Source organism: Entelurus aequoreus, linkage group LG04 (assembly GCF_033978785.1).
Source record: "Entelurus aequoreus isolate RoL-2023_Sb linkage group LG04, RoL_Eaeq_v1.1, whole genome shotgun sequence".
NCBI lineage: Eukaryota > Metazoa > Chordata > Actinopteri > Syngnathiformes > Syngnathidae > Entelurus > Entelurus aequoreus.
Window position 1 is genome coordinate 26,385,660 of NC_084734.1, and position 129,328 is coordinate 26,514,987.

The 129,328-nt window shown below is 39.2% G+C and overlaps 61 non-coding genes and 1 pseudogene across 61 annotated transcripts; all 62 read left to right on the forward strand.

Moving 5' to 3' along the window:
• The first annotated feature begins 24,929 nt into the window (after positions 1-24,929).
• On the forward strand, positions 24,930-25,686 carry LOC133647778 (large ribosomal subunit protein uL30-like; annotated as a pseudogene).
• A 6,154-nt stretch (positions 25,687-31,840) lies between these two features.
• Positions 31,841-31,912, forward strand: trnag-ucc (transfer RNA glycine (anticodon UCC)). The gene has a single exon. It is a non-coding gene; the product is annotated as a tRNA-Gly (tRNA).
• Positions 31,913-34,991: 3,079 nt separating this feature from the next.
• trnag-ucc (transfer RNA glycine (anticodon UCC)) lies at positions 34,992-35,063 on the forward strand. The gene has a single exon. It is a non-coding gene; the product is annotated as a tRNA-Gly (tRNA).
• A 145-nt stretch (positions 35,064-35,208) lies between these two features.
• Positions 35,209-35,280, forward strand: trnag-ucc (transfer RNA glycine (anticodon UCC)). The gene has a single exon. It is a non-coding gene; the product is annotated as a tRNA-Gly (tRNA).
• A 144-nt stretch (positions 35,281-35,424) lies between these two features.
• On the forward strand, positions 35,425-35,496 carry trnag-ucc (transfer RNA glycine (anticodon UCC)). Its single transcript has one exon. It is a non-coding gene; the product is annotated as a tRNA-Gly (tRNA).
• A 359-nt stretch (positions 35,497-35,855) lies between these two features.
• On the forward strand, positions 35,856-35,927 carry trnag-ucc (transfer RNA glycine (anticodon UCC)). The gene has a single exon. It is a non-coding gene; the product is annotated as a tRNA-Gly (tRNA).
• A 359-nt stretch (positions 35,928-36,286) lies between these two features.
• On the forward strand, positions 36,287-36,358 carry trnag-ucc (transfer RNA glycine (anticodon UCC)). The gene has a single exon. It is a non-coding gene; the product is annotated as a tRNA-Gly (tRNA).
• Positions 36,359-36,480: 122 nt separating this feature from the next.
• On the forward strand, positions 36,481-36,552 carry trnag-ucc (transfer RNA glycine (anticodon UCC)). The gene has a single exon. It is a non-coding gene; the product is annotated as a tRNA-Gly (tRNA).
• Positions 36,553-36,697: 145 nt separating this feature from the next.
• trnag-ucc (transfer RNA glycine (anticodon UCC)) lies at positions 36,698-36,769 on the forward strand. The gene has a single exon. It is a non-coding gene; the product is annotated as a tRNA-Gly (tRNA).
• A 144-nt stretch (positions 36,770-36,913) lies between these two features.
• On the forward strand, positions 36,914-36,985 carry trnag-ucc (transfer RNA glycine (anticodon UCC)). Its single transcript has one exon. It is a non-coding gene; the product is annotated as a tRNA-Gly (tRNA).
• Positions 36,986-37,344: 359 nt separating this feature from the next.
• trnag-ucc (transfer RNA glycine (anticodon UCC)) lies at positions 37,345-37,416 on the forward strand. The gene has a single exon. It is a non-coding gene; the product is annotated as a tRNA-Gly (tRNA).
• A 556-nt stretch (positions 37,417-37,972) lies between these two features.
• Positions 37,973-38,044, forward strand: trnag-ucc (transfer RNA glycine (anticodon UCC)). Its single transcript has one exon. It is a non-coding gene; the product is annotated as a tRNA-Gly (tRNA).
• A 145-nt stretch (positions 38,045-38,189) lies between these two features.
• Positions 38,190-38,261, forward strand: trnag-ucc (transfer RNA glycine (anticodon UCC)). The gene has a single exon. It is a non-coding gene; the product is annotated as a tRNA-Gly (tRNA).
• A 152-nt stretch (positions 38,262-38,413) lies between these two features.
• trnag-ucc (transfer RNA glycine (anticodon UCC)) lies at positions 38,414-38,485 on the forward strand. Its single transcript has one exon. It is a non-coding gene; the product is annotated as a tRNA-Gly (tRNA).
• Positions 38,486-39,315: 830 nt separating this feature from the next.
• trnag-ucc (transfer RNA glycine (anticodon UCC)) lies at positions 39,316-39,387 on the forward strand. The gene has a single exon. It is a non-coding gene; the product is annotated as a tRNA-Gly (tRNA).
• A 544-nt stretch (positions 39,388-39,931) lies between these two features.
• On the forward strand, positions 39,932-40,003 carry trnag-ucc (transfer RNA glycine (anticodon UCC)). The gene has a single exon. It is a non-coding gene; the product is annotated as a tRNA-Gly (tRNA).
• A 1,822-nt stretch (positions 40,004-41,825) lies between these two features.
• Positions 41,826-41,897, forward strand: trnag-ucc (transfer RNA glycine (anticodon UCC)). Its single transcript has one exon. It is a non-coding gene; the product is annotated as a tRNA-Gly (tRNA).
• A 773-nt stretch (positions 41,898-42,670) lies between these two features.
• trnag-ucc (transfer RNA glycine (anticodon UCC)) lies at positions 42,671-42,742 on the forward strand. Its single transcript has one exon. It is a non-coding gene; the product is annotated as a tRNA-Gly (tRNA).
• Positions 42,743-42,894: 152 nt separating this feature from the next.
• trnag-ucc (transfer RNA glycine (anticodon UCC)) lies at positions 42,895-42,966 on the forward strand. The gene has a single exon. It is a non-coding gene; the product is annotated as a tRNA-Gly (tRNA).
• Positions 42,967-43,796: 830 nt separating this feature from the next.
• Positions 43,797-43,868, forward strand: trnag-ucc (transfer RNA glycine (anticodon UCC)). The gene has a single exon. It is a non-coding gene; the product is annotated as a tRNA-Gly (tRNA).
• A 6,446-nt stretch (positions 43,869-50,314) lies between these two features.
• Positions 50,315-50,386, forward strand: trnag-ucc (transfer RNA glycine (anticodon UCC)). Its single transcript has one exon. It is a non-coding gene; the product is annotated as a tRNA-Gly (tRNA).
• Positions 50,387-50,747: 361 nt separating this feature from the next.
• On the forward strand, positions 50,748-50,819 carry trnag-ucc (transfer RNA glycine (anticodon UCC)). Its single transcript has one exon. It is a non-coding gene; the product is annotated as a tRNA-Gly (tRNA).
• A 358-nt stretch (positions 50,820-51,177) lies between these two features.
• trnag-ucc (transfer RNA glycine (anticodon UCC)) lies at positions 51,178-51,249 on the forward strand. Its single transcript has one exon. It is a non-coding gene; the product is annotated as a tRNA-Gly (tRNA).
• Positions 51,250-51,826: 577 nt separating this feature from the next.
• Positions 51,827-51,898, forward strand: trnag-ucc (transfer RNA glycine (anticodon UCC)). Its single transcript has one exon. It is a non-coding gene; the product is annotated as a tRNA-Gly (tRNA).
• Positions 51,899-52,475: 577 nt separating this feature from the next.
• On the forward strand, positions 52,476-52,547 carry trnag-ucc (transfer RNA glycine (anticodon UCC)). The gene has a single exon. It is a non-coding gene; the product is annotated as a tRNA-Gly (tRNA).
• A 663-nt stretch (positions 52,548-53,210) lies between these two features.
• On the forward strand, positions 53,211-53,282 carry trnag-ucc (transfer RNA glycine (anticodon UCC)). Its single transcript has one exon. It is a non-coding gene; the product is annotated as a tRNA-Gly (tRNA).
• Positions 53,283-53,641: 359 nt separating this feature from the next.
• On the forward strand, positions 53,642-53,713 carry trnag-ucc (transfer RNA glycine (anticodon UCC)). The gene has a single exon. It is a non-coding gene; the product is annotated as a tRNA-Gly (tRNA).
• Positions 53,714-54,052: 339 nt separating this feature from the next.
• Positions 54,053-54,124, forward strand: trnag-ucc (transfer RNA glycine (anticodon UCC)). The gene has a single exon. It is a non-coding gene; the product is annotated as a tRNA-Gly (tRNA).
• A 575-nt stretch (positions 54,125-54,699) lies between these two features.
• On the forward strand, positions 54,700-54,771 carry trnag-ucc (transfer RNA glycine (anticodon UCC)). The gene has a single exon. It is a non-coding gene; the product is annotated as a tRNA-Gly (tRNA).
• Positions 54,772-55,544: 773 nt separating this feature from the next.
• trnag-ucc (transfer RNA glycine (anticodon UCC)) lies at positions 55,545-55,616 on the forward strand. Its single transcript has one exon. It is a non-coding gene; the product is annotated as a tRNA-Gly (tRNA).
• A 152-nt stretch (positions 55,617-55,768) lies between these two features.
• Positions 55,769-55,840, forward strand: trnag-ucc (transfer RNA glycine (anticodon UCC)). Its single transcript has one exon. It is a non-coding gene; the product is annotated as a tRNA-Gly (tRNA).
• Positions 55,841-56,670: 830 nt separating this feature from the next.
• trnag-ucc (transfer RNA glycine (anticodon UCC)) lies at positions 56,671-56,742 on the forward strand. The gene has a single exon. It is a non-coding gene; the product is annotated as a tRNA-Gly (tRNA).
• A 544-nt stretch (positions 56,743-57,286) lies between these two features.
• Positions 57,287-57,358, forward strand: trnag-ucc (transfer RNA glycine (anticodon UCC)). The gene has a single exon. It is a non-coding gene; the product is annotated as a tRNA-Gly (tRNA).
• Positions 57,359-63,804: 6,446 nt separating this feature from the next.
• trnag-ucc (transfer RNA glycine (anticodon UCC)) lies at positions 63,805-63,876 on the forward strand. Its single transcript has one exon. It is a non-coding gene; the product is annotated as a tRNA-Gly (tRNA).
• A 361-nt stretch (positions 63,877-64,237) lies between these two features.
• trnag-ucc (transfer RNA glycine (anticodon UCC)) lies at positions 64,238-64,309 on the forward strand. Its single transcript has one exon. It is a non-coding gene; the product is annotated as a tRNA-Gly (tRNA).
• Positions 64,310-64,667: 358 nt separating this feature from the next.
• trnag-ucc (transfer RNA glycine (anticodon UCC)) lies at positions 64,668-64,739 on the forward strand. Its single transcript has one exon. It is a non-coding gene; the product is annotated as a tRNA-Gly (tRNA).
• Positions 64,740-65,316: 577 nt separating this feature from the next.
• trnag-ucc (transfer RNA glycine (anticodon UCC)) lies at positions 65,317-65,388 on the forward strand. Its single transcript has one exon. It is a non-coding gene; the product is annotated as a tRNA-Gly (tRNA).
• Positions 65,389-65,965: 577 nt separating this feature from the next.
• trnag-ucc (transfer RNA glycine (anticodon UCC)) lies at positions 65,966-66,037 on the forward strand. Its single transcript has one exon. It is a non-coding gene; the product is annotated as a tRNA-Gly (tRNA).
• Positions 66,038-66,735: 698 nt separating this feature from the next.
• On the forward strand, positions 66,736-66,807 carry trnag-ucc (transfer RNA glycine (anticodon UCC)). The gene has a single exon. It is a non-coding gene; the product is annotated as a tRNA-Gly (tRNA).
• A 174-nt stretch (positions 66,808-66,981) lies between these two features.
• On the forward strand, positions 66,982-67,053 carry trnag-ucc (transfer RNA glycine (anticodon UCC)). The gene has a single exon. It is a non-coding gene; the product is annotated as a tRNA-Gly (tRNA).
• Positions 67,054-68,169: 1,116 nt separating this feature from the next.
• trnan-guu (transfer RNA asparagine (anticodon GUU)) lies at positions 68,170-68,241 on the forward strand. The gene has a single exon. It is a non-coding gene; the product is annotated as a tRNA-Asn (tRNA).
• Positions 68,242-70,460: 2,219 nt separating this feature from the next.
• Positions 70,461-70,532, forward strand: trnag-ucc (transfer RNA glycine (anticodon UCC)). The gene has a single exon. It is a non-coding gene; the product is annotated as a tRNA-Gly (tRNA).
• A 361-nt stretch (positions 70,533-70,893) lies between these two features.
• trnag-ucc (transfer RNA glycine (anticodon UCC)) lies at positions 70,894-70,965 on the forward strand. Its single transcript has one exon. It is a non-coding gene; the product is annotated as a tRNA-Gly (tRNA).
• A 358-nt stretch (positions 70,966-71,323) lies between these two features.
• On the forward strand, positions 71,324-71,395 carry trnag-ucc (transfer RNA glycine (anticodon UCC)). The gene has a single exon. It is a non-coding gene; the product is annotated as a tRNA-Gly (tRNA).
• Positions 71,396-71,972: 577 nt separating this feature from the next.
• Positions 71,973-72,044, forward strand: trnag-ucc (transfer RNA glycine (anticodon UCC)). Its single transcript has one exon. It is a non-coding gene; the product is annotated as a tRNA-Gly (tRNA).
• A 577-nt stretch (positions 72,045-72,621) lies between these two features.
• Positions 72,622-72,693, forward strand: trnag-ucc (transfer RNA glycine (anticodon UCC)). The gene has a single exon. It is a non-coding gene; the product is annotated as a tRNA-Gly (tRNA).
• Positions 72,694-73,561: 868 nt separating this feature from the next.
• trnag-ucc (transfer RNA glycine (anticodon UCC)) lies at positions 73,562-73,633 on the forward strand. Its single transcript has one exon. It is a non-coding gene; the product is annotated as a tRNA-Gly (tRNA).
• A 358-nt stretch (positions 73,634-73,991) lies between these two features.
• On the forward strand, positions 73,992-74,063 carry trnag-ucc (transfer RNA glycine (anticodon UCC)). Its single transcript has one exon. It is a non-coding gene; the product is annotated as a tRNA-Gly (tRNA).
• A 340-nt stretch (positions 74,064-74,403) lies between these two features.
• Positions 74,404-74,475, forward strand: trnag-ucc (transfer RNA glycine (anticodon UCC)). Its single transcript has one exon. It is a non-coding gene; the product is annotated as a tRNA-Gly (tRNA).
• A 577-nt stretch (positions 74,476-75,052) lies between these two features.
• Positions 75,053-75,124, forward strand: trnag-ucc (transfer RNA glycine (anticodon UCC)). The gene has a single exon. It is a non-coding gene; the product is annotated as a tRNA-Gly (tRNA).
• Positions 75,125-76,315: 1,191 nt separating this feature from the next.
• Positions 76,316-76,387, forward strand: trnag-ucc (transfer RNA glycine (anticodon UCC)). The gene has a single exon. It is a non-coding gene; the product is annotated as a tRNA-Gly (tRNA).
• A 544-nt stretch (positions 76,388-76,931) lies between these two features.
• trnag-ucc (transfer RNA glycine (anticodon UCC)) lies at positions 76,932-77,003 on the forward strand. Its single transcript has one exon. It is a non-coding gene; the product is annotated as a tRNA-Gly (tRNA).
• Positions 77,004-77,580: 577 nt separating this feature from the next.
• On the forward strand, positions 77,581-77,652 carry trnag-ucc (transfer RNA glycine (anticodon UCC)). The gene has a single exon. It is a non-coding gene; the product is annotated as a tRNA-Gly (tRNA).
• A 326-nt stretch (positions 77,653-77,978) lies between these two features.
• trnag-ucc (transfer RNA glycine (anticodon UCC)) lies at positions 77,979-78,050 on the forward strand. Its single transcript has one exon. It is a non-coding gene; the product is annotated as a tRNA-Gly (tRNA).
• Positions 78,051-78,409: 359 nt separating this feature from the next.
• On the forward strand, positions 78,410-78,481 carry trnag-ucc (transfer RNA glycine (anticodon UCC)). Its single transcript has one exon. It is a non-coding gene; the product is annotated as a tRNA-Gly (tRNA).
• Positions 78,482-79,058: 577 nt separating this feature from the next.
• trnag-ucc (transfer RNA glycine (anticodon UCC)) lies at positions 79,059-79,130 on the forward strand. The gene has a single exon. It is a non-coding gene; the product is annotated as a tRNA-Gly (tRNA).
• An 879-nt stretch (positions 79,131-80,009) lies between these two features.
• Positions 80,010-80,081, forward strand: trnar-ucg (transfer RNA arginine (anticodon UCG)). Its single transcript has one exon. It is a non-coding gene; the product is annotated as a tRNA-Arg (tRNA).
• Positions 80,082-80,225: 144 nt separating this feature from the next.
• Positions 80,226-80,297, forward strand: trnag-ucc (transfer RNA glycine (anticodon UCC)). Its single transcript has one exon. It is a non-coding gene; the product is annotated as a tRNA-Gly (tRNA).
• Positions 80,298-81,068: 771 nt separating this feature from the next.
• trnag-ucc (transfer RNA glycine (anticodon UCC)) lies at positions 81,069-81,140 on the forward strand. The gene has a single exon. It is a non-coding gene; the product is annotated as a tRNA-Gly (tRNA).
• A 577-nt stretch (positions 81,141-81,717) lies between these two features.
• On the forward strand, positions 81,718-81,789 carry trnag-ucc (transfer RNA glycine (anticodon UCC)). Its single transcript has one exon. It is a non-coding gene; the product is annotated as a tRNA-Gly (tRNA).
• A 1,364-nt stretch (positions 81,790-83,153) lies between these two features.
• On the forward strand, positions 83,154-83,225 carry trnan-guu (transfer RNA asparagine (anticodon GUU)). Its single transcript has one exon. It is a non-coding gene; the product is annotated as a tRNA-Asn (tRNA).
• A 3,763-nt stretch (positions 83,226-86,988) lies between these two features.
• On the forward strand, positions 86,989-87,060 carry trnar-ucu (transfer RNA arginine (anticodon UCU)). Its single transcript has one exon. It is a non-coding gene; the product is annotated as a tRNA-Arg (tRNA).
• Positions 87,061-129,328: the final 42,268 nt, after the last annotated feature.

Consider the following 129,328-nt stretch of genomic DNA (forward strand, 5'->3'; position numbering starts at 1 on the left):
AGTTTGTGAACCCGTTCTCAAACAATGGCAATAAAACTATTCTGATTCTGATTCTGATTAAAGGCCTACTGAAACCCACTACTACCGACCACGCAGTCTGATAGTTTATATATCTATGATGAAATCTTAACATTGCAACACATGCCAATACGGCCGGGTTAGCTTATAAATTGCAATTTTAAATTTCCCGCCACACTTCCGGTTGAAAACGTCTAGATATGATGACGTATGCGCGTGACGGAATCAGTTGATGCGGAAGTATTGGTACCCCATTGAATACAATACAAAAAAGCTCTGTTTTCATTTCAAAATTCCACAGTATTCTGGACATATGTGTAGGGATGATGTTTGATAAGGAATTATCGAGTTCGAGCCTATTATCGAATCCTCTTATCGAACCGATTCCTTATTGATTCTCTTATCGAGTCCAGATAGGTTGTTGTATATAAATGATAAATGGGTTATACTTGTATAGCGCTTTTCTACCTTCAAGGTACTCAAAGCGCTTTGACAGTATTTCCACATTTACCCATTCACACACACATTCACACACTGATGGCGGGAGCTGCCATGCAAGGCGCTAACCAGCAGCCATCAGAGGCAAAGGGTGAAGTGTCTTGCCCAAGGACACAACGGACGTGACTAGGAAGGTAGAAGGTGGGAATTGAACCCCAGTAACCAGCAACACTCCGATTGCTGGCACAGCCACTCTACCAACTTCGCCACGCCGCCCCAAAAAACACACAATATAACACACAATAAAAACACACAATATTTGGTTTACCAAAAGCTCACTTTTATTATATAATAAAAAAATAAAATCTAATAAATAAATAAATATTGACTGTTACCCCCCTAAAAAAATAAAATAAATAAATATTGACTGTTGTTACCCAAAGTATATTAAGTGGGATTTTTCAGAGAAACAAATATATACAGTAACACAAAAACAACCTGTCTCTGTGATCACTATAGGTGTATAAATAATAATATAGTGTTAAATAAAATCAGTCCCTTGGGCACAAAACTGAAAATAATACAGCTCTCCAAAAAGTGCACTTCTGCTGCTATTTGACATAACTGTTTGTTATGATGCTTTGACATTTTTGCACTTTATTTCTTTATTGAAAGAAAATTCTATGAAGAGAAAAGTTCTTTGCAAATGTGGTTACAATGCTAAAAAATGAAAAGTTAAAGCTAAAAAAAGAAATACACTTTATTGAGTTAACATTATTTCTGTATGGGTGAGGGCCGACATCCGGGCAACTGAGCAACAAACCGTTGCCATTACTCTTTAACCTGTCGACCTACGCTGGTTAAACCCGTCATTCTGCCTCCAAAATGCCGAAAAACTGTGTTGTTTTTGGTTGTGCTAACCACAACTGGAAACAGGGAAAACAAAGGTTGTATTTTGTTCTGCCAAAGCGCGATAAAAGCCCACAGAGACGAGACAAATGGCTCGCAGCTTTACACCGGGAAAACGAGGACGGTTCTCACTGGAGTCCCCCAAAGTCCCGGGTCGTGTGTTCGGATCACTTCGTTTCTGGTAAATATAAGGAACAAAAATCCACCTTCTTAACCACAACTTGGCAATACCGTCCGTGCTAATGTTGTACTTGTTGAATTTTTACCTTATAACGTTCGACAGCTGAAGTTGTTGTTGTACAAGCCCTTTGAGACACTTGTGATTTAGGGCTATATAAATAAACATAGATTGATTGATTGATTGATACAAAAATAACATGCGGTATATACTATATAGTCTATAGCAGGAGTCACCAACGCGGTGCCCGCGGGCACCAGGTAGCCCGTAAGGACCAGATGAGTAGCCCGCCGGCCTGTTCTAAAAATAGCTCAAATAGCAGCACTTACCAGTGAGCTGCCTCTATTTTTTAAATGTTATTTATTTACTAGCAAGCTGGTCTCGCTTTGCCCGACATTTTAATTCTAAGAGAGACAAAACTCAAATAGAATTTGAAAATCCAAGAAAATATTTTAACGACTTGGTCTTCACTTGTTGAAATAAATTCATTAATTGTTTTACTTTGCTTCTTATAACTTTCAGAAAGACAATTTTAGAGAAAAAAATACAACCTTAAAAATGGTTTTAGGATTTTTAACCGAGTCATACCAAAGACTATAAAAATGGGACCCATAACCTCCCTGCTTGGCACTCAGCAACAAAGGGTTGGAGTTGGGGGTTAAATCACCAAAAATGATTCCCGGGCGCGGCGCCGCTGCTGCCCACTGCTCCCCAAGGGGATGGGTCAAATGCAGAGGACAAATTTCACCACATCTAGTGTGTGTGTGACAATCATTGGTACTTTAATCATTAATCTTAATCTTAAACACATATAGCTTTTTATCTTTTAAATTCCTTCCTCTTCTTTCCTGACAATTTAAATCAATGTTCAAGTATTTTTTTATTTTATTGTAAAGAGTAATAAATACGTTTTAATTTAATTCTTCATTTTAGCTTCTGTTTTTTCGACGAAGAATATTTGTGAAATATTTCTTCAAACTTATTATGATTAAAATTCAAAAAAAATATTCTGGCAAATCTAGAAAATCTGTAGAATAAAATTTAAATCTTATTTCAAAGTCTTTTGAATTTATTTTAAAATTTTTGTTCTGGAAAATCTAGAAGAAATAATGATTTGTCTTTGTTAGAAATATAGCTTGGTCCAATTTGTTATATATTCTAACAAAGTGTAGATTGGATTTTAACCTATTTAAAACATGTCATCAAAATTCTAAAATTAATCTTAATCAGGAAAAATAACTAATGATGTTCCATAAATTCTTTTTTTAAGTTTCTCTCTTTTTTTCGGTTGAATTTTGAATTTTAAAGAGTCGAAATTGAAGAAAACTATGTTTCAAAATTTAAATGTCATTTTTTTCATGTTTTCTCCTCATTTAAACCGTTCAATTAAGTGTAAATATCATTAATTATTAATAATAACATAGAGTTAAAGGTAAATTGAGCAACTTGGCTATTTCTGGCAATGTATTTAAGTGTGTATCAAACTGGTAGCCCTTCGCATTAATCAGTACCCAAGAAGTAGCTCTTGGTTTCAAAAAGGTTGGTGACCCCTGGTCTATAGCCTAGCTAGCTATTTTCGAAAACCGGCCAACGAGAGGATACCAAAGGCAGCGTTAAGATGGACACCACCGGGAAAACGTAAGCCAGGGCGGCTAAAGAACACCTGGCGAAGAACAGTTGTACTTAAACAATACATGTAGCCCTCAAATCTCTCAATATTTTATACACTAACACTTGATCTTGTTGTTGATAACTTCCGCGTCTCTTTCTTAGTAGCGCGCAGGCTAAGATAACTAGCAAGCTAAGCTAAGCCTGAGAAGCTTTAAATTTCACTGAGACGAGTCTGACGCAAATAATACATTTTCGTTTTTTCACACGATATGCGAATAAGTAAAAATGCGTAAATGAAGGATTTAACGCCGACTTCCAAGCCACAACGCTCGTTAAATGCTTTTTCTGTCAATGCTGTGTTCGCTGTGAGCTGGTTTGTTTTCAACGAATTCCCGGTTGCTAGGGGATTGGTAGGTGGAAGTGACGTAGGTCCGCCCTCACCCATAGGGGGAAAAATGTTATGAGCGAGAGAATATAACAACTACACTACCCAGCATGCAACGGGAGTTACGAGCATGCGCGGTAGCCCCGAAAAGTGTTGCATGTTGCCACGCTGTGAAAGTAAACGTCAAGAACTCAGCCAACACGCCTCGTCTGCATTATTTATAATTAGACAGACAACACATCTACAGTGTGATTTTGTTTTGTTTACAAGGAAAGAAAAACAAAAGTTAAAAAAGGGAGATATGTTGTATATATATGTATGTGCTGCGGTTGTTTTAAGAACGTTGCGACAGCTGCCGTAAAGGAGGTGCGTTGCTAGCCTGGTTGCTATGTTTCCGGTTGGTCGTAAAAGTGTTCGTCATGTGTTTTACCCTGCTAAAATCTCTCAGTAAAGTTTTTCGATGGATGATAGCTTTTGTTTTGAACTTTATTACACCTTGGAGCGCCTTTTCCCGTCCATTGTTTTCCTGCTTTCGCTATCTGCGCCTAATGACTGAGCTACGTGACGTCAATTCTTGTGATGTCCCACGGAGCATTTCTGGTCGGGACGGGATTCGAATAAAGAATCAACTATTTTCCTTTACTATAGTGGTCTGGATAACGGGTACCGGTTCTGAAAAAGGGATTCGAGTCCGAGGACTCGGTTCTTTTCTTATCAAACAACCGGGAAAACCGGTTTCGAGTATCATCCCTACATATGTGTTGGTGAATCTTTTGCAATTTGTTTAATGGACAATGGAGACTGCAAAGAAGAAAGCTGTAGGTGGCATCGGTGTACCATACCAACCATACCAACTTTATTTATAAAGCCCTTTAAAAACAACCACAGTTGAAAAACAAAGGGCTGTACACCACAAAGAAATAAAGGCAAAGGACAGACTAAAAAATAAAATTTAAAACAGAAGTAAAATACACATTAAAAAAGCAAATACAAAATTACCCTAAGAACAATTTTGTTAGATAAAAAGCAGTTAAAAGTTAAAAACAGTTAAAAAAAGTTAAAAGTTAAAAACAGTTTTAAAGTCTCATGCTGGGTTAAAAGCCAGTGAATAAAAATGGGTTTTAAGAAGGGTCTTAAAAATAGCCAAAGAAGGGGCCTGTCTCACATGGAGTGGAAGATCATTCCAGAGTTTGGGGCCCGCAACAGAGAAGGCTCTGTCCCCCCTGAGCTTACGCTTGGATTTGGGTACCCCCAGGATCAGCTGATCAGCTGACCTGAGGGACCGGGTGGGGGCATAGAGGTGGAGCAGCTCAGAGAGGTAAGGTGGGGCAAGACCATGTAAGGATTTAAAAACAAGTAAGATCATTTTAAAATGGACTCTAAAAGACACAGGCAGCCAGTGGAGGGAGGCTAAAACAGGAGTAATGTGCTCTCTTTTTCTTGTGTTTGTTAAAAGTCGGGCAGCTGCATTTTGGACCAGCTGCAGACGTGAGAGGGAGGACTGACTAATTCCAAAATATAAAGCGTTACAGTAATCCAGCCGAGATGTGATGAAGGCATGGATTACTGTCTCAAACTGTTGCCTAGAAAGAAGGTTTTTAACCTTAGCCAGCTGACGTAAATAAAAAAAGCTGGCTTTCACCACTGTGCCAATCTGACGGTCCAATTTAAAATCACTGTCAATACGAAAACCCAGGTTGGTGATCATGGGCTTAACGTGCAAAGCCAAGGGGCCAAAGTCAACAGGGGGAAGCTCACAGGTACCACTAGGTCCAAACACTATTACTTCTGTCTTCTTTTCATTGAAGTTTAAGAAGTTTAGGGCCATCCAGGCCTTGATGTCATCAAGAAAAGCAAGTAATGGCTGTATTGAAGAGGCTGGTGTGTGGGTTTAAGATGAACATTTTAGAACCATTACAAATAAAGCATCCTGATACTCCTGTGGGAGAAACTGTGTACATTTCACATGCAGCTTTTAGTGGGCTAATTTGAACTTCCTGAAATAAGAACAGTCTACACACTACACAGCCTACACTATGTCGATTCTTTCACTGCCACCACCCCCTCAAACCCCCACAGCCCTCATCATCAATCCATGCACCCCCCACGTCTCCTTCTTTTTTCTTACCCAACCTCAGTCAGCGCTCAGTCAAAGCCTCAGGGGGTCACCGAGTGCAAGAATGCCAGGCGTGTGTGTGTAGACAGTCCACACTCCCATAATTTAGCACATGGAGAGCAAGAGGCTGCCTATGAAAGAAAAAGTACTGAGACAAAGGGGTCAGCACTACGGACCTCCAGGCCTGATTTTGAAGCATCACCATGAGATATAAACTGAGGCTTTCTGCAAGAATGAATTTGAATGCCTTCAATAATCTGGAGGGTGAGCAAGCTAGATTTAATAAATGTGTCTAAACCCCAAGTATCCATCCATATATTTTCTACCGCTTGTCCTTTTTGGGGTCGCTGGAGCCTATCTCAGCTGCATTCGGGCGGAAGGCGGGGTACACCCTGGACAAGTCGGCACCTCATCGCAGGGCCAACACAGATAGACAACATTCACACTCACATTCACACACTAGGGCCAATTTAGTGTTGCCAATCAACCTATCCCCAGGTGCATGTTTTTGGAGGTGGGAGGAACCCACACAGTCACGGGGAGAACATGCAAACTCCACACAGAAAGATCCCGGGCCCGGGATTGAACCCAGGACTACTCAGGACCTTTGTATTGTGAGGCACATGCACTAACCCCTGTTCCACCGTGCTGCCCCAAGTATCACTATTTAATATTTCTCTAATTGCACAATTTGCTTTAATTTGGGTACAGTAAAAGCACAAAAGGCCCTGCCCCCCCCAAAAAATAAAAAAATAAAATTCTTGATTGCTAAATTGATACTTAAAAAACAGCTGGATTGTAATCCTCAAAAAGAGACAATTTTCAAATTAATAAGATACAAATAGTTTTAAATATGGAATAAATAACTATGGAAACATATTATAGCTGCATGGTTTCTTTTAAGGAAAGTGCGAGGATGCAGAAAATTGCAACAGTAAGAGTTCGAAGATGATTTTATTATAGTAAAGTCCATTACTGGAGTCTAGTGCAGTATTAACAGTTCCAGCTTGTACTTATGTCTGCCATCTCTACTGAACAGTGGTGTGCCGTCAGGGCCAGCAAGGCCTTCTCTGTTGGCCTAACATAACCAGAAATCATGTTAATTAATTTACTTTCCCTAAATATCTAAAAGTATTCATATTCTCTTCATGACATACTATTCTCCTTCCAGTGCTGTTGTTTTTAGGTTAGAGTTTGTACCCAATCAGAATTCAACTCGCTTATGTTGCCATGCTGTACCAAATCTGCCCGGGGCCTTCAGAATCAACAATGCAGGCGTTTGTGAACGGTAAGTGAATGGGCACATACAGGTGCCATAGTTGTCAGTAAGGCCTTCTAGCTGACATTTACACGTCCTGTGATTGGATACTCACTTGGGAATCCCAAGTGAGTATCCAATCACAAGTTGCGAAAACAGGAAGTGGCACCACTGCCATAAAAAGCGACAGAAAACTCACCGGTACTCACAAAGAAGGAGAGCAACATGTTGATTAGGTGGCAGATAAATATTTGCAAGGCTATTGTCATGAAGGATACTTAAGAGAAACTACATCTTGTGAGACGAGGTCGGCCGACACCGGAAACTATCCCGGCGGTGAAATGGCCACACGAATCAACCTTTAGCCCCCCTAAAATATTCTTAAGCCCCCCTAAATAATTTGGTGTTATATTTTCTTTTCTTTTTTCTACAAATACATGCCGACACATTCATTATAAAGTGGCCTGAATATGAGTTTAACTAAATAATCATATAACCTGTCATTATTCACTCAGTTTCCCCTCACTTCATAGCGTAAGGTAGCCCCTTTAGTGCGTAAGGTAGCCCCTTTAGTGCGTCGGTATCCAATCCATTCCACTTGTTCAAATAGGAAATGCCCACGTCACTCAAAATCCAGTCCACATTTTCTCTGCGTCCTGCAAGTGTGCAGCTTTGAAGCACACAGCGCTGCAGAACAAGAACATGAACAAGAAAGTAAGTATTCATCACTGCTTGTAGTAAAATGTATTAGCTCCACTTTACACCAGGTCTGTGTTTGACAAATAAAAACCTGTCTGGCACACTATAGACAACTTCTGTGCATGTCGTACATTTGTTGTTTTGCAGGCAAAAGTTACATTTCCGCTCTAAAACAATGCTGCTACTTAGTTACCGAGTTAGCCTGAAATGCATCATGAAGGTCCTGGTTATTTCTAAAGTTAAATGTGCACTCTTTTTTACCATTTGCTATCTTTGGGGTTACTTCCTTCTGGAGCATCAGCTGTGTTTCTCACTTTACACATGGGGGAGAACAGGAGCTGAGCTCATTCATGTATGACTATCATCAGTAGATCCATCCATCCATCCATTTACTACCGCATATTCCCTTCGGGGTCGCAGGGGGCGCTGGAGCCTATCTCAGCTACAATCAGGCGGAAGGCGGGGTACACCCTGGACAAGTCGCCACCTCATTGCAGGGCCAACACAGATAGACAGACAACATTCAGTAGATAATAATAATAATAATCACTCCACAACCCCTATTGACCTGTAGGAGTCAGGGCAGAGGAGCACAGAAAGTGAGAGGGTAGAGGCCTCTACTGGAAAGGTGAGTAGGAGAATAATGACTCGAACTTTAAGTATCTTGTCTTTGCAGTCTATTCAATTGACTATAGGTTGGAAAGGATTTGCAAATCACTGTATTCGAATGCAGCTGAGATAGGCTCCAGCGACCCCCCGCGACCCCAAAAGGGACAAGCGGTAGAAAATGGATGGATGTATTCTGTTTTTATTTACGATTTACACAACGTGCCAACTTCACTGGTTTTGGGTTTTGTACATACAAATATGTTCGGGTGTTACATTTAATGCATATATTTAAAATATTATATCGTTTCTTATTTGGTAGCCTGTATTTGTATGTCATAATTAGCAGCTGTGTTGGTTCAGCTAATGTTGTGATAGTTGTGCCTCATGGTGATGAAGCCGGTAAATACAGACGAGAGTAAACCATAGACCAGGGGTCACCAACGCGGTGCCCGTGGGCACCAGGTAGCCCGTAAGGACCAGATAAGTAGCCTGCTGGCCTGTTCTAAAAATAGCTCAAATAGCAGCACTTACCATTGAGCTGCCTCTATTTTTTAAATGTTATTTATTTACTAGCAAGCTGGTCTCTACATTTTTAATTCTAAGAGAGACAAAACTCAAATAGAATTTGAAAATCCAAGAAAATATTTTAAAGACTTGGTCTTCACTAACTGACAAAGAAACAGATAACAGATTTGGTGTCCAGTTCAAAGTGTGACATGATTTATTTAAAAATTTGAGAGCTGACTTTTGTATTTTACACGAGTTATTATTTGTACAAACATGGTGCAAAGTAATTCATGATTTGTTAAAAAATGTTAGTGGCTAGCTAGTTAAAATGGGATATTGTGATTTCACAAGACTGTCTTAGAAGTGATCATTTGAAAATGTTCAATTTGAAAAATGTGCACTTAGAGAAAATATAAAAATAAAGTGTTGCATATTGAAATGTATCTGTTTCTATATATATTTATTGTGAGAAATTATTAAGATGATCAGTGTTTCCACAAAGATAAATATCATTAATTATTAATAATAACATAGAGTTAAAGGTAAATTGAGCAAATTGGCTACTTCTGGCAATTTATTTAAGTGTATATCAAACTGGTAGCCCTTCGCATTAATCAGTACCCAAGAAGTAGCTCTTGGTTTCAAAAATGTTGGTGACCCCTGCCATAGACTGTAAATAAAAGGGAGTAAACACAGAAATCTGTATTCTTTTCTTCATTCCTGTTTACCTGTTTCTGAGCATCAAGACACTTTTTATTTGTTTTATTTTTTTTAAATTCCACGATGGCGCTACTGTAGTGGCTGCTGTTGGCAGGAGCTCTGTCCTCTTGTGTCATCCTTTTGTGTTCCTGATGTTTCCCTCTTGTTTTCATGTGGTTTTTTTGCCTTTTGGTTCGGGTGCCTTTGGGACTGTGTGACAAGGGGTGGCACTTAGTGACTTCTGCGGTGCTTTTTTTTTGGTGAAATTCTGGATCTGCCTCCCGGCAGCCTTTTGGCATGGAGACCAGCTGCTGGGTCTCTGCCACACCAGAGTCCGTTTGGAGAGACTGGAGGAGATGCGGATGAAGAGACAGGGCTGTGGCGCTAGCACTGAGCGCCGGGACAGACGTGCTTCACAGTGTCTTGGCTGAATGAGCAGGTATCGGACACCTCGGTCTCGCTCATCCAAGCAGACTGGACACCGGCCGAGAGTTGGTGGGTGGCCGAGGGTGGAGTCGGCTCTCTTGGTTGCTTTGTTGGGTCTGCTCCTATCTCTGGCCATGCTCCCCACACCCAAGCAGACGATGGCGTGGAACACCGCATAGGCCACCACAGTGTATATGTTTTTTTTGTTTTTTGTTGGTTCTTGTTGTTGTTTTACTTTTGTGGCTGTGTCTAGAAATGGCTGGATGCATCAGCTCTGCTCTTTTAATGTCTTTAATGTCTGTGAGGGGCGTGGCCTGCGGACCCACAGCAAAGCGGGATGTGCCGGGACCGGCTTCGAGATTAACGACAGGTGCGTGGATGACACAGCTGAGAGTGTTTGTCTGATCACCTGTCGCTCTGTTAAAGGGAGCAGTCGGGAAGGAGAAGGGGGTTGTTGATGGTCGTTGAGGGTGGCGAGTTGGCAGCGGAGCACGAGCGAAAGACTGCAGAGAAACCATTTGTGTGCTCGCTGAGAGTGACAGACATTTGCTGAAAAGCATAAAGAACTATTTATTACAAAATAAATCATTGTGCGCAAATATGACCGAGGCTGTCATGTCCGTCTGTGGTGATCCAAGGAACCCTGGTGAGCAAGACTTCCACAATGTCCTTTGTGTTCTTTGATGTTTCCTTCTCACACACATGTTTATGTGTGCTATGGCTATACGTTTTTTTTCTTTTCTTTTTTCCTTGGCCTCATTCTTGACCCCCTCTCCAGGGGCTCAGGCTTAAACTGATTTTTTTTTCTCACCCTCTCTTCTCACCTTTTTTGTAAGGGCCGCCCGAAGTTGGCAGACCCGTCAGCGATCCTGTTCTGTCTCCCTGTAATGTTTGTTTGTTCTTGAATGGGATTGTGCTGAAAATTTTAATTTCCCTTTGGGAATGATTAAAGTATTTCTGATTCTGATTCTGATTCTGATACAACCATATCAAACCTTCAACTCACACATACGTATACAAAAAGTATGCAACTAAAACCTGTGAAAAAACTGTGATGTACTTGGTTGATAACACACATTTCCATTGCAAAGGAATGGACCCAAATGCAGGTAGGTGAGCAAAAAAAAACACATTTTAGATCACAAACTGAACTCATAAGGAACAACGGGGACAGGGAACAAGCTACAACACAGGGCAAAACACAGACAGCAGATGAACTGACAAAAGACAATGGGGAACGCGAGGGAACAAGACACAGGTGGTGCAATGAACACAGGTGAAACACATTGGGTAATCAATCACACGCAGGGAATGCACTGGAAGACAGGACAAAATAAACAGGAAACAGGAGCACAAGAGGAAACAAAAACACACACCATGACAGAACACTTCTAAGGGGCATTTGTAATGCGCTAGGCCAGGGGTCGGCAACCCGCGGCTCTAGAGCCGCATGCGGCTCTTTAGCGCCACCCTAGTGGCTCTCAGGAGCTTTTTTTAAAATGTATGAAAAATGGAAAAAGATGAGGAAAAAAAAAAGTTTTTGTTTTAATATGGTTTCCGTAGGAGGACAAACATGACGCAAACCTCCCTAATTGTTATAAAGCACACTGTTTATATTAAACATGCTTCACTGATTCGAGTATTTGGCGAGCGCCGTTTTGTCCTACTAATTTTGGCGGTCCTTGAACTCACCCTAGTTTGTTTACAAGTATAACTTTCTCCGACTTTCTAGGACGTGTTTTATGCCACTTCTTTTTCTGTCTCATTCTGTCCACCACACTTTTAACGTTGTGCGTGAATGCACAAAGGTGAGTTTTGTTGATGTTATTGACTTGTGTGGAGTGCTAGTCAGACATATTTGGTCAGTGCATGACTGCAAGCTAATCGATGCTAACATGCTATTTAGGCTAGCTATATGTACACATTGCAGCATTATGCCTCATTTGTAGGTATATTTGAGGTCATTTAGTTTCCTTTAAGTCATCTTAATTCAATTTATATCTCATGACACACTATCTGTATGTAATATGGCTTTTAATTTTTTGCGGCTCCAGACAGATTTGTTTTCGTATTTTTGGTCCAATATGGCTCTTTCAACATTTTGGGTTGCCGACCCCTGCGCTAGGCTTAAAAAGCAGAAAATGCCCACATATGGCTTGTGTCTATATAGTTTCTTGACAAAACGTCTCGTAATCTTCCTGCAGACTGAACCGGATGATGATAAATCTTCATTCTCTCCTTGATCCTGGCCTTCCGACATTGGAAGGAGTTCCACTGCCCTCAAGCGACCTCCCCTGTCCATGGAGATGACTTGAGGATAGAGATGTCCGATAATGGCTTTTTTGCCGATATCCGATATTCCGATATTGTCCAACTCTTAATTACCGATTCCGATATCAACCGATACAGATATATACAGTCGTGGAATTAACAGATTATTATGCCTAATTTTGTTGTGATGCCCCGCTGGATGCATTAAACAATGTAACAAGGTTTTACAAAATAAATCAACTCAAGTTATGGAAAAAAATGCCAACATGGCACTGCCATTATTATTATTGAAGTCACAAAGTGCATTATTTTTTTTAACATGCCTCAAAACAGCAGCTTGGAATTTGGGACATGCTCTCCCTGAGAGAGCATGAGGAGGTTAAGGTGGACGGGGTTTGGGGGGGGGGGGGTGCGGGGTTGAGTTGGGGGGGGGGGGGGTAGGGGGTAGCGGGGGGTGTATATTGTAGCGTCCCGGAAGAGTTAGTGCTGCAAGGGGTTCTGGGTATTTGTTCTGTTGTGTTTATGTTGTGTTACGTTGCGGATGTTCTCCCGTAATGTGTTTGTCATTCTTGTTTGGTGTGGGTTCACAGTGTGTAACAGTGTTAAAGTTGTTTATGCGGCCACCCTCAGTGTGACCTGTATGGCTGTTGACCAAGGATGCCTTGCATTCACTTGTGTGTGTGAAAAGCCGTAGATATTATGTAATTGGGCCGGCACGCAAAGGCAGTGCCTTTAAGGCACGCCCCCAATATTGTTGTCTGGGTGGAAGTCGGGAGAAATTCGGGAGAATGGTTGCCCCGGGAGATTTTCGAGAGGGGCACTGAAATTCGGAAGTCTCCCGGGAAAATCGGGAGGATTGGCAAGTATGACTGGGAGACGCACCTGCTCTGTACTTCTCCCTACGTCCGTGTACCACTCCGTACAGCGGCGTTTTAAAAAGTCATACATTTTACTTTTTGAAACCGATACCGATAATTTCCGATATTACATTTTAAAGCATTTATCGGCCGATAATATCGGCAGTCCGATATTATCGGACATCTCTACTTGAGGAAGGTAAATTCTCCCCTTGAATTTTTTGGTGTTGAACCGCCTTGCTGCTTCTATGGTGTTCCGAAGCGGAGCATCCTCTGTTACGGTGGGGTTGCATAGTTGTGCGGTGATCATTTCCCCAAGATGCAGATGGAACTCCGGAAGCAGTGTGCAGGTGAGAAAGATGATTTATTTTCATAATCCAGCCAAAATGCAAAGTGGTGTCGATGGCACGGGAAGCTACGCTAAAGCTTAGCAAAAGACTGGCCAAAAACAGGAACCCGAAGCAGGTAGAACCAACTGTCGCATGTTGCGAATAAAACAGCCAGAGATAGTGTGGCGAGAGGCAGGAATAAATAGCTCTTTGATTAGTGACCGGGAGCAGGTGAGCATACCGATTACTAATCAGAGGCAGGTGACAATTAATAATCAGCACCCATGGCAACAAAGAAACAGACCAAGGGTGCTGAAACCGAACTAAATCAAGAACTAAGTAAATACTAAACATCATCCTAATCAAAAAAGAAGAAACCAATTATTAAAGTAAGAGAAGTGAAAATATAAAAGCCCATAGCAGGCAACATAGCTCCTTCCCTGGTCCCAGTCCTGGCATGTTATCAGCTTCTTCTAGAAAGGAAACAGATTGTGGTTCTTATAGGAACAAAAACTATGCAAACTTTTGAAAAAAAAATCACTGGCTGATTTTTAGTTTACTGGTTTCATGAAAACGGAGAAATGACATAATTCTACCTCTACAACTGATTGATGTGTGAACAACAAAGCTGCTTTGAACAATACCTGATGCTTCAGAGACAGATCCTGAATGCCTGAACCTTTTTCGTGGGACCTCTTCCACATCCTGAAATAAGTGGCAAGGTTAGGCTTTGGTCTTCAAATAATAGTTTGACTACATATTACCTCATCACATGACCCGTAGTCGCCTTTTTCATTCCTACAATCTTTCTTCTTCAGACCGTGGCGATTTAAAAACATACATTCTCGATTAAACGTTTTTTTTTGCTAGTCAGCTGACATTGAATAAAGTAAATCAGGTGACTTAAAAGGTTCTTCATTCAAAAGTGTGATATTGAGGGCACTTTACGGCACGGGGAAGTTTTTCAGGAGAACAAGGCACCACCATCTCCTTTTGTAAAAGGAAATGCAGAAAGATTAAAATAGGTTTCAAAAATATTACTGTGGAGGGGGGTGTGGTCTTCGGGCCTTCCGCGGAACGGGGTGTGCCAGGACTGGCCTTGAAGACAGCGACAGGTGAGTGGATGGCCCAGGTGGGCCTTGTTATCTAATCACCTGTCGCCTTTATTAGCAGCAGCCGGAATGAGACAAGTAATTGGAGTTGGAGTGCAAGCCAGATTGAGAGAGAGAGACACGAACAAAGGGAAATACATTTTGCTGGAAAGCAAACGCCTCTCCACCTTGATGAAAATAAAACAGTGTTATACCCTGAATCCGGGCTCTTGTGGCAGTGTGTGGTGGTCCGAAGAACCCACTAGAGGGCAACCTCTACAATTACCTTGTATATACCAGGCGTAAGGTGTCACGATTTACACATACCTATTTGAAATCACATTTAACCCCAATTACAATGGGGCGTACTGTAAGTCAAGAGGTATTAGTTAATAAAGTTAAAGATAAAAAGTTAAAGTACCAATGATTGTCACACACACACTAGGTGTGGCGAAATTATTCTCTGCATTTGACCCATCACCCTTGATCACCCCCTGGGAGGTGAGGGGAGCAGTGAGCCGCAGCGGTGGCCGCGCCCGGGAATCATTTTTGATGATTTAACCCCCAATTCCAACCCATGTTGCTGAGTTCCAAGCAGGGAGGCAACGGGTCGCATTTTTATAGTCTTTGGTATGACTCGGCCGGGGTTTGAACTCACGACCTACCAATCTCAGGGCGGACACTCTAACCACTAGGCATACCGTAATATCATTAATTTACGCAAGGGTACCGTTTTTCAATACAATTAGTGCGCAAGCAAACATTTTACAACAATATACCGTATTTTCTGGACCATAGGGCGCACCGGATTATAAGGCGCACTGCTGATGAGCGGGTCTATTCAGGTCTATTTTCATACAAAAGCCGCACCAGACTATAAAGAGCATTAAAGGGGTCATATTATGATTTTTTTTTCTAAATGGAAAACACTTCCTTGTGGTCTACATCAGTGGTCTACATCAGTGGTCCCCACCGGGCCGCACAAGAAATAAAAAAATAATAACAAAATGTTTTATTTGTATTTTTTTTAATTAAATCAACAAAAAAAACATAATATATACATTATATATCAATATAGATCAATACAGTCTGCAGGGATACAGTCCATAAGCACACATGATTGTATTTCTTTATGAAAAAAAAAAAAAAAAAAAAAATCAATTTTCAAGCGTTGACCGGTCCGCAGCTACAAAAAGGTTGGGGACCACTGGTCTACATAACATGTAATGCTCGTTCTTTGGTCAAAATGTTGCATAGATTATGTTTTACAGATCATCTTCAAGTCGCTTTCTGACAGTTGCTTCAGGATGCACCGTTTTGTGGGCGGTCTTATTTACGTGGCTCACCTTCGACAGCGTCTTCTCCCCGTCATCTTTGTTGTAGCGGTGTAGCGTGCAAGGACAGAAGTGGAAGAAGTGTCAAAAGATGGAGCTAACTGTTTTAATGACATTCACACTTTACTTAAATCAACAACGAAGCAGCATCTCCTCATCCGTGGCTCACTAGTGCAACAACGCCGGAAATGTGTCCCGTGAAAAACCATCCGACCGCAACTCTTTAATAACTAAAGTTCCGTGGGTGAATTATGTAAACCCACTACACTGGTAGTTTTAGCGCTTCCATAGCGAGATATACAGTAAGTTAGAACTTTACGCTACTTTATATTATAAATGGCAACAGCAGAGGATGAATGTCCCATAACAAGAAGATAGAGAAAAAGAAGAAGTTTATCAACTACGAAATCAGCATGGACTACAGTGGCGGACGTGCGCAAATCTTCAGGACTTATGCAGATCTCAAATACACATCAGCAGGTACCAGAGGGTAAGAAAAGTTGGTTTTGCATAATATTGTGAAACAAAACGCAAGATAATATGTCTGCTAATGGGTGCCATTTTGCGGTCCTTATACACACCATAGTAATACTTGTATCTCTGACTACGGTAGTCGTAATGGGACGACAATCCATCAAGCGGTGCGGCTTCAAAGTTGTACTAAAACATTTTGACAGATTTTTGAGTGCCGTGTGTAATGTTCTTTATTTTCAATGGAACATTTAAAGTTTTTTTGTTGTTTCCTGGCGTCATATTGCAGCCTACATGTATCTCTTATGTGTGACTACCATCTACTGGTCACACTGATCATTACACCATGTACCAAATAAAATTGCTTCGAGGTCGGTAAGCTCAACCAGAATTATTCCTTACATTAGGCGCACCGGGTTATAAAGCGTACTGTCGAGAAAATGAAAGGATTTTAAGTGCGCCTTACAGTCCAAAAAATACGGTAACATTGAATAGTGGAGCACCCTTGGTTTGCTAGGCCCTGGTGTGGTAGCAAGGCTTTTTTAGATTAAAAAATGGAAAGAAAATAGTAAAAATTACCAAATGCAATGAAGCAATGTCTCACCTGAATGTCCTTTCCTCCAACCATCCTCCAGGGGCCAGGAGAGAGGGTTTGTGCAATGTGTCTGAGCAAGTAAATAAAGCTACATTTAAAAGTATCAACTTTTCAAAAGCAAGCATAAACTCTTGACAATGGAAGAGGTTGCAACTTCTACTAAAAAGTTTTTGTAATGGGCTAAACAGAACAGCCCCACTCAAACAAGATACATACTACAAGAAGAACATGGAAGACAAAAGGACATTTCGAAGACTATGCACAGAGAAGAGGATGACTGCCTTCAAAATTGAGCTACAAAAGCAAGATTGGGACAATGTGTATAATGAAAAAGAGGTTGATGAAGCATATGAACATTTCTTAAACAACTTCATAATACTTTATGACAAACATTGTCCATGGATGCAACTCAGTAATAAGCAGAGAAAGAATAATCAACCATGGATGACAAAATGATTAAAAAATGCTTGTAAGAAGAAGAATACACTATATAGAAAATTTATAGCACAAAGAACTATAGAGGCAGAAATTAAGTACAAAAAAGTATAAAAACAAGTTAACAGACATACTACGATCATGTAGAAAAGAATATTACAGTGAATTATTGGACAGGAACAAAAATAATATGAGAGCAACATGGGGCATCCTCAATAGCATTATTAAAAATGGACCTAAGAGGGACTACCCCCAATACTTTTTAGATGAAAATAAAAAAATGACAACATAAAGGAAGTAGTTGAAAGTTTCAATAATTATTTTGTAAATATTGGACCAAAATTGGAAGAAAGGATTCCAGACCCAGTTCCAATTGAGGACTATAATGATACCATAGAGCGAAATCCCAACTCCATGTTCCTCAGTAATGTGACACAGGAGGAAATAGTTACAATCGCAAAAAAATGTAAATCTAAGACTTCAACTGATTGTAACGGAATTGATATGGAAACGATAAAAAAGGTTATTGAAGAGATCCCAGGACCATTAATGTATATTAGTAACCTATCATTTCAAACAGGTACATTTCCAAACAAAATGAAAATAGCTAAAGTTGCACCAATGTATAAGACTGGAGACAAACATCAATTTACAAATTATAGACCTGTTTCTCTACTTCCACAATTTTCTAAAATCATTGAAAAACGGTTCAATAACAGATTAGAAAGTTTCATAAATAAAAATAGAATACTCGAAGAAGAGAACCAATATGGATACAGAGCTAATGTTTCAACTTCAATGGCTTTAATTGAAATTACAGAAGAAAATACCAATGCAATAGATGGTAAAAAATGTGCGGCAGCGGTTTTCATGGATCTAACTAAAGCATTTGACACAATTAATCACAATATTTTAATCAAAAAACTAGAACGATATGGCATCAGAGGGTTAGTCTTAAACTGGATAAGAAGTTATCTAACGAACAGGAAACAATACGTGAAGCTAGGCAAACACACGTCTACAACGCTAAATATATCCTGTGGTGTACCTCAGGGATCAATACTAGGACCTAAATTATTCAATCTCTATATAAATGACATTTGTAAAGTTACAAAAGATTTAAAGTTAGTATTATTTGCGGATGATACAACAGCGTTTTGTTCAGGAGAGAACACACAGGAGATAATACAAATAATAACAGAAGAAATTAACAAATTAAAAAGATGGTTTGACAAAAACAGACTATCGTTGAATCTTAGTAAAACTAAAATAATGCTATTTGGTAACAGTAGAAGAGAAAGTCAAACACAAATACAAATAGATGGAAAAGAAAGTGAAAGAGTAAATGAAACCAAATTTCTAGGTATAATGATTGATGATAAATTGAACTGGAAATCTCACGTAAAAAATATACAACATAAAGTTGCAAGAAACACGTCAATAATGAATAAAGCAAAACATGTTCTAGACCAACAATCCCTTCATATTCTCTACTGCTCACTAGTGTTACCATATCTGAGCTACTGTGTAGAAATATGGGGAAATAATTACAAAAGTACACTTCATTCATTAACGGTGTTACAAAAAAGATCAGTTAGAATAATACATAATGTTGGATATAGAGAACATACAAACCCTTTATTTATTGAATCAAAAATACTGAAATTCCACGACATAGTGAATTTGCAAACAGCTAAAATTATGCACAAAGCAAACTATAACCTGCTACCCAAGAATATACAACAATTCTTCTCAAAAAAAGAGGAGAAATATAATCTTAGAGAAAAACGTAATTTAAAACATTTGTTTGCACGTACAACACTTAAGACCTTCAGTATATCAGTATGTGGAATTAAATTATGGAATGGATTAAGCAAAGCAATCAAACAATGTACTAATATGATCCACTTCAAGAAACTCTTCAAACTTAAAGTGTTTACAAAGTACAAAGAAGAAGAACCATGACAAACATTCTCAATTTATTTCATCCATCCATTCATTCATTCTTAAAGTAATGTTACTTATCTCATCATATGAAATATGACTTACTTCACCAATTATTATTATTAAATTCTTACTATTATTTATTTATTTATTTTTATTGTGATTACTTATGGAGTTTATTGTGAAAAAATTGTGAACAGGAAGTGAACAAAAAGTTTTGCAACTGTTATGTAAAGAAAAGGGGTAGGATTAAATAAGCTCTGCTTCTTCCTACTCCTTTTCGAACATGTTGAAAAGAGAAACTGGTAATTGTGATGTATCATGTTGTATGCTTGCATGTTCGAAATAAACTCAAACTCAACTCAACTCAACTCAACATGGTTCTGTTTTCATCTGTTTAATGAATCAAATTAGTTGATGACAGGAATATGCATTCATCTCACCCATCTTCAACCGGTTGTGGAGGTACCAGCTCCAGCAGAAGACCCCAAACTCCCCTTTCCCTGGCCACGTCAACCTACTCTGATGGAAGGATCCCCGAGGCGCTCCCAGGCCAGTGTGAAGTAGTGTTGTCCCGATACCAGTATTTTACTACCGGTACCAAAATGTATTTCGATACTTTTCGATACTTTTCGGTACTTTTCTAAATAAGGGGGACCACAAAAAAATGGCATTATTGGTTTTATTTTAACTAAAAAATCGTAGGGTACATTAAACATATGTTTCTTATTGCAATCGAAGAACAATTTTGTCCTTAAATTAGGCTGACCGTATTCTGAAATCCCAAAAAGAGGACACGTATATGCGTGCCAAGGCGGGCAGCACGCCAAGGCCGGGACTACGTGAAAATTTGCCAATGATACTCGAACTTGCTTTATAAATAATATATTTTTTTAAATAAAGCGTTTTTTCTCCTCTGTTGACAGCAGTGTTGGCGCTAGGAATTTTCAAAATGGGGTCCCAGGGACCCCATCAAGTCATAAAAATGGGGTCCCACAGTAAATTTTTGGGGTCCCACTTTTTTGTAAGCGTTTTGAAAACAAATGACAAATGTGTGCATTATCCTGTTGTATCTCACATTCTATATTGTGTTTTGGAAAAAGGTTGTCATAAACGTTACTTAATTCATTAAAAAAGATAATACAAAAGAAAACAAATGTGTATACATATGTAAATGTATTCAGTTATAAACATTCATTCACTTTCTTCTTTCCTTCATGGATCTAAACTTTACCACTGCTGTTTTTATTTAATAAGTTGTAGGTGTATTTATTTCAGTATAAAAGTGTAAAAAGTGTTTTGCTTGGGCCATGAAATGATGATAATGGTGTGCCAGGGCATACATACATTTTATATTTAACGCTTAGATCTCTGGAGTCTACATCAACTTCGGATCTATTCCTCATTTCAAAATGTTTTAGTTTTTTTTATGTTGTTTTTTTTGTTTGTTTGTTTTCCGCCCTTTTTTGTCAAACAAAACCATGTTTTTTTTATGGCAAACACAAAATATGCAAAATCTTCCACCAAAAATATTTTTCAAAGTGGAATATTTGATGTGAAGGAATCGGAACCTTTTATAGGTCAATAATTCATAATAACATTGATTTTGATTCAATATTATGTTTGAGCAATGACCGTTTGAAAGAAAAAAAACAGCTTTGTTTTATTAGTCAACATTGCAACTGTTTCTAAATTACATTTCACCTTTGAGCTTTTTTATTTCACTTTTGTTATGTTTTTGTTAATTTTAATAGTATTTTTAGAATGTGCCGTGGGCCTTTAAAACATTAGCTGTGGGCCACAAATGGTAAAAAAAAATAAAAATAAAAAAAAAATGCGTCTTTTCTGATTTCAATGCGTTAAAAAGACACAAAAAGTGCGTTAACGCCAACACTGCTTGACAGTATAACAAATAAGTCACACTTATATTCTGTAACATTCACAGTTTTGGAAAAAAAAGTGCAGAGGTAGAAATATTCAAAATAACCTATTGTATATAATGTAAACATAAATAATGCCTCAAAAGAAGTTAATTAAATTTAAACAAAAAACAGCAGACGAGCTCTCGCCCTGCACAGCTGTTTTGTGCTTTGTAGTGTCGATATGGGCTTGTAGATCGTTGGCCCCTTTATTTGCCACAGATACATACGTTCCTGCTTTGCACACAGTGCATTCTGCTTCCCATGTGTCATGGCCAGGACGAAAACACGAATACTTTTCCCGCAAATCATCCGTGAAGTTGCATTCACGTTTAGGCATTTCTTGTTTTCATGTCTCTCTCCACTCACTAGCTCTCTCCACTCACTAGTCTCTGCCCCTCCCTCACGAATGTTGCTACGTGCGCACACCTTCAGTTTTTTTTTTTAACCCCTTCTTAACTTAACCCTGGACATACATTGAAAATACACGCAACCCTAGTTAAAAATGCCGGACATTTGAGGCATTTAAGAAACCCCGCCCGGACACCCCGAACACCCCCGCAAAAGAGGACATGTCCGGGGAAAAGAGGACGTATGGTCAGCCTACTTAAATAAAATAGTGAACATACTAGACAACTTGTCTTTTAGTAGTAAGTAAGCAAACAAAGGCTCCTAATTTATCTGCTGACGTATGCTGTAACATATTGTGTCTTTTCTCATCGTATTATTTTGTCAAAATTATGAGGACTGTAAAAATGGATTATTAATCCACTTGTTTATTTACTGTTAATATCTGCTTATTTTCCATTTCAACATGTTTTATCTACACTTCTGTTAAAATATAATAATCACTTATTCTTCTGTTGTTTGTTACTTTACATTAGTTTTTAAACAAATTTAGGTATCAATCCGATACCAACTAGTTACAGGGTCATACATTGGTCATATTCAAAGTCCTCATGTGTCCAGGGACATATTTACTGAGTTTATAAACATAATATGAATTTTAAAAAAAGGAAAAAAGATTTTTTGACAATAAAAAAATATTGATGTAATCATAGTAGTATCGACTAGATACACTATTGTACTTGGTATTATTACAGTAGATGTCAGGTGTAGCTCCACCCATGGCATTTGTTTACATTCAGGGGTGCTAGCTTTTTTTTGCGGTGACGCCGGTGAGCTGTTGTATCCTCCTACGGTGTGTAGTGAAGCATGTTTAGCTATTCCTCATCCTGCAGGGATGATACTTGTAAGAAACTTACTTCATTTGTCACCATGGAGGTGAGGATTAGTGATTTAGAAGTAGCTAAAACACTGTCGAATGCGGATGGACATTCGCCGCTAGCTAGCTAGCCATGTCTTAGAGCACCTCTTCTTGAGGGTGTTTCAGTGTTATAACTTAACCTTTATCCTTAGTTTTTAAGCCAAAATGCGTCCATTCTCCCTTTTCTGTCTACACACTGTGTTTCCATGGAAGTACTCCGTGATTGTGCGCTGCCGAACATGCTCCTCTGCTCGTAAACCAGCAATGTCACGACGTGACGACGCGCCATCATGCCCGGGGACCGGTACTTTTCAAACAAAGTATAATACCGTTTTTGATTTATTAGTACCGGGATACTATCCCCACCTTCTACCATCCTAGTCACGTCCGTTGTGTCCTTGGGCAAGACGCTTCACCCTTGCTCCTGATGGGTGCTGGTTAGCGCCTTGCATGGCAGCTACCGCCATCAGTGTGTGAATGTGTGTGTGAATGGGTGAATGTGGAAATACTGTCAAAGCGCTTTGAGTACCTTGAAGGTACAAAAGCGCTATACAAGTATAACCCATTTATCCTTTATTACTGGTAAAGGAATATGGAATTTTCATGATCAAATAAAAACAGAACATTTGGTTAAAACACACAAAAACGTGGTTTGAAACAGAACGATCACTGTCCAGATGGTGCAAGGTGCCCTAAAAACCTACATAGACTGGTGCTACTCTCATCTCTCCAGCCACTGCCACAGAGGGCATCTCGAGAAAAAAATTCTCCCTTGCCTGGGGCCTCAGTATCTGTTAAATGTGGTTATAACCAGACACACTGGTTGTCAAATGTTTCTGAAATACTAACAAAGCTAGCAAACATTTCATTATAGCAAAACAACTTAAAATCAAGTGTGTAAGGACATAACAGAAAATATACATGTATTCAGTGGTGTGCCGTCAGGGCCAGCAAGGCCTTTCCTGCTGGCCTAACATAACCAGAAATCATGATCATGATTAAAGACAAAAGTATTTTTTTATTTACTTTCCCTAAATATCTAAGATTATTCATATTCTCTTCATGTCATTTTATGCCTTTTCCAGTGCTGTTGTTTTTAGGTTAGAGATTGTATCCAATCAGAATTCAGCTAGCTTATGTTGCCATGCTGTGCCAAATCTGCCCGAGGCCTTCAGAATCAACAATGCAGGCGTCTGTGCTGTACGTGAACGGACACATACAATTTATAGACAGTTGCAATAGCCAATCAGATCAATTGTCAGTAAGGCCTTCTAGCTGGCCTTACACTGTGATTGGATACTCACTTGGGAGTCCCAAGTGAGTATCCAATCACAAGTTGCGAAAACAGGAATTGGCACCGGAGCCATACGAGCCATAGAAAGCCACAGACAACTCACCGGTACTCACAAAGAAGGAGAGCAACATGTTGATTAGGTGGCAGATATATATTTGCAAGGCCATTTTCAAGAAGGATACTTAAGAGAAATTACATCTTGTGAGACGAGGTCGGCCGACACCGGAAACTATCCTGGCGGTGAAATAGTTTGCCCGCGACTTTCACACGAATCAACCGACTACTACCAACTACCGACTACGAGCAGTACCACTGGCTTATATGGTGTCATTTGTTGTAAACAATTCTTATAATTTTGACAGTACCACGTAAGATATGTTTTAATTGCTGAAGCGGGTTTATTGAATGTTAAATGCGCCGAAAAATGGACCGTTTTGTACACTGTTGAGGGGGTCCAATGCCCAGTAGTGGGCAAGTGGGTTTCTGTGTAGTATCTCCAGCCGTGTCCATGTGGTGACATAAATTACGGTATTTTCAGAGGTGAAGTCGGACTAAGTAGGACATCACTGAAGGCCTAGGTGAGTAATGTATTTAATGCATGTATTTAAACATAATATCCAGTGTTCAAGAACAAATTCTGGGAGCAGAATCCACTGGAGACTGGCTGCATTGTCCTGTGAAGAGACATCAATACATGAATATGTAATATAATACACTACCGTTCAAAAGTTTGGGGTCACCCAAACAATTTTGTGGAATAGTCTTCATTTCTAAGAACAAGAATAAACTGTCGAGTTTCAGATGAAAGTTCTCTTTTTCTGGCCATTTTGAGCGTTTAATTGACTCCACAAATGTGATGCTCCAGAAACTCAATCTGCTCAAAGGAAGGTCAGTTTTGTAGCTTCTGTAACGAGCTGAACTGTTTTCAGATGTGTGAACATGATTGCACAAGGGTTTTCTAATCATCAATTAGCCTTCTGAGCCAATGAGCAAACACATTGTACCATTAGAACACTGGAGTGATAGTTGCTGGAAATGGGCCTCTATACAACTATGTAGATATTGCACCAAAAACCAGACATTTGCAGCTAGAATAGTCATTTACCACATTAGCAATGTATAGAGTGTATTTCTTTAAAGTTAAGACTAGTTTAAAGTTATCTTCATTGAAAAGTACAGTGCTTTTCCTTCAAAAATAAGGACATTTCAATGTGACCCCAAACTTTTGAACGGTAGTGTATATATGTAATATAACAAAGAATACCTCTTTCTCGGTGGACGCCATGGCGGACGCAGAAAAAAAATAGATTCCGGCAGTCCCTGAGAGCCTTTTGAAAAGGCGTAAAGCCTACGCCACCATGAAGACCGTCCGCAATAAGAAGATGCTGGCTGAGAAAAAGTCTCGTAAAGTTACCAGGAAACTGATCTACAAGAGAACTGAAAAGTATTACAAGGAGTACTGGCAGATGGAAAGGCGTCTGATCCGCCTGTCCCGTACTGCCCGCAAAGTAGGAAACTACTATGTGCCAGCTGAGCCCAAACTGGCCTTTGTCATCAGGATCAGAGGTATTAACGGTGTCAGCCCCAAGGTCCGCAAAGTTCTGCAACTGATCCGTCTGCGCCAGATCTTCAATGGTGTCTTCGTCAAGCTGAACAAGGCATCAATTAACATGAACCTTACATCGCTTGGGGATACCCCAACCTGAAGTCTGTGCGTGAGCTCATCTACAAGCGTGACTTTGGGAAGATCAGGAAACAACGTATTGCCCTCACAGACAACGCTTTGGTGGAGAAGAGCCTTGGCAAACGCGGCTTCATCTGTTTGGAGGACCTCATCCATGAGATTTTCACTGTCTGCAAGAACTTCAAGGCGGCCAACAACTTCCTGTGGCCCTTCAAACTGTCGTCACTTCGTGGTGGCATGAACAAGAAGACCACACACTTTGTGGAGAGAGGAGATGCTGGCAACAGGGAGGATCAGATCAACAGAATGATCAGGAGGATGAATTAATAGTTTGTACAAGATTCCAAAAATATGAAATGCTTAAATTTTACTTGCAAAAGCAAATCTTTTTAAGAACTTACTGGCCTGTGATCCACTGGGTTTACAGAGGATGATGGAGACCATGTTGCAGTAGTGTAGCTGTTTCCAGGAAACACATGCTCTACTCTCTGTAACAGAAATACTTTTCTATTATGTTACTGTCAAAATATATTAATTATTGAACTATGCTATCCAATCAATTTAAATCAGGGGTGTCCAAACTTTTTCCACTGAGGGCCGCACACAGAAAAATTAAAGCATGCGGGGGCCATTTTGATATTTTTAATTTTCAAACCATAACAAAATATATGGATTTTGTTTGTTTTTTACCTTTAGGGCTCCCGGGGACCATAAAAGTTCTAAGTCATTAAAATGTTAAAAACAAGTCAAATTATTACTTATTTATTTATATAATGCTTACAGTAAATCTGTACAGTATATCAACTTCAGGTTGATATACATTTTAAAAAAACAAAGAGGTTTTATTTCTTTTCTGTCAAAGACAACTTAGTTTTTTATAATAAAACTGAAATATGCAGTATTTCCCCCACTGCCCAAAACATTCAGAAAGCAATGTTTGATGTGAAGTAATTAGAGCCTTAAAAATATCAATAATGCAGGACACCATTGATTTTAATTCATTATTATTTTTGAGTAATCACAGTGAAAAGATAAATAAAATCCCATTAAACATATTTGGGATCCAAAAGGTGCCCCACTCAGAAAGTGACACATTTTCATTAGTTTTTTTTTTACTTTCAACGCTTAAGTTACGAGCTCAACTTCAGATATATCTGTCGATTTTACGTTTGAACTATTATTTTGTTTGTTTTATGCTCTTGTCAAATAAAATGTTGATGTTTTTGTATGGCAACCGCACAATATATGCAATATTTCCCACATAAAACATTTTAAAGTGAAATATTTGAAATAATTGGAGCCTTGAATAGGTCAATAATTCATTATAACATTGATTTTTTTTTTTTTTGGAGCAATGGGAAAAAAAGAAAAAAGAAAGATAAACAACATTGTGTCAACATTGCAACTTTTTCTAGTTAGATTTCACCTCATTCCACTTTTTTAAATGTTTTTTTAATTTTTGCAATAGCATTTCCAGAATGTGTGGCGGGCCGGTAAACAATTAGCTGCGGGGCGGAAACGGCCCCCGGGCCGCACTTGGGACATCCCTGATTTAAATAAAATGTTTCACAAGAGCTACAGTACCTTATCAATGAATTTTAGACAACAACTCAGGATATGGTAGAACACATAAACACAAATTATGAAAAGATTTCAAAAGTATTACAGAAACCCATCAGCACAGCACATTCTCTATGCCTACCATCTACTCAATTTTGCGATCCAAACCAAGATTCAAACTTTTGCAGGACTTTTGGTCTCACCCATGACCTGTGACAATAGGTGGAAGAAAACAGTCTTTAAACATTTGATTATATTATTGACAGTCATAGATATGCATAGTGGTACAATGGTTGACTTTACAAGTTGTTCCTGGGTGTCTTGGAGTTCCTGTCCCCAGCATGCTCAGTGTGCTGATAACTTGTGAAGACTAGTGATGTCTCCATGAGATCTCTGCTCACTGTCATCAATTGAAGACAACAAATTGAGTAAACATTCAATAACATACCGACTACCCTTCCTTGGCTGTCACACTGCATTGCAACATCTGAAGGAGGAATCTTGCCATAGTGGTCCATAACTTTTTGGTTCTTAGTCATGTTGTGATAGTGTACAATATTTATCTGTATGTGTTGAAGGGGTAGTCATATTCAGAAAGTAATTGTTCTTTCTCATCCCTGGAAACAGCTGCTCAACACACTGGCTGTTGATGAGACCAGCAAGCTCAGGCACAAGCTTCAGCTTTCTTAGAACCTCTCTGTGGTCTTTGCGGTTGCCCTGGTGGAACACGTCATTCAAAGGAAAATGTTGGGAGGACCCAGTGAGAGGATGACCATCCTTGTCAGCTGACACCTTACCATTTTTGAGCCCAGGTATGTTGACATGAACCTTGCCCTCTGAGGCCTGCTTAATATTCTCAGGTGTGGGATTCAGTAACCTTCCTTGAAAAGGGGCAACGAATCCTGTCTGCAGTGCCAGTCCCCTGGCATGTTAATAATACCACCTTAACATTTGACAAGAAAACAATTACATAAGGCCAGCACGGTGGAACAGGGGTTAGTGTATGTGCCTCACAATACAAGGGTCCTGGGTTCGATCTTTCTGTGTGGAGTTTGCCTGTTCTCCCTGTGACTGCGTGGGTTCCTTATTAGATAGTGAGGAAAATAAATTACAAATTAAAGAATTTATTTCAGATTTTATTAAAAATAACCAGGATTCTGTCTCTGACATCTCCACAATATGGGAAGCACTTAAATGTTGTGTAAGAGGAGAACTTATTAGGATTGCAAGCTTTAAGAATAAAAAACAACGTGCTGAAGAAAATGAAATATTGAATGGAATCAAACAATTGCAGGACACATTGTCCAAACAGTATAATCAGGAAACATGGATCAAACTTTGCAAACAAAGAATGGAATATGATAATATAATAAAGCAGAAGGTTGAATATAAAATTAATAGGGCAAAATTGAAGTTTCATGAATACGGCGAGCAAGCTGGAAAGCTCCTTGCGTTAAGATTAAAGAAGCAGATGACTAAAAATCATATATCTAATATTAAACTTTCAGATGGTAGTATTTCTGTTGATCCCAAGCAAATCAATGAAACGTTTAGAACATTTTATACAAATTTATATAAGCCTGAGAAAGATTGTAGCATAGAAGCTATGCAATCATATTTAAATGCAATACAACTGACATCCTTATCAGAGCATGACAAAAAATCACTGGAGGAACCTATACAATTAATGGAAATTCAAAAAGCTATAAATTCTTTTGCAAAAAATAAATCTCCTGGCCCTGATGGCTACAATACAGAATTTTATCAAATATTCAGTGAAGATTTGTCTCCTCTATTATTACAAATGTACCAATCTTCATTTAATAAACAATTGTTTTCTCCAACCTTCAATTTTTCTCATATCTCATTGATACATAAAAAGGATAAAGACCCATTGAATTGCAGTAATTATCGTCCTTTATCCCTAGCCAATATGGACAATAAAATCTTGGCAAAAATCTTAGCCACACGATTATCAAATGTAATAGAAAAATTAATTCATACTGACCAAACTGGCGACAATCTTCAGACAATACAAGGAAATTGTTCAATGTTATTTACTATGCTAGAAGTCTCCCTTATCCCACAGCAGTATGTACTGTTGATGTGGAGAAGGCTTTCGACCACATAAACTGGTCATTTATGTTTTGCACATTACGTAAATTGGGATTTGGAGATAATTTTATACAACGGATTAAGATGCTTTATACAAGGCCCATGGCATCAGTCAAAACCAATAATCATATTTCAGAACCTTTTCGTTAAAAAGAAGAGTAAAACAGGGATGTCCTGCATCTGGATTATTATTTAATTTGGTTATTGAACCCTTAGCTGCAAAAATAAGAAGTGAAAATAATATTCATGGTATAAAAATTGGCTCTCAGTATAATAAGCTATCGATGTATTGTGACGATATAATTCTCTACCTGTCACATGTTAACTCCTCTCTTCACTATATCAATAATGTCATCACTGAATATGGCTGTTTATCAGGGTATAAAGTCAATTGGGACAAATGTGAAATATTACCACTTAATAAACACTGCAAGAAATCACAGGTTCAGAACTCCAAAATTAAATGGAAAGAGGCAGAAATCATATATCTAGGACTACATATTACACCAAACCTTTATGCAAGTTCGAGATCTAAATCTTAAACATTTAAAAAATAAGATAGAATCCAAAATGGAACGCTGGTCACGTCTCCAAATATCACTTTGGGGTCGGGTGAACATAGTAAAAATTAGTATACTGCCAGCAGTTAATTATATACTGAAAATGATGCCTGTCCTAATTTATAAAAGTTGGTTTAAGAAAATACATACAATGATATCACATTTTATATGGTGTGGAAAGAAGGCCAGATGTTCATACTTAAGGTTGTCTTGTACACAAGATAAAGGAGGACTACAATTACCAAACTTCACTTACATTATTATATCTCCTTCGGTTGTGAACAAGCAAGCCACTTATTCCTTTCTTCTGCAGATAAGGACTGGATCAACATAGAAAAAAATATGTTAATGAATTTGGACATTGATGTGGGAGCTTATATTATATTAAAAAAATACCTAATGAATTGAGGCAGAGCCCAATAGAAGCCACCTTTAACATTCTAAAACTGTGCCAGAAAATACTAGGAATCAACCCAATGACATCTGTAAATCAACCGCTTTGGTACAATCCTAATATTATCATTAATAAAAATGTGGTTAAATGGACATCATGGAAAGACAGAGGTATTACTAAACCTCATCATATTATTAATAAAAACTCTTTAAATCACCAAAAATGATTCCCGGGCGCGGCTACGCTGCTGCCCACTGCTGCCCACTGCTCCCCGCACCTCCCAGGGGGTGATCAAGGGGATGGGTCAAATGCAGAGGACAAATTTCACCACACCTAGTGTGTGTGTGACAATCATTGGTACTTTAACTTTAACTTTAACTTTAAACCGTTCAATGATTTAGTTGATCAATATAATGTACCCAGAAATAATTTTTTACATTTTATCTCTTTAAAACACGCTGTAAATAAATGCATATCCTCTGAAAGTATGTCCTTAAATAGCCATGAACTGGAAGATGCACTTTTTAATCAAGATACAATTAAGAAATTAATTAAACTATTTTATGGAATAATAAATGAACACCACACTAGAAATGCAAATGATGCATGTGTTGGGAAATGGATGATGGACTTAAACATTGTAGATGAAAGAGACATATCATGGAATGATATTTGGAAAAATGCCAATAAGCCCTCTAGAAGCATTAAAGATAAGCTGACTCAATTTAAGATATTGAATATATTGTATTTTACATCTTCTCAGCTGTTTAAAATTGGTGTAGTAGATAGCAAGTTATGTATGAAGTGTCGGGCAGCCGAGGCAACTCTTGTTCATTTATTGTGGGAATGTCAGAGAATAAAAGAGTTATGGTTGAAAACAACAAAAGAAGCAATCACATTCCTTAATATAAACATCCCAATGAGGGATGGAGAACAAGGAGGGACGCCGCCTGAGTGAGAGGGTGCTGATAAGCCAAAGAGACTTTGTGTAGAGATTATTAAAACAATTATAAACGCTGGGCTGAAAAGCCAAAAGAGACTTTGTGTAAAAAGAATTAAAACCATTGTAAATGCTGCCTCAGAGTGTTGTGCCATTTCCTGTGGTCCCAGAAGAACCAGAGTAAAGAGACATCCCTTTCACCACTCCACACCGACTGCTACTGTCAAGATTGTTCCTACTTCCAAAGAGATTGAAACATCTAGTTCTATTTGCTTTACCAAAATCCAAAGTAAACCATAAACCAAGCATTGGTGGTATAGTGGATAGCATATCTGACTTGCTAAAAGTTGATCAGGATTTGACACCTGGCACATGGTTGGTTGGAACTGTTTAGGAATTGTCCAGTCCATTGAAAAGTTGTTACTCAACCATTGATCAGAAAACAACAACAATATATAGTTTTTAAAATTTCAAGGCAAAGTGTATCCAAGGACAAGGCACTGGTGGTATAGTGGCTAGCATAGCCGCCTCCAAAGCAGATGACCCGGCCAATGCATGGCTTCCAATATTGTGGCAACGTCCAGTCAGTGGAAATTTCTAACTCAGCTATTGATCAGCAAAAAACCCAGAGATAGCAGCCAGTTTTCTATGGTTTATTTCCGATTTTAGAATGTCGAGGCAAACATTGTGCAAGGACCAGGCATTGGTGGTATAGTAGTTGTTAGCATAGCTGCCTTCAAAGCAGTTGACCTGAGTTCGATTGCATGGCCCTGGAAAGTGAGGGGAGCAGTGGGCAGAAGCGGTGCCCGCGCCCAGGAATAATTTTTGGTGATTTAACCGCCAATTTCAACCCTTGATGCTGAGTGCAAAGCAGGGGGGAAATGGGTCCCATATTTACAGTCGATGGTATGATCTGTTAAAGTCAAGGCATTGGTGGTATAGTGGTTAGCATAGCTGCCTTCCAAGCAGTTGATCTGGGTTCGATTCCCAGCCAATGCATAGTTTGCGGTATTTTGGCAATTTCCATTCAGTTGAAAGTTGTTAATTAACTATTGATCAGCAAAAAACCCAGCGATAGAAGCCAATTTCCAACGGCTTATTTTATACTTCAGAATTTCGAGGCAAAAATTATCCAAGGACCAGGCATTGATGGTATAGTGGTTAGCATAGCTGCCTTCCAAGCTGTTGACCTGGGTTCGATTCCCAGCCAATGCATGGCTTGCGGTATTCTGGCAATTTCCATTCAGTTGAAAGTTGTTATTTAACTATTAAACAGCAAAAAACCCAGAGATAGCAGCCAATTTCCAACGGCTTATTTTATACTTCAGAATTACGAGGGAAAAATCATCCAAGGACCAGGCATTGGTGGTATAGTGATTAGCATAGCTGCCTTCCAAGCAGTTGACCTGGGTTCTATTACCGGCCAATGCATGGAGTGTGGTATTTTGGCAATGTCCAGTCGTTTGAAAGTTGCTTTTTATTTTTTGATCAGCAACAAACCCAGAGATAGCAGCCAATTTCCAACTGCTTATTTTATACTTCAGAATTGCGAGGCAAAAATTATTCAAGGACGAAGCATTGGTAGTATAGTGGTTAGCATAGCTGCCTTCCAAGCAGTTGACCTGGGTTAGAATCCCAGCCAATGCATGGCTTGTGGTAATTTGGCAATGTTCAGTCAGTTGAAAGTTGCTATTTAAAGGCCTACTGAAATGAATTTTTTTTATTTAAACGGGCATAGCAGATCTATTCTATGTGTCATACTTGATCATTTCGCGATATTGCCATATTTTTGCTGAAAGGATTTAGTATAGAACAACGACGATAAAGATTGCAACTTTTGGTATCTGATAAAAAAAAGGCTTGCCCCTACCGGAAGTAGCGTGACGTAGTCAGTTGAACATATACGCAAAGTTCCCTATTGTTTACAATGATGGCCGCATGAAGTGAGAGAGATTCGGACCGAGAAAGCGACAATTTCCCCATTAATTTGAGCGAGGATGAAAGATTTGTGGATGAGTAAAGTGCAAGTGAAGGACTAGTGGGGAGTTGAAGCTATTCAGATAGGGAAGATGCTGTGAGAGCCGGGGGTGACCTGATATTCAGCTGGGAATGACTACAACAGTAAATAAACACAAGACATATATATACTCTATTAGCCACAACACAACCAGGCTTATATTTAACATGCCACAAATTAATCCTGCATAAAAACACCTGCGTGTTTGTTATGCTAGCTCCTAGCTCCTCTGCTAGCTCCTAGCTCCATAGAACACGCCAATACAATTCAAACACCTGATCAACACACACAATCACTCAGCCCAAAAGACCGTTCACCTAACCCAAGGTTCATAAAGCTTATATATTTTTAAAAAGTTACGTACGTGACGCGCACGTACGGTACAGTACGTGTTATGCTAGCTCCTAGCTCCTATGCTAGCTCCTAGCTCCATAGAACACACCAATACAATTCAAACACCTGATCAACACACACAATCACTCAGCCCAAAAGACCGTTCACCTAACCCAAGGTTCATAAAGCTTATATATTTTTAAAAAGTTACGTACGTGACGCGCACGTACGGTACGGTACGTGTTATGCTAGCTCCTAGCTCCTATGCTAGCTCCTAGCTCCATATAACACGCCAATACAATACAAACACCTGATCAACACACACAATCACTCAGCCCAAAAGACCGTTCACCTAACCCAAGGTTCATAAAGCTTATATATTTTAAAAAAGTTACGTACGTGACGCGCACGTACGGTACGGTACGTGTTATGCTAGCTCCTAGCTCCTATGCTAGCTCCTAGCTCCATAGAACACGCCAATACAATTCAAACACCTGATCAACACACACAATCACTCAGCCCAAAAGACCGTTCACCTAACCCAAGGTTCATAAAGCTTATATATTTTAAAAAAGTTACGTACATACGCAAAAAAAAGTTGTGCACATACGGTTAAGCGATCAAATGTTTAGAAGCCAAAGCTGCATACTCACAGTAGCACGTCTGCGTCTTTGTCATCCAAATCAAAGTAATCCTGGTAAGAGTCTGTGTTGTCCCAGTTCTCTACAGGCGTCTGTGTCACAAAGTCAAAAGTCCTCCTGGTTAGAGTCTCTGTTATCCGAGTTCTTCCATCTTGACTGCATCTTTCGGGAATGTAAACAAAGAAGCGCCGGCTGTGTACTGTTGTGGCTGACTACGTTCGAAAAATACGTCCATTTCGCACCGACAACTTTCTTCTTTGCTTGCCCAGCTTCCTTCTCCATAATGCAATGAACATGATTGAAACAGATTCACGAACACAGATGTCCAGAATACTGTGGAATTATGAAATGAAAACAGAGCTTTTTCGTATTGGCTTCAATGTGGAAGGCATACCCGTGTTCGCCGGTCTAAATCACGCGCATAAGTCATCCTCAGAGGCGTTTCGAACCGGAAGTTTAGCTGCAAATTTAAAATGTCACTTTATAAGTTAACCCGGCCGTATTGGCATGTGTTATAATGTTAAGATTTCATCATTGATATATAAACTATCAGACTGCGTGGTCGGTAGTAGTGGGTTTCATTAGGCCTTTAACTATTGATCAGCAAAAAACCCAGAGATGGCAGCCAATTTGCAATAGTTTATTTAAGATTTTAGAATTTCAAGGATAAAAATTATCCAAGGACAAGGCATTGGTGGAATAGTGGTTAGCATAGCTGCCTTCCAAGCAGTTGACCTGGGTTCGATTGCCAGCCAACGCATTGATTTTGGCAATTTCCATTCAGTTGAAAGTTGTTATTTACCTATTGATCAGCAAAAAACCCAGAGATAGCAGCCAATTTCCAACGGCTTATTTTATACTTCAGAGTTTCGAGGCAAAAATTATCCAAGGACCAGGCATTGGTGGTATAGTGGCTAGCATAACTGCCTTCCCGGCTAATGCAAGGCGTGCGGTCTTTTGGCAATGTCCAGTCAGTTGAAAGTGGCTTTTTATTTTTTGATCAGCAACAAACCCAGAGATAGCAGCCAATTTTCAATGTTTTATTTCAGACTTTAAAATTTCAAGGCAAAAAGCATTCAAGGACTAAGCATTGGTAGTATAGTGGTTAGCATAGCTGCCTTCCAAGCAGTTGACCTGGGTTAGATTCCCAGCCAATGCATGGCTTTTGGTATTTTGGCAATATTCAGTCAGTTGAAAGTTGTTATTTAACTTTTGATCAGCAAAAAGCCCAGAGATGGCAGCCAATTTCAAAAAGTTTATTTAAGATTTTAGAATTTCAAGGATAAAACTTATACAAGGACTGAGCATTGGTGGTATAGTGGTTAGCATAGCTGCCTTCCAAGCAGTTGACCTGGGTTCGATTCCCAGCCAATGCATTGATTGCGGTATTCTGGCAATTTCCATTCAGTTGAAAGTTGTTATTTACCTATTGATCAGCAAAAAACCCAGAGATAGCAGCCAATTTCCAATGGCTTACTTTATACTTCAGAATTTCGAGGCAAAAATCATTCAAGGACTAAGCATTGGTAGTATAGTGGTTAGCATAGCTGCCTTCCAAGCAGTTGACCTGGGTTAGATTCCCAGCCAATGCATGGCTTGTAGTATTTTGGCAATATTCAGTCAGTTGAAAGTTGTTATTTAACTATTGATCAGCAAAAAACCCTGAGATGGCAGCCAATTTCTAATAAAATATATAAGATTTTAGAATTTCAAGGATAAAAATTATCCAAGGACTAAGCATTGGTGGTATAGTGGTAAGCATAGCTGCCTTCCAAGCAGTTGACCTGGGTTCAGTTCCCGGCTAATGCATGGCGTGCGGTATTTTGGCAATGTCCAGTCAGTTGAAAGTTGATTTTTATTTTTTGATCAGCAAAAAACCCAGCGATAACTAATTTTCAATGGTTTATTTAAGATTTTAGAATTTCTAGGATAAAAAATATCTAATGACTAAGCATTGGTGGTATAGTGGTAAGCATAGCTGCCTTCCAAGCAGTTGACCTGGGTTCGATTCCCAGCCAATGCATGGCCTGTGGTATTCTGGCAATTTCCATTCAGTTGAAAGTTGTTATTTAACTATTGATCAGCAAAAAACCCAGAGATAGCAGCCAATTTCCAACGGCTTATTTTATACTTCAGAATTTCGAGGCAAAAATTATCCAAGGACCAGGCATTGGTGGTATAGGAGCTAGCATAGCTGCCTTCCAAGCAGTTGACCTGGGTTCGATTCCCAGCCAATGCATGGCTTGTGGTATTCTGGCAATTTCAATTCAGTTGAAAGTTGTTATTTAACTATTGATCAGCAAAAAACCCAGAGATAGCAGCCAATTTCCAACGGCTTATTTATACTTCAGAATTTCGAGGCAAAAATTATCCAAGGACCAGGCATTGGTGGTATAGTGGTAAGCATAGCTGCCTTCCAAGCAGTTGACCTGGGTTCGATTCCCAGCCAATGCATGGCCTGTGGTATTCTGGCAATTTCCATTCAGTTGAAAGTTGTTATTTAACTATTGATCAGCAATTTTCAATGTTTTATTTCAGACTTTAAAATTTCAAGGCAAAAAGCATTCAAGGACTAAGCATTGGTAGTATAGTGGTTAGCATAGCTGCCTTCCAAGCAGTTGACCTGGGTTAGATTCCCAGCCAATGCATGGCTTTTGGTATTTTGGCAATATTCAGTCAGTTGAAAGTTGTTATTTAACTTTTGATCAGCAAAAAGCCCAGAGATGGCAGCCAATTTCAAAAAGTTTATTTAAGATTTTAGAATTTCAAGGATAAAACTTATACAAGGACTGAGCATTGGTGGTATAGTGGTTAGCATAGCTGCCTTCCAAGCAGTTGACCTGGGTTCGATTCCCAGCCAATGCATTGATTGCGGTATTCTGGCAATTTCCATTCAGTTGAAAGTTGTTATTTACCTATTGATCAGCAAAAAACCCAGAGATAGCAGCCAATTTCCAATGGCTTACTTTATACTTCAGAATTTCGAGGCAAAAATCATTCAAGGACTAAGCATTGGTAGTATAGTGGTTAGCATAGCTGCCTTCCAAGCAGTTGACCTGGGTTAGATTCCCAGCCAATGCATGGCTTGTAGTATTTTGGCAATATTCAGTCAGTTGAAAGTTGTTATTTAACTATTGATCAGCAAAAAACCCTGAGATGGCAGCCAATTTCTAATAAAATATATAAGATTTTAGAATTTCAAGGATAAAAATTATCCAAGGACTAAGCATTGGTGGTATAGTGGTAAGCATAGCTGCCTTCCAAGCAGTTGACCTGGGTTCAGTTCCCGGCTAATGCATGGCGTGCGGTATTTTGGCAATGTCCAGTCAGTTGAAAGTTGATTTTTATTTTTTGATCAGCAAAAAACCCAGCGATAACTAATTTTCAATGGTCTATTTAAGATTTTAGAATTTCTAGGATAAAAAATATCTAATGACTAAGCATTGGTGGTATAGTGGTAAGCATAGCTGCCTTCCAAGCAGTTGACCTGGGTTCGATTCCCAGCCAATGCATGGCCTGTGGTATTCTGGCAATTTCCATTCAGTTGAAAGTTGTTATTTAACTATTGATCAGCAAAAAACCCAGAGATAGCAGCCAATTTCCAACGGCTTATTTTATACTTCAGAATTTCGAGGCAAAAATTATCCAAGGACCAGGCATTGGTGGTATAGGAGCTAGCATAGCTGCCTTCCAAGCAGTTGACCTGGGTTCGATTCCCAGCCAATGCATGGCTTGTGGTATTCTGGCAATTTCCATTCAGTTGAAAGTTGTTATTTAACTATTGATCAGCAATTTTCAATGGTTTATTTCAGACTTTAAAATTTCAAGGCAAAAATCATTCAAGGACTAAGCATTGGTAGTATAGTGGTTAGCATAGCTGCCTTCCAAAAAGTTGACCTGAGTTAGATTCCCAGCCAATGCATGGCTTGTGGTATTTTGGCAATATTCAGTCAGTTGAAAGTTGTTATTTAACTTTTGATCAGCAACAAAACCCAGAGATGGCAGCCAATTTCCAATAGTGTATTTAAGATTTTAGAATTTCAAGGATAAAACTTATACAAGGACTAAGCATTGGTAGTATAGTGGTTAGCATAGCTGCCTTCCAAGCAGTTGACCTGGGTTAGATTCCCAGCCAATGCATGGCTTGTGGTATTTTGGCAATATTCAGTCAGTTGAAAGTTGTTATTTAACTTTTGATCAGCAAAAAACCCTGTGATGGCAGCCAATTTCTAATAAAATATTTAAGATTTTAGAATTACAAGGATAAAAATTAACCAAAGCCTAAGCATTGGTGGTATAGTGGTAAGCATAGCTGCCTTCCAAGCAGTTGACCTGGGTTCGATTCCCAGCCAATGCATGGCTTGTGGTATTCTGGCAATTTCCAGCAAAAAGCCCAGAGATAGCAGCCAATTTCCAACGGCTTATTTATACTTCAGAATTTCGAGGCAACAATTATCCAAGGGCCAGGCATTGGTGGTATTTCAAGGATAAAACTTATGCAAGGACTAAGCATTGGTGGTATAGTGGTTAGCATAGCTGCCTTCCAAGCAGTTGACCTGGGTTCGATTCCCAGCCAATGCATGGCCTGTGGTATTCTGGCAATTTCCATTCCGTTGAAAGTTGTTATTTAACTATTGATCAGCAAAAAACCCAGAGATAGCAGCCAATTTCCAACGGCTTATTTTATACTTCAGAATTTCGAGGCAAAAATTATCCAAGGACCAGGCATTGGTGGTATAGTAGCTAGCATAGCTGCCTTCCAAGCAGTTGACCTGGGTTCGATTCCCAGCCAATGCATGGCTTGTGATATTCTGGCAATTTCAATTCAGTTGAAAGTTCATTTTTATTTTTTGATCAGCAAAAAACCCAGCGATAACTCATTTTCAATGGTTTATTTAAGATTTTAGAATTTCTAGGATAAAAAATATCTAATGACTAAGCATTGGTGGTATAGTGGTAAGCATAGCTGCCTTCCAAGCAGTTGACCTGCCAATGCATGGCATAGCTGCCTTCCAAGCAGTTGACCTGGGTTCGATTCCCAGCCAATGCATTGATTGCGGTATTCTGGCAATTTCCATTCAGTTGAAAGTTGTTATTTACCTATTGATCAGCAAAAAACCCAGACATAGCAGCCAATTTCCAACAGCTTATTTTATACTTCAGAATTTCGAGGCAAAAATTGTCCAAAGACCAGGCATTGGTGGTATAGTGGCTAACATAACTGCCTTCCAAGCAGTTGATCTGGGTTCAATTCCCGGCCAATGCATGGCTTGTGGTATTTTGGCAATATTCAGTCAGTTGAAAGTTGTTATTTAACTATTGATCAGCAAAAAACCCTGAGATGGCAGCCAATTTCTAATAAAATATTTAAGATTTTAGAATTACAAGGATAAAAATTAACCAAAGCCTAAGCATTGGTGGTATAGTGGTAAGCATAGCTGCCTTCCAAGCAGTTGACCTGGGTTCGATTCCCAGCCAATGCATGGCTTGTGGTATTCTGGCAATTTCCAGCAAAAAGCCCAGAGATAGCAGCCAATTTCCAACGGCTTATTTTATACTTCAGAATTTCGAGGCAAAAATTATCCAAGGACCAGGCATTGGTGGTATAGTGGCTAGCATAACTGCCTTCCAAGCAGTTGACCTGGGTTCAATTCCCGGCCAATGCATGGCGTGCGGCATTTTGGCAATGTCCAGTCAGTTGAAAGTTGCTTTTTATTTTTTGATCAGCAACAAACCCAGAGATAGCAGGCAATTGTCAATGGTTTATCTCAGACTTTAAAATTTCAAAGCAAAAATCATTCAAGGACTAAGCATTGGTAGTATAGTGGTTAGCATAGCTGCCTTCCAAGCAGTTGACCTGTGTTAGATTCCCAGCCAATGCATGGCTTGTGGTATTTTGGCAATATTCAGTCAGTTGAAAGTTGTTATTTAACAATTGATCAGCAAAAAACCCTGAGATGGCAGCCAATTTCTAATAAAATATTTAAGATTTTAGAATTACAAGAATAAAAATTAACCAAAGCCTAAGCATTGGTGGTATAGTGGTAAGCATAGCTGCCTTCCAAGCAGTTGACCTGGGTTCGATTCCCAGCCAATGCATGGCTTGTGGTATTCTGGCAATTTCCAGCAAAAAGCCCAGAGATAGCAGCCAATTTCCAACGGCTTATTTTATACTTCAGAATTTCGAGGCAAAAATTATCCAAGGACCAGGCATTGGTGGTATAGTGGCTAGCATAACTGCCTTCCAAGCAGTTGACCTGGGTTCAATTCCCGGCCAATGCATGGCGTGCGGCATTTTGGCAATGTCCAGTCAGTTGAAAGTTGCTTTTTATTTTTTGATCAGCAACAAACCCAGAGATAGCAGCCAATTTTCAATGGTTTATCTCAGACTTTAAAATTTCAAGGCAAAAATCATTCAAGGACTAAGCATTGGTAGTATAGTGGTTAGCATAGCTGCCTTCCAAGCAGTTGACCTGTGTTAGATTCCCAGCCAATGCATGGCTTGTGGTATTTTGGCAATATTCAGTCAGTTGAAAGTTGTTATTTAACTATTGATCAGCAAAAAACCCTGAGATGGCAGCCAATTCCTAATAAAATATTTAAGATTTTAGTATTTCAAGGAAAACAATTATTAAAGGACTAAGCATTGGTGGTATAGTGGTAAGCATAGCTGCCTTCAAAGCAGTTGACTTGGGTTTGATTCCCAGCCAATGCATGGCTTGTGGTATTCTGGCAATTTCCATTCAGTTGAAAGTTGTTATTTAACTATTGATCAGCAAAAAACCCAGAGATAGCAGCCAATTTCCAGCGGCTTATTTTATACTTCAGAATTTCGAGGCAAAAATTAACCTAGGACCAGGCATTGGTGGTATAGTGGCTAGCATAACTGCCTTCCAAGCAGTTTACCTGGGTTCAATTCCCGGCCAATGCATGGCGTGCGGTATTTTGGCAATGTCCAGTCAGTTGAAAGTTGCTTTTTATTTTAGAGATGGCAGCCAATTTTCAATGGTTTATTTCAGACTTTCAAATTTCAATGCAAAAATTATTCAAGGACTAAGCATTGGTAGTATAGTGGTTAGCATAGCTGCCTTCCAAGCAGTTGACCTGGGTTAGATTCCCAGCCAATGCCTGGCTTGTGGTATTTTGGCAATATTCAGTCAGTTGAAAGTATTTATTTAACTATTGATCAGCAAAAAACCCAGAGATGGCAGCCAATTTCCAATAGTTTATTTAAGATTTTAGAATTTCAAGGATAAAAATTATCCAAGGACAAGGCATTGTTGGTATAGTGGTTAACATAGCTACCTTCCAAGCAGTTGACCTGGGTTCGATACCCAGCCAATGCTTTGATTGCGGTATTCTGGCAATTTCCATTCAGTTGAAAGTTGTTATTTACCTATTGATCAGCAAAAAACCCAGAGATAGCAGCCAATTTCCAATGGCTTACTTTATACTTCAGAATTTCGAGGCAAAAATCATTCAAGGACTAAGCATTGGTAGTATAGTGGTTAGCATAGCTGCCTTCCAAGCAGTTGACCTGGGTTAGATTCCCAGCCAATGCATGGCTTGTAGTATTTTGGCAATATTCAGTCAGTTGAAAGTTGTTATTTAACTATTGATCAGCAAAAAACCCTGAGATGGCAGCCAATTTCTAATAAAATATATAAGATTTTAGAATTTCAAGGATAAAAATTATCCAAGGACTAAGCATTGGTGGTATAGTGGTAAGCATAGCTGCCTTCCAAGCAGTTGACCTGGGTTCAGTTCCCGGCTAATGCATGGCGTGCGGTATTTTGGCAATGTCCAGTCAGTTGAAAGTTGATTTTTATTTTTTGATCAGCAAAAAACCCAGCGATAACTAATTTTCAATGGTCTATTTAAGATTTTAGAATTTCTAGGATAAAAAATATCTAATGACTAAGCATTGGTGGTATAGTGGTAAGCATAGCTGCCTTCCAAGCAGTTGACCTGGGTTCGATTCCCAGCCAATGCATGGCCTGTGGTATTCTGGCAATTTCCATTCAGTTGAAAGTTGTTATTTAACTATTGATCAGCAAAAAACCCAGAGATAGCAGCCAATTTCCAACGGCTTATTTTATACTTCAGAATTTCGAGGCAAAAATTATCCAAGGACCAGGCATTGGTGGTATAGGAGCTAGCATAGCTGCCTTCCAAGCAGTTGACCTGGGTTCGATTCCCAGCCAATGCATGGCTTGTGGTATTCTGGCAATTTCCATTCAGTTGAAAGTTGTTATTTAACTATTGATCAGCAATTTTCAATGGTTTATTTCAGACTTTAAAATTTCAAGGCAAAAATCATTCAAGGACTAAGCATTGGTAGTATAGTGGTTAGCATAGCTGCCTTCCAAAAAGTTGACCTGAGTTAGATTCCCAGCCAATGCATGGCTTGTGGTATTTTGGCAATATTCAGTCAGTTGAAAGTTGTTATTTAACTTTTGATCAGCAACAAAACCCAGAGATGGCAGCCAATTTCCAATAGTGTATTTAAGATTTTAGAATTTCAAGGATAAAACTTATACAAGGACTAAGCATTGGTAGTATAGTGGTTAGCATAGCTGCCTTCCAAGCAGATGACCTGTGTTAGATTCCCAGCCAATGCATGGCTTGTGGTATTTTGGCAATATTCAGTCAGTTGAAAGTTGTTATTTAACTTTTGATCAGCAAAAAACCCTGTGATGGCAGCCAATTTCTAATAAAATATTTAAGATTTTAGAATTACAAGGATAACAATTAACCAAAGCCTAAGCATTGGTGGTATAGTGGTAAGCATAGCTGCCTTCCAAGCAGTTGACCTGGGTTCGATTCCCAGCCAATGCATGGCTTGTGGTATTCTGGCAATTTCCAGCAAAAAGCCCAGAGATAGCAGCCAATTTCCAACGGCTTATTTATACTTCAGAATTTCGAGGCAACAATTATCCAAGGGCCAGGCATTGGTGGTATTTCAAGGATAAAACTTATGCAAGGACTAAGCATTGGTGGTATAGTGGTTAGCATAGCTGCCTTCCAAGCAGTTGACCTGGGTTCGATTCCCAGCCAATGCATGGCCTGTGGTATTCTGGCAATTTCCATTCCGTTGAAAGTTGTTATTTAACTATTGATCAGCAAAAAACCCAGAGATAGCAGCCAATTTCCAACGGCTTATTTTATACTTCAGAATTTCGAGGCAAAAATTATCCAAGGACCAGGCATTGGTGGTATAGTAGCTAGCATAGCTGCCTTCCAAGCAGTTGACCTGGGTTCGATTCCCAGCCAATGCATGGCTTGTGATATTCTGGCAATTTCAATTCAGTTGAAAGTTCATTTTTATTTTTTGATCAGCAAAAAACCCAGCGATAACTCATTTTCAATGGTTTATTTAAGATTTTAGAATTTCTAGGATAAAAAATATCTAATGACTAAGCATTGGTGGTATAGTGGTAAGCATAGCTGCCTTCCAAGCAGTTGACCTGCCAATGCATGGCATAGCTGCCTTCCAAGCAGTTGACCTGGGTTCGATTCCCAGCCAATGCATTGATTGCGGTATTCTGGCAATTTCCATTCAGTTGAAAGTTGTTATTTACCTATTGATCAGCAAAAAACCCAGACATAGCAGCCAATTTCCAACAGCTTATTTTATACTTCAGAATTTCGAGGCAAAAATTGTCCAAAGACCAGGCATTGGTGGTATAGTGGCTAACATAACTGCCTTCCAAGCAGTTGATCTGGGTTCAATTCCCGGCCAATGCATGGCTTGTGGTATTTTGGCAATATTCAGTCAGTTGAAAGTTGTTATTTAACTATTGATCAGCAAAAAACCCTGAGATGGCAGCCAATTTCTAATAAAATATTTAAGATTTTAGAATTACAAGGATAAAAATTAACCAAAGCCTAAGCATTGGTGGTATAGTGGTAAGCATAGCTGCCTTCCAAGCAGTTGACCTGGGTTCGATTCCCAGCCAATGCATGGCTTGTGGTATTCTGGCAATTTCCAGCAAAAAGCCCAGAGATAGCAGCCAATTTCCAACGGCTTATTTTATACTTCAGAATTTCGAGGCAAAAATTATCCAAGGACCAGGCATTGGTGGTATAGTGGCTAGCATAACTGCCTTCCAAGCAGTTGACCTGGGTTCAATTCCCGGCCAATGCATGGCGTGCGGCATTTTGGCAATGTCCAGTCAGTTGAAAGTTGCTTTTTATTTTTTGATCAGCAACAAACCCAGAGATAGCAGCCAATTGTCAATGGTTTATCTCAGACTTTAAAATTTCAAGGCAAAAATCATTCAAGGACTAAGCATTGGTAGTATAGTGGTTAGCATAGCTGCCTTCCAAGCAGTTGACCTGTGTTAGATTCCCAGCCAATGCATGGCTTGTGGTATTTTGGCAATATTCAGTCAGTTGAAAGTTGTTATTTAACTATTGATCAGCAAAAAACCCTGAGATGGCAGCCAATTCCTAATAAAATATTTAAGATTTTAGTATTTCAAGGAAAACAATTATTAAAGGACTAAGCATTGGTGGTATAGTGGTAAGCATAGCTGCCTTCAAAGCAGTTGACTTGGGTTTGATTCCCAGCCAATGCATGGCTTGTGGTATTCTGGCAATTTCCATTCAGTTGAAAGTTGTTATTTAACTATTGATCAGCAAAAAACCCAGAGATAGCAGCCAATTTCCAGCGGCTTATTTTATACTTCAGAATTTCGAGGCAAAAATTAACCTAGGACCAGGCATTGGTGGTATAGTGGCTAGCATAACTGCCTTCCAAGCAGTTTACCTGGGTTCAATTCCCGGCCAATGCATGGCGTGCGGTATTTTGGCAATGTCCAGTCAGTTGAAAGTTGCTTTTTATTTTAGAGATGGCAGCCAATTTTCAATGGTTTATTTCAGACTTTCAAATTTCAATGCAAAAATTATTCAAGGACTAAGCATTGGTAGTATAGTGGTTAGCATAGCTGCCTTCCAAGCAGTTGACCTGGGTTAGATTCCCAGCCAATGCCTGGCTTGTGGTATTTTGGCAATATTCAGTCAGTTGAAAGTATTTATTTAACTATTGATCAGCAAAAAACCCAGAGATGGCAGCCAATTTCCAATAGTTTATTTAAGATTTTAGAATTTCAAGGATAAAAATTATCCAAGGACAAGGCATTGTTGGTATAGTGGTTAACATAGCTACCTTCCAAGCAGTTGACCTGGGTTCGATACCCAGCCAATGCTTTGATTTCGGTATTCTGGCAATTTCCATTCAGTTGAAAGTTGTTATTTACCTATTGATCAGCAAAAAACACAGAGATAGCAGCCAATTTCCAATGGCTTATTTTATACTTCAGAATTTCGAGGCAAAAATGATCCAAGGACCAGGCATTGGTGGTATAGTGGCTAGCATAACTGCCTTCTAACAGTTGACCTGGGTTCAATTCCCGGCCAATGCATGGCAGCCAATATCCAAAGGTCTATTTTAGATTTTAGAATTTCAAGCATAAAATCATTCAAGGACTAAGCATTGGTTGTATAGTGGTTAGCACAGCTGCCTGTTAAGCAGTTGACCTGGGTCCGATTCCCAGCCAATGCATGCTTGCAGCATTTTGCCAATGTCCAGTCCGTTGAAAGTTGTTTTTTAACTATTGATCAATAAAACCCCCAGAGATAGCAGCCAATTTCCAATGGTTTATTTAAGATTTTAGAATTTCAAAGAAAAATTATCCAAGGACCAGGCATTGGTGGTATAGTGGTTAGCAGAGGTGTGGACTCGAGTCACATGACTTGGACTCGAGTCAGACTCGAGTCATGAATTTGATGACTTTAGACTCGACTTGACAAAATGTAAAGAGACTTGCAACTCGACTTAGACTTTAACATCAATGACTTGTGACTTCACTTGGACTTGAGCCTTTTGACTTGACATGACTTGCTACTTTCCCCAAAACCTAAAGCTTAAAAAGTTATTTGGGAGCGCTCCGTTGCTTTCATTTTGTACGTGTCTGTCTATCAGCGTGTGTGCTGCGTGTCAGCGTGTGTGCTCTCAGTACAACAGCCAATCAAATTAGATCTACATTGTTTTCATCCCACAGCATGCAGCCAATCAAATTGCAGGACAACCAATGAACAAGAGTTGCCAAACAACGCGCCAGTGAGAAAGATTTATACCAAAGTTGGTTTCGTTCGGGTATAAAAACTACGACTTGGTCTACAAAAAACGAATTGCCGTATGCAAATCACGCAGTTCGAATATTACAGACGGAGACGCAACAACTTCCAACTTCGTTCGACATTTGAAGTTGCACAAAGAAGGGTAAGTTTTGAATATAAGCTAACGTTTATTGGCTAAGTAACATGACTTTTATTTGCTGTGTAGTTAAATCAGTGAGGCTGTAAACTCACTGCTAACGTCATAACCATAGACATCTTATAAGTAGACGCAGCATCGAGCGCTACTGCCTACTGGCGCAGACGAGACGCGGGGCCGCCATCTTGGAGTGGTGATCCGCTCCACTCAGTGCAATTCATTTGGCAGGAGCAATGAACTGTCAGCGCATTTACCGTATTTTCCGCACCATAAGGCGCCCCGTGTTATTAGCCGCACGTTTAATGAACGGCATATTTCAAAACTTTGTTTACCTATTAGCCGCCCCGTGCTATTAGCCGCACCTACGCTACGCTAAAGGGAATGTCAACAAAACAGTCAGATAGGTCAGTCAAACTTTAATAATATATTACAAACCAGCGTTCTAACAACTCTGTTCACTCCCAAAATGTAATGTGCAAATGTGCAATCACAAAAATAGTAACACTCAAAATAGTGCAGAGCAATAGCAACATCAATAACTCAACGTTGCTCATACGTTAGTGTCACGCAACACACAAAATAAACATTTAAAGCTCACTTTCTGAAGTTATTACTCATCTACAAATCCCTCGAATTATTCTTCTTCGGTGTGCTTCACTTGTTTTTTGACACCATCTGTGATGTGGACGCGCATGCAGTCGTAGATCAACAGGAACAGCGCTGCGTGAAAAAAGTCACCCGGTGTCTTCGCGTAAACGTCTATCAACCACTCGCTCATCTTTTCTTCATCCATCCATCCCTTCGAGTTAGCTTTTATGATGACGCCGGCTGGAAAGTTCTCTTTTGGCAAGGTCTTCCTTTTGAATATCACCATGGGTGGAAGTTTCTGGCCGTTAGCATGGCAAGCTAGAACCACAGTAGGACTTCTCATTCCCTGTGGTGCGAATATTCACCGTACGTGCTCCCGTTGTATCCACAGTGCGGTTCACATGAATATCAAAAGCCAGTGGAACCTTGTACGCGTGTCTCTTAGTAGGAGACATTTTGTTGTCTTTACAGAAAAACAAATGAAATTAAATATCCGCGAGCTTCTTCTTCTCCGGGGGCGGGTGCTCACCTTGGCGGTTGCTTACAGTAGAAGAAGAAGCGCTTCCTCTTCTATGGGGCGGTTGCTTACCGTAGAAGAAGAAGCGCTTCCTCTTTTACGGGGAAAAAAGATGGCGACTGTTTACCGTAGTTGCGAGACCTAAACCTTATGAAAATAAATATGAATATTAATCCATATATAAGGCGCACCGGGTTATTAGCCGCACTGTCTGCTTTTGACAAAAATTGTGGTTTTTAGGTGCGGCTTATGGTGCGGAAAATACGGTAATTCATTTTACCTCACTGAATACCACTCATTTTCACGCGCTTTTTTGTCATACGTGTAGCTATGATAACGGATACATGTTTTATTATTCATAGTTTGCTTAACAGTAATATAATATTCTTATATGCTATAAGTGACCAGACGTCCGAGATCAAAACTGGGAATATAAACCCAGAGAAGAGGGAAAAAACGGTCAGCTATTTTTAAGTTGAAGAAACAATATGATTACGTTATATATACATGCGTATATCCTACATAAACAATGTATGAATACATTAGATATCTATATATCTTATAGACTGTATCTCTGTTGCTGCAGCAGCAGAGAGTTTATTCTGTCTTGACACTTTGTATTGATATTTTGTATTACATTCTTCCCTTAAATGATAATGTTTACAGTGATTGTTATATATGTATTTTTTATGTATGTCGCTTTGGATAAAAGCGTCTGCCAAATACTTAAACATATATAAACACCTGAAACTCTTTATATCAGCTAAAACCACCAATCTGTTTCACTGGATTCAGAATAAAACCAAATGCTGTCCAACAATGTTAGTATTTGAATATTGTTACTTGAAGACTTATTCCTGGTTACAATTATACTGTTAAGAAAGTATTGTCTTATATTTTGCCTAAAATGAGAATGCATCATAATCAGTGGCGGCTGGTGAATTTTGTTTTAGGTGGGGCTGAAAGTTTGTAAACCAAACCCCTGTAGGGGCGTCATCCTCCCCCAGAAGATTTATTTGTGATTTTCACATACAAATATTGAAGATCTTTGCTCCTTCTCAACTCTGTGGTAATGTTATTTTCATAAAATACAACCAATAGTACATTAATGTTAAATCTTACTTGTGAAAAGTAATCCCCCGATTCCTATTTTCAACAGTCCGCTCATTTGAGCAGGAAAACGCTGAACACCAGCCCGGCATCTTTGTTTTCTACCTGTCAACTGTCAGTTTAGGCTGTTCGCCGGCTCCTCATCACCACTTCAAGATGCAATTTGCTCGCGTCACAGCAACCAATACTGCGTGTACTTACAAGATGTCTGTGGTTATAACATAATTTCAAACACAGGAATATGTTGCGTCCACTGCAGTTTGCCACCTTATTCATACTTTTTGTCAAGTGATTTTTTTAAGCAGGGTTGCATGAGGTACCTAAACATAACGTTACGTTAGTCAATGTATCACACACAGTAACATAACGTTAGACAACGGTCAGCAGCACAGCATATTTTAGCCACCTACAAAAAGACAAACATAGTCAAATAAAGGTCAATTAAAATGTATACTATATTAAGAATATGTGTACATATTGCATAGGGCCCTGACATCTAAAAACTACAATTCTGTTCATTGTTATGTTCATGTATTTGTTATGTTTTTCATGTGTACGCACACATAAACACACATACAGTATGAGATGAGATCAATGAGATAAGGTAAGAACAGAATAGAAACTGCTGTGGAACTAGTTACAATGCAATATGCCATGGAAATACAATGTTAACACTTTTGTACAAATAAGTACAGTTGCACTTGTTTTTGCAAATGTGTTTATTCTGTAAAGGAATGAGTTAAATGTTTAAAATTGTTTAAACTATTAAAATGACTGGTTAATAGTGCTATTATGAATTGCAATGTCAGTACTATTTTTTTTCCTGCTATTTCAAATGCACTTGTTTTAATAAATAAATACAGCGGTTTAAAAGCATACACAATCTGTGTAAAAATATTAGTCTGTGGTTAAAAGGACTTGAAAGGACTCGAAACTCAAAATGCAGGACTTGTGACTTGACTTGAGACTTTCCAGTCTTGACTTTGGACTTGACTCGGGACTTGCCTGTCTTGACTCGGGACTTGACTCGAGACTTGAGGGCAAAGACTTGAGACTTACTTGTGACTTGCAAAGCAATGACTTGGTCCCACCTCTGGTGGTTAGCATAGCTGCCTTCCAAGATGTAGACCCGGTTTTGATTCCCAGCTAATGCATGGTTTGAGTTATTTTGGCAATATTCAGTCAGTTGAAAGTTGTTATTTAACTATTGATCAGCAAAAAAACCCAGATATAGCAGTTAATTGTCAATGGTGTAATTCAGATTTTAAAATTTCAAGGCAAAAATCTTCCAAGGACTGGGCATTGGTGGTATAGTGCTTAGCACAGCTGCCTTCCAAGCAGTTGACCTGGGTTCGATTGCCAGCCAACGCATTGATTTTGGCAATTTCTATTCAGTTGAAAGTTGTTATTTACCTATTGATCAGCAAAAAACCCAGAGATAGCAGCCAATTTCCAACGGCTTATTTTATACTTCAGAGTTTCGAGGCAAAAATTATCCAAGGACCAGGCATTGGTGGTATAGTGGCTAGCATAGCTGCCTTCCCGGCTAATGCAAGGCGTGCGGTCTTTTGGCAATGTCCAGTCAGTTGAAAGTGGCTTTTTATTTTTTGATCAGCAACAAACCCAGAGATAGCAGCCAATTTTCAATGGTTTATTTCAGACTTTAAAATTTCAAGGCAAAAATCATTCAAGGACTAAGCATTGGTAGTATAGTGGTTAGCATAGCTGCCTTCCAAGCAGTTGACCTGGGTTAGATTCCCAGCCAATGCATGGCTTTTGGTATTTTGGCAATATTCAGTCAGTTGAAAGTTGTTATTTAACTTTTGATCAGCAAAAAGCCCAGAGATGGCAGCCAATTTCCAATAGTTTATTTAAGATTTTAGAATTTCAAGGATAAAACTTATGCAAGGACTAAGCATTGGTGGTATAGTGGTTAGCATAGCTGCCTTCCAAGCAGTTGACCTGGGTTCGATTCCCAGCCAATGCATTGATTGCGGTATTCTGGCAATTTCCATTCAGTTGAAAGTTGTTATTTACCTATTGATCAGCAAAAAACCCAGGGATAGCAGCCAATTTCCAATGGCTTACTTCATACTTCAGAATTTCGAGGCAAAAATCATTCAAGGACTAAGCATTGGTAGTATAGTGGTTAGCATAGCTGCCTTCCAAGCAGTTGACCTGGGTTAGATTCCCAGCCAATGCATGGCTTGTGGTATTTTGGCAATATTCAGTCAGTTGAAAGTTGTTATTTAACTATTGATCAGCAAAAAACCCTGAGATGGCAGCCAATTTCTAATAAAATATATAAGATTTTAGAATTTCAAGGATAAAAATTATACAAGGACTAAGCATTGGTGGTATAGTGGTAAGCATAGCTGCCTTCCAAGCAGTTGACCTGGGTTTGATTCCCAGCCAATGCATGGCTTGTGGTATTCTGGCAATTTCCATTCAGTTGAAAGTTATTATTTAACTATTGATCAGCAAAAAACCCAGAGATAGTAGCCAATTTCCAACGGCTTATTTTATACTTCAGAATTTCGAGGCAAAAATTATCCAAGGACCAGGCATTGGTGGTATAGTGGCGAGCATAGCTGCCGTCCAAGCAGTTGACCTGGGTTCAGTTCCCGGCTAATGCATGGCGTGCGGTATTTTGGCAATGTCCAGTCAGTTGAAAGTTGATTTTTATTTTTTGATCAGCAAAAAACCCAGCGATAACTAATTTTCAATGGTTTATTTAAGATTTTAGAATTTCTAGGATAAAAAATATCTAATGACTAAGCATTGGTGGTATAGTGGTAAGCATAGCTGCCTTCCAAGCAGTTGACCTGGGTTCGATTCCCAGCCAATGCATGGCTTGTGGTATTCTGGCAATTTCAATTCAGTTGAAAGTTGTTATTTAACTATTGATCAGCAAAAAACCCAGAGATAGCAGCCAATTTCCAACGGCTTATTTATACTTCAGAATTTCGAGGCAAAAATTATCCAAGGGCCAGGCATTGGTGGTATAGCGGCTAGCATAACTGCCTTCCAAGCAGTTGACCTGGGTTCAATTCCCGGCTAATGCATGGCGTGCGGTATTTTGGCAATGTCCAGTCAGTTGAAAGTTGCTTTTTATTTTTTAATCAGCAACAAACCCAGAGATAGCAGCCAATTTTCAATGGTTTATTTCAGACTTTAAAATTTCAAGGCAAAAATCATTCAAGGACTAAGCATTGGTAGTATAGTGGTTAGCATAGCTGCCTTCCAAGCAGTTGACCTGAGTTAGATTCCCAGCCAATGCATGGCTTGTGGTATTTTGGCAATATTCAGTCAGTTGAAAGTTGTTATTTAACTTTTGATCAGCAACAAAACCCAGAGATGGCAGCCAATTTCCAATAGTGTATTTAAGATTTTAGAATTTCAAGGATAAAACTTATACAAGGACTAAGCATTGGTGGTATAGTGGTTAGCATAGCTGCCTTCCAAGCAGTTGACCTGGGTTCGATTCCCAGCCAATGCATTGATTGCGGTATTCTGGCAATTTCCATTCAGTTGAAAGTTGCTATTTACCTATTGATCAGCAAAAAACCCAGAGATAGCAGCCAATTTCCAACAGCTTATTTTATACTTCAGAATTTCGAGGCAAAAATTGTCCAAAGACCAGGCATTGGTGGTATAGTGGCTAACATAACTGCCTTCCAAGCAGTTGATCTGGGTTCAATTCCCGGCCAATGCATGGCGTGCGGTATTTTGGCAATGTCCAGTCAGTTGAAAGTTGCTTTTTATTTTTTGATCAGCAACAAACCCAGAGATAGCAGCCAATTTTCAATGGTTTATTTCAGACTTTAAAATTTCAAGGCAAAAATCATTCAAGGACTAAGCATTGGTAGTATAGTGGTTAGCATAGCTGCCTTCCAAGCAGTTGACCTGGGTTAGATTCCCAGCCAATGCATGGCTTGTGGTATTTTGGCAATATTCAGTCAGTTGAAAGTTGTTATTTAACTTTTGATCAGCAAAAAACCCAGAGATGGCAGCCAATTTCCAATAGTTTATTTAAGATTTTAGAATTTCAAGGATAAAACTTATGAAAGGACTAAGCATTGGTGGTATAGTGGTTAGCATAGCTGCCTTCCAAGCAGTTGACCTGGGTTCGATTCCCAGCCAATGCATTGATTGCGGTATTCTGGCAATTTCCATTCAGTTGAAAGTTGTTATTTACCTATTGATCAGCAAAAAACCCAGAGATAGCAGCCAATTTCCAATGGCTTACTTTATACTTCAGAATTTCGAGGCAAAAATTGTCCAAAGACCAGGCATTGGTGGTAAAGTGTATTGGCAGCCAATTTTCAATGTTTTATTTCAGACTTTAAAATTTCAAGGCAAAAATCATTCAAGGACTAAGCATTGGTAGTATAGTGGTTAGCATAGCTGCCTTCCAAGCAGTTGACCTGGGTTAGATTCCCAGCCAATGCATGGCTTGTAGTATTTTGGCAATATTCAGTCAGTTGAAAGTTGTTATTTAACTATTGATCAGCAAAAAACCCTGAGATGGCAGCCAATTTCTAATAAAATATATAAGATTTTAGAATTTCAAGGATAAAAATTATCCAAGGACTAAGCATTGGTGGTATAGTGGTAAGCATAGCTGCCTTCCAAGCAGTTGACCTGGGTTCAGTTCCCGGCTAATGCATGGCGTGCGGTATTTTGGCAATGTCCAGTCAGTTGAAAGTTGATTTTTATTTTTTGATCAGCAAAAAACCCAGCGATAACTAATTTTCAATGGTTTATTTAAGATTTTAGAATTTCTAGGATAAAAAATATCTAATGACTAAGCATTGGTGGTATAGTGGTAAGCATAGCTGCCTTCCAAGCAGTTGACCTGGGTTCGATTCCCAGCCAATGCATGGCCTGTGGTATTCTGGCAATTTCCATTCAGTTGAAAGTTGTTATTTAACTATTGATCAGCAAAAAACCCAGAGATAGCAGCCAATTTCCAATGGCTTATTTTATACTTCAGAATTTCGAGGCAAAAATTATCCAAGGACCAGGCATTGGTGGTATAGGAGCTAGCATAGCTGCCTTCCAAGCAGTTGACCTGGGTTCGATTCCCAGCCAATGCATGGCTTGTGGTATTCTGGCAATTTCAATTCAGTTGAAAGTTGTTATTTAACTATTGATCAGCAAAAAACCCAGAGATAGCAGCCAATTTCCAACGGCTTATTTATACTTCAGAATTTCGAGGCAAAAATTATCCAAGGACCAGGCATTGGTGGTATAGTGGTAAGCATAGCTGCCTTCCAAGCAGTTGACCTGGGTTCGATTCCCAGCCAATGCATGGCCTGTGGTATTCTGGCAATTTCCATTCAGTTGAAAGTTGTTATTTAACTATTGATCAGCAATTTTCAATGTTTTATTTCAGACTTTAAAATTTCAAGGCAAAAAGCATTCAAGGACTAAGCATTGGTAGTATAGTGGTTAGCATAGCTGCCTTCCAAGCAGTTGACCTGGGTTAGATTCCCAGCCAATGCATGGCTTTTGGTATTTTGGCAATATTCAGTCAGTTGAAAGTTGTTATTTAACTTTTGATCAGCAAAAAGCCCAGAGATGGCAGCCAATTTCAAAAAGTTTATTTAAGATTTTAGAATTTCAAGGATAAAACTTATACAAGGACTGAGCATTGGTGGTATAGTGGTTAGCATAGCTGCCTTCCAAGCAGTTGACCTGGGTTCGATTCCCAGCCAATGCATTGATTGCGGTATTCTGGCAATTTCCATTCAGTTGAAAGTTGTTATTTACCTATTGATCAGCAAAAAACCCAGAGATAGCAGCCAATTTCCAATGGCTTACTTTATACTTCAGAATTTCGAGGCAAAAATCATTCAAGGACTAAGCATTGGTAGTATAGTGGTTAGCATAGCTGCCTTCCAAGCAGTTGACCTGGGTTAGATTCCCAGCCAATGCATGGCTTGTAGTATTTTGGCAATATTCAGTCAGTTGAAAGTTGTTATTTAACTATTGATCAGCAAAAAACCCTGAGATGGCAGCCAATTTCTAATAAAATATATAAGATTTTAGAATTTCAAGGATAAAAATTATCCAAGGACTAAGCATTGGTGGTATAGTGGTAAGCATAGCTGCCTTCCAAGCAGTTGACCTGGGTTCAGTTCCCGGCTAATGCATGGCGTGCGGTATTTTGGCAATGTCCAGTCAGTTGAAAGTTGATTTTTATTTTTTGATCAGCAAAAAACCCAGCGATAACTAATTTTCAATGGTCTATTTAAGATTTTAGAATTTCTAGGATAAAAAATATCTAATGACTAAGCATTGGTGGTATAGTGGTAAGCATAGCTGCCTTCCAAGCAGTTGACCTGGGTTCGATTCCCAGCCAATGCATGGCCTGTGGTATTCTGGCAATTTCCATTCAGTTGAAAGTTGTTATTTAACTATTGATCAGCAAAAAACCCAGAGATAGCAGCCAATTTCCAACGGCTTATTTTATACTTCAGAATTTCGAGGCAAAAATTATCCAAGGACCAGGCATTGGTGGTATAGGAGCTAGCATAGCTGCCTTCCAAGCAGTTGACCTGGGTTCGATTCCCAGCCAATGCATGGCTTGTGGTATTCTGGCAATTTCCATTCAGTTGAAAGTTGTTATTTAACTATTGATCAGCAATTTTCAATGGTTTATTTCAGACTTTAAAATTTCAAGGCAAAAATCATTCAAGGACTAAGCATTGGTAGTATAGTGGTTAGCATAGCTGCCTTCCAAAAAGTTGACCTGAGTTAGATTCCCAGCCAATGCATGGCTTGTGGTATTTTGGCAATATTCAGTCAGTTGAAAGTTGTTATTTAACTTTTGATCAGCAACAAAACCCAGAGATGGCAGCCAATTTCCAATAGTGTATTTAAGATTTTAGAATTTCAAGGATAAAACTTATACAAGGACTAAGCATTGGTAGTATAGTGGTTAGCATAGCTGCCTTCCAAGCAGATGACCTGTGTTAGATTCCCAGCCAATGCATGGCTTGTGGTATTTTGGCAATATTCAGTCAGTTGAAAGTTGTTATTTAACTTTTGATCAGCAAAAAACCCTGTGATGGCAGCCAATTTCTAATAAAATATTTAAGATTTTAGAATTACAAGGATAAAAATTAACCAAAGCCTAAGCATTGGTGGTATAGTGGTAAGCATAGCTGCCTTCCAAGCAGTTGACCTGGGTTCGATTCCCAGCCAATGCATGGCTTGTGGTATTCTGGCAATTTCCAGCAAAAAGCCCAGAGATAGCAGCCAATTTCCAACGGCTTATTTATACTTCAGAATTTCGAGGCAACAATTATCCAAGGGCCAGGCATTGGTGGTATTTCAAGGATAAAACTTATGCAAGGACTAAGCATTGGTGGTATAGTGGTTAGCATAGCTGCCTTCCAAGCAGTTGACCTGGGTTCGATTCCCAGCCAATGCATGGCCTGTGGTATTCTGGCAATTTCCATTCCGTTGAAAGTTGTTATTTAACTATTGATCAGCAAAAAACCCAGAGATAGCAGCCAATTTCCAACGGCTTATTTTATACTTCAGAATTTCGAGGCAAAAATTATCCAAGGACCAGGCATTGGTGGTATAGTAGCTAGCATAGCTGCCTTCCAAGCAGTTGACCTGGGTTCGATTCCCAGCCAATGCATGGCTTGTGATATTCTGGCAATTTCAATTCAGTTGAAAGTTCATTTTTATTTTTTGATCAGCAAAAAACCCAGCGATAACTCATTTTCAATGGTTTATTTAAGATTTTAGAATTTCTAGGATAAAAAATATCTAATGACTAAGCATTGGTGGTATAGTGGTAAGCATAGCTGCCTTCCAAGCAGTTGACCTGCCAATGCATGGCATAGCTGCCTTCCAAGCAGTTGACCTGGGTTCGATTCCCAGCCAATGCATTGATTGCGGTATTCTGGCAATTTCCATTCAGTTGAAAGTTGTTATTTACCTATTGATCAGCAAAAAACCCAGACATAGCAGCCAATTTCCAACAGCTTATTTTATACTTCAGAATTTCGAGGCAAAAATTGTCCAAAGACCAGGCATTGGTGGTATAGTGGCTAACATAACTGCCTTCCAAGCAGTTGATCTGGGTTCAATTCCCGGCCAATGCATGGCTTGTGGTATTTTGGCAATATTCAGTCAGTTAAAAGTTGTTATTTAACTATTGATCAGCAAAAAACCCTGAGATGGCAGCCAATTTCTAATAAAATATTTAAGATTTTAGAATTACAAGGATAAAAATTAACCAAAGCCTAAGCATTGGTGGTATAGTGGTAAGCATAGCTGCCTTCCAAGCAGTTGACCTGGGTTCGATTCCCAGCCAATGCATGGCTTGTGGTATTCTGGCAATTTCCAGCAAAAAGCCCAGAGATAGCAGCCAATTTCCAACGGCTTATTTTATACTTCAGAATTTCGAGGCAAAAATTATCCAAGGACCAGGCATTGGTGGTATAGTGGCTAGCATAACTGCCTTCCAAGCAGTTGACCTGGGTTCAATTCCCGGCCAATGCATGGCGTGCGGCATTTTGGCAATGTCCAGTCAGTTGAAAGTTGCTTTTTATTTTTTGATCAGCAACAAACCCAGAGATAGCAGGCAATTGTCAATGGTTTATCTCAGACTTTAAAATTTCAAAGCAAAAATCATTCAAGGACTAAGCATTGGTAGTATAGTGGTTAGCATAGCTGCCTTCCAAGCAGTTGACCTGTGTTAGATTCCCAGCCAATGCATGGCTTGTGGTATTTTGGCAATATTCAGTCAGTTGAAAGTTGTTATTTAACAATTGATCAGCAAAAAACCCTGAGATGGCAGCCAATTTCTAATAAAATATTTAAGATTTTAGAATTACAAGAATAAAAATTAACCAAAGCCTAAGCATTGGTGGTATAGTGGTAAGCATAGCTGCCTTCCAAGCAGTTGACCTGGGTTCGATTCCCAGCCAATGCATGGCTTGTGGTATTCTGGCAATTTCCAGCAAAAAGCCCAGAGATAGCAGCCAATTTCCAACGGCTTATTTTATACTTCAGAATTTCGAGGCAAAAATTATCCAAGGACCAGGCATTGGTGGTATAGTGGCTAGCATAACTGCCTTCCAAGCAGTTGACCTGGGTTCAATTCCCGGCCAATGCATGGCGTGCGGCATTTTGGCAATGTCCAGTCAGTTGAAAGTTGCTTTTTATTTTTTGATCAGCAACAAACCCAGAGATAGCAGCCAATTGTCAATGGTTTATCTCAGACTTTAAAATTTCAAGGCAAAAATCATTCAAGGACTAAGCATTGGTAGTATAGTGGTTAGCATAGCTGCCTTCCAAGCAGTTGACCTGTGTTAGATTCCCAGCCAATGCATGGCTTGTGGTATTTTGGCAATATTCAGTCAGTTGAAAGTTGTTATTTAACTATTGATCAGCAAAAAACCCTGAGATGGCAGCCAATTCCTAATAAAATATTTAAGATTTTAGTATTTCAAGGAAAACAATTATTAAAGGACTAAGCATTGGTGGTATAGTGGTAAGCATAGCTGCCTTCAAAGCAGTTGACTTGGGTTTGATTCCCAGCCAATGCATGGCTTGTGGTATTCTGGCAATTTTCATTCAGTTGAAAGTTGTTATTTAACTATTGATCAGCAAAAAACCCAGAGATAGCAGCCAATTTCCAGCGGCTTATTTTATACTTCAGAATTTCGAGGCAAAAATTAACCTAGGACCAGGCATTGGTGGTATAGTGGCTAGCATAACTGCCTTCCAAGCAGTTTACCTGGGTTCAATTCCCGGCCAATGCATGGCGTGCGGTATTTTGGCAATGTCCAGTCAGTTGAAAGTTGCTTTTTATTTTAGAGATGGCAGCCAATTTTCAATGGTTTATTTCAGACTTTCAAATTTCAATGCAAAAATTATTCAAGGACTAAGCATTGGTAGTATAGTGGTTAGCATAGCTGCCTTCCAAGCAGTTGACCTGGGTTAGATTCCCAGCCAATGCCTGGCTTGTGGTATTTTGGCAATATTCAGTCAGTTGAAAGTATTTATTTAACTATTGATCAGCAAAAAACCCAGAGATGGCAGCCAATTTCCAATAGTTTATTTAAGATTTTAGAATTTCAAGGATAAAAATTATCCAAGGACAAGGCATTGTTGGTATAGTGGTTAACATAGCTACCTTCCAAGCAGTTGACCTGGGTTCGATACCCAGCCAATGCTTTGATTTCGGTATTCTGGCAATTTCCATTCAGTTGAAAGTTGTTATTTACCTATTGATCAGCAAAAAACACAGAGATAGCAGCCAATTTCCAATGGCTTATTTTATACTTCAGAATTTCGAGGCAAAAATGATCCAAGGACCAGGCATTGGTGGTATAGTGGCTAGCATAACTGCCTTCTAACAGTTGACCTGGGTTCAATTCCCGGCCAATGCATGGCAGCCAATATCCAAAGGTCTATTTTAGATTTTAGAATTTCAAGCATAAAATCATTCAAGGACTAAGCATTGGTTGTATAGTGGTTAGCACAGCTGCCTGTTAAGCAGTTGACCTGGGTCCGATTCCCAGCCAATGCATGCTTGCAGCATTTTGCCAATGTCCAGTCCGTTGAAAGTTGTTTTTTAACTATTGATCAATAAAACCCCCAGAGATAGCAGCCAATTTCCAATGGTTTATTTAAGATTTTAGAATTTCAAAGAAAAATTATCCAAGGACCAGGCATTGGTGGTATAGTGGTTAGCAGAGGTGTGGACTCGAGTCACATGACTTGGACTCGAGTCAGACTCGAGTCATGAATTTGATGACTTTAGACTCGACTTGACAAAATGTAAAGAGACTTGCAACTCGACTTAGACTTTAACATCAATGACTTGTGACTTCACTTGGACTTGAGCCTTTTGACTTGACATGACTTGCTACTTTCCCCAAAACCTAAAGCTTAAAAAGTTATTTGGGAGCGCTCCGTTGCTTTCATTTTGTACGTGTCTGTCTATCAGCGTGTGTGCTGCGTGTCAGCGTGTGTGCTCTCAGTACAACAGCCAATCAAATTAGATCTACATTGTTTTCATCCCACAGCATGCAGCCAATCAAATTGCAGGACAACCAATGAACAAGAGTTGCCAAACAACGCGCCAGTGAGAAAGATTTATACCAAAGTTGGTTTCGTTCGGGTATAAAAACTACGACTTGGTCTACAAAAAACGAATTGCCGTATGCAAATCACGCAGTTCGAATATTACAGACGGAGACGCAACAACTTCCAACTTCGTTCGACATTTGAAGTTGCACAAAGAAGGGTAAGTTTTGAATATAAGCTAACGTTTATTGGCTAAGTAACATGACTTTTATTTGCTGTGTAGTTAAATCAGTGAGGCTGTAAACTCACTGCTAACGTCATAACCATAGACATCTTATAAGTAGACGCAGCATCGAGCGCTACTGCCTACTGGCGCAGACGAGACGCGGGGCCGCCATCTTGGAGTGGTGATCCGCTCCACTCAGTGCAATTCATTTGGCAGGAGCAATGAACTGTCAGCGCATTTACCGTATTTTCCGCACCATAAGGCGCCCCGTGTTATTAGCCGCACGTTTAATGAACGGCATATTTCAAAACTTTGTTTACCTATTAGCCGCCCCGTGCTATTAGCCGCACCTACGCTACGCTAAAGGGAATGTCAACAAAACAGTCAGATAGGTCAGTCAAACTTTAATAATATATTACAAACCAGCGTTCTAACAACTCTGTTCACTCCCAAAATGTAATGTGCAAATGTGCAATCACAAAAATAGTAACACTCAAAATAGTGCAGAGCAATAGCAACATCAATAACTCAACGTTGCTCATACGTTAGTGTCACGCAACACACAAAATAAACATTTAAAGCTCACTTTCTGAAGTTATTACTCATCTACAAATCCCTCGAATTATTCTTCTTCGGTGTGCTTCACTTGTTTTTTGACACCATCTGTGATGTGGACGCGCATGCAGTCGTAGATCAACAGGAACAGCGCTGCGTGAAAAAAGTCACCCGGTGTCTTCGCGTAAACGTCTATCAACCACTCGCTCATCTTTTCTTCATCCATCCATCCCTTCGAGTTAGCTTTTATGATGACGCCGGCTGGAAAGTTCTCTTTTGGCAAGGTCTTCCTTTTGAATATCACCATGGGTGGAAGTTTCTGGCCGTTAGCATGGCAAGCTAGAACCACAGTAGGACTTCTCATTCCCTGTGGTGCGAATATTCACCGTACGTGCTCCCGTTGTATCCACAGTGCGGTTCACATGAATATCAAAAGCCAGTGGAACCTTGTACGCGTGTCTCTTAGTAGGAGACATTTTGTTGTCTTTACAGAAAAACAAATGAAATTAAATATCCGCGAGCTTCTTCTTCTCCGGGGGCGGGTGCTCACCTTGGCGGTTGCTTACAGTAGAAGAAGAAGCGCTTCCTCTTCTATGGGGCGGTTGCTTACCGTAGAAGAAGAAGCGCTTCCTCTTTTACGGGGAAAAAAGATGGCGACTGTTTACCGTAGTTGCGAGACCTAAACCTTATGAAAATAAATATGAATATTAATCCATATATAAGGCGCACCGGGTTATTAGCCGCACTGTCTGCTTTTGACAAAAATTGTGGTTTTTAGGTGCGGCTTATGGTGCGGAAAATACGGTAATTCATTTTACCTCACTGAATACCACTCATTTTCACGCGCTTTTTTGTCATACGTGTAGCTATGATAACGGATACATGTTTTATTATTCATAGTTTGCTTAACAGTAATATAATATTCTTATATGCTATAAGTGACCAGACGTCCGAGATCAAAACTGGGAATATAAACCCAGAGAAGAGGGAAAAAACGGTCAGCTATTTTTAAGTTGAAGAAACAATATGATTACGTTATATATACATGCGTATATCCTACATAAACAATGTATGAATACATTAGATATCTATATATCTTATAGACTGTATCTCTGTTGCTGCAGCAGCAGAGAGTTTATTCTGTCTTGACACTTTGTATTGATATTTTGTATTACATTCTTCCCTTAAATGATAATGTTTACAGTGATTGTTATATATGTATTTTTTATGTATGTCGCTTTGGATAAAAGCGTCTGCCAAATACTTAAACATATATAAACACCTGAAACTCTTTATATCAGCTAAAACCACCAATCTGTTTCACTGGATTCAGAATAAAACCAAATGCTGTCCAACAATGTTAGTATTTGAATATTGTTACTTGAAGACTTATTCCTGGTTACAATTATACTGTTAAGAAAGTATTGTCTTATATTTTGCCTAAAATGAGAATGCATCATAATCAGTGGCGGCTGGTGAATTTTGTTTTAGGTGGGGCTGAAAGTTTGTAAACCAAACCCCTGTAGGGGCGTCATCCTCCCCCAGAAGATTTATTTGTGATTTTCACATACAAATATTGAAGATCTTTGCTCCTTCTCAACTCTGTGGTAATGTTATTTTCATAAAATACAACCAATAGTACATTAATGTTCAATCTTACTTGTGAAAAGTAATCCCCCGATTCCTATTTTCAACAGTCCGCTCATTTGAGCAGGAAAACGCTGAACACCAGCCCGGCATCTTTGTTTTCTACCTGTCAACTGTCAGTTTAGGCTGTTCGCCGGCTCCTCATCACCACTTCAAGATGCAATTTGCTCGCGTCACAGCAACCAATACTGCGTGTACTTACAAGATGTCTGTGGTTATAACATAATTTCAAACACAGGAATATGTTGCGTCCACTGCAGTTTGCCACCTTATTCATACTTTTTGTCAAGTGATTTTTTTAAGCAGGGTTGCATGAGGTACCTAAACATAACGTTACGTTAGTCAATGTATCACACACAGTAACATAACGTTAGACAACGGTCAGCAGCACAGCATATTTTAGCCACCTACAAAAAGACAAACATAGTCAAATAAAGGTCAATTAAAATGTATACTATATTAAGAATATGTGTACATATTGCATAGGGCCCTGACATCTAAAAACTACAATTCTGTTCATTGTTATGTTCATGTATTTGTTATGTTTTTCATGTGTACGCACACATAAACACACATACAGTATGAGATGAGATCAATGAGATAAGGTAAGAACAGAATAGAAACTGCTGTGGAACTAGTTACAATGCAATATGCCATGGAAATACAATGTTAACACTTTTGTACAAATAAGTACAGTTGCACTTGTTTTTGCAAATGTGTTTATTCTGTAAAGGAATGAGTTAAATGTTTAAAATTGTTTAAACTATTAAAATGACTGGTTAATAGTGCTATTATGAATTGCAATGTCAGTACTATTTTTTTTCCTGCTATTTCAAATGCACTTGTTTTAATAAATAAATACAGCGGTTTAAAAGCATACACAATCTGTGTAAAAATATTAGTCTGTGGTTAAAAGGACTTGAAAGGACTCGAAACTCAAAATGCAGGACTTGTGACTTGACTTGAGACTTTCCAGTCTTGACTTTGGACTTGACTCGGGACTTGCCTGTCTTGACTCGGGACTTGACTCGAGACTTGAGGGCAAAGACTTGAGACTTACTTGTGACTTGCAAAGCAATGACTTGGTCCCACCTCTGGTGGTTAGCATAGCTGCCTTCCAAGATGTAGACCCGGTTTTGATTCCCAGCTAATGCATGGTTTGAGTTATTTTGGCAATATTCAGTCAGTTGAAAGTTGTTATTTAACTATTGATCAGCAAAAAAACCCAGATATAGCAGTTAATTGTCAATGGTGTAATTCAGATTTTAAAATTTCAAGGCAAAAATCTTCCAAGGACTGGGCATTGGTGGTATAGTGCTTAGCACAGCTGCCTTCCAAGCAGTTGACCTGGGTTCGATTGCCAGCCAACGCATTGATTTTGGCAATTTCTATTCAGTTGAAAGTTGTTATTTACCTATTGATCAGCAAAAAACCCAGAGATAGCAGCCAATTTCCAACGGCTTATTTTATACTTCAGAGTTTCGAGGCAAAAATTATCCAAGGACCAGGCATTGGTGGTATAGTGGCTAGCATAGCTGCCTTCCCGGCTAATGCAAGGCGTGCGGTCTTTTGGCAATGTCCAGTCAGTTGAAAGTGGCTTTTTATTTTTTGATCAGCAACAAACCCAGAGATAGCAGCCAATTTTCAATGGTTTATTTCAGACTTTAAAATTTCAAGGCAAAAATCATTCAAGGACTAAGCATTGGTAGTATAGTGGTTAGCATAGCTGCCTTCCAAGCAGTTGACCTGGGTTAGATTCCCAGCCAATGCATGGCTTTTGGTATTTTGGCAATATTCAGTCAGTTGAAAGTTGTTATTTAACTTTTGATCAGCAAAAAGCCCAGAGATGGCAGCCAATTTCCAATAGTTTATTTAAGATTTTAGAATTTCAAGGATAAAACTTATGCAAGGACTAAGCATTGGTGGTATAGTGGTTAGCATAGCTGCCTTCCAAGCAGTTGACCTGGGTTCGATTCCCAGCCAATGCATTGATTGCGGTATTCTGGCAATTTCCATTCAGTTGAAAGTTGTTATTTACCTATTGATCAGCAAAAAACCCAGGGATAGCAGCCAATTTCCAATGGCTTACTTCATACTTCAGAATTTCGAGGCAAAAATCATTCAAGGACTAAGCATTGGTAGTATAGTGGTTAGCATAGCTGCCTTCCAAGCAGTTGACCTGGGTTAGATTCCCAGCCAATGCATGGCTTGTGGTATTTTGGCAATATTCAGTCAGTTGAAAGTTGTTATTTAACTTTTGATCAGCAAAAAACCCTGAGATGGCAGCCAATTTCTAATAAAATATATAAGATTTTAGAATTTCAAGGATAAAAATTATACAAGGACTAAGCATTGGTGGTATAGTGGTAAGCATAGCTGCCTTCCAAGCAGTTGACCTGGGTTTGATTCCCAGCCAATGCATGGCTTGTGGTATTCTGGCAATTTCCATTCAGTTGAAAGTTATTATTTAACTATTGATCAGCAAAAAACCCAGAGATAGTAGCCAATTTCCAACGGCTTATTTTATACTTCAGAATTTCGAGGCAAAAATTATCCAAGGACCAGGCATTGGTGGTATAGTGGCGAGCATAGCTGCCGTCCAAGCAGTTGACCTGGGTTCAGTTCCCGGCTAATGCATGGCGTGCGGTATTTTGGCAATGTCCAGTCAGTTGAAAGTTGATTTTTATTTTTTGATCAGCAAAAAACCCAGCGATAACTAATTTTCAATGGTTTATTTAAGATTTTAGAATTTCTAGGATAAAAAATATCTAATGACTAAGCATTGGTGGTATAGTGGTAAGCATAGCTGCCTTCCAAGCAGTTGACCTGGGTTCGATTCCCAGCCAATGCATGGCTTGTGGTATTCTGGCAATTTCAATTCAGTTGAAAGTTGTTATTTAACTATTGATCAGCAAAAAACCCAGAGATAGCAGCCAATTTCCAACGGCTTATTTATACTTCAGAATTTCGAGGCAAAAATTATCCAAGGGCCAGGCATTGGTGGTATAGCGGCTAGCATAACTGCCTTCCAAGCAGTTGACTTGGGTTCAATTCCCGGCTAATGCATGGCGTGCGGTATTTTGGCAATGTCCAGTCAGTTGAAAGTTGCTTTTTATTTTTTAATCAGCAACAAACCCAGAGATAGCAGCCAATTTTCAATGGTTTATTTCAGACTTTAAAATTTCAAGGCAAAAATCATTCAAGGACTAAGCATTGGTAGTATAGTGGTTAGCATAGCTGCCTTCCAAGCAGTTGACCTGAGTTAGATTCCCAGCCAATGCATGGCTTGTGGTATTTTGGCAATATTCAGTCAGTTGAAAGTTGTTATTTAACTTTTGATCAGCAACAAAACCCAGAGATGGCAGCCAATTTCCAATAGTGTATTTAAGATTTTAGAATTTCAAGGATAAAACTTATACAAGGACTAAGCATTGGTGGTATAGTGGTTAGCATAGCTGCCTTCCAAGCAGTTGACCTGGGTTCGATTCCCAGCCAATGCATTGATTGCGGTATTCTGGCAATTTCCATTCAGTTGAAAGTTGCTATTTACCTATTGATCAGCAAAAAACCCAGAGATAGCAGCCAATTTCCAACAGCTTATTTTATACTTCAGAATTTCGAGGCAAAAATTGTCCAAAGACCAGGCATTGGTGGTATAGTGGCTAACATAACTGCCTTCCAAGCAGTTGATCTGGGTTCAATTCCCGGCCAATGCATGGCGTGCGGTATTTTGGCAATGTCCAGTCAGTTGAAAGTTGCTTTTTATTTTTTGATCAGCAACAAACCCAGAGATAGCAGCCAATTTTCAATGGTTTATTTCAGACTTTAAAATTTCAAGGCAAAAATCATTCAAGGACTAAGCATTGGTAGTATAGTGGTTAGCATAGCTGCCTTCCAAGCAGTTGACCTGGGTTAGATTCCCAGCCAATGCATGGCTTGTGGTATTTTGGCAATATTCAGTCAGTTGAAAGTTGTTATTTAACTTTTGATCAGCAAAAAACCCAGAGATGGCAGCCAATTTCCAATAGTTTATTTAAGATTTTAGAATTTCAAGGATAAAACTTATGCAAGGACTAAGCATTGGTGGTATAGTGGTTAGCATAGCTGCCTTCCAAGCAGTTGACCTGGGTTCGATTCCCAGCCAATGCATTGATTGCGGTATTCTGGCAATTTCCATTCAGTTGAAAGTTGTTATTTACCTATTGGTGGTATAGTGGTTAGCATAGCTGCCTTCCAAGCAGTTGACCTGGGTTCGATTCCCAGCCAATGCATTGATTGCGATATTCTGGCAATTTCCATTCAGTTGAAAGTTGTTATTTACCTATTGATCAGCAAAAAACCCAGACATAGCAGCCAATTTCCAACAGCTTATTTTATACTTCAGAATTTTGAGGCAAAAATTGTCCAAAGACCAGGCATTGGTGGTATAGTGGCTAACATAACTGCCTTCCAAGCAGTTGATCTGGGTTCAATTCCCGGCCAATGCATGGCGTGCGGTATTTTGGCAATGTCCAGTCAGTTGAAAGTTGCTTTTTATTTTTTGATCAGCAACAAACCCAGAGATAGCAGCCAATTTTCAATGGTTTATTTCAGACTTTAAAATTTCAAGGCAAAAATCATTCAAGGACTAAGCATTGGTAGTATAGTGGTTAGCATAGCTGCCTTCCAAGCAGTTGACCTGGGTTAGATTCCCAGCCAATGCATGGCTTTTGGTATTTTGGCAATATTCAGTCAGTTGAAAGTTGTTATTTAACTTTTGATCAGCAAAAAACCCAGAGATGGCAGCCAATTTCCAATAGTTTATTTAGATTTTAGAATTTCAAGGATAAAACTTATGCAAGGACTAAGCATTGGTGGTATAGTGGTTAGCATAGCTGCCTTCCAAGCAGTTGACCTGGGTTCGATTCCCAGCCAATGCATTGATTGCGGTATTCTGGCAATTTCCATTCAGTTGAAAGTTGTTATTTACCTATTGATCAGCAAAAAACCCAGAGATAGCAGCCAATTTCCAATGGCTTACTTTATACTTCAGAATTTCTAATAAAATATTTAAGATTTTAGAATTACAAGGATACAAATTAACCAAAGCCTAAGCATTGGTGGTATAGTGGTAAGCATAGCTGCCTTCCAAGCAGTTGACCTGGGTTCGATTCCCAGCCAATGCATGGCTTGTGGTATTCTGGCAATTTCCAGCAAAAAGCCCAGAGATAGCAGCCAATTTCCAACGGCTTATTTTATACTTCAGAATTTCGAGGCAAAAATTATCCAAGGACCAGGCATTGGTGGTATAGGGGCTAGCATAACTGCCTTCCAAGCAGTTGACCTGGGTTCAATTCCCGGCCAATGCATGGCGTGCGGCATTTTGGCAATGTCCAGTCAGTTGAAAGTTGCTTTTTATTTTTTGATCAGCAACAAACCCAGAGATAGCAGCCAATTGTCAATGGTTTATCTCAGACTTTAAAATTTCAAGGCAAAAATCATTCAAGGACTAAGCATGGGTAGTATAGTGGTTAGCAAAGCTGCCTTCCAAGCAGTTGACCTGGGTTAGATTCCCAGCCAATGCATGGCTTGTGGTATTTTGGCAATATTCAGTCAGTTGAAAGTTGTTATTTAACTATTGATCAGCAAAAAACCCTGAGATGGCAGCCAATTCCTAATAAAATATTTAAGATTTTAGAATTTCAAGGAAAACAATTATTAAAGGACTAAGCATTGGTGGTATAGTGGTAAGCATAGCTGCCTTCAAAGCAGTTGACTTGGGTTTGATTCCCAGCCAATGCATGGCTTGTGGTATTCTGGCAATTTCCATTCAGTTGAAAGTTGTTATTTAACTATTGATCAGCAAAAAACCCAGAGATAGCAGCCAATTTCCAATAGTTTATTTAAGATTTTAGAATTTCAAGGATAAAAATTATCCAAGGACAAGGCATTGTTGGTATAGTGGTTAACATAGCTGCCTTCCAAGCAGTTGACCTGGGTTCGATACCCAGCCAATGCTTTGATTTCGGTATTCTGGCAATTTCCATTCAGTTGAAAGTTGTTATTTACCTATTGATCAGCAAAAAACACAGAGATAGCAGCCAATTTCCAATGGCTTATTTTATACTTCAGAATTTCGAGGCAAAAATGATCCAAGGACCAGGCATTGGTGGTATAGTGGCTAGCATAACTGCCTTCTAACAGTTGACCTGGGTTCAATTCCCGGCCAATGCATGGCAGCCAAGATCCAAAGGTCTATTTTAGATTTTAGAATTTCAAGCATAAAATCATTCAAGGACTAAGCATTGGTTGTATAGTGGTTAGCACAGCTGCCTGTTAAGCAGTTGACCTGGGTTTGATTCCCAGCCAATGCATGCTTGCAGCATTTTGCCAATGTCCAGTCCGTTGAAAGTTGTTTTTTAACTATTGATCAATAAAACCCCCAGAGATAGCAGCCAATTTCCAATGGTTTATTTAAGATTTTAGAATTTCAAAGAAAAATTATCCAAGGACCAGGCATTGGTGGTATAGTGGTTAGCAGAGGTGTGGACTCGAGTCACATGACTTGGACTCGAGTCAGACTCGAGTCATGAATTTGATGACTTTAGACTCGACTTGACAAAATGTAAAGAGACTTGCAACTCGACTTAGACTTTAACATCAATGACTTGTGACTTCACTTGGACTTGAGCCTTTTGACTTGACATGACTTGCTACTTTCCCCAAAACCTAAAGCTTAAAAAGTTATTTGGGAGCGCTCCGTTGCTTTCATTTTGTACGTGTCTGTCTATCAGCGTGTGTGCTGCGTGTCAGCGTGTGTGCTCTCAGTACAACAGCCAATCAAATTAGATCTACATTGTTTTCATCCCACAGCATTCATCCAATCAAATTGCAGGACAACCAATGAACAAGAGTTGCCAAACAACGCGCCAGTGAGAAAGATTTATACCAAAGTTGGTTTCGTTCGGGTATAAAAACTACGACTTGGTCTACAAAAAACGAATTGCCGTATGCAAATCACGCAGTTCGAATATTACAGACGGAGACGCAACAACTTCCAACTTCGTTCGACATTTGAAGTTGCACAAAGAAGGGTAAGTTTTGAATATAAGCTAACGTTTATTGGCTAAGTAACATGACTTTTATTTGCTGTGTAGTTAAATCAGTGAGGCTGTAAACTCACTGCTAACGTCATAACCATAGACATCTTATAAGTAGACGCAGCATCGAGCGCTACTGCCTACTGGCGCAGACGAGACGCGGGGCCGCCATCTTGGAGTGGTGATCCGCTCCACTCGGTGCAATTCATTTGGCAGGAGCAATGAACTGTCAGCGCATTTAATTCATTTTACCTCACTGAATACCACTCATTTTCACGCGCTTTTTTGTCATACGTGTAGCTATGATAACGGATACATGTTTTATTATTCATAGTTTGCTTAACAGTAATATAATATTCTTATATGCTATAAGTGACCAGACGTCCGAGATCAAAACTGGGAATATAAACCCAGAGAAGAGGGAAAAAACGGTCAGCTATTTTTAAGTTGAAGAAACAATATGATTACGTTATATATACATGCGTATATCCTACATAAACAATGTATGAATACATTAGATATCTATATATCTTATAGACTGTATCTCTGTTGCTGCAGCAGCAGAGAGTTTATTCTGTCTTGACACTTTGTATTGATATTTTGTATTACATTCTTCCCTTAAATGATAATGTTTACAGTGATTGTTATATATGTATTTTTTATGTATGTCGCTTTGGATAAAAGCGTCTGCCAAATACTTAAACATATATAAACACCTGAAACTCTTTATATCAGCTAAAACCACCAATCTGTTTCACTGGATTCAGAATAAAACCAAATGCTGTCCAACAATGTTAGTATTTGAATATTGTTACTTGAAGACTTATTCCTGGTTACAATTATACTGTTAAGAAAGTATTGTCTTATATTTTGCCTAAAATGAGAATGCATCATAATCAGTGGCGGCTGGTGAATTTTGTTGACCTGGGTTCGATTGCCAGCCAACGCATTGATTTTGGCAATTTCTATTCAGTTGAAAGTTGTTATTTACCTATTGATCAGCAAAAAACCCAGAGATAGCAGCCAATTTCCAACGGCTTATTTTATACTTCAGAGTTTCGAGGCAAAAATTATCCAAGGACCAGGCATTGGTGGTATAGTGGCTAGCATAGCTGCCTTCCCGGCTAATGCAAGGCGTGCGGTCTTTTGGCAATGTCCAGTCAGTTGAAAGTGGCTTTTTATTTTTTGATCAGCAACAAACCCAGAGATAGCAGCCAATTTTCAATGGTTTATTTCAGACTTTAAAATTTCAAGGCAAAAATCATTCAAGGACTAAGCATTGGTAGTATAGTGGTTAGCATAGCTGCCTTCCAAGCAGTTGACCTAGGTTAGATTCCCAGCCAATGCATGGCTTTTGGTATTTTGGCAATATTCAGTCAGTTGAAAGTTGTTATTTAACTTTTGATCAGCAAAAAGCCCAGAGATGGCAGCCAATTTCCAATAGTTTATTTAAGATTTTAGAATTTCAAGGATAAAACTTATGCAAGGACTAAGCATTGGTGGTATAGTGGTTAGCATAGCTGCCTTCCAAGCAGTTGACCTGGGTTCGATTCCCAGCCAATGCATTGATTGCGGTATTCTGGCAATTTCCATTCAGTTGAAAGTTGTTATTTACCTATTGATCAGCAAAAAACCCAGGGATAGCAGCCAATTTCCAATGGCTTACTTCATACTTCAGAATTTCGAGGCAAAAATCATTCAAGGACTAAGCATTGGTAGTATAGTGGTTAGCATAGCTGCCTTCCAAGCAGTTGACCTGGGTTAGATTCCCAGCCAATGCATGGCTTGTGGTATTTTGGCAATATTCAGTCAGTTGAAAGTTGTTATTTAACTATTGATCAGCAAAAAACCCTGAGATGGCAGCCAATTTCTAATAAAATATATAAGATTTTAGAATTTCAAGGATAAAAATTATACAAGGACTAAGCATTGGTGGTATAGTGGTAAGCATAGCTGCCTTCCAAGCAGTTGACCTGGGTTTGATTCCCAGCCAATGCATGGCTTGTGGTATTCTGGCAATTTCCATTCAGTTGAAAGTTATTATTTAACTATTGATCAGCAAAAAACCCAGAGATAGCAGCCAATTTCCAACGGCTTATTTTATACTTCAGAATTTCGAGGCAAAAATTATCCAAGGACCAGGCATTGGTGGTATAGTGGCGAGCATAGCTGCCGTCCAAGCAGTTGACCTGGGTTCAGTTCCCGGCTAATGCATGGCGTGCGGTATTTTGGCAATGTCCAGTCAGTTGAAAGTTGATTTTTATTTTTTGATCAGCAAAAAACCCAGCGATAACTAATTTTCAATGGTTTATTTAAGATTTTAGAATTTCTAGGATAAAAAATATCTAATGACTAAGCATTGGTGGTATAGTGGTAAGCATAGCTGCCTTCCAAGCAGTTGACCTGGGTTCGATTCCCAGCCAATGCATGGCTTGTGGTATTCTGGCAATTTCAATTCAGTTGAAAGTTGTTATTTAACTATTGATCAGCAAAAAACCCAGAGATAGCAGCCAATTTCCAACGGCTTATTTATACTTCAGAATTTCGAGGCAAAAATTATCCAAGGGCCAGGCATTGGTGGTATAGCGGCTAGCATAACTGCCTTCCAAGCAGTTGACCTGGGTTCAATTCCCGGCTAATGCATGGCGTGCGGTATTTTGGCAATGTCCAGTCAGTTGAAAGTTGCTTTTTATTTTTTAATCAGCAACAAACCCAGAGATAGCAGCCAATTTTCAATGGTTTATTTCAGACTTTAAAATTTCAAGGCAAAAATCATTCAAGGACTAAGCATTGGTAGTATAGTGGTTAGCATAGCTGCCTTCCAAGCAGTTGACCTGAGTTAGATTCCCAGCCAATGCATGGCTTGTGGTATTTTGGCAATATTCAGTCAGTTGAAAGTTGTTATTTAACTTTTGATCAGCAACAAAACCCAGAGATGGCAGCCAATTTCCAATAGTGTATTTAAGATTTTAGAATTTCAAGGATAAAACTTATACAAGGACTAAGCATTGGTGGTATAGTGGTTAGCATAGCTGCCTTCCAAGCAGTTGACCTGGGTTCGATTCCCAGCCAATGCATTGATTGCGGTATTCTGGCAATTTCCATTCAGTTGAAAGTTGCTATTTACCTATTGATCAGCAAAAAACCCAGAGATAGCAGCCAATTTCCAACAGCTTATTTTATACTTCAGAATTTCGAGGCAAAAATTGTCCAAAGACCAGGCATTGGTGGTATAGTGGCTAACATAACTGCCTTCCAAGCAGTTGATCTGGGTTCAATTCCCGGCCAATGCATGGCGTGCGGTATTTTGGCAATGTCCAGTCAGTTGAAAGTTGCTTTTTATTTTTTGATCAGCAACAAACCCAGAGATAGCAGCCAATTTTCAATGGTTTATTTCAGACTTTAAAATTTCAAGGCAAAAATCATTCAAGGACTAAGCATTGGTAGTATAGTGGTTAGCATAGCTGCCTTCCAAGCAGTTGACCTGGGTTAGATTCCCAGCCAATGCATGGCTTGTGGTATTTTGGCAATATTCAGTCAGTTGAAAGTTGTTATTTAACTTTTGATCAGCAAAAAACCCAGAGATGGCAGCCAATTTCCAATAGTTTATTTAAGATTTTAGAATTTCAAGGATAAAACTTATGAAAGGACTAAGCATTGGTGGTATAGTGGTTAGCATAGCTGCCTTCCAAGCAGTTGACCTGGGTTCGATTCCCAGCCAATGCATTGATTGCGGTATTCTGGCAATTTCCATTCAGTTGAAAGTTGTTATTTACCTATTGATCAGCAAAAAACCCAGAGATAGCAGCCAATTTCCAATGGCTTACTTTATACTTCAGAATTTCGAGGCAAAAATTGTCCAAAGACCAGGCATTGGTGGTAAAGTGTATTGGCAGCCAATTTTCAATGTTTTATTTCAGACTTTAAAATTTCAAGGCAAAAATCATTCAAGGACTAAGCATTGGTAGTATAGTGGTTAGCATAGCTGCCTTCCAAGCAGTTGACCTGGGTTAGATTCATGGCTTGTGGTATTTTGGCAATATTCAGTCAGTTGAAAGTTGTTATTTAACTATTGATCAGCAAAAAACCCTGAGATGGCAGCCAATTCCTAATAAAATATTTAAGATTTTAGAATTTCAAGGAAAACAATTATTAAAGGACTAAGCATTGGTGGTATAGTGGTAAGCATAGCTGCCTTCAAAGCAGTTGACCTGGGTTTGATTCCCAGCCAATGCATGGCTTGTGGTATTTTGGCAATATTCAGTCAGTTGAAAGTTGTTATTCAACTATTGATCAGCAAAAAACCCAGAGATAGCAGCCAATTTCCAACGGCTTATTTTATACTTCAGAATTTCGAGGCAAAAATTATCCAAGGACCAGGCATTGGTGGTATAGTGGCGAGCATAGCTGCCTTCCAAGCAGTTGACCTGGGTTCAGTTCCCGGCTAATGCATGGCTTGTGATATTCTGGCAATTTCAATTCAGTTGAAAGTTGATTTTTATTTTTTGATCAGCAAAAAACCCAGCGATAACTCATTTTCAATGGTTTATTTAAGATTTTAGAATTTCTAGGATAAAAAATATCTAATGACTAAGCATTGGTGGTATAGTGGTAAGCATAGCTGCCTTCCAAGCAGTTGACCTGGGTTCGATTCCCAGCCAATGCATGGCCTGTGGTATTCTGGCAATTTCCATTCAGTTGAAAGTTGTTATTTAACTATTGATCAGCAAAAAACCCAGAGATAGCAGCCAATTTCCAACGGCTTATTTTATACTTCAGAATTTCGAGGCAAAAATTATCCAAGGACCAGGCATTGGTGGTATAGTAGCTAGCATAGCTGCCTTCCAAGCAGTTGACCTGGGTTCGATTCCCAGCCAATGCATGGCTTGTGATATTCTGGCAATTTCAATTCAGTTGAAAGTTGATTTTTATTTTTTGATCAGCAAAAAACCCAGCGATAACTAATTTTCAATGGTTTATTTAAGATTTTAGAATTTCTAGGATAAAAAATATCTAATGACTAAGCATTGGTGGTATAGTGGTAAGCATAGCTGCCTTCCAAGCAGTTGACCTGGGTTTGATTCCCAGCCAATGCATGGCCTGTGGTATTCTGGCAATTTCCATTCAGTTGAAAGTTGTTATTTAACTATTGATCAGCAATTTTCAATGGTTTATTTCAGACTTTAAAATTTCAAGGCAAAAATCATTCAAGGACTAAGCATTGGTAGTATAGTGGTTAGCATAGCTGCCTTCCAAGCAGTTGACCTGAGTTAGATTCCCAGCCAATGCATGGCTTGTGGTATTTTGGCAATATTCAGTCAGTTGAAAGTTGTTATTTAACTTTTGATCAGCAACAAAACCCAGAGATGGCAGCCAATTTCCAATAGTGTATTTAAGATTTTAGAATTTAAAGGATAAAACTTATACAAGGACTAAGCATTGGTGGTATAGTGGTTAGCATAGCTGCCTTCCAAGCAGTTGACCTGGGTTCGATTCCCAGCCAATGCATTGATTGCGGTATTCTGGCAATTTCCATTCAGTTGAAAGTTGTTATTTACCTATTGATCAGCAAAAAACCCAGACATAGCAGCCAATTTCCAACAGCTTATTTTATACTTCAGAATTTCGAGGCAAAAATTGTCCAAAGACCAGGCATTGGTGGTATAGTGGCTAACATAACTGCCTTCCAAGCAGTTCATCTGGGTTCAATTCCCGGCCAATGCATGGCGTGTGGTATTTTGGCAATGTCCAGTCAGTTGAAAGTTGCTTTTTATTTTTTGATCAGCAACAAATCCAGTGATAGCAGCCAATTTTCAATGTTTTATTTCAGACTTTAAAATTTCAAGGCAAAAATCATTCAAGGACTAAGCATTGGTAGTATAGTGGTTAGCATAGCTGCCTTCCAAGCAGTTGACCTGGGTTAGATTCCCAGCCAATGCATGGCTTGTGGTATTTTGGCAATATTCAGTCAGTTGAAAGTTGATATTTAACTATTGATCAGCAAAAAACCCTGTGATGGCAGCCAATTTCTAATAAAATATTTAAGATTTTAGAATTACAAGGATAAAAATTAACCAAAGCCTAAGCATTGGTGGTATAGTGGTAAGCATAGCTGCCTTCCAAGCAGTTGACCTGGGTTCGATTCCCAGCCAATGCATGGCTTGTGGTATTCTGGCAATTTCCAGCAAAAAGCCCAGAGATAGCAGCCAATTTCCAACGGCTTATTTATACTTCAGAATTTCGAGGCAACAATTATCCAAGGGCCAGGCATTGGTGGTATAGTGGCTAGCATAACTGCCTTCCAAGCAGTTGACCTGGGTTCAATTCCCGGCTAATGCATGGCGTGCGGTATTTTGGCAATGTCCAGTCAGTTGAAAGTTGCTTTTTATTTTTTAATCAGCAACAAACCCAGAGATAGCAGCCAATTTTCAATGGTTTATTTCAGACTATAAATTTCAAAGCAAAAATCATTCAAGGACTAAGCATTGGTAGTATAGTGGTTAGCATAGCTGCCTTCCAAGCAGTTGACCTGAGTTAGATTCCCAGCCAATGCATGGCTTGTGGTATTTTGGCAATATTCAGTCAGTTGAAAGTTGTTATTTAACTTTTGATCAGCAACAAAACCCAGAGATGGCAGCCAATTTCCAATAGTGTATTTAAGATTTTAGAATTTCAAGGATAAAACTTATACAAGGACTAAGCATTGGTGCTATAGTGGTTAGCATAGCTGCCTTCCAAGCAGTTGACCTGGGTTCGATTCCCAGCCAATGCATTGATTGCGATATTCTGGCAATTTCCATTCAGTTGAAAGTTGTTATTTACCTATTGATCAGCAAAAAACCCAGACATAGCAGCCAATTTCCAACAGCTTATTTTATACTTCAGAATTTTGAGGCAAAAATTGTCCAAAGACCAGGCATTGGTGGTATAGTGGCTAACATAACTGCCTTCCAAGCAGTTGATCTGGGTTCAATTCCCGGCCAATGCATGGCGTGTGGTATTTTGGCAATGTCCAGTCAGTTGAAAGTTGCTTTTTATTTTTTGATCAGCAACAAATCCAGTGATAGCAGCCAATTTTCAATGTTTTATTTCAGACTTTAAAATTTCAAGGCAAAAATCATTCAAGGACTAAGCATTGGTAGTATAGTGGTTAGCATAGCTGCCTTCCAAGCAGTTGACCTGGGTTAGATTCCCAGCCAATGCATGGCTTGTGGTATTTTGGCAATATTCAGTCAGTTGAAAGTTGATATTTAACTATTGATCAGCAAAAAACCCTGTGATGGCAGCCAATTTCTAATAAAATATTTAAGATTTTAGAATTACAAGGATAAAAATTAACCAAGCCTAAGCATTGGTGGTATAGTGGTAAGCATAGCTGCCTTCCAAGCAGTTGACCTGGGTTCGATTCCCAGCCAATGCATGGCTTGTGGTATTCTGGCAATTTCCAGCAAAAAGCCCAGAGATAGCAGCCAATTTCCAACGGCTTATTTATACTTCAGAATTTCGAGGCAACAATTATCCAAGGGCCAGGCATTGGTGGTATAGTGGCTAGCATAACTGCCTTCCAAGCAGTTGACCTGGGTTCAATTCCCGGCTAATGCATGGCGTGCGGTATTTTGGCAATGTCCAGTCAGTTGAAAGTTGCTTTTTATTTTTTAATCAGCAACAAACCCAGAGATAGCAGCCAATTTTCAATGGTTTATTTCAGACTTTAAAATTTCAAGGCAAAAATCATTCAAGGACTAAGCATTGGTAGTATAGTGGTTAGCATAGCTGCCTTCCAAGCAGTTGACCTGAGTTAGATTCCCAGCCAATGCATGGCTTGTGGTATTTTGGCAATATTCAGTCAGTTGAAAGTTGTTATTTAACTTTTGATCAGCAACAAAACCTAGAGATGGCAGCCAATTTCCAATAGGGTATTTAAGATTTTAGAATTTCAAGGATACAACTTATACAAGGACTAAGCATTGGTGGTATAGTGGTTAGCATAGCTGCCTTCCAAGCAGTTGACCTGGGTTCGATTCCCAGCCAATGCATTGATTGCGGTATTCTGGCAATTTCCATTCAGTTGAAAGTTGTTATTTACCTATTGATCAGTAAAAAACCCAGAGATAGCAGCCAATTTCCAACAGCTTATTTTATACTTCAGAATTTCAAAGCAAAAATTGTCCAAAGACCAGGCATTGGTGGTATAGTGGCTAGCATAACTGCCTTCCAAGCAGTTGACCTGGGTTCAATTCCTGGCTAATGCATGGCGTGCGGTATTTTGGCAATGTCCAGTCAGTTGAAAGTTGCTTTTTATTTTTTAATCAGCAACAAACCCAGAGATAGCAGCCAATTTTCAATGGTTTATTTCAGACTATAAATTTCAAAGCAAAAATCATTCAAGGACTAAGCATTGGTAGTATAGTGGTTAGCATAGCTGCCTTCCAAGCAGTTGACCTGAGTTAGATTCCCAGCCAATGCATGGCTTGTGGTATTTTGGCAATATTCAGTCAGTTGAAAGTTGTTATTTAACTTTTGATCAGCAACAAAACCCAGAGATGGCAGCCAATTTCCAATAGTGTATTTAAGATTTTAGAATTTCAAGGATAAAACTTATACAAGGACTAAGCATTGGTGGTATAGTGGTTAGCATAGCTGCCTTCCAAGCAGTTGACCTGGGTTCGATTCCCAGCCAATGCATTGATTGCGGTATTCTGGCAATTTCCATTCAGTTGAAAGTTGCTATTTACCTATTGATCAGCAAAAAACCCAGAGATAGCAGCCAATTTCCAACAGCTTATTTTATACTTCAGAATTTCGAGGCAAAAATTGTCCAAAGACCAGGCATTGGCATTGGCTGGGTTCGATTCCCAGCCAATGCATTGATTGCGGTATTCTGGCAATTTCCATTCAGTTGAAAGTTGTTATTTACCTATTGATCAGCAAAAAACCCAGAGATAGCAGCCAATTTCCAATGGCTTACTTTATACTTCAGAATTTCGAGGCAAAAATTGTCCAAAGACCAGGCATTGGTGGTATAGTGGTTAGCATAGCTGCCTTCCAAGCAGTTGACCTGGGTTAGATTCCCAGCCAATGCATGGCTTGTGGTATTTTGGCAATATTCAGTCAGTTGAAAGTTGTTATTTAACTATTGATCAGCAAAAAACCCTGAGATGGCAGCCAATTTCTAATAAAATATATAAGATTTTAGAATTTCAAGGATAAAAATTATACAAGGACTAAGCATTGGTGGTATAGTGGCGAGCATAGCTGCCGTCCAAGCAGTTGACCTGGGTTCAGTTCCCGGCTAATGCATGGCGTGCGGTATTTTGGCAATGTCCAGTCAGTTGAAAGTTGATTTTTATTTTTTGATCAGCAAAAAACCCAGCGATAACTAATTTTCAATGGTTTATTTAAGATTTTAGAATTTTTAGGATAAAAAATATCTAATGACTAAGCATTGGTGGTATAGTGGTAAGCATAGCTGCCTTCCAAGCAGTTGACCTGGGTTCGATTCCCAGCCAATGCATTGATTGCGGTATTCTGGCAATTTCCATTCAGTTGAAAGTTGCTATTTACCTATTGATCAGCAAAAAACCCAGAGATAGCAGCCAATTTCCAACAGCTTATTTTATACTTCAGAATTTCGAGGCAAAAATTGTCCAAAGACCAGGCATTGGTGGTATAGTGGCTAACATAACTGCCTTCCAAGCAGTTGATCTGGGTTCAATTCCCGGCCAATGCATGGCGTGCGGTATTTTGGCAATGTCCAGTCAGTTGAAAGTTGCTTTTTATTTTTTGATCAGCAACAAACCCAGAGATAGCAGCCAATTTTCAATGGTTTATTTCAGACTTTCAAATTTCAAGGCAAAAATCATTCAAGGACTAAGCATTGGTAGTATAGTGGTTAGCATAGCTGCCTTCCAAGCAGTTGACCTGGGTTAGATTCCCAGCCAATGCATGGCTTTTGGTATTTTGGCAATATTCAGTCAGTTGAAAGTTGTTATTTAACTTTTGATCAGCAAAAAACCCAGAGATGGCAGCCAATTTCCAATAGTTTATTTAAGATTTTAGAATTTCAAGGATAAAACTTATGCAAGGACTAAGCATTGGTGGTATAGTGGTTAGCATAGCTGCCTTCCAAGCAGTTGACCTGGGTTCGATTCCCAGCCAATGCATTGATTGCGGTATTCTGGCAATTTCCATTCAGTTGAAAGTTGTTATTTACCTATTGATCAGCAAAAAACCCAGAGATAGCAGCCAATTTCCAATGGCTTACTTTATACTTCAGAATTTCGAGGCAAAAATTGTCCAAAGACCAGGCATTGGTGGTATAGTGTATTGGCAGCCAATTTTCAATGTTTTATTTCAGACTTTAAAATTTCAAGGCAAAAATCATTCAAGGACTAAGCATTGGTAGTATAGTGGTTAGCATAGCTGCCTTCCAAGCAGTTGACCTGGGTTAGATTCCCAGCTAATGCATGGCTTGTGGTATTTTGGCAATATTCAGTCAGTTGAAAGTTGTTATTTAACTATTGATCAGCAAAAAACCCTGAGATGGCAGCCAATTCCTAATAAAATATTTAAGATTTTAGAATTTCAAGGAAAACAATTATTAAAGGACTAAGCATTGGTGGTATAGTGGTAAGCATAGCTGCCTTCAAAGCAGTTGACCTGGGTTTGATTCCCAGCCAATGCATGGCTTGTGGTATTCTGGCAATTTCCATTCAGTTGAAAGTTGATATTTAACTATTGATCAGCAAAAAACCCAGAGATAGCAGCCAATTTCCAACGGCTTATTTTATACTTCAGAATTTCGAGGCAAAAATTATCCAAGGACCAGGCATTGGTGGTATAGTGGCGAGCATAGCTGCCTTCCAAGCAGTTGACCTGGGTTCAGTTCCCGGCTAATGCATGGCGTGCGGTATTTTGGCAATGTCCAGTCAGTTGAAAGTTTATTTTTATTTTTTGATCAGCAAAAAACCCAGCGATAACTCATTTTCAATGGTTTATTTAAGATTTTAGAATTTCTAGGATAAAAAATATCTAATGACTAAGCATTGGTGGTATAGTGGTAAGCATAGCTGCCTTCGAAGCAGTTGACCTGGGTTCGATTCCCAGCCAATGCATGGCCTGTGGTATTCTGGCAATTTCCATTCAGTTGAAAGTTGTTATTTAACTATTGATCAGCAAAAAACACAGAGATAGCAGCCAATTTCCAACGGCTTATTTTATACTTCAGAATTTCGAGGCAAAAATTATCCAAGGACCAGGCATTGGTGGTATAGTGGTAAGCATAGCTGCCTTCCAAGCAGTTGACCTGGGTTCGATTCCCAGCCAATGCATGGCCAGTGGTATTCTGGCAATTTCCATTCCGTTGAAAGTTGTTATTTAACTATTGATCAGCAATTTTCAATGGTTTATTTCAGACTTTAAAATTTCAAGGCAAAAATCATTCAAGGACTAAGCATTGGTAGTATAGTGGTTAGCATAGCTGCCTTCCAAGCAGTTGACCTGAGTTAGATTCCCAGCCAATGCATTGATTGCGGTATTCTGGCAATTTCCATTCAGTTGAAAGTTGTTATTTAACTATTGATCAGCAAAAAACCCAGACATAGCAGCCAATTTCCAACAGCTTATTTTATACTTCAGAATTTCGAGGCAAAAATTGTCCAAAGACCAGGCATTGGTGGTATAGTGGCTAACATAACTGCCTTCCAAGCAGTTGATCTGGGTTCAATTCCCGGCCAATGCATGGCGTGCGGTATTTTGGCAATGTCCAGTCAGTTGAAAGTTGCTTTTTATTTTTTAATCAGCAACAAACCCAGAGATAGCAGCCAATTTTCAATGGTTTATTTCAGACTATAAATTTCAAAGCAAAAATCATTCAAGGACTAAGCATTGGTAGTATAGTGGTTAGCATAGCTGCCTTCCAAGCAGTTGACCTGAGTTAGATTCCCAGCCAATGCATGGCTTGTGGTATTTTGGCAATATTCAGTCAGTTGAAAGTTGTTATTTAACTTTTGATCAGCAACAAAACCCAGAGATGGCAGCCAATTTCCAATAGTGTATTTAAGATTTTAGAATTTCAAGGATAAAACTTATACAAGGACTAAGCATTGGTGGTATAGTGGTTAGCATAGCTGCCTTCCAAGCAGTTGACCTGGGTTCGATTCCCAGCCAATGCATTGATTGCGATATTCTGGCAATTTCCATTCAGTTGAAAGTTGTTATTTACCTATTGATCAGCAAAAAACCCAGACATAGCAGCCAATTTCCAACAGCTTATTTTATACTTCAGAATTTTGAGGCAAAAATTGTCCAAAGACCAGGCATTGGTGGTATAGTGGCTAACATAACTGCCTTCCAAGCAGTTGATCTGGGTTCAATTCCCGGCCAATGCATGGCGTGCGGTATTTTGGCAATGTCCAGTCAGTTGAAAGTTGCTTTTTATTTTTTGATCAGCAACAAATCCAGTGATAGCAGCCAATTTTCAATGTTTTATTTCAGACTTTAAAATTTCAAGGCAAAAATCATTCAAGGACTAAGCATTGGTAGTATAGTGGTTAGCATAGCTGCCTTCCAAGCAGTTGACCTGTGTTAGATTCCCAGCCAATGCATGGCTTGTGGTATTTTGGCAATATTCAGTCAGTTGAAAGTTGTTATTTAACTATTGATCAGCAAAAAACCCTGAGATGGCAGCCAATTTCTAATAAAATATTTAAGATTTTAGAATTACAAGGATACAAATTAACCAAAGCCTAAGCATTGGTGGTATAGTGGTAAGCATAGCTGCCTTCCAAGCAGTTGACCTGGGTTCAATTCCCGGCCAATGCATGGCGTGCGGCATTTTGGCAATGTCCAGTCAGTTGAAAGTTGCTTTTTATTTTTTGATCAGCAACAAACCCAGAGATAGCAGCCAATTGTCAATAGTTTATCTCAGACTTTAAAATTTCAAGGCAAAAATCATTCAAGGACTAAGCATTGGTAGTATAGTGGTTAGCAAAGCTGCCTTCCAAGCAGTTGACCTGGGTTAGATTCCCAGCCAATGCATGGCTTGTGGTATTTTGGCAATATTCAGTCAGTTGAAAGTTGTTATTTAACTATTGATCAGCAAAAAACCCTGAGATGGCAGCCAATTCCTAATAAAATATTTAAGATTTTAGAATTTCAAGGAAAACAATTATTAAAGGACTAAGCATTGGTGGTATAGTGGTAAGCATAGCTGCCTTCAAAGCAGTTGACTTGGGTTTGATTCCCAGCCAATGCATGGCTTGTGGTATTCTGGCAATTTCCATTCAGTTGAAAGTTGTTATTTAACTATTGATCAGCAAAAAACCCAGAGATAGCAGCCAATTTCCAGCGGCTTATTTTATACTTCAGAATTTCGAGGCAAAAATTAACCTAGGACCAGGCATTGGTGGTATAGTGGCTAGCATAACTGCCTTCCAAGCAGTTTACCTGGGTTCAATTCCCGGCCAATGCATGGCGTGCGGTATTTTGGCAATGTCCAGTCAGTTGAAAGTTGCTTTTTATTTTTTGATCAGCAACAAACCCAGAGATAGCAGCCAATTTTCAATGGTTTATTTCAGACTTTCAAATTTCAATGCAAGAATTATTCAAGGACTAAGCATTGGTAGTATAGTGGTTAGCATAGCTGCCTTCCAAGCAGTTGACCTGGGTTAGATTCCCAGCCAATGCCTGGCTTGTGGTATTTTGGCAATATTCAGTCAGTTGAAAGTATTTATTTAACTATTGATCAGCAAAAAACCCAGAGATGGCAGCCAATTTCCAATAGTTTATTTAAGATTTTAGAATTTCAAGGATAAAAATTATCCAAGGACAAGGCATTGTTGGTATAGTGGTTAACATAGCTACCTTCCAAGCAGTTGACCTGGGTTCGATTCCCAGCCAATGCTTTGATTTCGGTATTCTGGCAATTTCCATTCAGTTGAAAGTTGTTATTTACCTATTGATCAGCAAAAACACAGAGATAGCAGCCAATTTCCAATGGCTTATTTTATACTTCAGAATTTCGAGGCAAAAATGATCCAAGGACCAGGCATTGGTGGTATAGTGGCTAGCATAACTGCCTTCTAACAGTTGACCTGGGTTCAATTCCCGGCCAATGCATGGCAGCCAATATCCAAAGGTCTATTTTAGATTTTAGAATTTCAAGCATAAAATCATTCAAGGACTAAGCATTGGTTGTATAGTGGTTAGCACAGCTGCCTGTTAAGCAGTTGACCTGGGTTTGATTCCCAGCCAATGCATGCTTGCAGCATTTTGCCAATGTCCAGTCCGTTGAAAGTTGTTTTTTAACTATTGATCAATAAAACCCCCAGAGATAGCAGCCAATTTCCAATGGTTTATTTAAGATTTTAGAATTTCAAAGAAAAATTATCCAAGGACCAGGCATTGGTGGTATAGTGGTTAGCAGAGGTGTGGACTCGAGTCACATGACTTGGACTCGAGTCAGACTCGAGTCATGAATTTGATGACTTTAGACTCGACTTGACAAAATGTAAAGAGACTTGCAACTCGACTTAGACTTTAACATCAATGACTTGTGACTTCACTTGGACTTGAGCCTTTTGACTTGACATGACTTGCTACTTTCCCCAAAACCTAAAGCTTAAAAAGTTATTTGGGAGCGCTCCGTTGCTTTCATTTTGTACGTGTCTGTCTATCAGCGTGTGTGCTGCGTGTCAGCGTGTGTGCTCTCAGTACAACAGCCAATCAAATTAGATCTACATTGTTTTCATCCCACAGCATTCATCCAATCAAATTGCAGGACAACCAATGAACAAGAGTTGCCAAACAACGCGCCAGTGAGAAAGATTTATACCAAAGTTGGTTTCGTTCGGGTATAAAAACTACGACTTGGTCTACAAAAAACGAATTGCCGTATGCAAATCACGCAGTTCGAATATTACAGACGGAGACGCAACAACTTCCAACTTCGTTCGACATTTGAAGTTGCACAAAGAAGGGTAAGTTTTGAATATAAGCTAACGTTTATTGGCTAAGTAACATGACTTTTATTTGCTGTGTAGTTAAATCAGTGAGGCTGTAAACTCACTGCTAACGTCATAACCATAGACATCTTATAAGTAGACGCAGCATCGAGCGCTACTGCCTACTGGCGCAGACGAGACGCGGGGCCGCCATCTTGGAGTGGTGATCCGCTCCACTCGGTGCAATTCATTTGGCAGGAGCAATGAACTGTCAGCGCATTTAATTCATTTTACCTCACTGAATACCACTCATTTTCACGCGCTTTTTTGTCATACGTGTAGCTATGATAACGGATACATGTTTTATTATTCATAGTTTGCTTAACAGTAATATAATATTCTTATATGCTATAAGTGACCAGACGTCCGAGATCAAAACTGGGAATATAAACCCAGAGAAGAGGGAAAAAACGGTCAGCTATTTTTAAGTTGAAGAAACAATATGATTACGTTATATATACATGCGTATATCCTACATAAACAATGTATGAATACATTAGATATCTATATATCTTATAGACTGTATCTCTGTTGCTGCAGCAGCAGAGAGTTTATTCTGTCTTGACACTTTGTATTGATATTTTGTATTACATTCTTCCCTTAAATGATAATGTTTACAGTGATTGTTATATATGTATTTTTTATGTATGTCGCTTTGGATAAAAGCGTCTGCCAAATACTTAAACATATATAAACACCTGAAACTCTTTATATCAGCTAAAACCACCAATCTGTTTCACTGGATTCAGAATAAAACCAAATTCTGTCTTACCCAACAATGTTAGTATTTGAATATTGTTACTTGAAGACTTATTCCTGGTTACAATTATACTGTTAAGAAAGTATTGTCTTATATTTTGCCTAAAATGAGAATGCATCATAATCAGTGGCGGCTGGTGAATTTTGTTTTAGGTGGGGCTGAAAGTTTGTAAACCAAACCCCTGTAGGGGCGTCATCCTCCCCCAGAAGATTTATTTGTGATTTTCACATACAAATATTGAAGATCTTTGCTCCTTCTCAACTCTGTGGTAATGTTATTTTCATAAAATACAACCAATAGTACATTAATGTTAAATCTTACTTGTGAAAAGTAATCCCCCGATTCCTATTTTCAACAGTCCGCTCATTTGAGCAGGAAAACGCTGAACACCAGCCCGGCATCTTTGTTTTCTACCTGTCAACTGTCAGTTTAGGCTGTTCGCCGGCTCCTCATCACCACTTCAAGATGCAATTTGCTCGCGTCACAGCAACCAATACTGCGTGTACTTACAAGATGTCTGTGGTTATAACATAATTTCAAACACAGGAATATGTTGCGTCCACTGCAGTTTGCCACCTTATTCATACTTTTTGTCAAGTGATTTTTTTAAGCAGGGTTGCATGAGGTACCTAAACATAACGTTACGTTAGTCAATGTATCACACACAGTAACATAACGTTAGACAACGGTCAGCAGCACAGCATATTTTAGCCACCTACAAAAAGACAAACATAGTCAAATAAAGGTCAATTAAAATGTATACTATATTAAGAATATGTGTACATATTGCATAGGGCCCTGACATCTAAAAACTACAATTCTGTTCATTGTTATGTTCATGTATTTGTTATGTTTTTCATGTGTACGCACACATAAACACACATACAGTATGAGATGAGATCAATGAGATAAGGTAAGAACAGAATAGAAACTGCTGTGGAACTAGTTACAATGCAATATGCCATGGAAATACAATGTTAACACTTTTGTACAAATAAGTACAGTTGCACTTGTTTTTGCAAATGTGTTTATTCTGTAAAGGAATGAGTTAAATGTTTAAAATTGTTTAAACTATTAAAATGACTGGTTAATAGTGCTATTATGAATTGCAATGTCAGTACTATTTTTTTTCCTGCTATTTCAAATGCACTTGTTTTAATAAATAAATACAGCGGTTTAAAAGCATACACAATCTGTGTAAATATATTAGTCTGTGGTTAAAAGGACTTGAAAGGACTCGAAACTCAAAATGCAGGACTTGTGACTTGACTTGAGACTTTCCAGTCTTGACTTTGGACTTGACTCGGGACTTGCCTGTCTTGACTCGGGACTTGACTCGAGACTTGAGGGCAAAGACTTGAGACTTACTTGTGACTTGCAAAGCAATGACTTGGTCCCACCTCTGGTGGTTAGCATAGCTGCCTTCCAAGATGTAGACCCGGTTTTGATTCCCAGCTAATGCATGGTTTGAGTTATTTTGGCAATATTCAGTCAGTTGAAAGTTGTTATTTAACTATTGATCAGCAAAAAAACCCAGATATAGCAGTTAATTGTCAATGGTGTAATTCAGATTTTAAAATTTCAAGGCAAAAATCTTCCAAGGACTGGGCATTGGTGGTATAGTGCTTAGCACAGCTGCCTTCCAAGCAGTTGACCTGGGTTTAATTCCCAGCCATTGCATGGCTTGTGGTATTTTGGCAATGTTGAAAGTTGTTTATTATTTTTTCATCAGAAAAAAACCCAGAGATAGCAGCCAATTTCCCATGGTCTATTTTAGATTTTAGAATTTCAAGGATAAAATCATCCAAGAACTAAGGATTGGTGGTGTAGTGGTTAGCATAGTGGTTAGCATAGCTGCCTTCCAAGCAGTCGATTTGGGTTAGATTCCCAGCCAATTCAAGGCTTGCCGTATTTTGGCAATTTCCAGTCAGTTGAAAGTTGTTATTTAACTATTGATCAGCAAAAAACCCAGAGGTAGCAGCCAATTTCCAATGTTTTATTTTATACTTCAGAATTTCGAGGCAAAAATGATCCAAGGACCAGGCATTGGTTGTATGGTGGCTAGCATAACTGCCTTCCAAGCAGTTGCCCGGAGTTAGATTCCCAGCCAATGCATGGCGTGGGGTGTTTTTGCAATGTCCAGTCAGTTGAAAGTTGTTTTTTATTTTTTGATCAGCAAAAAACCCAGAGATAGCAACCAATTTCCAATGGTTTATTTTAGATTTTAGAATTTCAAGACTAAAATCATCCAAGGACTAAGCATTGGTAGTATAGTGGTTAGCATAGCTGCCTTCTAAGCAGTTGACCTGGGTTTGATTCCCAGCCAATACATGGCTTGCGGTATTTTGCTAATGTTCAGTAAGTTGAAAGTTGTTTTTTATTTTTTGATCAGTAAAAAACCCAGAGATAGCAGTCAATTTCCAAAGGTTTATTTTAGATTTTAGAATTTCAAGGCTAAAATCATCCAAGGACTAAGCATTGGTTGTATATTGGCTAGCAGAGTTGCCTTCCAAGAGGTAGACCAGGTTTTGATTCCCAGCCAATGCATGGTTTGATTTATTTTGGCAACGTCCAGTCAGTTGAAAGTTGTTATTTTAATATTGATCAGCTGAAAAAACAGAACTAGCAGGCAATTTGTAATGGTTTATTTAAGATTTTAGAATTTCAAGGCAAAAAAACCCAAAGGACTTAGCTTTTTTGGTATAGTGGCTAGCATAGCTGCCTTCCAAGAAGTAGACCCGGTTTTGATTCCCAGCCAATGCATGGCTTGAGTTATTTTGGCAACGTCCGGTTTATTGAAAGTTGTTACTCAACCATTGATAAGCAAACAATACTGAGATTCCAGTTAATTTTAATGGTTTGTTTACATTTTCTGACTTTCCAGGTCAAAGTAAACAATAAACCAAGCATTGGTGGTATAGTGGATAGCATAGCTGACTTAAGAAAAGTTCAGCGGGGTTTTACACCTGGCCATTACTTAGTTAAAACTGTTTTGGAATTGCCCAGGCCATTTAAAGATGTTACTTAACCATTGATTGGCAAAAAACCCAGCAAATTTTCAATGGTTTATTTCAGACTTTAAAATTTCATGGCAAAATTGTTCCATGCCCCAGGTATTGGTGGTTAGCATAGCTGTCTTCCAAGCAGTTGATGTGGGTGTGATTCCCGGCCAATGCATGGCGTGCAGTATTTTGGCAATGTCAGTTGAAAGTTATTTTTTTGATCAGCAAAAAACCCAGAGATAGCAGCCAATTTCCAATGATTTATTTAAGATTTTAGAATTTCAACGCAAAAAAAACAAAGGACTAAGCTTTGTTGGTATAGTGGCTAGCATAGCTGCCTTCCAAGAAATAGACCCGGTTTTGATTTCCAGCCATTGCATCGTTTGCGGTATTTTGGCAATGTCCAGTCAGTTGAAAGTTGTTTTTTATTTTTTTGATCAGCTAAAAACCCAGAGATAGCAGCCGATTTCCAATGGTTTATTTTAGATTTTAGAATTTTGAGGCAAAAATAATCCAAGGATTTAGCATTGGTGGTATAGTGGCTAGCATAGCTGCCTTCCAAGAGGTAGACCCGGTTTTGATTCCCAGCCAATGCATGACTTGAGTTATTTTGGCAAAGTCCAGTCAGTTGAAAGTTGTTAATTAACTAATAATCAGCAAAAAACCCAGAGATAGCAGCCGATTTCCAATGATTTGTTTACATTTTCTGACTTTTCAGGTCAAAGTAAACCATAAACCAAGCATTGGTCGTATAGTGTATAGCATAGCTGACTTAAAGGCCTACTGAATAGAATTTTTTTTATTTAAACGGGGATAGCAGATCCATTCTATGTGTCATATTTGATCATTTCGCGATATTGCCATATTTTTGCTGAAACGATTTAGTAGAGAACATCGACGATACAGTTCGCAACTTTTGGTCGCTGATAAAAAAGCCTTGCCTGTACCGCAAGTAGCGTGACGTCAAAAGTTGAAAGGCTCTTCACATTTCCCCATTGTTTTTAATGCAGCGAGAGCGATTCGGACCGAGAAAGCGACGATTACCCCAATAATTTGAGCGAGAATGAAAGATTTGTGCATGAGGAACGTGAGAATGAAGGACTAGAGTGCAGTGCAGGATGCATCTTTTTTCGCTCTGACCGTAACTTAGGTACAAGCTGGCTCATTGGATTCGACACTCTCTCCTTTTTCTATTGTGGATCACGGATTTGTATTTTAAACCACCTCGGATACTATATCCTCTTGAAAATGAGAGTCGAGAATGCAAAATGGACATTCACAGTGACTTTTATCTCCACGACAATACATCGGCGAAACACTTTAGCTACGGAGCTAACGTGATAGCATCGGGCTTAACTGCATATATAAACAAAATAAATAAGCCCCTGACTGGAAGGATAGACAGAAGATCAACAATACTATTAAACCATGGACAGGTAACTAAATAAATAAATGATAAATGGGTTATACTTGTATAGCGCTTTTCTACCTTCAAGGTACTCAAAGCGCTTTGACAGTATTTCCACATTCACCCATTCACACACACACTGACGGAGGGAGCTGCCATGCAAGGTGCTATCCAGCAGGAGCAAGAGTGAAGTGTCTTGCCCAAGTACACAACGGACGTGACTAGGATGGTAGAAGGTGGGGATTGGACCCCAGTAACCAGCAACCCTCCGATTGCTGGCACGGCCACTCTACCAACTTCGCCACGCCGTCCCCCAGCTCCACGGTTAATGCACGGTTAATGCTTTCCAGCCTGGCGAAGGTTAAAAAATGCTGTTGCTAACGACGCTATTGAAGCTAACTTAGCAACGGGACCTCACAGAGCTATGCTAAAAACATTAGCTATCCACCTACGCCAGCCAGCCCTCATCTGCTCATCAACACCCGTGCTCACCTGCGTTCCAGCGATCGACGGTGCGACGAAGGACTTCACCCGATCACCGAAGCGGTCGGCGGCTAGCGTCGGATAGCGCGTCTGCTATCAACCTCAAAGTCCTCCTGTTTGTGTTGCTGCAGCCAGCCGCTAATACACCGATCCCACCTACAGCTTTCTTCTTTGCAGTCTTCATTGCTCATTAAACGAATTGCAAAAGATTCACCAACACAGATGTCCAGAATACTGTGGAATTTTGAGATGAAAACAGAGCTTTTTGTATTGGATTCAATGTTGTCCGAATACTTCCCTTTCAACGATTGACGTCACGCGCATACGTCATCATACATAGACATTTTCAACCGGAAGTTTAGCGGGAAATTTAAAATTGCACTTTATAAGTTAACCCGGCCGTATTGGCATGTGTTGCAATGTTAAGATTTCATCATTGATATATAAACAATCAGACTGCGTGGTCGGTAGTAGTGGGTTTCAGTAGGCCTTTAAGAAAAGTTCAGCAGAGTTTGACACCTGGCCATTGCTTGGTTAAAACTGTTTTGGAATTGTTCAGTCCATTGAAAAATGTTACTTAACCATTGATCGGCCAAAAACCCAGAGATATTAGCCAATTTTCAATGGTTTATTTCAGACTTTAAAATTTCAAAGCAGAACATTACCAAGGACCAGGCATTGGTGGTATAGTGGTTAGCATAGCTGCCTTCCAAGCAGTTGACCTGGGTTTATTTTAGATTTTAGAATTTTGAGGCAAATATTGTCCAAGGACCAAACATTGGTGGTATAGTGGTTAGCATAGCTGCCTTCCAAGCAGTTGACTTGGGTTCGATTCCCAAGGACAGGTGATTATAGCCCAACAGAAAAAATGCATTTGAGTTGATCATGTCAATGAAGTGTGTTATTTTTCATCCACTAATTCACCTTCAAGTTCACAAGCTCATCCGTGAGTTGCTCTTCATCAATTTTCTCATCACCATTTAGGTTTTTATCATCTCCATCATTTGGCATTTTGTGGGTTTTGCATTTTTTCAAGTTCAATGTTTAGGACTGAATATGACCTATGGGTCAATCCACCGGGCTCAGTGATGGCACCTTAGGAAACAACAAAATATCTCTTCCCTCCAACTTTAATGAGAATGTGATGAGAATTAGCTATTATTACAAATTTTCAACACATATTCATATACTATAGTTTCAGTGCTACTGTTCTCAATCTGTTCTGTCTTTTCACATTACATGGTGTAAGACCACAACGGATCATTTCCGTGGCCACAGCATCCCAGAAATGGTTAACGTCCACATGATCATAATTACTCATCAGGTGGGTTTTGGATTTCACTCACTGTTTGAACAATAGTTTGTTTTTCGTAGTTTAATCACTTAGAAAAACACTCTAAACATGACAGTTGATATAGAAAACGCCATCTGTGTTATTCAATGACATGGTTAATATGACAATCTACTTCCTGGTGGAAGTGGATTGTCATATTAACCATTCAATTCAGAGACAGAGGAGGTGCTACATAAACAATTAAGGTGAAATATTTCAAATAACAGATTATTGAACTATCCACATGAACATTTCATGTGGATACTACGCGGCTGTTACAGAGACTGACAAAGTGTACACTTGTGAATGCGAGGTTTGTCACGAATAAGACTTTCATCCTTCAAGATTTCTTCAAATCACACTCTTTGGATTTATTATTGGTCACTGAAATCTGGATAAATGCTGGTGAGTGCGCTGCCTTCTCGGAAGTGTTGCATCCCGGCTGTACATTCATCAACACACCAAGAAGTATTGGCCATGAAGGAGGTATAGCAACGATCATGAAAGTGTCATTTTACCACAAGCCGCTGTCGGTGATGTCTTTCCCCTCATTTGAAATGAGTTGCTTTGAACTGCGTCAGACTGAGCTGGTGTCATTTATTGACATTTAAGGACTTTTCCGATTTTATTGCTGCTATACCTTTTAAGTACAACCAGTTGCGGGCCGTGCCTTTCTCACCTAGGCCTTCAGTGATGTCCTACTTAGTCCGACTTCACCTCTCAAAATAGCGTAATTTATGTCACCACATGGACACGGCTGGAGATACTATACAGAAACACACTTGCACACTACTTCGCATTGAACCCCCTCAACAGTGTACAAAACGGTGTATTTTTTGGCGCATTTAACATTCAATAAACTCGCTTCAGCAATTAAAACATATCTTATGTGGTACTGTCAAAATTAAAAGAATTGTATAAAACAAATAAAACATGAAAAAATTAAGAAAAAATAAAAATTTACTCACAATTTGTGGTACCCATTTAAAGCCGTATAAGCCAGTGGTACCGCTCGTAGTTGGTAGTTTCACCACCGGGATAGCTTCCGGTGTCGGCCGACCTCGTCTCACAAGATGTACTTTCTCTTAAGTAACCTTCTTGAAAATGGCCTTGTAAATATATATCTGCCACCTAATCAACATGTTGCTCTCCCTCTTTGTGAATACCGGTGAGTTTTCTGTGGCTTTCTATGGCTCGTATGGCTCCGGTGCCAATTCCTGTTTTCGCAACTTGTGATTAGATACTCACTTGGGACTCCCAAGTGAGTATCCAATCACACCGTAAGGCCAGCTAGAAGGCCTTACTGACAACAACTCGTGATCTGATTGGCTATTGCAATTGTCTATCAACTGTATGTGTCCGTTCACTCTTTGTTGATTCTCAAGGCCTTGGGCAGATTTCGTACAGCATGGCAACATAAGCTAGCTCAATTCTGATTGAATACAAACCCTAACCTAAAAAAAACAGCACTGGAAAGAGCATAATATGACAAGAGAATATGAATACTTTGAGATATTTAGGGAAAATAAATTACAGTTATTTTTATCTTTAATTATGATCATGATTTCTGGTTATGTTAGGCCAGCAGAGAAGGACTTGCAGGCCTGGACGGCCCACCACTGAGTGTGACATAATTTTAATTGCTAGCGATTTTAATATTCATATCTGTTGTCCCTCCAAGCCCATGGCAAAATACTTTTTAGAAGTAGTTGATTCTTTTAATTTGATACATGTCACTGGACCAACACAAATGCACAGACACACTTTAGACCTTTTATTAACTTATGGTTTTACTGGTGATAACATAATTGATGCAGTATTTTCAGTCCACAGTCCGGCCATGTTTGACTGTTATTTGAATAGCAATGTGACATTGCCCGTTCCCGGGTGCCTTGGCCGTTTTATCAAGCCTGACACTGCAGGTAGCTTTTCCCCTATGTTCACTTCTGCAGTGCAGACTCAAATTAGGCATATTTGTTTCTATTTGTACCAATCATACTTGCCAACCCTCCCGAATTTTCCGGGAGACTCTCGAATTTCAGTGCCTCTCCCGAAAATCTCCCGGGACAACCATTCTCCCGAATTTCTCCCGATTTCTAGCCAGACAACAATATTGGGGGCGTGCCTTAAAGGCACTGCCTTTAGCGTCCTCTCTCACCTGAAAAAGAGACTATTACATATGTCTCCGTTATCCATAGGTTTATCTATAACCCATAAAGTAGGCAGGCACGGAGCTATTTCTCAGCGTGTGTTTATTCCAGCCGGCATGTTAATACACTGACACACAACATCAGGATTCCCATCATGCATTGCTTCAAAACTACGGCAAGTAGTAATGTCCAAAAACATAACAGAGACGAAGCAGAAGAACGAAGAAGAGACAGTCATGGCCCGAGACACAGATGGCTATGCTGATAGCTGCAAGCAACATCCCGTTCTCATTTGCGGATGTTATCAACAAATCCATGAAGGATATGTTCCCGGATTCAGAGATTGCTCGCCAGTACTCAAATGGCAGAACAAAGGCTACTCAAACAGTGAAAGGTAAGTGGTTTTTTTTTTTTTTTAAGTAAGCAGCAAGTACAGTATAGTTAGTAGAACAACTGTGTTTTCATTACTGTGTACTGTACTATATATATATATATATATATATATATATATATATATATATATATATATATATATATATATATATATATATATGTATATATATATATATATATATATACATATATATATATATATATATATATATATATATATATATATATATATATATATATATATATATATATATATATATATATATATATATATATATATATATATATATATATACAGTATATATAAGAAATACTTGAATTTCAGTGACTTCTAGCTATAAATATACTCCTCCCCCCTTAACGCCGCCCCCGCAAATTAGAAATGGTCTCAGATGATGAGGTGCTTAAAAAATTGAGCGCGCTCCACCCAAACAAGGCCACCAGCCTTGACAATATCCCCTCCAGATTCCTCAGGGACTCTGCGTCCACCATTGCCCCAATCATCACGCACATAATAAACCTATCAATTACACAAGGCCAAGTACTAAAAGATTTCAAGATAGCAAGAGTAACTCCCCTCTTCAAAAAAGGAAGCAAATTGGAACCTGGTAACTACCGACCTGTTTCTATTCTCAGTTCCATTTCGAAAGTAATGGAACAAATAGTTTATGAACAGGTCGATAGTTATCTTGCCACTAATAAACTCATGTACAAATTCTAATCCGGCTTCAGAACTAACCACTCCACTGACACATGCCATCTCTATCCGACCGACCACATCAAACATGAGGTGGACGCGGGCAAATACTGTGGCATGGTCATGCTGGACCTTCAGAAGGCCTTTGACACCGTTAACCACGCTATACTGTTGGATAAGCTCAGAGCAATCGGATTTGACAAAACCTCATGGAGCTGGATGCAATCTTACTTGGAGGGGAAGGAACAGGTGGTAGAGGTGAACGGCATCGTCCCCCCCCCCTCTCAGTAAGCTGTGGAGTCCCCCAAGGCAGTATATTAGGGCCTTTACTGTTCCTACATAAAAAACATGTCATCAGCATGTGACTGTGAATTGTTCTTGTTTGCGGATGACTCGGCCCTGCTGGTATCAGACAAGGACAAGTCACAGGTGGAGAAAATCCTCAGTGCTGAGCTCTGTAGAACTTGCACCTGGCTCGCTGACAACAAGCTATCCATACACTTGGGTAAAACGGAATCCATCCTGTTTGGGTCCCACATCAACCTTAAGAAAGTCAATGACTTCACCATAAAAGTGGGTGACATTGTTATCACCGGGATAGATGACGTCACCTACCTAGGTTCCATTCTAGAGGCTAATCTTTCCTGTGATACAATGGCAACCAAAGTAATCAAAAAGGTCAACCAACGAACAAGATTTCTCTATAGAATCTCCTCTCTGGTCAACAAAAGCACCATGATGATTCCAGCGGGAACTCTCGTTCAACCCTTTTTCGAATATGCATGCACCTCCTGGTACCCTAGCACCACCAAAACCCTCAAATCTAGACTCCAAACATCCCAGAACAAGCTAGTCAGATTATTTCTAAACCTCCACCCCAGATCACACATCACTCCTACCCACTTCTTCAAAGTGGGCTGGCTCAAGGTGGAGGACAGAGTAAAACAAATTGCACTAAGCCTAGTCTATAAAATCCGCTACACCTCCCTGATACCGAAGTACATGTCAAACTACTTCCTTAACGTAAATGACCGCCATAACCACAACACCAGGTGCAGCTCCACTAACCACGTTAAACCCAGATTCCGAACTAACAAAGGTCTTAATCTCTTTCTATGCCACATCAATATGGAATGCGCTCCCAACAGGTGTAAAAGAAAGGACATCTCTATCCTCCTTCAAAACCGCACTAAAAGAACACCTCCAGGCAACTTCAACCCTAAACTAACACCCTCCCCGGATTGTAAATAATCAAATGTAAATAATCAAATGTAGATACTTTTTCTTATGCTTTCTGATCTCTCTCTCTCTCTCTCTCTCTCTCTCTCTCTCTCTCTCTCTCTCTCTCTCTCTCTCTCTCTCTCTCTCTCTCTCTCTCTCTCTACTACTTGCTGTACATATCCTACCAAGTCAGACCTACACTGTTTCAATCTCCATTTCTCTGATGATACAATTGTTGATGACTGAAGTGATGAAAACAACCAAACCTACCCTCCCCACCCCCCTCCACATCCCACACCCCGGATTGTAAATAATGTAAATAATTAAATGTATATACTCTGATGATTATCTTGTGTGATGACTGTATTATGATGATAGTATATATCTGTATCATGAATCAATTTAAGTGGACCCACGACTTAAACAAGTTGAAAAACTTATTCGGGTGTTACCATTTAGTGGTCAATTGTACGGAATATGTACTTCACTGTGCAATCTACAAATAAAAGTCTCAATCAATCAATCAATCAAAGGTTGTTGGTAGTGCGTGTTGAGAAAATGCAAGGGTCTTGCTACGTCAGCAAATTGTGTAAAAGTTTTTAATGAGTTTGAACCTATGTCACTATCAGCTATCACTGACTTGATTGATAAACTGAAAGCTAGCTCTTCTCCCCACTGGCCCGCCTCACTTTTTTAAGGAGGTATGGGTACTATTGGCCCCTTAGTGAAGGACGTCAACAGCAGCCTGACTTCTGGGGTTAACTTAATATAACTTTAATAAAAAGTTTATTTACCATCATTTCTTATTTTAAAAGTACAACGTTGTATAATTTTTTTCTTAAATAAAATTTAAGTGTTTCCCTCATTTTAAAAGTTTATCTTTGTATTTAGGCTGTTTTTATCTTTAAAAAAATTAAGAAATTAAGATTTTCTGCACAATCCCATTCAAGAGCAGACAAACAGACAGAACAGGGTCGCTGACGGGTCTGCCAACTTCTGGCGCCCCTTACAAAAAAGGTGAGAAACAGGTAAACGCTGGGGTGTCCAGACTGAGACCAAGGGGAAAAAACTCATAGCCATAGCACACATTAACGTGTGTGTAAGAGGAACTCATCAAAGAACACAAAGGACATTAAAGACATTAAAAGAGCAGAGCTGATGCAAAGCTTCCACTCCAGCAGTGCCATTTCTACATACAGCTAAAAAAGTAACACAACAAAAAAAACTAAAAATAATTAACCAATAATATATATTGCGCACACAAGATTGCACCATGCGTAGACAAGCAACCAAACAAAAACATAATTTCAACACCCATATACACTGTGGTGGCGTCTTCTGTGTTCCACGCCATCGTCTGCTGGGGTGGGAGGGAGCATGGCCAGTGACAGGAGCAGACCCAACAAAGCAACCAAGGGAGTCGACTCCAGTCTCGGCCGCCCACTAACTCTCGGCCAGTGTCCAGTCCGCATGGATGAGCGAGGATGCGTCTAAGGAGACCGAGGTGTCCGATACCTGCTCAATCAGCCAAGACACTGTGAATTTTGTCCGTCCCGGCGCTCAGCGCTAGCTCCGCAGCCCTGTCTCTTCATCCACATCTCCTCCAGTCTCTCCAAATGGACTCTGGCGTGGCAGAGACCCAGCAGCTGGTCTCCATGACCAAAAAAGCACCGCAGAAGTCACGAAAGTGCCACTCCTTGTTGCACAGTCCCAAGGGGTCCCGAACCAAAAGGCAAAAAAAACCCCACATGAAAACAAGAGGGAAACATCAGGAACACTTGAAATATCTTGACTTGTATGTTCTCAGCCTATGTCATATATTAGTTTCACCTTGTAATGCTCCATCCATCCATTTTCTACCGCTTGTCTTTTTTGGTGTCGCGGAGGTTGCTAGAGCCTATCTCAGCTGCATTCGGGCAGAAGGCGGCGTACACCCTGGACAAGTCGCCACCTCATTACAGGGCCAACACAGATAGACAGACAACATTCACGCTCACATTCACACACTAAGGCCAATTTAGTGTTTCCAATCAACCTATTCCCAGGTGCATGTCTTTGGAGGTGGGAGGAAGCCGGAGTACCCTGAGGGAACCCACGTAGTCACGGGGAGAACATGCAAACTCCACACAGTAATTCAAATTTTTGGAATAAAGAAACATTTGCATAATATACAAATGTTTTGAGTTTCACTTGTATATTATAAAACAAGTCAACATAGGTGATCAACTAAGCGTGCACATTACACCTGGATACAAGACTGGTTTTAGTATTTCTTTGAAGGTTGGGGTAGTTGATAGAGTTTCTAATATGAGCTGGTAGTGTCTTCCATGCATGTGTGCCTCTGACAGGGAAAAACATTTGACTAAATCTAGTCCTACGTCGCTGGATGTTACAAACGCCCTGGTTAGCGCTCCAGGAGTGACTAGATCAGAGTTCCCCAACCTTTTTTCCACCAGGGACCGCTTTAATGTATGCATGATTTTCACGGACCGGCTTTCTACGTGTGGCAGATAAAAACAGCAAAAAAATGAGCATGAGAATTTAACCTTTGGCTACAATCTGGCACATTAACATTTTATATGTCCATTAATGTGCCTTATATGTGTACTATAACAAAATAGTTGTAATATACATCTATAAACAACAAGCTTATTGGTGTGTTTAGTGGGAGAGGCGAAAGATAAGTCGGAGAAAATGTGGTAGTTTATAAATTCATTATTGTTTCTGTGCGGCCCGGTAGCAATTGCGTCACGGACCGGTACCGGTCCCCTGACCGGTGGTTGGGGACTACTGGACTAGCTTGTTGTTGTTTTTGCTGTATAAGAAAAATATAAATATAAAAACCCAAAAAACAAAACATGCATCCAAAACTATTTAAAAATATGACAATAACGATAGTGAAGAGGCTTTCTGTCTAAAATGTTCAATGTCTTTTTAAGGCGAGACCTGATGGGTGTCAGGTGCTCTGTGTTGTATGGGACCAAGTTGTTCAACAGTTTCTATGAGTAAAAATCATGGCGTTCATATTGCTGATTCTAAAGTCAGAAATGGTCTCATATGATTAAAATGTGCTAAGTTAAATTTGATGATACTTGACATGATGATAACACGATGCTTAAAAGTTGGGTTTGAATCGAAGACCACGCCCAGATACTTCAAATAGTCCACCACATCCAAACATTTATCATTGAGTAAAAATCGTGGTCAAGTTAAGTTAAGTTAAAGTACCAATGATTGTCACACACACGCTAGGTGTGGTGAAATTTGTCCTCTGCATTTGACCCATCCCCTTGTTCACCCCCTGGGAGGTGAGGGGAGCAGTGAGCAACAGCGGTGGCCGCGCCCGGGAATCATTGTTGTGGGTTGTGGGTCTTAAGATACCTGCGATGAAAAAAAGCCTACAAACAGTATACAAATGACCAAACAACATATAATAGTACTAATGATAAGACACAGATTACAAACATTATTTATTATTACATATTATTATTATTAAAAATAAATGAATACATCTCTGAGTAGAGAACCTATAGCACTCCACGGAGGAGGCTGAGGCCTATTAAGACCTTACTGGGTGTTTGTTCGGCCATCTTACTTCAGTTCTCAACCAAACAATGATGATGCTATTCTTCTTTTCCCCCAAAATGAATCAAAGACAATCGATTAAGCAGAGTTGAAAGTGAAATCGGAACTGGAAAAATCATATACACTTCTATTCCTACCTGCATATTACTAGATAACACATGCATGACCCTCATATCACTGGAAAACACATGAAGTCTCTCGCTTCAGTAACCGTTTCAAATCATTTCAATAGTTCAAGACTAGCAGTTGTCTGTAAAATAGTGCAAATCCTGTCACTAGCTGTAGCTTCAAGGTAAAGATCATTTAAATGTTTGGCAGGGCTGGTTTATAAAGCTAGAAAGCTTCCCATCTTGTCTTTCAAGACAGTTTTGTCATGATTGTTTGGAAAATAAATACATTGATCCGTTGATCACAGACCATCAACCAGCACATAAGTGTTGTCATGGTTTTTTTCATCATTAAGATTTAACGCAATTGGCCCAAGCTATCCAAGGTATCTGGTTTGGTGGCTGCAGGATTAGGTCTCTGCTTTTTGCAGATGATGTGATCCTGATGGTTTCATCTGGCCAGGATCTTCAGCTCTCACTGGATCGGTTCGCAGCCAAGTGTGAAGCGACTGGGATGGGAATCAGCACCTCCATGTCCGAGTCCATGGTTCTCGCCCGGAAAAGGGTGGAGTGCCATCTCCGGGTTGGGGAGGAGATCTTGCCCCAAGTGGAGGAGTTCAAGTACCTCGGGGTCTTGTTCACGAGTGAGGGAAGAGTTTATCGTGAGATCGACAGGCGGATCCGTGGGGCGTCTTGAGTAATGCGGACGCTTTCTCAATCCGTTGTGGTGAAGAAGGAGCTGAGCCGGAAGGCAAAGCTCTCAATTTACCGGTCGATCTACGTTCCCATCCTCACCTATGGTCATGAGCTTTGGGTTATGACCGAAAGGAGAAGATCACGGGTACAAGCGGCCGTAATGAGTTTCCTCCGCCGGGTTGCGCGGCTCTCCCTTAGAGATAAGGTGAGAAGGTCTGTCATCCGGGAGGAGCTCAAAGTAAAGCCGCTGCTCCTCCACATCGAGAGGAGCCAGATGAGGTAGTTCTGGCATCTGGTCAGTATGCCACCTGAACGCCTCCCTAGGGAGGTGTTTAGGGCACGTCCGACCGGTAGGAGGCCACGGGGAAGACCCAGGACACGTTGGGAAGACTATCTCTCCCGGCTGGCCTGGTAACGCCTCTGGATCCCCCGGGACGACGAAGTGGCTGGGGAGAGGGAAGTCTTGGCTTCCCTGCTTAGGCTACTGCCCCTGCGACCCGAAATCGGAAAGGGGAAGAAGATGGATGGATGGATGGATGGATGGCCCAAGCTGCGTGCGAGAAAAGAGGGGCTAATATTTTTCCCCCACAAAAGTTAAATGGCTATTGTGAACAGTTTCAATCCGGCCCGCGAGATGAGTTTGCTAAGTGTAAAATCAAGCTGCATTTTTAAATGATAAAAACTGCTGTTCTGGATGTCGCAATAGCAATTCTGGTAGGCAAGCAAATAGTTTATACCAGGGAGAGCAAGTATACCAAGTAAGAAGTACACAGTAAAGCGGTTCTGCGACTCCTCCCCCTCGATGCAACATAAAACAAACAGTAATAAAATAAACAATTGGTAACCCCACTTAAAATGCTACATTTATATAGTTCTGTGAAAATTGTCTTCTGTGCAAATTTAAAGAAAATGAACAGTGGAAATGACAAATAAGGTGGTTGATAGATGGAAGCTGTCATGATCCATGGTCCGGATCATGTTTTTGTGTTTTCTGTTAATTTTGGACTCCTTTTGTTATTTGTTGTGCTCCTGTGAGTTTGTTTTGGTTGTCATGGTCACTCTTTGTGTGCACCTGTCTCTGATTAGTGCTCGCCCGCTCACCTGCTTCCCGAGCGCTAATCAGAGGCATTATTTAAGTTGCCTTTGCCAGTCACTCGTCCTGCTCTCATTGTGTTTGCTCCATGCACTTGTCACGTGAGTTTTTGAGTTCTAGTGTTCCTTGTCTTTTGCCTATGCTAAGTAATAGTTCCTTAACTTCCCGTGCGCTCTGCACGCATCCCTGTTGTTTTTGTTTATTGGATGATTTATGATAAATAAATCACTTCCTACCTTACGCCTTCGTCCGGAGCCGTTCCTTTGCATTGGGAGAACAACCGCGCAGCAAGCTGCGACCCCCCCGATCGTGACAGAAGCGTTTTTATTCATACTTTATTTAGTTTTTTGTTCAAACCGAGGTGGGCAGTGACTTAAAGTTTAATTGCTTTGTAGATACACTTGGATTAAGTCTAAGTTCATTGTGTTCTTCATGGTCTTATTGAAATGTTTTCCTCAGAATTTTCAACTAACTTGAAGTGTTTTGTCAAGAGGACTAATCATGATTTGTACATTTTAAGAATGTGCTTGTCCTATTTTTGGCCGAAGTAAAACAAAAAACAATCTGAAGTTGTCATAGTCAGTGGCGGGCCGTGCGTTTCCCACCTAGGCCTTCAGTGATGTCCGACTTCAATGATTACCTCTCAAAATACCATCATGGATGTCACCACATGACCATTGCTGGAGAAATACTATACAGAAACACATTTACGCACATCAACAGTGTACAAAACGGGTTATTTTCTGGCGCATTTAAAAATCAATAAACCCACATCAGCAATTAAAAAATATCTTATGTCGTAATGTCAAAATAAAAATGGCAAAAAACACATTTAACGTGAAAAAAATAAAGAAATAAAATATTTTAACTCACAATTTGTAGGGGATGGCGTGGCGCGGTTGGGAGAGTGGCCGTGCCAGCAACCTGAGGGTTCCTGGTTTGATCCCCACCTTCTACCAACCTCGTCATGTCCGTTGTGTCCTTGAGCAAGACACTTCACCCTTGCTCCTGATGGGTTGTGGTTAGGGCCTTACATGGCAGCTCCCGCCATCAGTGTGTGAATGTGGAAATAGTGTCAAAGAACTTTGAGTACCTTGAAGGTAGAAAAGCGCTTTCTATGGCGCCTGTGCCACTTCCTGTTTTCCCAACTTGTGATTGGATACTCACTTGGGACTCCCAAGTGAGTATCAATCACAGCGTAAGGTCAGATAGAAGGCCTTACTGACAACAACTGATTGGCTATTGCAATTGTCTATCAACTTAGACTTAGACTGAGACAAACTTTATTGATCCACAAGGGAAATTTGTCCGTTCACTGCACAGACGCCTGCATTGTTGATTCTGAAGGCCCCGGGCAGATTTGGTACAGCATGGCAACATAAGCTAGCTGAATTCTGATTGGATAAAAACTCTAACCTAAAAACAACATTGGAAGGAGAATAATATGACATGAAGAGAATATGAATACTTTTAAATATTTAGGGAAAGTAAATTAAAAATTACTTTTATCTGTAATTATGATCATGATTTCTGGTCATGTTAGGCCAGCAGAGAAGGCCTTTACATGTCCGTCCCACGTGGGAATAGATTTTCCTCCATGAGCTAAAATAAATTTGACACCCCTGGTCTACTCTATTGGGTCGAGTGATGCATGAGTCAAAAGTTCAAAGTTCAGAGTTTGTTCACGAGCACAGTGTGGCGAATGCTTTAAATCTAACCAAATTTACAATGATCAGTAATATGTAGAACAATTGTGCATCGGACAAACACAGCAAGCTGTTGGAAAAGCAAGGGGTTAAAATACAACTCATTATGTCTCAAAGTAGGCTTACTGCTGTCCTTCTGCTGGTAGTGAGTAAATTTAGATCTGTGTTAGACTCTCGCTGCAGTAAACAGGCTTACTGTCTGGTGGCTCGTTAGGCTGTTTACATGGGAAGTAGACCTGGGCCCAGCCAACAACTAAGCGGCTTGTCCTTGGAATCTGCAGGTGAAATCCTTTCAGATCATTGTGTGACAGCTCGCTGTCTGTCAGGCTGCAGGCGAGTGGAGTAAACAAACATGAGTGAATGCCCTGCGAAAGATGAGTCATCAGTGCTGAGAGCTGTGCATGCCTGAGTCTGCTGCACAGCCGCTGTGCTTAAGGTGCTCGTCCCCACAGGCAGACTTCAGCAATTACATTCTCGCCTACACACTGTCAGTCACATGGGCAGTAATAACAGTGTTGGTGTGCTGCTCAAAACCTACCACCTAGCTCTTTCCTCTTTAGCCTCCAGCCCATACTGAATATATTGGAACTACATTGTCATGCATACATACTGTCTGTGCATCCACAGCCATCCCAAATTAATATTTGTGATAACAAATTAGTAATTGGATATGAATTCTGAGAGAAACTGGAGGCTCAGCACTGCATAAGAACAAGGTGGTGGTAGCCAGAGGCTTATGAGCAGATGGGGGAAGAATTCTCACTAGCTCGAACTAACCAGCACCAGGCTGGAAAATTCCTGCACACATAGCATTTCTCATAGCATAATACACAACTCACATAATGTTTTTTCTGTAGTGACTGTGCCAGAGGTGAACATGCATTCTACTGAGGTGGCACTCTATCGCAGCACCAAGCAAATAATCTCAAAATCCCCATCCTATCAATTCCTATATGTGACAAAATTACTTAAGGTGCACTACACACAATAAACGTAACATTAATATCAGTACTATGGATACTATTAACAAAAATTCCCCAGAACAGCCCACTACCTATAATATGAGCTTTTTTAAACATCAGATCATTGTCACCAAAACGTTATTAGTTAATGAGGTCATTAGAGACAACTGTCTTAACGTCAGCGAAACCTGGCTAAAACCAGATGAATTTTTCCCGCTTAACGAGGCATCTCCTCCTAACTATACGAATGCACATATTGCCCGCCCCCTTAAAAGATGTGGAAGGGTCGCACTAATATACAATGAAAACCATAACCTTAGGCCTAACCTAAGTAATAAATATAAATCGTTTGAGGTGCTTACTATGAGGTCTGTCACACCGCTACCTCTCTATCTGGCTGTCATCTATCACACCCTTGGGCCCTATTCGGACTTTATCAGTGAAGTTTGTCGCTGATCTAATGACGCACACAGATAATATAATTATAACGAGGGATTTTATTATCCATATGAATACCCCGTCAGACCCTCCGTGTGTGGCGCTCCAGACTATAATTGATAGCTGTGGTCTTACACAAATAATTAATGAACCCACGCATCGCAACAGTATTTCAATAGACCTAGTCCTTGTCCGGGGTGTCACCACCTCCAAAGTTATGGTACTCCCGTACCTTATAAAACTCAAAGTTCTGACTCATTGCCAACAAGCTACTAATAACCACTGCTTAGCAGCTGCAACAATAAAGCTGTCACAACTACGACTCTTGCTGGCCTACTGCCTTCGGTAATGGCGCCATTCCCAAATTATGTGGGCTCTATTGATAACCTCACTAACAACTTTAACGATTCCCTGAGCTACGCCATTGATAGTATAGCACTGCTAAAGCTAAAAAAAAATGCACCTAAAAGGTGTATACCCTGGTTTACAGAAGAAACTCAATGTTTTCAATCAATCAATGTTTATTTATATAGCCCTAAATCACAAGTGTCTCAAAGGGCTGCACAAGCCACAACGACATCCTCGGTACAGAGCCCACATACGGGCAAGGAAAAACTCACCCCAGTGGGACGTCGATGTGAATGACTATGAGAAACCTTGGAGAGGACTGCATATGTGGGTAACCCCCCCCTCTAGGGGAGACCGAAAGCAATGGATGTCGAGTGGGTCTGACATAATATTGTGAAAGTCCAGTCCACAGTGGATCCAACACATCAGCGAGAGTCCAGTCCATAGTGGGGCCAGCAGGAAACCGTCCCGAGCGGAGACGGGTCAGCAGCGCAGAGATGTCCCCAACCGATGCACAGGCTAGCGGTCCACCCGGGGTCCCGACTCTGGACAGCCAGCACTTCATCCATGGCCACCGGACCTGTGCAACTTCCCCTCCCCAAGGGAGAGGGGAGCAGAGGAGAGAAGAAAAGAAACGGCAGATCAACTGGTCTAAAAAGGGGGTCTATTTAAAGGCTAGAGTATACAAATGAGTTTTAAGATGGGACTTAAATGCTTCTACTGAGGTAGCATCTCTAACTGTTACCGGGAGGGCATTCCAGAGTACTGGAGCCCGAATAGAAAACGCTCTATAGCCCGCAGACTTTTTTTGGGCTCTGGGAATCACTAATAAGCCGGAGTTCTTTGAACGCAGATTTCTTGCCGGGACATATGGTACAATACAATCGGCAAGATAGGCTGGAGCTAGACCGTGTAGTATTTTATACGTAAGTAGTAAAACTTTAAAGTCACATCTTAAGTGCAGGTGAGCCAGTATAGGCGTAATATGATCAAACTTTCTTGTTTTTGTCAAAAGTCTAGCAGCCGCATTTTGTACCAACTGTAATCTTTTAATGCTAGACATAGGGAGACCCGAAAATAATATGTTACAGTAATCGAGACGAGACGTAACGAACGCATGAATAATGAATAACTAAAGCTCTTAAACTATTAAGTAGAAATCTGCAACGCAAATGGCGTGCGACTAAACCTGAGGTTTTCCATCAAACATGGAGTTATAGTTTAATAACTTATAAACGCATGCTTACCCTAGCTAAAACTAATTAGTACTCCAATCTCATCCACCTCAATAAAAACGATCCTAAATATTCGTTTAATACAGTAGCAATGCTAATCAAACTCATCTCATAAAACTAATCTGTTTACTCTAGCCTTTAAATAGTCCCTTTTGGGACCAGTTGATCTGCTGTCTCGTTTTTCTGCTCTGCCTCCCTCTCCTGTGTGGAGAGGTTATCAGGTGACCACGGATCAGCCTCCATGGATGACGCGCTAGCTGTTCAAAGTAGGGACCCAGGATGGACCACTCCTCTTTGACGTCCGCGCTGCTGACTTGTCTCCATTCAAGATGATCCCATGCTAGCCTCCCAATAGACTGGACCTGCACATGAAGTCGGGACCCAAGGTGACCACTCCTTATGCATCAATCGGTGACGTCTCTGCGCCGTGACGTGTCTACATGCAAGAGGTTCCCCTGGTGGCCCCACTATGCACTGGACTCTCACATTATTAACTGTATCCACTCGGCATCCATTGCACCAGTCACCCACATCTGCGGTCCCTTCCAAGGTTTCTCATTGCGCCCAATGGGTTGAGTTTTTTTCTTGCCCTGATGTGGGATCTGAGCCGAGGATGTCGTTGTGGCTTATGTTGCTCTTTGAGACACTTGTGATTAAGGGCTGTATAAGTAAACTTTTATTGAATAACTACAAAACCCAAAACCAGTGAAGTCGGCACGTTGTGTAAATCGTAAATAAAAACAGAATACAATGATTTGCAAATCCCTTTCTACCTATATTCAATTGAATAGACTGCAAAGACAAGATACTTAACGTTTGAACTGGAAAACGTTGTTATTTTTTACAAATATTAGCTCATTTGGAATTTCATGCCTGCAACATGTTTCAAAAAAGCTGGCACAAGTGGCAAAAAAGACTGAGCAATTTGAGGAATGCTCATTAAACATTTATTTGGAACATCCCACAGGTGAACAGGCAAATTGGGAACAGGTGGGTGCCACGATTGGGTATAAAAGCAGCTTCCATGAAATGCTCAGTCATTCACAAACAAGGATGGGGCGAGGGTCACCACTTTGTCAACAAATGCGTGAGCAAATCGTCGAACAGTTTAAGAACAACATTTCTCAACGAGCTATTGCAAGGAATTTAGGGATTTCACCATCTACGGTCAGTAGTATCATCAAAAGGTTCAGAGAATCTGGAGAAATCACTGCACATAAGCGGCAAGCCCGTGACTTTCGATCCCTCAAGCGGTACTGCATCAAAAAGCGACATCAGTGTGTAAAGGATATCACCACATGGGCTCAGGAACACTTCAGAAAACCACTGTCAGTAACTACAGTTTGTTGCTACATCTGTAAGTGCAAGTTAAAACTCTACAATGCAAAGCGAAAGCCATTTATCAACAACACCCAGAAACGGCTTCGCTGGGACCGAGCTCATCTAAGATGGACTAATGCAAAGTGGAAAAGTGTTCTGTGGTCCGACGAGTAAACATTTCAAATTGTTTTTAGAAACTGTGGATGTCGTGAACAAAGAGGAAAATAATAATTATCCCGATTATATTAGGCGCAAAGTTCAAAAGCCAGCATCTGTGATGGTATGGGGGTGTATTAGTGCCCAAGACATGGGTAACTTACACACCGTGATGGTACCATTAATGCTGAAAGGTACATACAGGTTTTGGAGCAACATATGTTGCCATCCAAGCAACGTTATCCTGGACGCCCCTGCTTATTTCAGCAAGACAATACCAAGCCACATTCTGCACATGTTACAACAGCGTGGCTTCATAGTAAAAGAGTGCGGGTACTAGACTGGCCTGCCTGTAGTCCATACCTGTCTCCCATTAAAAATGTGTGGTGCAATATGAAGCCTAAAGTACGACAACGGAGACTGTTGAACAACTTAAGCTGTACATCAAGCAAGAATGGGAAATAATTTCCCCTGAAAAGCTTCAAGAATTGGTCTCCTCAGTTCCCAAATGTTTACTGAGTGTAGTTAAAAGGAAAGGCCATCTAACACAGTGGTAAAAATGCCCCTGTGCCAACGTTTTTGCAATGTGTTGCTGCCATTAAATTCAAAGTTAATGATTTTTTGCAAAAAAAAATCAAGTTTCTCAGTTTGAACATTAAATATCTTGTCTTTGCAGTCTATTCAATTGAATATAAGTTGAAAAGGATTTGCAAATCATTGTATTCTGTTTTTATTTACCATTTACACAACGTGCCGACTTGACTGGTTTTGGGTTTTGTAAAATAAATTCCCTGTAAGATATCAAAACATATTTGAGGAGAATTGATGACGGATAGAGTAATACTGAATATACTCTCATATTAAGTAAACAAAGGCTCCAGCAAAAAGGACACTTTTTTTATGCAGAGCAAAAAGGCACTTCAGCACTACCTGGGGTCTATCAGTGCAAGCGCCTAGATCAGGGGTCACCAACGTGGTGCCTGCGGGCACCAGGTCGCCCGTAAGGACCAGATGAGTCGCCCGCGGGCCTGTTCTAAAAAAAAAAAAAAAAAAAAAAAATATTTTTTATTTTTTTATTTAAAAAAAAAATTAAATCTACATAGAAAAAACACAAGATACACTTTCAATCAGTGCATCAACCCAAACAACCTCCCCCATGCACACTCATCCACACCCACTCACACAAAAGGGGTTATTTCTTTCTGCTACCAATATTCTGGTTCCCACAACATAGACAACACATCTGCAAGGGACACAGTCCCTGAAGCACACATGATTGTATAGGCTGCTGGTCCACTAACATTTTCATTAATTACTATTTTTTATGTAATTATTTTTATATTGTTTTACTTTCTTTTTTATCCAAGAAAATGTTTTTTTTATTTATTTATCTTTTTTTATTTCATTTTTTAAAAAAGGGCCTTATCTTCAACAGACCAGGTTGTCAAAAAAATTAGATTTGTTTAAAGGGTTTTTTAAACCAGGCCCAGTCCAGATAATGTCCAAGTACGACTCAGCAACACACACCTTCATTCATGTACACAGAAAAAAATTAGGGAACACAACAGATTGCATATAATTTATAAACAAAATTACATTTTCAAAATAAGCATTTATGTACAGTCCAGATTATGTCCAGGTCACACAAATTAGGGAACACAACAACAGATATCATATAATCTATAAACATAATTATACTTTCAAAATAAGCCTTTGAGGACTTCTCATCTTTTTTTTAATGTTTTTTGGCATCATTATCGTTTTCAACCATGTAACTTTCTAAAGTTAGAAAATACTGAATAAATGTTTTAAAGAAAGTAATACTAAGTGAATATCTGTTTTTGGCCTTAAAAATAAACATTTTACCGAGTACTATAATTAAATTGACTAAATCATGATTGTCAATGAACTCTCCTAAAATAACAGAAACCACATTAAGCTTCATAAACAAACCAATCCTTAAACACATTTTTTCAACTTCCACCCAAAACAAAGACACAATATGACAATACCAAAACAAATGCAGGGTGGATTCAGGTTCCTGACAACAAAATCGGCAGTCATCTGACTCTGTCATATTCCATAATTTTAACATTTTCCCTGTGGGTAAGAAGTTATAAATAATTTTAATTTGAAAATAACGATTTTGCACATCGATAGTGGTTTTATAGATTAGTTTGAATATGGCATCCCATGGCAACGGGCAGTCAAAAAAGTTTCCATCTTTTCCCAATTACTCCAGTTAGTTGATAAAATGAAAAGCTTGAGCAAGCATCACCATACATAGCTCTAAATTCATCATACTTCATAATTTTACCATTCTCATTGATAATATCATTGACAAAAATGATTCCTCTTTCAAACATATTTTTCCAAAAGAAAGGCTTTCCATCTATTACAATATTAGAGTTCATCCATATTAACTGCTGCAAAATATCGTCTCTTTTTTCTGGCACATAAAATTGAAAACACCACTATGAGTGGATTGTTTCCTTTATGAACCCCGCCATGTTTCCCAGCAGACTCTCTGGGAGGGGATCACTTGTAAAAAAGGACACAATTTCTTTTGATACAGTACATGTTTTTTGTCCAACAGGACATTTGTGTACCACTCAATGTTTAAATACATCTTTGGAACAATTGATGCTTTTAAAGACAGACACATAGCTTCAAGGTTGAGAAGTTTCAGGCCCCCATATTCATACTCTTTGTACAAAACCTTTCTTTTAATCTTTTCTGGTTTGCCGTTCCAGACAAAATCGAAGACCCTCCGCTCATAAATCTTAAAAAAGTTTTGTGATGGAGCTGCTAATGACAAAAACAAATAAATAAATTGAGGAATAATTAACGAGTTGGCAATAGACATTTTACCATACAAGGTTAGGGATTTCCCTTTCCATAATTGCATAATTTTGTCCAGCTTTCTTAGTCGATTATCATAATTTACTGAGCCTAGATCTTCCAGATTTTCAGGGACAACAACACCAAGTATGTTAACTGGTCCATCTGTCCACAAAACAGGCACTTTGCATTCCATTCGAAAGGACGTTCTCTTTAGATTTACGATCCTTAACATTTTACATTTATCATAATTAAGCTTAAGGCCAGATTGCTGTGAAAATATGTCCAAAAGATTAAGAAGGTTCCGCAAACAATGAGGAAAAATCTTATCTTTGTGAATCAGCCTTTTCTGACATGAACTTCATCAAGAACAAACACAGAACACGCCTCACTGATGCACATCTGCAAGACTCACTCAGAGTTGCAGTGTCAAGTTACACACCAGAGTACAACACACTAGTTAACAGCATGCAATGCCAGGCTTCCCACTAACTGACAAAGAAACAGATAACAGATTTGGTGTCCAGTTCAAAGTGTGACATGATTTAAAAATTTGAGAGTTTACTTTTGTATTTTACATGAGTTATTATTTGTACAAACATGGTGCAAAGTAATTCATGATTGGTTAAAAAATGTTAGTGGCTAGCTAGTTAAAATGGGATATTGTGATTTCACAAGACTGTCTTAGAAGTGATCATTTGAAAATGTTCAATTTGAAAAATGTGCACTTAAAGAAAATATAAAAATAAAGTGTTGCATTTTGATATTTATCTGTTTCTATATATATTTATTGTGAGAAATCATTAAGATGATCAGTGTTTCCACAAAGATAAATATCATTAATTATTAATAATAACAGAGTTAAAGGTAAATTGAGCAAATTGGCTACTTCTGGCAATTTATTTAAGTGTGTATCTAACTGGTAGCCCTTCGCATTAATCAGTACCCAAGAAGTAGCCCTTGGTTTCAAAAAGGTTGGTGACCCCTGGCCTAGATGAAACGTCAACTGCTGAGATTCGATTGTGCAGAAATGTTTTTAAATGCTATGATTCAAACACACCTGTGATATCGAGCTATGGTCTAATCATAAACCCACCAAACTATTCTCATACCACAAGAAAGTCTTTACAATCAGATGTTGTAGGTTTTACAGTACATTAAAGGGGAACTTCACTTTTTTTTAAATGTTGCCTATCGTTCACGATCATTATAAAAGACATGACAACGGATGTTTTTTTTTTAATGCATTCTAACTTGTAAATAAACATAACTAAAAGTCAGCTTACATTGGCGCCAATGGGAGGTCCTCTATTGCGCCCATAAAATCCAATAAATAACCATTCAAAAACCTCCAACAATACTCCATTTACATTTTGTGACTTGAATATTAAACAAGTATTATTGATATTGTTATTATAAGCGCTAACACAGATAAACTATTCATAGTGGCGCCGTGGTCACGACCTTGTGTGCCTTTCTTTCCTCGCTTCCTTGCTTGTCAAACTTTATTGTAGATCATAAATCATGCCCTCTCACCTGGATAGTAGAAGGTCAAAGACGTATTCCGACAAGTTGGTACACTTTGACAGCCAATTTAGACCCGTAAATGGCGAGAACGACACGAAAAGATGCTTGGTTCCACCCCCCTTTGCGGAAATTATGAGTCATTCTTCACCTAAATGGGAATATATGAACATCCTTGCAGTCGGCATCCTAATGACAGCAGACATTGTACAGTAAGTGATGTTTTATTCTGTTTGTTGTCCCTCATAAAGTCTGTAGGGAGTAATAATCAGTGATGTTGTTGAGGGAAAAAAGCCAATGTCCTAAAGCGTTTTTAAAATTAATGCGCCACTTATGCTTCAAATTAGCAAAATACGTAAATATTAAATGTTACTATAAATGTGCCTGTTACTACATTACATATACGTATACTTACATCATGAATATAAAACCTTAATGGAGGTGTTTGGATGTTTATGGGCTTTATAGGCAGAATGGAGCGGCTCCCATAGGCTCCATTGTAAGCAGACTTTTGATCGCATTTATTTAATATTTAAAATGGATTAAAAAAAGATGCATCTGTCATCACGTCTTTCATAATGATTGTGAACAACAGGCACAATTCCCCCCAAAAGTGAAGTTCCCCTTTAAAAGCCAATTATGTTTAATCGCTGTAATATTTGGGCAAATTTCTTAAAATGTTTTAGACTTTACTAATTTGATAAATTTCAATGTTTTTGATCAGGTTTCGTCATCTTATTATTTGGCCAAAAAATGTATATTAGAGTTGACTAATTTGATCATTTCAATTGTTTTGAAAATGATTTTTAAACATCTCAATGGACTTGCACCACAAGACTGAAAGAGTGCATACTGTAAACTAGGGTTGTACGGTATTAGTATAGTACCACGATAGAAATGAATCATATTCGGTACTATACCACCTCTAAAAAGTACCGGTCATCCACCCCCCGGCCGTGCCCCCGTCGTGTCATTTCTGGTTTACAAGCAGAGGAGCATGTTCGGCAGCGCACAATCATGGAGTACTTACAAGCAGACACAGTGTGTGGACAGAAAAGGGAGAACGGACGCATTTTGGCTTAAAAACTAACGATAAAGGTGAAGTTAGAACACTGAAACGCCCTCAGGAAGAGGTGCTTTGAGACATGGCTAGCTAGCTAGCGGCTGAAGTCCATCCGCAGTCGGCAATGTTTTAGCTACTTCTAAATCACTAATCCTCGCCTCCATGGCGACAAATGAAGTAAGTTTCTTACAAGTATCATCCCTGCAGGACGAGGAATAACTAAACATGCTTCACTACACACGGGAGCTCACCGGCGTCACAATGTAAACAAACGCTATGGTAAACATCCACTGTAATTATACCAAGTACAGTAGCGTATCTAGTCGATACTACTATGATCACGTCGATATTTTTTGGCATCACAACATCTTTCTTTAAAAAAAAAATGTATATCATGTTTATAAACTCAGGAAATATGTCCCTGGACCCCATGAGGACTTTGAATATGACCAATATATGATCCTGTAACAACTTGGTATCGGATTGATACCCAATTTTGTGGTATCATCCAAAACTAATGTAAAGTATCAAACAACAGAAGAATAAATGATTATTACATTTAAGCAGAAGTGTAGATAGAACAAGAAGATAAAGTAAGCAGATATTAACAGTAAATGAACAAGTAGATTAATAATAAATTTTCTACCGCTTGTCCTTAATAATTTTGACAAAATAATAGAATGATAAATGACACAATATATGTCAGCAGCTAAATTAGGAGCCTATGTTTGCTTACTTACTTTTAAAAGACGAGTTGTCTTGTATGTTCAGTATTTTATTTAAGGACAAACTTGCAATAAGAAACATATGTTTAATGTACCGTAAGATTTTTTTCTTAAAATAAAGCCAATAATGCCATTTTTTGTGGTCCCCTTTATTTACAAAACTACCGAAAAGTATCGAAATAATTTTGGTACCAGTAATGTTGGTATCGGGACAACACTACTGTAAATAAACTGCAGGTGGCGCAGGCCCACAATAGCAGGCAATTAGGAAAATAAAGAGGAGAATGTTGGAGATGTGTTTGTGTACGGACTTCTTTATTTCGTTTTTGTATTGTTTGATACTGCTTGTGCACTATTTTAAAACATGTGCCTTGTCCAATAAAAGAAAAATTAAATACAGTAAAAGAAAGTAAAAATTAAAGAATCTATATATTCCCTTAGGTTTAGTGAAAAACACTATTTATTTGGTGTTTTTGGTAACATGGTGTTGTGCCTTAAAAGGTAACAAACACACAAGAGAAATAGATGAATTACATCTGAAATGTACAAAACAAAACAAGCAGCAGCTCCCGGACTCTGCCTTCTTCTCATCCCTGCCATGAAATAATAAATACTGTAGACTGAGGTCATGTTATGAACCCACACACCACAATCGGTTGATGATCCTAATTAGCCCTCTGAGAAAGTAGCAGGAACACAATGCGTGTTACATAATGCACTTTGGAAAGGATTCCTTCCACATTGTACAGTAATTTCCCTGCAGCCGCGTTGAAGACCATAATTAATGTAGATCAACGGAATCCTAAGTGGCACACAGAGCAATTTATAGACCTGGCAGGCGAGATATTATGACCTAAATTCTGTCCATGATTAAAAACTTTACACCATCTTTCAGTGCCACGGTTAGCCTACTTGTGGCATGCAGTTTCCATGGCAACAGCACAATTAGATACAATGTGTCGAACAACCGTCCCCTTGTAAATGTGTGAAAAAAAAACAGTAGTTCTTTGCCAACATTAATCCTACATTTTTTTGCAGAATGTGTCCAAGTGCTATTGACACTGTCAAATAGGACTTTAAATACACTGAATATTAAGGATTTTTTTTGGGTTAGGTTTGCTTTTTATTTATTTATTTTTTAAACATGTCTTCAAAATAACTACTTTTTGAGTATAGACCAGGGGTCGGCAACCCACAATGTTGAAAAAGCCATATTGGACCAAAAATAAAAAAATACAAATTAAAATCCTTATATAAGTGTTATAATGAAGGCAACACATGATGTAAGTGTCTATATTTGCTATAACAGCCTACTATCAAAATGACTATGTGTCACAGGCTGATGCCAATCTTCGTTGACAGAAATGTTTAAATGTAATACTGAATGTATTCTGCACATTTTTACAACATTGGAAAACATTAGAAAAACGAAGACTTCTCAGAGGGTGAGATCACTCCTGGAAATTACTGGCTTAGAATGGCCAGAGGTATATAGCTGTGCGTGTCCAAGTTAAAGGAAACGGCAGACTGTCTTCTATTAGTGGATTTATTACAAACTTGGCAAGCTGGGTAACGTTTGCTGTGGTCTATAACAACACAAAAACAACTATTAGAATTTCAGCCAATATTACATACAGATAATGTGTCATGAAACATGCAAATACAAATGAAATACACAAAGGACATAAGTAAAGGAAATTAAATGAGCTCAAATATACCTACAAACAAGGCATAATGATGAAATGTGTACATACAGCTAGCCTAAATAGCATGTTAGCATCAATTAGCTTGCAGTCATGCAGTGACCAAATATGCCTGTTTAGCACTCCAACAAGTCAATAATATCAACAAAGCTCACATTTGTGCATTCACGCACAGCATAAAAAGTTTGGTGGACAAAATGAGACAACGGAGCAGTGGCATAAAATAAGTCTTTCTGTGGCAGCATCGGAGAAAGTTTTACATGTAAACAAACTATGGTTAGTTCAAGGATCGCAAAATTAGTAGGACAAAACGGCACTTGCCAGGTACTCTCATCAGTGAAGCATGTATAACATAAACAGTGGGATTTCTAACAATTAGGAAGGTTTGTGTGATGTTTGTCCTCATACAGAAACCATATTAAAACAAAAAATATATATTTTCTCTATAAAAAACTCCACGGGTTAGTATATTGAATGCTTACCTAATCCCATTTAAATGTGTCAACAACAAGACAAACGTGGTATTTTACACAGCTTTTTGTAAAGTTTGGATGAGGCATTCCAAAGGTGTTTAATTTAGAAACCCCTGGTCACACTAAGTCAAAACCTTCAATAACTTCATGCAAACAAAGATCAGTATCTTCTCCTTCAAGACATTGTTTTGTCATAATTGTTTGGAAAATAATGACATTTAGTTGCAGTCGAAAAACAGGATAAATTACATTTATCCAGTGATACGCGAAAACATCATGTCACTCAATTTCTTGGTCAAAGGCGTAGTTTACACTGTAAATGATCCATCCCATACCAAGTAAATGCAGGGCCAGTTATCAATACTTTTTACTTGAAATTGCTCAGGGTTGTTCGCCAATGTCGAGGATGTTGTCTTAAATCTGTTTCGTTGGTTATTGTCAGAATAAAACTCCACCGAATATTTTTATTTATCCACAAATGTATTTGTGAACGCAATATAATAACACAACTATATAATTAAATGTAATAATGTTAACATTAGGTCAATAGTGTAAAAAAAAAGTCAAGAAAAGCAACATGTATTATTGGCTCTCAATAAAGTCCTTGGATTAAAGTACAAAGTTAAAGTACCACTGATAGTCACCCACACACTAGGTGTGGTGAAATTACCCTCTGCATTTGACCCTTCCCCTTGTTCCACCCCCTGAGAGGTGAAGGGAGCAGTGAGCAGCAGCGGTGGCTGCGCTCGGGAATCATTTTGGTGATTAAAACCTCTAAAGGCTTAGTGGCCACATGAGTGGACAGCACCTTTTAGCTCTTATTTCCAAAATTGTGTACACTACTGAATTGGGGTCTTATGGCCGCTTATGTGGACACTTATGCTGCCATCTGGTGGTGTCAGAAGAGTATAACCTACAATGGAATTTGGAAAAAAAAGTGTAAAAATAAGAATTAGCATGTCACTAAACATGACGTACACGTTTGTGTACTTATGGACTAAGTACATCATATAAAAAGATGATTCTTAGTTTTTATTCTAATTAGGGTCCAATAAGCCCAAATAGCAAAGATAAATAAAAAAAGCATGTAAACAAACAGCTTGGGCTTTAAGACGTTAAGGCCCCCAATTCCAACCCTTGATGCTGAGTGCCAAGCAGGGAGGTAATGGGTCTAATTTTTATAGTTTTTGGTATGACTTGGTCAGGGTTTGAACTCACGACCTACCGATCTCAGGGCGGACACTCTAACCTAAAGGCCACTGAGGAGGGATTATTATTATTATTATTATTATTATTATTATTATTATTATTATTATTATTATTATTATTATTATTATTATTATTATTATTATTATTATTATTATTGCCTCCAAAGCTCTCCTCTATTCAATTACTTATCTCATGTACAACAACATAACAACAAAACAACATCAAATAAACATTGAAGAAACCCTAAAAAATCTTGATCTCATCACACTGGTGTCTCTTATTAGTGATACTGCACAACTTTAGTGGAGATACTTCTGATACCTGGTTCGATATGCACACCCAAGTATACTCTGGTTATGTAATGTTAGAACAAAAGGAACATGCATTGAGTCAAATCTGGCAAATTGACTCACGTCTTCCTTATTCCAATCAGCTCAGTGAGGGAAGGTCTCACACACACACAATGCTTGCCTGCGGAAGGAAGATGGAGTGACTCATTGTTCCCAGTTTAGAGGTCAGCTTCAGACTCAAGTGCAAAGAAAAGAGAGCGGCCTTTGTCAGCAGAATGCTTTCTTCGTTTCAACTTGACAGAGTTTTAATGGATCATACTTGGGGGTTTCGACATCAGTCCAGACACACACAAGCTCGATCAATAATCTGCAGGCAGCTTGTCATTGCATTGTCAACATCCTTGAATTAGCACTGACTCAGGTTTCTTTGTCTAAAAAAATCCACTGAGCAGAAAAAAGATGAATGTTCGACACCACCTGCAGTATGAATGAAGATATAACACTCATCTTGGTCAAAACTCAGCTATGAGCAGGTGGCGACTTGTCCAGGGTCTACCCCGCCTTCCACCCGAATGCAGCTGGGATATACTCCAGTCACCGCCGCCACCCTGAGAAGGACAAGCGGTAGAAAATGGATGGATGGATGGAGAGAATTATTTGTAAATCTACAATTAACTATGTTGGAGAAAGTAGCTGAAAAACATAAGGAAAATAATTGATGATATGGAGATAGAAAGGGTGTATTCAACTACATTTTTGGGAATCTATATACTGTAGATCAGTAGTCCCCTACCACCGGACCGGGCCGCACAAGAAATAATTTTTATTTTTATTTTTTATTTTTTTAAATTAAATCAACAAAAAACTCAATATATACTTTATATATCAATATAGATCAGACCTGGGCATTCTGCGGCCCACGGGCCGCATCCGGCCCTTTGTGCGTCCCTGTCCGGCCCGCGTGAGGCCAATTATAAATTACAAAATAAATTTAAAAAAGTATCTATGTCGAGTGTGCAATACAACGGTGCTGCTTTTGTTTTGAAAATCGTTATTTGTATTACTTCCGTGTGGACGTATGCGTGATTGTGAGTGAATGTGAACAACTGCAATTACAAAATAAAGTTGAAAAAACATCTATGTCCTGCGCGCAATACAACTGTGCTGCTTTTATTTTGAAAAGTATTATTTATAGGCGTGTGTCCGTGTGTAACCTGCGAGTGAAGGTGCACATGCAGCGACAAGTGATGCACGGTTTACACCCGAGACGCCAAAAAGAGAAAAGTTGATGAGGAATGCCGTGTTTTCAACAACACATGAACACCTAAGGTGCGTGCCTGCGCAATTGCGCACTGCTCAAGCGTCCGCTGCGCGCAGCAAGTATATATGCCGCGCACCAAATCAAATCCCATCTGAATTATAAACAAAATAAACATATTTATTCTATGGAATTTTGCAATGCAACTTTGAGTGACAGTGACAACAAGCGGCCCTAATGGTGTTCGTCAACACCGTTCAATTGAACACCGTTCAATTATTGTAACGTCTATCGAGATGCTTCGAGGACAGGAATTATATCGATCACTTTATTGAACAAAACTGTTTATATTCGGACATAACCACACCAAAAACATGAGTAAAACAATTCTATCTCGAAAAACTAGTCATTTTCTGCCGTACAAACCAGGCCAAAACCAACTTGTCATCTGTCACCAACACGCATACCACTAAACCACTGGTGCGTTTAAGGCCACACAAAAAGTCGGACAACTCAAACACCACACAAAGTTACACTATGACTCCTCAGTCATACGTGTGCTTATTTTACTGTCATTTATTATTCATGTTAATTTATATATATTAGTCATGGAATGCTGTTACACACACTATGTTGAAGTATTACTATTATTATTATTATTATTTATCTTACGGTATATATCAAAAATAATATTGAGCAAAATTTAATTGAAATATTGTCGATGTGGCCCTCCAGCAGTGCTCGGGTAGCTCATGCGGCCCCCGGTAAAAATTAATTGCCCACCCCTGATATAGATCAATACAGTCTGCCGGGATACAGTCCGTAAGCACACATGATTGTATTTCTTTATGTAAAAAAAATAAAAAATAAAAAAATAAAAAATAAATGTACCATAGTAGAAATATAAAATGTAACATATATGTAATATTTACATATTACATATACAGTATATAATATATATTGATATATTATATTTTTATATAATAAATATACAATATATTATTAATCCTAATTACCATGTACAATATAACAGTATGAAGCTCGTAACCGTATGCTGCCTCTGTGTCTACAGGAGAGGTTCAAACCCAGGGAGAGTTTCTACGACCTTAGAGGTTCATGTGTCTTTCAGAAAGCAAACATAAGAACGAGCTTAAAAAGTAGATGAGTTTGTGTCAGGGGGGTTCATCTGTGGAACAGCTTGGATGATGCCTTAAAGTGTTCCAGTTCCATTCACACATTTTAAAAAACTTTAAGACCATTGTCCTAGAAAAAATATATTCACTTTTGAATCAACACCCGTAGTTAATACTATGATCAATGTACGTTACGGAACTAAATATGGGACATAAATTATAATGGAAGTATAAGTGTTTGTATATAGTATATTATCGGTACAAATGTTGAACTAACACGTGTACAGGGATATTTCACAACTGTTCGTCTATGTCTTTACAGTGTACATATTTGAACAGTGTTCATGTTGTGCATTAAGTGTATTTATAACATGTTGTGTAAAGGAAATTTCACATTTCTATGAAGCTCAAGATCAGAGCCTGATGTCTCCTGGTTTTACCACATCTCATATTTGAGATTATTTATAGGGTTCGGCGAAATAAGTGCTCAACTTCAGCCTAAACCCTTTCGGTCTTTAAAATTGTCAATTTATGATTGTAAAACTGTTTGTTTATTTTGTTGACCCCTGACCGAAGAAATAATGAACTAAACTCAAACTAAAAAGTACAAGTTTTGGAGAAGTTTCTTTTTACAAAATGACTTGATGAAAGTTTTTAAAGTCTAAATCGGATGTACTTATGTATCATAAGAACTAAAAGTATAGAAAGTAAACGTACACGTAAACATACATGTCGAACTTTTGTTTATAATTTATTTTGAAGTCATCATGAAATAAACACTATAGGTTCAACCATTGCTAAAACCGCCACTGTCCGTCGTCTTCATCCATATCCCTCACATTGTTGCGTTGGCTGACTCACTCGCCAGTTTATCATAAACACACCATTTTATACCAAGCGGAGATAAACAAAAAAGAGCAGCTGAGGACCACAATTTTTCAAAGGCATTAATAGTCTTGTGGGCACTTACAGAATGATAATTATAGTCAGGGCCGTTGCTAGGAATTCTTGGGCCCCTGAAAGAGTATGCCACCTTCAATGTTCTTGTTTTTTAGTGTTCTAGGCGGTGCCTGGTTTAATACACCCAATTGGTTTCCTTTTTACGATTAACCACTTCACAAGTCAGTGTATTATTGTGTAAATTATGTATTATTAGTTGTCTTTTTCTCATTCCACTGATTTGCAAGAAGTTATTACACCACTGATTGCAAACACATGTTCAATTAACCACTCAACAAATTGGTAATTGGGTATTTTGTTGTATTTAAAAATCAGGCACTGATATGCAAAAAAAACTAAACAACAACTGTCCTGGCTCAAGATAGTCCACAGGTAAATATGTGGTATTTTCCTTGAATGTGCAAGTAAAATAAAGCACATGGATTATGTTGATATAAAACAAAAAGGCTAATCTAATCTCAATGTGAGTTTAAATTGAATGATAAAAAATGGAGCATATATTTTGCTAATATATAATTGAAATAGCCATGGTGTTGGTTAATGTCTTAGTCATTGCCAGTGTTAGAGCAATTCACTAATAAAGCAAAACAGCAAAGCAGCGTCTACATCACTCATTCACCATCAAATGCATCATTGGGATGCTGGAATTGAGTGTTTGCTGTGGGCTCAAACTCAGATGAAGCAGCCACTGCTGATTCTGGCATAAAAACCAGCAGGCACAATACATTAAAACAACGTTGAGAACTTGTTGAATTAGGTCCTAAAACCTAACGTTGGAACAACAAGCTTTTTGAATTTTGGTCACTTTCCAGGCAATATTTTACAACACAAATACAGCATTGAAACAACATGCTTTTTGAAACGTTTATTTAACCATTGAAATTTGGTCACTTCCCAACCAACAACATGGATCAAACGTTAGACGGCAACATTGTCTCAATTTACAAATGCAAGTAATCAATGTCTTGTGCCTGCCGGGAAAGTAAATATATATTGTAAATATAAAACACTCGTGGAAAAACTGATGCAGAAATAATTATTGGACAAAATCTAAATGGGCTTCTAAGCATCGTAGCTGGAGGTGGAGAGCTTCACATTAACAGACAAACAATATTCTTAAACTATTCAAAAGTCAGCATTAACTCTCCAAATTGGGCTGAAGAGAACACCCGGAAATGCTCAATGAAATGCTGGACTTGGAAATTCCCCGGTGATAGAGTTTGACACCAAACACATTAGTACCTCCAAATTATGAGCTCAATTGGTTCTCTGACCGAGCTCGTAACTCAAAAACTCCGATCAGAAATCTTTTTTTTTTTTTTAAACATGACGAGCATTCTCAAAATATTTTTTCTGTATCAGTTTTAAACTAATTTGAAGTGTTCCATAAACTATCAAAGGCAAGGGAACGATGGCAAAAGATTCAACAATGTTCAATACAAAGCGCAGTGAAACTAGTAAACCATACATAAAATGGACCACTCAATAAATTCTGGATTTAATGGATAGGATGTGCGGATATGATCAAAACAAAAATAAAAGTGAGAACAAAAAACTAGATACACTTCTGCAAGAATATATGCCACCAGGCGGAAGAAGTATGGATGAACTCACAATGTGAAAAAACTAAACAACACAAAAACATTGATAGCACATACATGCACCAAAAAATCCAAGGCATCAACAGAAAACCGGGGCACAAATCAATATGCATCAAATTATTGGAAGACAACACATTAATGTACAATTGTTAGGAATATCTTGGGCTCAATAGTCATATGATTATCGACAACCACACCTAAATATTTTCTAACTTTAATGCGTTCAAGTCACGCGCAAAGATTTATAGAACACATTTTAACCCGTATTACGTATTCTTTTAGGACCTATGTGTCAAAGTCAAAGGGCTGGATCTTGGCCTTATGATATTTGATTAGTATTAGAACCGGCCCGCACCAATACTCCATCAGTGTTGGCGCTACAGGAATTTTCAAAATGGGGTCCCAGGGACCCCATCAAGTCATAAAAATGGGGTCCCACAGTACATTTTTGGGGTCCCACTTTTTTGTAAGCGTTTTGAAAACAAATGATAAATATTAAAGATTAATATGCATTATCCTGTTATATATCACATATTATACTATATTGTGTTTTGGAAAAAGGTTGTCATAAACGTTACTTAATTCATTAAAAAAAACAATACAAAATAAAACACATTTTTATGCATATGTAAATGTATTCAGTTATAAACATTCATTCACTTTCTTCTTTCGTTCATGGATCTAAACTTTACCACTGCCTGTATTTTTTTCTATAGCTTTATTGTAATATTTTCAGAATGTGTTTGTTCTATTTTTGGCCAAAGTAAGACAAAGAAAACAACCTGAAGTTGTCTTTATTTTTTAGTTTTAATGCCATGATTTTTTAATCCATGTGGCCCCTGAGCTCAAATGAGTTTGACACCCCTGATATAGGATGTTCTCTTAAAGATCACATTTTTGTCAGACATTTGTTCAAGTTATCTTTATGTTAGATCATCCCATGCTTAGATGGGCTTTATTTCTCAGAAATTGCGTCCCTAATTTTATGTACAAATATAGAAGTGTTTCATTGGGGAACAATATCAATGGCAAGCTACTTTACCATGAATTTATTTACGTGGACCCCGACTTAAACAAGTTGAAAAACTTATCCGGGTGTTACCATTTAGTGGTCAATTGTACGGAATATGTACTGAACTGTACAATCTACTAATAAAAGTTTCAATCAATCAATCAATACTTGTACCATCCGTCACATCCTGTAGATGGCGCCATTTGACAGCAAAGTGACATTTGCTATTATAAACAGCCACCAGGGGGCGTCTTCTCCCTTGCACCCACTAACCTCAATGCAGAGTTGACGTCCACTAATGCAGAACCCACTATATGCCTTCCAGTACATTTATTTTAGACACTGACATTTACTGCGCTTCTTTTGAAGCTCCATTGTTTCAAATGGTTGATTCCTTCTAACATTTATACTCCATCTTGACTGTTCTAAATGTGTGAGATTAAATGTATTATTCTACATTCACATGTCAAATTACACCACACTTGTCCCAAACTGTCCACCAAGGACCGCATGATGATACCATGTCACAGACCTGGGCAAAATAGGGCCCGCCGGCCACATGAGGCCCGTTAAGATTTTCAATCCGGCCCGCCGGACGTTCTACATCATTTTTTTAGACCTTTAACATCAAAACTGTCACCTCCATTATGATGTGCAGCGCTTTAAATGACCGTAAATCTTGGACTATAGAAATCATTTCAATGGTTGAAATCTGCACTTTTGGGTGTTATACGAGTTATTACGGTAATCTACGTCACAGCAGCTCAGACCAGGAACAAAGCAGAGTGGGCGGGGTTTGTTTTCACAGCATCCTGCCCGTAACGCATGTGTCAGAAACAGATGCGGAAGCAGATTTTTACGTCATAATAAATCATATTGTATGTGTTTATTACCTTTTGCATTCATATTTTGCTGTTTGTTAAATTTTTGTTGTGTTTTGCTTGATTGTAAAAGACAACTACTGAGGAGCTGGGTCTGAGAAGTAAAAGAGGAGCGACGTTCATATGTTGTTAATATTCAGTGTTTTATTGTTTATAGTTAATATTGTAAATCACACTTTCTTTATTTTGATGTACAGTCGTGGTCAAAAGTTTACATACACTTGTAAAGAACATAATGTCATGGCAGTCTTGAGTTTCCAATAATTTCTACAACTCTTATTTTTTTGTGATAGAGTGATTGGAGCTCATGCTTGTTGGTCACAAAATAAAACATTCATGAAGTTTGCATCGTTTATGAATTTATTATGGGTCTACTGAAAATGTGACCAAATCTGCTGTCAGGCTTGTCACTGACAGTTTGGTTATGTTTGAGTTTTTCCTCTGTTTGTTTTATTTCCTGTCAGCGCTCTTATTTTTGTTCAGTTTCCTGCTTGTCCACCTGAGCGCTGTTTCCCCTCAGCTGCGGCTGATTGGCACCTGGCCACACCTGGTGTCAATCAACCGGCTGCTATTTAGTCCTGCCTTGCCCTCCAGTCAGTGCTGGAGTATTGTAGCTGTAAGCTGTTTGCTATGTCCTGTATGCTGATAGATGTTAGGCGTTTCCTGTTTGCTGTGATTCCTGTTCCTGTTTCCTGTCTCCTGGTTTGTGTTTTAGCTGCATTTTTGGACAGTAAAACCATGTTTTCCTGAATCAAGCCTGCCATCTCTGCATCTTGGGGTTCGTCACCAACACATCCTGACATCTACTGGGTCAAAAGTATACATACAGCAATGTTAATACTTGGTTACATGTCCCTTGGCAAGTTTTACTGCAATAAGGCGCTTTTGGTAGCCATCCACAAGCTTCTGGCAAGCTTCTGGTTGACATTTTGACAGAACTTTCCTCCAGAAGGTCTTATCTTTGTCTATGTGATTTCAGATTAAACAAAAACCGAGCTGTTTGGCCACAATACCCAGCAATATTTTTGGAGAAGAAAAGGTGAGTCCTTTAATCTCAGGAACACCATTCCTACTGTTAAGCATGGTGGGCCTGTTTTGCTGCCAATGGAACTGGTGCTTTACAGAGAGTAAATGGGACAATGAAAAAGGAGGATTACCTCCAAATTCTTCAGGACAACCTAAAATCATCAGCCGAGAGGTTGGGTCTTGGGCGCAGTTGGGTTTTCCAACAGGACAATGACCCCAAACACACGTCAACAGTGGTAAGGGAATGGCTAAATCAGGCTCGAATGAAGGTTTTAGAATGGCCTTTCCAAAGTCCTGACTTAAACGTGTGGACAATGCTGAAGAAACAAATCCATGTCAGAAAACCAACACATTTAGCTGAACTGCACCAATTTTGTCAAGAGGAGTGGTCAAAAATTCAAGCAGAAGCTTGTGGATGGCTACCAAAAGCGCCTTATTGCAGTGAAACTTGCCAAGGGACATGTAACCAAATATTAACATTGCTGTATGTATACTTTTGACCGAGCAGATTTGGTCACATTTTCAGTAGACCCATAATAAATTCATTTAAGAAGCAAACTTCATAAATGTTTTTTGTGACCAACAAGTATGTGTTCCAATCACTCTATCACAAAAAAATAAGAGTTGTAGAATTTATTGGAAACTCAAGACAGCCATGACATTATGTTCTTTACAAGTCTATGTAAACTTTTGACCAAAACTATACATTTTGGGTGTGCCATTCAGAAAAAAATGTAAAATTCCATTCCGTTTTTTTGAGGTGGTCTGTTATATTGTTTTTAGCATTCTATCGGACGTTGTGACTTTTGGTATTAGTGTTCCTGAAAAAAAGGGACCCAGACACACATACTGTACAGCAGATTTTTACAGACAATTGTGTATATATCATTTATACACACATACACCTTGGCCCCCCAGACACATTTTTTCTCTCAATGTGTCCCCTGGGTCAAAATATTTGCCCAGCTCTGCCATATCATCATCTTGATATTGTAAGCCATTTTCGCTACAAACCCCTCGGTTACAATATCAGGGAAGATGTCCGTCTGTGGAACGACGCAAGATGACCAGCAATGGCTACCACCTGGTGTTTGTGCAATTTATTACGTTTAATAGAATTTTCATGACCAAAATTAAATCATTTATTAAAATGTTGAATAATTAACCCCCACTAATGTTGATCAAAAGTGAGCAATACTGATTTTTGACTAAGCTGCAGTACTGGATCTCACAGTGGTGCGTATTATTGACGAAGACATTTCTTAAGATTAAAATAAAATTAGTTCTGCCTCTGGTTGGGGAGCCTCCAAATTAACGGTCCGGATGGTTATTTTCCTCTTTGGTCCGGAGGACACAACGTCCACAGTTTCCAAAAACAATTTGAAATATGGACTTGTCAGACCACAGAACACTTTTCCACTTTGCATCAGTCCATCTTAGATGAACTCGGGCCCAGCGAAGCCGGCGGCATTTCTGGGTGTTGTTGACAAATGGCTTTGGCTTTGCATAGTAGAGTTTTAACTTGCACTTACAGATGTAGCGACAAACTGTAGTTACTGACAGTGGTTTTCTGAAGTGTTCCTGAGCCCATGTGGTGATATCCTTCACACATTGATGCCGCTTTTTGATGCAGTACCGCCTGAGGGATCGAAAGTCACGGGCATTCAATGTTGGTTTTCAACCTTGCCGCTTACGTGCAGTGCTTTCTCCAGGTTCTCTGAACCTTTTGATGATATTACGGACCGTAGATGATGAAATCCCTAAGTTCCTTGCAAACGCTCGTTGAGAAATGTTGTTTGTAAACTGTTCGACAAATTGCTCACGCGTTTGTTTACAAAGTGGTGACCCTCGTCCCATCCTTGCTTGTGAATGACTGAGAGTTCCATGGAAGCTGCTTTTACACCCAATCATGGCATCCACCTGTTCTGCTTATTTGTTACAACAGCATGGCTTCATAGTAAAAGAGTGCGGGTACTAGACTGGCCTGCCTGTAGTCCAGACCTGTCTCCCATTGAAAATGTGTGGCGCAATATGAAGCCTAAAATACCACAACAGAGACTGTTGAACAACTTAAGCTGTACATCAAGCAAGAATGGGAAATAATTCTACCTGAAAAGCTTCAAAAATTGGTCTCCTCAGTTCCCAAAAGTTTAATGAGTGTTGTTAAAAGGAAAGGCCATGTAACACAGTGGTAAAAATGCCCCTGTGCCAACTTTTTTGCAATGTGTTGCTGCCATTAAATTCTAAGTTTATTTGCAAAAAAAAAATGTGTTTCTCAGTTCGAACATTAAGTATCTTGTCTTTGCAGTCTATTTAAAGGCCTACTGAAATGAATTTATTTATTTAAACGGGGATAGCAGATCTATTCTATGTGTCGTACTTGATCATTTCGCGATATTGCCATATTTTTGCTGAAAGGATTTAGTATAGAACAACGACGATAAAGATTGCAACTTTTGGTATCTGATAAAAAAAAGGCTTGCCCCTACCGGAAGTAGCGTGACGTAGTCAGTTGAACATATACGCAAAGTTCCCTATTGTTTACAATGATGGCCGCATGAAGTGAGAGAGATTCGGACCGAGAAAGCGACAATTTCCCCATTCATTTGAGCGAGGATGAAAGATTTGTGGATGAGTAAAGTGCAAGTGAAGGACTAGTGGGGAGTTGAAGCTATTCAGATAGGGAAGATGCTGTGAGAGCCGGGGGTGACCTGATATTCAGCTGGGAATGACTACAACAGTAAATAAACACAAGACATATATATACTCTATTAGCCACAACACAACCAGGCTTATATTTAACATGCCACAAATTAATCCTGCATAAAAACACCTGCGTGTTTGTTATGCTAGCTCCTAGCTCCTCTGCTAGCTCCTAGCTCCATAGAACACGCCAATACAATTCAAACACCTGATCAACACACACAATCACTCAGCCCAAAAGACCGTTCACCTAACCCAAGGTTCATAAAGCTTATATATTTTAAAAAAGTTACGTACATACGCAAAAAAAAGTTGCGCACATACGGTCAAGCGATCAAATGTTTAGAAGCCAAAGCTGCATACTCACAGTAGCACGTCTGCGTCTTTGTCATCCAAATCAAAGTAATCCTGTTAAGAGTCTGTGTTGTCCCAGTTCTCTACAGGCGTCTGTGTAACGAAGTCAAAAGTCCTCCTCATTAGAGTCTCTGTTATCCGAGTTCTTCCATCTTGACTGCATCTTCCGGGAATGTAAACAAAGAAGCGCCGGCTGTGTACTGTTGTTGCTGACTACGTTCGAAAAATACGTCCATTTCGCACCGACAACTTTCTTCTTTGCTTGCTCAGCTTCCTTCTCCATAATGCAATGAACATGATTGCAACAGATTCACGAACACAGATGTCCAGAATACTGTGGAATTATGAAATGAAAACAGAGCTTTTTCGTATTGGCTTCAATGTGGAAGGCATACCCGTGTTCGCCGGGCTACGTCACGCGCATACGTCATCCTCAGAGGCGTTTCGAACCGGAAGTTTAGCGGCAAATTTAAAATGTCACTTTATAAGTTAACCCGGGCGTATTGGCATGTGTTATAATGTTAAGATTTCATCATTGATATATAAACTATCAGACTGCGTGGTCGGTAGTAGTGGGTTTCAGTAGGCCTTTAAATGAATATAAGTTGAAAAGGATTTGCAAATCATTGTATCCTGTTTTTATTTACGAATTACACAACGGGTTTGTAAATTTCTGATGGAATTGTGCGTAAAGTACTCACTTACAGTATAGTAAAATATGTTAAATGATTTGATATCTAAAGTGTTTGTTTATTGCAATGAATCCTCATAAATATTTCAGCCAGCCAACATTTCAGGCACACTTTAGCAATGATCCTTTACATCGCAATGACTTAATGCTCGCATGAGAGCGACATCTGTCAGGGAACATCTGGAGTTCTCCGTGCACTAGACATCATGGAGTCAAAAGAGTAAACAGATGTGTTTAAATTGAGAAAAAAATGTAAAATAAATCTGAGAGAAGCAGCTCATTGTCAGAGGGGTCAAGTGTGTGCTGGCAGGAGAGGATTAAGGACACATGTACACTGACTGGCTCAGAGGATGTCAGCAGAACTTTTCAGAGATGGTGAAAAGTGGGACAGGGAAGACTGAGCTGTCTACGTGTGCGTCAGACTATGTGTCTCTCACGCCTGTGTGACAAAATAAAACATATATTCATGCTGCTGCAATAAATTGATGTAAATATATATATATAAAAAAAACATAATTTTTTGTCATGATCCCTCATCACATTTTTTTTTATTGTGTTTTGGTTCTCTTTCCCTTCCAGTGCTCTTATTGCCGTAGTCCCACTTCCTTTTTGGGCATGTCTGACTGCAGATTTACCTTTGCTTATAGCACTGTTTTTTTTTCACCTGTTCCTCGTTGCCAATCAAGAGTATGAGTTTATGTTTGAATTTATGCTTGGCATAAATCCTAGGTCCATTTTCGGTTTTTAGTAGGCTTACCTAGCTCTGATTGCCCAATTTGGAGGGTTTTTTAAGTCAGCGTGGTCGTTTTGACGGCGCTG